This window comes from Anopheles coustani, chromosome 2 (assembly GCF_943734705.1).
Source record: "Anopheles coustani chromosome 2, idAnoCousDA_361_x.2, whole genome shotgun sequence".
NCBI classification, from domain to species: Eukaryota; Metazoa; Arthropoda; class Insecta; order Diptera; family Culicidae; genus Anopheles; species Anopheles coustani.
This window is the reverse complement of record NC_071289.1, coordinates 74,318,004-74,457,894: the sequence shown is the minus strand read 5'-3', so window position 1 is coordinate 74,457,894 and position 139,891 is coordinate 74,318,004. Positions and strand designations below refer to the sequence as shown.

General features: G+C 45.7%; 14 protein-coding genes across 15 annotated transcripts in view; 4 read left to right on the top strand and 10 right to left on the bottom strand.

The window, feature by feature from the left end:
- Positions 1–755, bottom strand: part of LOC131267462 (J domain-containing protein CG6693) — a 1,349-nt gene extending 594 nt beyond the window's left edge. The window contains exons 1-3 of one of the 2 annotated variants that reach the window (XM_058270347.1): positions 663–755; positions 446–575; positions 1–353 (exon numbers count right to left, since the gene is read on the bottom strand). The exon at positions 1–353 is cut by the window's left edge and continues 594 nt beyond it. In XM_058270347.1, the coding sequence (XP_058126330.1) occupies positions 1–353; positions 446–542 (450 nt within the window). In that variant the 5' untranslated portion in view covers positions 543–575; positions 663–755. Of the gene's footprint in view, positions 354–445 lie in introns of both variants that reach the window. The other variant, XM_058270349.1, reaches the window with a different exon arrangement.
- Positions 756–1,771: 1,016 nt separating this feature from the next.
- Positions 1,772–4,989, top strand: LOC131262103 (uncharacterized). The gene is made up of 2 exons (XM_058264026.1): positions 1,772–3,047; positions 4,406–4,989. The coding sequence occupies exons 1-2, from the start codon at positions 1,782–1,784 to the stop codon at positions 4,652–4,654; spliced, it is 1,515 nt and encodes a 504-aa protein (XP_058120009.1). The 5' UTR covers positions 1,772–1,781; the 3' UTR covers positions 4,655–4,989.
- A 199-nt stretch (positions 4,990–5,188) lies between these two features.
- LOC131264999 (scavenger receptor class B member 1-like) lies at positions 5,189–10,734 on the bottom strand. Its single transcript, XM_058267261.1, has 7 exons — positions 10,659–10,734; positions 8,096–8,259; positions 7,721–7,972; positions 7,456–7,656; positions 6,980–7,379; positions 5,466–5,713; positions 5,189–5,395 (listed from the first exon to the last, which is right to left on the bottom strand). The coding sequence occupies exons 1-7, from the start codon at positions 10,732–10,734 to the stop codon at positions 5,189–5,191; spliced, it is 1,548 nt and encodes a 515-aa protein (XP_058123244.1).
- A 2,645-nt stretch (positions 10,735–13,379) lies between these two features.
- Positions 13,380–23,205, bottom strand: LOC131266258 (scavenger receptor class B member 1-like). The gene is made up of 7 exons (XM_058268688.1): positions 23,145–23,205; positions 17,389–17,641; positions 15,738–15,911; positions 15,394–15,586; positions 14,131–14,506; positions 13,850–13,971; positions 13,380–13,769 (listed from the first exon to the last, which is right to left on the bottom strand). The coding sequence occupies exons 1-7, from the start codon at positions 23,203–23,205 to the stop codon at positions 13,380–13,382; spliced, it is 1,569 nt and encodes a 522-aa protein (XP_058124671.1).
- A 22,307-nt stretch (positions 23,206–45,512) lies between these two features.
- Positions 45,513–48,012, bottom strand: LOC131264998 (scavenger receptor class B member 1-like). Its single transcript, XM_058267259.1, has 5 exons — positions 47,959–48,012; positions 47,677–47,898; positions 47,295–47,579; positions 45,977–46,571; positions 45,513–45,898 (listed from the first exon to the last, which is right to left on the bottom strand). Exons 1-5 carry the CDS (start codon positions 47,995–47,997, stop codon positions 45,513–45,515), a joined length of 1,527 nt encoding a protein of 508 aa, XP_058123242.1. The 5' UTR covers positions 47,998–48,012.
- Positions 48,013–52,865: 4,853 nt separating this feature from the next.
- Positions 52,866–54,701, top strand: LOC131262477 (suppressor of cytokine signaling 4). The gene is made up of 2 exons (XM_058264487.1): positions 52,866–53,908; positions 54,001–54,701. Exons 1-2 carry the CDS (start codon positions 53,028–53,030, stop codon positions 54,293–54,295), a joined length of 1,176 nt encoding a protein of 391 aa, XP_058120470.1. The 5' UTR covers positions 52,866–53,027; the 3' UTR covers positions 54,296–54,701.
- Positions 54,696–62,456, bottom strand: LOC131262478 (ubiquinone biosynthesis protein COQ9, mitochondrial). Its single transcript, XM_058264488.1, has 4 exons — positions 62,308–62,456; positions 59,193–59,890; positions 58,909–59,118; positions 54,696–54,949 (listed from the first exon to the last, which is right to left on the bottom strand). The coding sequence occupies exons 1-4, from the start codon at positions 62,357–62,359 to the stop codon at positions 54,911–54,913; spliced, it is 999 nt and encodes a 332-aa protein (XP_058120471.1). The 5' UTR covers positions 62,360–62,456; the 3' UTR covers positions 54,696–54,910.
- LOC131262476 (glomulin) lies at positions 59,984–62,153 on the bottom strand. The gene is made up of 2 exons (XM_058264486.1): positions 61,276–62,153; positions 59,984–61,205 (listed from the first exon to the last, which is right to left on the bottom strand). The coding sequence occupies exons 1-2, from the start codon at positions 61,958–61,960 to the stop codon at positions 60,034–60,036; spliced, it is 1,857 nt and encodes a 618-aa protein (XP_058120469.1). The 5' UTR covers positions 61,961–62,153; the 3' UTR covers positions 59,984–60,033.
- Positions 62,457–62,841: 385 nt separating the features above from the next.
- On the top strand, positions 62,842–71,767 carry LOC131262698 (F-actin-uncapping protein LRRC16A). The gene is made up of 19 exons (XM_058264756.1): positions 62,842–62,973; positions 63,755–63,852; positions 63,978–64,028; positions 64,163–64,291; positions 64,370–64,453; positions 64,532–64,920; positions 64,982–65,079; positions 65,155–65,342; positions 65,425–65,502; positions 65,570–66,456; positions 66,532–66,784; positions 66,861–67,036; positions 67,183–67,345; positions 67,429–67,500; positions 67,677–67,697; positions 67,970–68,231; positions 68,318–69,115; positions 69,190–69,249; positions 70,114–71,767. The coding sequence occupies exons 1-19, from the start codon at positions 62,937–62,939 to the stop codon at positions 70,125–70,127; spliced, it is 3,858 nt and encodes a 1,285-aa protein (XP_058120739.1). The 5' UTR covers positions 62,842–62,936; the 3' UTR covers positions 70,128–71,767.
- A 274-nt stretch (positions 71,768–72,041) lies between these two features.
- Positions 72,042–73,025, bottom strand: LOC131263796 (GEL complex subunit OPTI). Its single transcript, XM_058266053.1, has 3 exons — positions 72,831–73,025; positions 72,471–72,574; positions 72,042–72,396 (listed from the first exon to the last, which is right to left on the bottom strand). Exons 1-3 carry the CDS (start codon positions 72,936–72,938, stop codon positions 72,201–72,203), a joined length of 408 nt encoding a protein of 135 aa, XP_058122036.1. The 5' UTR covers positions 72,939–73,025; the 3' UTR covers positions 72,042–72,200.
- Positions 73,026–73,362: 337 nt separating this feature from the next.
- On the top strand, positions 73,363–73,928 carry LOC131262968 (large ribosomal subunit protein mL52). Its single transcript, XM_058265075.1, has 3 exons — positions 73,363–73,477; positions 73,539–73,672; positions 73,740–73,928. The coding sequence occupies exons 1-3, from the start codon at positions 73,432–73,434 to the stop codon at positions 73,926–73,928; spliced, it is 369 nt and encodes a 122-aa protein (XP_058121058.1). The 5' UTR covers positions 73,363–73,431.
- A 37-nt stretch (positions 73,929–73,965) lies between these two features.
- LOC131262967 (uncharacterized protein F13E9.13, mitochondrial) lies at positions 73,966–75,031 on the bottom strand. Its single transcript, XM_058265074.1, has 4 exons — positions 74,912–75,031; positions 74,765–74,847; positions 74,359–74,699; positions 73,966–74,296 (listed from the first exon to the last, which is right to left on the bottom strand). Exons 1-4 carry the CDS (start codon positions 74,982–74,984, stop codon positions 73,966–73,968), a joined length of 828 nt encoding a protein of 275 aa, XP_058121057.1. The 5' UTR covers positions 74,985–75,031.
- Positions 75,032–82,604: 7,573 nt separating this feature from the next.
- On the bottom strand, positions 82,605–84,977 carry LOC131264997 (uncharacterized; the record flags this gene model as incomplete). The annotated part of the gene is made up of 3 exons (XM_058267258.1): positions 82,605–83,118; positions 83,185–84,114; positions 84,211–84,977. Coding segments are annotated over 3 exons (2,211 nt in total), but the record flags the coding sequence as incomplete, so codon positions are not given.
- A 198-nt stretch (positions 84,978–85,175) lies between these two features.
- Positions 85,176–135,541, bottom strand: LOC131264996 (uncharacterized). The gene is made up of 17 exons (XM_058267257.1): positions 135,394–135,541; positions 134,539–135,339; positions 132,915–133,106; positions 127,453–127,561; positions 127,260–127,365; positions 126,566–126,928; positions 119,886–120,089; positions 119,601–119,729; positions 118,926–119,072; positions 105,603–105,742; positions 101,959–102,071; positions 99,102–99,263; positions 95,224–95,379; positions 87,320–87,468; positions 85,610–85,705; positions 85,335–85,532; positions 85,176–85,265 (listed from the first exon to the last, which is right to left on the bottom strand). Exons 1-17 carry the CDS (start codon positions 135,539–135,541, stop codon positions 85,176–85,178), a joined length of 3,303 nt encoding a protein of 1,100 aa, XP_058123240.1.
- Positions 135,542–139,891: the final 4,350 nt, after the last annotated feature.

The window sequence follows — 139,891 nt, the reverse complement described above, 5'->3', positions numbered from 1 at the left end:
CATGAACGGAACGGTCTGCATCATATAGTTCTTGCACCCTTTGCCCCCGAGGTACGTCTTCTTGATGTCACTCCGTTCTGTTTCCGAACCGATGTAGGACTTTTTGTAATTATCAATGTCCTCAGTTGTGAGCGGTTTGAAGAACTGTGCCCATCTTGCCAACCAGTTGGTACCCGCATCATCATCATCGTCGACCGTGCCCCTTTCGTCGTAGACAGCCCGGGAGTCTTTGTTGCTGAGCACGCTGTACAGTTTGCTTAAAATCTTGAATTTTTCAGTCGCCTCCTTCTTGTCCGATTCCGGGACACGATCTGGATGCGTTTTGAGTGACAACCGGTAGTATGCTTTCTTGACTAGACGGGAATGATGAAACGACGATAATGGACCATTAATAAATGTATCAACTTTAAACAAAAAGACGCTTATTAGTGCCGTGTATACTTACTTTCCTGTTCCGATGCCGCTTTATCTACACCAAACAGTTCGTAAATATCCTTCGTACCATAGTACTTTTCACAAATGTCCAGCGTACCTTTTGGCATTGTATTGCAGTTCTGTAGCAGAAGTCAAGATACCTAGTAAAAGATAGCGTACAGAAAATATACAACAACTACCGCAACTTGGTTTGGTTTAATCTCAATATTCACAGCTCGAGAACCAACCAAATAAACTGGAGCTGTTGTTGGAGTGATTTTGTGAACAAAACAAAGCCGATCGTGTTTCGCGGGAAAGTGCGAGCCTGTCCCCGACAACGGTTGTCAAAATGTCAATGGTGAAATTATTTTTGTGTTTAAAAACCCAAATAAATATTAAAAAATAACTGTGCTTCGAGAAAAGGAATAAAATGATATTAAAATGCTAGTTGAGACTGAATAAGTATCGAATGGATAATAAATTGATAATAACACATAATCCCGTGAACATACAAAAACCAACGGAAGCAACTAAAATGTATCGGAAAATAAACGTGTACAAAATCCACGTGAAATGTAGTTGCCAATGGTGAAATTATACGAACTTTTCTGTATTTTATATAGTTTCAGTTGTAAGCTATAGAATTAATAAATGTTTCAATTTCTCCAGTGCAGATAACCTGTTTTTGTGGTGAACTCTTGAGCGGTGATGCATAAACGCGTGAATCCATATTGCATCAGAATTCCCCTTTGTGCGAGCTGCTGTCAGTTTCTACAAAATGGCGATAATGAAAAGCAAGGAACAAATGCAAAAGTGAAACGCTCGCGAGAAAAAGTTAATAATGGAAATACCCGCCAAAAATATAGTGTCCGACGAAACATTTAGCATCTGGAAAGGGTGTATTCTGGATTTTGAAGCTTACCTAGCGCACCTAAACTGCTGGAAACTATCCAACTGTTGGCAAGGCGTAGTGGATTGTGGCGCCGTGGAGCTAAGCTGGTCTACGTACGACGTACGCACTCGAGTATTCGCGACGTTTTCATTGAACGTGCTGCAAATTCTTCGCACGATTATGCTTATGCGCCTAACCCTCGATAATGCGAGCAAGAAGACCATGAATGGTCGCAAGGACATTTATATTGGTTTGCCCAAGCAGATGGTCATGGTGCAATAGTAATACAGCATTCGCCAGTGAACATCGAGATTGTAGCGCAATCACAATCTGTAAATAGCATAAGTCACAGCTAAGAAGAAGTGGTGTGGTAGTGGCTAGTGCGGTAGAAGATTTGTAAATAATTCCCCTGCGCCTAGAGCAGGCTCGATCTTATTCCTCTTCCTTATCAACTCAAATCTGTGAAGCTAAGATCATGCAGAAGGCAGAGTATAGTCCGTGGTCGGGAAATAATTTTCCCTGCAACAAGCAGAACATGCTGGCGGTAAGCGTGAGCGAGAAGGAAGCTGACCTTCCGGCGGGCGACCTCAAGCAGAACGTCGATGGATATGTCGAATGTGGCAAGCGACCCAGCATCGTCGCGAAAGTACTGAATGTGATAACAAAGTTGTGGGATTTCGCCGGACAAAGCGATACCACGTATCCCAGACAGACCCCCGAACCATCACCGTACACGATCGAAAAGGAAATCCCGTGCGAGAGGAAGACCATATCGGTTACCGCCACTATGCCGATATTCGAGACGAAGAAAGACGGCACGGGGAGGTTGACGGTGCCCCTGGACTACGATAGCACCGCCGACGACGTTGCCATGACCCCGGCGGGGGTCTACGTCGAAGATGTGCCACCCGGTGGGCGGACCACAACCCGTCCCGTTGGGCTTCGAAAGCGGCGAAAGCAGTCGGGCAAAGGAAACCAGCAAACGGCGGTAACGGGTTGCGGCGAGACCGTGAAGGTTGGAGGAAAAAATCGAAAGGACAAGAAACGTTCATACCTGCGAAACGATATATGCGACGACAGTTTGCCCCTATCGATGGATGAATGGTACGATTACCGGAACGACGAGTACGGGATGATGGACCCCATCGGATCGGGATGCTACCTTTCGACCAGCTTCAGCCCTTCATCGATCGAAAGCGTTAACAGCTTCCATGATGCGCTGCAGGACTTTGGGGCGCTTGTGTTAGGTGCATGCATGCAAGGGTCATTCGGGGCAGCAGGTCCTTCTTCCTCGTCGGCCGACGTCACTGTGACGACGTCGCCACACCAGCCAGGCAACTTCAGCGCACGACGCAGCTCCACGACACTCGCCCCGAGCGTCGAGGAACGCGTGAAACCCAAATGTGATATTAATTCCGATCGGAGCGATTTTGTTGTCGTAACCGAACGCGAAGTTTTTACGACTCCCTCGGCCAGCCCAGCCCGTCGGCGTCCTCCGCGGGGTCTGTGCACGGCCTTCACGTACTACTTCAACAAGCCACCCTCAACAGAAAGTCAGCAGAACGAGGAGGACGAAGAGGATGACGAGGAAGACGACAGTGATAACGTTACCGAGGACGAGTTCGACGACAGCAAGGGATGTGGCGGTGGGATAGATGTCTACGACGACGATGACGACAGTGTTGTGTTCTGCGACGATTTCGATGACTCCAACTCTTCGTCCGGTTTCGAGGAACGAAAGGTAAATATTATCCTTATTCGTCCAAGCATTAAATTTAAATCGTATTTTACCTATAAACATTTAGATTCTTAACATCCCATCACGTAATAAGTTATTATGTTTACCCTTTTAATGATTACAATTTTATCAACATAATTATGGCAACGCATGCTAAAGTTTTTGTGCTGTTTCATCACGTTCATGTTTCGTCATGAGTATGTTTCTTGGTATCCGGTGATCTTTCGTCAGCCATGAGTCACCGCCGGGGCTAACAAGCTGGGTCATTACATGCTCAGCCAATGTCCATTAAGGCAGACAAAGGTTGTTACGTGGACGAATCACATTCTGTATGAGGAATATCGGTCGAATAGGCCTGAAAGCTGGGAAAACCCCGATTAGGCTGATGGTCCTTACGTTTGTCTTCTAGTATTTTGCCTTTGGTTATCGAAATATGTTTTTTATTGGCTTCTGTTAGTAAATATCTGGCCATTAAAAAGATACTCTCTCTGTAAATGCAACGACCTTCTCGTGTCGTGATCTATGTCTGTGTCCGAAAGTCGAGATGGGTGGTCAGCCGTTCGTAATACCGGATGGTGTCAGACTCGAAATTATTTCCCACATCTGTGGCGTGGTGTTTCCCCGCGCTACTGCTGCGCCATGGACACCCCCTTTAACAAACTGTAATTGCCAAATTTTTCGTGTTTCATGTTTACCAGAAGAATATATAATAGTGTGTATTCTTCTTTTTGTGATTCTACCGAATTTTACAGTTTAAAATCGAAAAATGAAATGGTAACATGTACTAGCCAATTTATTCTTTTTCGATTGCTTTTGAAATATTGAATAAAGACATTTTGTTAAACTTGGGTATTTAATGTTTTTGCTCCCTCGTTTCAATATTGTAACGAATTTTTTCGACAAATTTACGTCGTCAAGTTCAGAACACTTGAGAGGTCAAACAAATACGTTCAAAGCTAAGCTTCGGATTTAAGTTGAGAAAAGTAAAAGGGAAACTTTTGATGAAATTCGTTTATCTTGAGTATCTCGAATATTGAGCATATGGTTTTTTAAACGAAATTCATAAGGACCACTTTGGGTAATACTGGAACATACTTAAACGTTCGCTCAAATGCTGATATGTGCTACGGTTTGCAAAAAACTATAGATAATGTGTTAATAACAATTTATACAATATTTTATGTTAAGTTCATTAAACCCTTTCATGTTTCCTGCTAAGTTTCATTCGCTGGAATATTATGTTGAGTGTACAATATATGGACAATTTTTGCCATTAACTATCCTTTTTTCTTACGAAATGTGTCGAACCAATCGTGTTTCATACCACCGATTCCGTTGTTTCCTACCTCTACCGAAAACAGGTTCGCTTCTGCCAGAAACCGGTGATACACGTGATGAGGGCCTGGGACTTTGCCTACCGGCAGGCGCGCAAGGGCGAGTGGGAGATGGCCGCCAGAGACCGCGAACGATTCCGGAAGCGTATCGACGACCTCGAACAGGTGCTCGGACCGGCGCTACAGCCGAGCGTGCGTGACAAAATCTACGCCGAGCGTTTCAACCGCCCAGAGAGTCCCGCGCGCAAGATGGAAACCACGGAATTCCCTACCTGAAACGAAGTGTAACGCGAGCGAGGGATACTTTCTAGGCTTTTTCTTTATTTTTAAACTGAATTTATTTCGTGCACCTTCGGCACCTTACGGCGAGCGTTAGGTTTATGTTGCAATTAATCTTTCAATCGACCCTCCTCACACTGATTTGCAGCAATGAACTGGGTTGAAAACAAGTAAAGTTTGTGCATTATATTTATGTCCTCTATACCTATACCGATGCGCTTTATTCCTTAGGTTTGTTTTTCGTTCTCCTGGCCTTTGCCTAGCGCGTGCTGGTATGAAAGTCATACCTTCACGATTCGCTTGCGCGAAAAGGGGCGGAAATGTAATTAAAGTTGTTGATAATTTTAAATGGCGTCAAAAACTTGAAATAAAACAGAATTATAAATCGAAATTTTACACCGGCTGGTGAATGTGTTCAGGATCATTTATTTAGCTTGCTTATTATTAACAATTTAACACTAACATGAAGACAGATGGATAATGGCATGGAGATTGGCGAGCGGGCGGGCATACACTGTCGTCCCTGCTTTGCTAGTGCTTTGTCATCTGCTGCTTTTTGGGGCACTTCGATGGGACCACCTTGCCGTGCATCCGAAACCTGGCCGCCTCCCGGAACGCAACTGCCAGTAGCAGAAGAAACGCCAGATACAATGCGTACGGTAGGTACGGTTCCGCGTCGCGCAACACGTAGAAAGCTTCGAGAGTTCTGACGATGTAGGGTGGCAGTTCTTTTTGATGCTGGAAACGTGAAATGGACGGAACAAAGACACATTAGAATCGAGGGCATCACTCACGGAAGGCGGCTTACATATTCAATCCAAAACAACGGTATCAACATTTCGCTGAATCGTGAAATTTCCCAGTTAAAGTGCGTCAGCTTCGGAATGGCCAGGTTGGTTTGCGTTCGGGCGCACTGATCGAGCGGGATGCCGAACGAGGGGTCCGCAATGATGTAGCTGTGGTGTAGTTCCCGGTTCGGCTTCATGCCCGTAATTTTGTGCCCCGTGGTGAAGTTACGCGCGTAGAAGTGAGGACTCGTAGCCACAATAGGAACATCTGATAATCAATACAAAAAGCGTTAGAAGTAGGTTTAGTTTATGTGTATAATGTTTCAATGTTTCACAGCACTTAAATACTAGGAATAAAGTATAATATTTTTGCCCAAAGTTCAATTCCCACTTGCAATATCAAACAAAAGCTAGACGCGGAAAAAATCTTTCACCATCAGTTCAGCACGTTCACGGAAGATCCGTATCTCCTCTGTTGACGGAAATCGAAATACCAGGGTCGACAAGATGAACTTGAACAATAGATAACAAATTGATGAGCTGCATTGCAGTACACTCACTCGCACATGGCACGACGATTGGATCATCTAAAGCCAAGTCTCGTCATGTTTGAAATACTTCTTGCGGAACATAAAACCTCTTCCTAGTGCGTCCAACAATCTAACCAACAGCGAGTGTCGCACATGACGTATATGCTTCCCAGTTAGCGCAATGTAAACCCTAACGCGTATCTGATTCAACGGATTTTAAACACATGCAACCAAACAATCCCTCCCAATTTTAACTTTGCCTTTTCCTCCTGCTCATTAGCAGTGTTTTGGGTTCACTTTTCGTCATCGCGGCTGCGACGGCGAACGTAGGTGATTAGTGTGTTTTGACGAGGAAAGGATGAAAGCTTTCAATTGCGACGGAAAAACGTTCCGACCACGTTCGTTAACCTTGTCCTAGATTAAAGAAATTGGGTTTGTTGTGGTGGGAGCGTTACACATTTTTGCTGTGCATATCGTATCGGTTCGTACAATAGTCGATACAGGCTCGTTGAACGCGATCGAGCAATAACGATCGTATAATGATCATAATTAATTTCGTTCACAATCAAATCATATTTCCTATCGTTGGTAGAAGCAATTAGAAGCCAACAAAATGAATGTGATTTGTTAAAAATGTGAGAAACAAACCTGAAAGCCTTAAATTTTGAAGTTATTGACTATGATGGCTACAGTTTTAAAAATTTTCATATGATTGGCCCATCTAAGGTCTGCTAGAAACAGGTTGCCAGTCCCTTATTTTATTATCATTACAATACACTGCATTACTCTTCAAACGTATTGTAAATTAATTTGGATGTTTGAGCTCACCAGAATTTATTCAAAAAATCTATAACGATGTTATATTATTTGTAAATCAAATTAAGCGTACGATCTACATCCTTATATCATGCATTTCGTTTAAGACAGTGGGGTGAATGTCTTCGTTTTCAACGCGCTTCTTGTTACATCAGAATATTATTAAATCGCATGCAGGTGTAACTCACCATGGGAACACTTGGACGTATCGGTCATTCCGTCCTCCAGCAGCCCGTACTGTCCCTGGTAGCAGTCGGCCGTGCTGTTCGGTAGGCGATCGTATGAACTGTCCGGCAGGACGTACTTGTACCCGGTGAGGGACCCTTTCGGCACCCGTCGATCGAAGTACAGCGGAACCGCTCGGCACAGCGTCTTACGCCAGTAGATCAGTACGGACTGTTCGTTCAGGTACTGCTGATAGGTTGCGCCCTCCGACGAGTTGACGATGGACGCAAAACAGTCACCCTCGGCCAGACTGAATCCTGGCACCGTAGGCTCGTACTCGTAGGTGTTCATCGCGAAGAATCGCTGGTGGCCGTGACGCTTTCCGTACAGCACATTGACGTGATCGACACTGTCCTCGTACATCTGGGAACAAATTTGATTGCGAAGCGGTTACCAATTACCAATGAAGGTAGTTCAGGAGTTGATGCAAGATTCTTACCGTTTTCAAGATGCCCACATTATCCGACGGGACCATCGAGGGTACAAATCTCCGGACCTGCTCCAAAAAGGTTGGCTTAGTGTTCCAGAGATAGTCGTAGATGGTCATCCGGCTAAACACGCTATCGCCGGACACTGCGTAGACGATACTGAAAGCCTTCTTCTTAAGGTAGCTATCGTCCTCTACTTTCGCTGCTGCACCCTGGTTTTGAAACGATACTTGTTAGATTCTCAAGTGGCGCGGAGAATCTTCTCCCGAAACCTACCAGCAACGAGATGTTGGGTACAACAATCGTTCGGTTTAGGATGCCCGGGGTGTTCCGTTCCGGTAGGAACTCCAGGCGTCTCCTGGTGACGTACGACATCGTGGAGTTGTGCTCGTGAAACACCACATCGGTGTGTTCCAGTATTTCACGGTACACGATCGGTACGATTTCCTCCAAGTGCAGCTGGTCGTCCAAACCATGCAACCAGCGGTCGGAGTTGGTAACGTTAAAGATGAACATCCGGCATGTAACCTGTCACGGAGAGTGGAAACACGCTGGTAAATGGCGCTAATCAAGAGCATCCGTGCGGAAAAGATTACTTATCAGTAATGCGATCAACAAAAAAACCGGCTTCGATGCCGGGTTTGTTCGTACCAAAACATCCGTCGTGTCCTGCCACCATTTGAAGTAGGGCATGTACTGGCGCATGGTTAATCGATCGTCCAGGATTAGTTGTGTCGGTTTGTGGATGTGAAAGAACAGTCCCATGGTGAAGCACGCGATCGCTAGTACGCTAGTTACACTAATGATGCACAGCGCTAGGGTTTATCGGAGGGAGAAAAAGATAGTCGATCGGTATAGTATTTATTATGGGTTTGCTTTCACATGCCAACGCTAAAATTGTAAATTGCACTGCAGCGATTATTATTCACGCCCAATCCTCCGCCCAAAGATTTTATAAATTTCGTGAAATAATTATCACGTCAATTTCCAGCAGTTTTGTGTAAGATTGTTATACAGAAGAGATCATTTACTTTTTTATTGAAATATCAAACTTTCTGTTTTTCAGACATCTTTGTTATTTTGCTGCATCCCGATTTTTAAGGGTTTCTTGGGTCATGGAAAATTGCTATGGCAGTCTCCAATATAGGTTAGCGTACATAAGAATGACATAAATTGAGCATACTTCAGATTTTTAAATTTTCAGATAGAAGTGTTCAGTGAAGAATTTTATATTCTAATTACTTAGTACTTGGAAGGTGTTCTAATGTTCAAATCATTTGTATTTCTAAGTCTAAGCTATTTTAATTAGTAGTACTTGGAATTATTCTAATGTTCAAATCATGTGTTGGCTCCTTAAGGGGTATAGATAGTTGCAATCTATAAAAAATATACAGGCTTTACGATGTATTCCGAAAACCTTGAACCAAATGCTTGCATGTGCGCATGGAAATGTGATTAGAGCGGCGACCTGCTTCGACACATTGTTGGTTCTAAGCGCGCATTTCACACGCTGATGACGAAGTTGACTTGTGCCGATTGTGATAGAATCACCTCGACTATACATATTATTGCATAAACAACAGGCGCTGGTTGGCGCAAACCAATTGGTTAGCATACGAAGAGTTTACCAACAAACTAGCTGGTAAACAAGAGGTAAACGCACTCAAAGTGCAGCGTAGGCTATGTACTAGCTCGCACCGGAAAGCCACCCTTTACCACTTTGACCAATTATAACACAAGTTGACATCATCTAGCCGAGTCAACTATTTCGGCAACCGTCACAAACACTTTCCTAAAAACCGTGTAAAATCGTTCAATAAGTTGGTATAAATAAAGAACCGATAGTTGGACAAGAGAGCCAGTTCATCGGAGATACTGATAAATTAAACCTCGTGTCTATTTATTGATTTCTCCCGGAACGTCGAAGTCCCCCTACCCGAGGTAAGGCCCGACGCTTCCCAACGTTCCGTACCGTGTATTTGGGAAACACCTTAAGTGTTTCCATGCTGTCCGGTCAGCAGAGTCCGCCCGCGACTCATGTGCGCGTAAAAGTTCTAAACGGTTAAAGTTTGCGACGCAGCAAGTCCACCGCCTCCACCATCTACCACACGATGATGGATTGATGGCAGCATTATGTGTTCATCGTACGCAACGCAACAGCGTACACCGATACTGCTTTATCAAAAAGCACAGCAGCGGTTCGTCTTTCATTCTTACGTATCAAACTGCTCCAGCAGCAGTATCACTATCAACGGCGTCAAAATAGCGGCCGGTCGCATCGGTAAGGGGAACGCCGGGAATGGCTAACAAATCCCGTAATAATCACCACAACAATAACATCGTACACCGAAGGGCATCTCCCTTTCAGGGCAGATAAGCAACTACCAGGGGGAAATGCAGGTGGTGGTTGGTCCATGTGCATTACGCATATCTGAAGGCTCGGTATTTTGGCAATAAATCCTCGAGTACTTCAGATGTGCCCTATGGCCTGTTATCTCCGAAATGGTAACAGGTAAGTATTTGGACATGTTATGTTTTCTGTGCTATTGAAGGAACTTCGTGCATATAACATTGATAGTTGTTATCGATGCATGTTTTCACTTCCTTCACCTTTTGCTATCGGTAGGGTATCACCACGAAAACAACTTCAATGATGCCTATTTTCAAACGATTTTTCTAGGAAATGCCGAAATAGAAACTCATTTACTTCTTTGTACGTTAATATTACAAAGTTTTAATACAAATGTTTGATTACCAATAATGTTTTTTAGCTTTACAGACTCACCTTATGTAATCTGTTCTATTATTTTTTTTTTAAATCTTTCCTGTAGTCAAAATATAATCTTTCCAACCGTCGTGGGATTCGCTATTTATAAAGTTCATGCCAGCTTTATAAAGTATACTTAAAGAAAAACTCTTTAAAAATACTTTAATTACTTAATGGTGTTCACCAAGAATAATTTGTTAATTAGATTCCTTCCCCTATTAAACTCGTATGTTTAAATCAAAAACTTAAATGAATCTACGATGCTGATACTTCACACGTTTTACAGTTCATTTGATTAAATCGGTACGAATTTCACCCACTGTTTAGCTAATCCTGATTTAATTATTTCAAGACTAGCTGCCTCGAATACTACCTCCTACTATCCTGTTGAACTGAAATATGCTGAGAAAAATGCCATAGTACAACTGTGATAGACAGGAGCGTTACCTTTGGCGTCGGTTGGTTTCCGCTTAGCTGAAGGTTCCGGAGGTGTTTCAGATGGTTTTAATAACTTCACATCCATCGTGGTTAGTTTTTCAAATAGACCGTGACTTTATGATTACAGCACACACAACTATTAATGTTAGTTCACGTTCGTTCGGGGCACTGACGGAAACTAAACTTTACTTTTCACCCGATCAACTTTTTGTGATACAGGTACTTTTAATGAATCAGATTCTAGACGTTTTTGAAAGTCTTAACGTTCTGAGCGTACGATTGCGACTGAAAACCGGTAATCTTGGACGTCTCTGGGACCAAAACTCAAATACGCCACCGCCCAGTATCAACAGCGCGTACTCACAACTATCGCATCCCGGCCTTATCAGGGGCTATAATGTTCGTGGTGTTACTTGTGCGCGCCAGGATCAATCACTTAGCTGTTTGTGTATTGCATGTTGTTGCTGTCAGTGCTTCGATTGCGTTGGTTGATAAGTTCCTGCAAACGACGTGGAGGAGGGTGATAGAGCTTTGATAATGTTACACATCAGATGTTATGCATAAACAAATCGTCCTAACCGGCAGCCCAGTGAATAGATTACATGGGAATTGAGTGGGGGAAAAAACATAAAAACAATTCAATTTTTCTTTCCTGAATGAATATCAAGATGCTTGAAATCATGGAAAAAAATTTCTGTTTACAATGTTAGTTTCTTTTTCGGTGCTAATTTTTATGATTTACAAACATTCCACCGTTTTCCTATCTCAAATCAAACAGTAGGCCAGGGACAAAAACGACAATGAACGAATAGAGATAACGTTAATCATACACCAAATAAATGGTAATTATAAACATCGATAGGAAAAGCCGCGTGTTTGTCGGTCTAACCGAACTCTATTGCATAAGCCATCGTCATCGTTGAGCCCCTAGACATTCGTGCCATTTTCCTTATCGCCATAACGCAACTCACTATTGCCATTGATATTGAACCTCTTCTTTGGGAGAATTTAGCGCAAAACCAGTGACCACCAACGTGCCGCGGTAATTGGGGTAAAATGCACCGCGTCATTCGAAGCATCCTTTGCGATGGAACAGTTACAGTTCAGGGACACGCTTGCCTTCGGGGTTTGATGATAGTGTTGCAGCACTAGGCCGGTTGTGATGCGCACAGGTTTCTCTCTATAATGATGGGCTGAATTTTCAATTGATTAGGGATCATTGATAAGATGTATGGTTGTTTTTTATTAAAGTTGTTTTATTTTTATCCTCTTTGTTCCACAGTAGAAAAAGTAACACTATAGCCGTTCAGGGCGTCTGTAATGCGATACATAAAACACATTTCTAGATTTTCCTACATTCGCCCAAGGGCGACGCGGGTACTCGCGCGTGTGCCCCGAATGCTTCCAATCGAATTCTGAAGCACGCGTCACCACTGTTCAACCACTGTGACGCGATTCCCGTTGCGATAAAAGGGTTGTTTTTGATGCAGCTTAAGCTTAACTATATGCGACCGCCTGTGTTTATGGTGTATCTCATTGAATCCCTTATTTTCTGTTTGTGATTGTATTGTTATCCCCATCTGTCCTTAGCCACCGTACCTATTTATACACTTACAAGCTAACATATTACATTACAGTTCATACCGGGTAAAAGGGATAAAGGCGTAAATATAGAGGGTTCTTAGTAAACCAATAGCAAAGAGAAAAAAGGAGGGGGAAAATAGAAAAGACAATACATGTATATTTGGCAACTGAAGCATGCTTGTGAGCTGCATTTCGTGCGATTTTGTGGGATGTGTTTCACATTTAACACACTTTTAAACGAAAACGGATCTAGTAGCTTGTGATGCAGAGCAGTTGTGTGCATTGTATCGCATGTTCTCCTAGCCACGTGTGCGCAGTAACACGTGTGCCAACGTCGCATCCAGACACACATTGTCGCTTAATTTTAAATACACTGATACGGGTGTGAACTTTTAATTTACAGGTCGAATACAGAAATTAAAATTTCAACAAATATTTCACAGGATCCCGCAGTTGAGCAAATTAATGGTTGGTGTGAATTTATGAAATAAAGACATGTTTAATATTAAAAAAAAACCTTTCTAGAGCACGTTGGCAGCAGAACTACCTGTACTCGACTTATTCATCGTTTCGTTGTTTTTTGTATACATCACATCAAATGGTCGAAGGATTTGCGAATCGATTTTCCCTCCGTTTGTCCTATCATGTACGCTAAGCGTAGTAGTCAAAATGTGTCCCAAAGTATTTCGTTGCAGTTTCGTTTTGTGCCTTCACTCCCGGCGCGGACATCATCGCCGACCTTTTTTCTACCAGTCGGTGGAATCCACCCTTCTTCCCCTCTGCAGCTAGGAAATGAGTTACGCATGTGTATGTTCCTGCAGGGCTTAGAACATTTCCCAGAAGTGTCCCCTTAGCGTACGTCCTAGCCGATAGAGTTTGAAGTACTGAGCAAATAATATCCCACATAGCCGATCCTAGCCACTTGTATCCCCCCCATACCATAGCTTCCCGAGCGTTCCGAGGAAGCTTATCGTCTCTTCCACCACCAGCCCGAACGCGGTAGTGGTTTCCTGTTCAGTTGGTGGGTTAGCGGAGCCAATAAGCTCCCATCGTCCGACACCTAATGGCGAATAGACATCCTGGTAGTCAAGAGTTTGACTGCGTTTAGCTAAGCTTCAATTCTATCACCAACTGCACCCTCCCTTCTTAATTGCTTTTACTGTTCATGCCACTGTCCATCTTGGCCTTCTTCTTGGCCTGATCTACCGACGCGGTCGCCAGGTAATTTGAACCCTCCAGGTGCAGCGTGCTCTGGCGGTGCGACTTTCGGACGAGGCAAATGACGGCCACCACGAACAGGAATCCTCCGAGGCCGAACAGTGCGATCGTTAGGATGAACTTGGCCCGCGGCGGTATGTTGGTGGCCACCTTCATCAGGTCGAGAATCTCGTCGGGCAGCGAGTCGATGCCTTCCTCGAACCACAGGATCGGGAAGACGATGTCGGGGAAGTTGGCGACCTGCTTGATGTCGACCACCTGGCTGACGGCGAGATTGATCTGGATTCGTGCGCGCGCCCTCAACGCGGTACCCATGTCCTGTGGGAAATTTTTGGAAAAGGGAAAACATTACATGTTAAGAAAAGGGACGGGAGAGACTTTAATGCACTCTGACATACCGGTTGCACGTCGATGAACAGTTGATGCTTATCCTTCTCGGGTGGAGAAATGCCCTCCACTGCCGTTCGTAGCGTTTGATCAGCCATGTAGAAGTGTGGGAAGCTGAGCAAAATCGGGGAATCTGTGGAATGGGAATGTAAAATACTCAATTATTGAAAGATAAACTAAAACATTGACACTCCAAAATGGTTTGATTAATAACCTTTCGAGCTAACAGAATTTGTATCAAACCGAAATGGGTTGTAGATTTATCGTCGGCACTACCGGTGCACGTACTTACCGTATTGGCACAGCGAAACGTTGAACAGTCCGTGGGGCGCACAGGGTGGGCCGGCCGGGCAGTAGCACATGTTGTTGGGATTCTTCTCCACCGAGGCAAACACGTCCGGCGACGGGGTGAATCGGTAGCCCTTGACGCCGCCCCGGACCGTCACTTCCTTCTCGAAGCTGAGCGGCAACAGTCGGCACAGGTCCTTCTCGTACACGTGCAGCGTCGAGTTCTTGGTGATGCGCGGCGGGAAGATGGAACCGTCCGTGCCGTTCAGCCGGTTGCACTGCTCCGTCTGCCAGTGCGTCTGGTGCGAGCGGCCGTTGTACTTGTCGATGATGCCGTACTGCGTGATGTCGTCCACTCCGGTCCAAACAGTCACAGTGTCCTGTGAGGGAGACGTCCAAAAATGCATAAGGCTCAATTATCGTAGTTTAAGACAATTCAAGCAACGGAATCGACTGGAAACATAATGATCTTGAGGCAGACTTTATGAGTCGCATGAGTTATTTACTATGTTGATAAAGTCACAATGTTGATAAAGTTGTAAATGTCACTTTAATTAGCACCATTTAACGCACACATTCCATTCGTAACTTATACAATGCTAGATGGGCGGTCGTAATTTGCATCAAAAAGGTATTCGATACCGTTGACCTTATTTTAGAGCTATTTTGATCAAATTAAAACCTGTCTCCCGCCCTTTAGCCTATGCTATCCCACGGAAGCCGAAAGACATCAAAAGCAACTTGGAGTTAAAGCCAAAAGTCCTTGGCTTTTTGTTTCGATTTCTGTTTTCTCGTTTTCTGTCCTTGCCTACTTAACGTTCGTTTTCTTTTGCCTTTCCTTCTTGGTAATCCTTGACCCTTTAAATATATCATATTTGATGTGATGTTATCATTCGTTTCAATATCGAAACATATCACCGACAGTTGTTTGAAAGTCAGATTTTAAAAACAAATAAATGACTTCAGCCTGCGGGGCGTGCTATTTGCTATTCAGTCACGGTATATGCATTGTCCTCTGTAGTTGCGCCGTAACAAGGCAACAGGGTGTTAAATGTCACGCTGTCAGTACTATGTGAGTGCTCTTAAATACCTCCGCAAGGGCGAGGTAAGTGGTGGGCCTGTACAAATAGCCTGCCCGTGGTCCATTATGAAGATGTCACACTACAATTTGCAGCATCACGATCACGCTCGATCGATCGCTGGCCCACGGTGTGTACCTAACCTATCCGACCACGTTTTAGTAGCAACCGCCTACTAGGTGACTCACCTTCGATGTGCTGTTTTTGCCGTACATCAGTCCGAACTCCTCGTACGGTAGCTTCTGCTCCTTGGGTACGACGTCCTTTGCTAGCTTGAGCAGCGGATCCTCGTAGCCCCACAGCAGCTGCCCGACCGACACCTCGACGAACGGTTTGATCTTCAGAATGTCCATGATGCTCGCCATCGCCAGTCGTAGAAACCTGTTTCCGGGGCAGATAAATGAGCATATATCAGTGTGCTGTCTGGCACGTGGAGCTGCCGCCAGTCACTGTGCGTCGCGCCGACCGGACTGTTTGATTTGTGGGGTAATTCTCTGTTGTTTTCCCAGCAACCAACCGAACCCGGACTCACCTTGCCGCGTGTTTACTCTGCGATGTGGCGCTCAGCATCGGAATGTTCGGCACGATGACGACGTCGTCCTCCAGGCCGCCGGATAGGTCCTCGTTGAAGATGTACACCCGCTTCTGGTTGTAGCTAATTGTGCCGTTCGGGTTTTCTCGAATGTTGACCTTTTCCCATGTTTGACTGTACATTGGCCAGGCGTCGTCGGTGAACAAACGTGAAAGATGGCGAGCAAACAGAGTAAGGATAATTATTGGACTGATCTCTCGATCGAGGGGAGAAACTGATCTGTACTCCACGGAGCAATTAAAAGTAAGCAATCAAACGTACTGGAATTCCCCGTGTGTGTAATGTACAACAAACCGGAAATGGTTGGGCTCCACGGAAAAGCAATTAATTTCGCAACTATCTTCAAGTCTCGATAACAGACTTAATTCTGTGCACTTCTCTTACAAGCTTTTGCGTGAATTGAGTAAGTTGGGCCATGCAAACGACGAAAGCTACATCCCCTAAAGTCGTTGTCATCTTCTGCGATATCAGTTTCGCAAATCTGCATTTTGTTTTTCAAACACCCCGGGATTTTGGCAGACCGAGCGGCGAACGAGGAAGATCTCGCGACCAAGCCTGCCACTAATGACATGCGCATTTGCGCTTGGCTGTATCTACTATGGTGATCGTTTGACGATTGGCGCTGCCACTGTGTAGACATCCTACTTGCAACATCCCTTCCATTTAGGCTCTGGCGAAAAAAATAGGTTGATAGATTCTGACCTTCACCTCCTGCCTGGAAATGTGTATCATGTGGCGACATCTTTTGCCAACCGGCCCTCGTTAACCTTGGGTTACGTGCGGATAGCATGAGTAGATTTGACTAAACACATAACAAACATATCATCAAAGTCGTTGAGCAAAGTTTTATGATAGCGCTACTCTAGCGGCCATTACTCGGGATATATAAAAGACATGCGCACGTCGTAAAATATGAAATGGTCGTTCTTATGACCGAGGATATTCTTAAAAAAACAATTCAAGTCCATAGCATCAGATGATCTTGTTGCAGATTACGTCCATAATACACGAGTCACACATGATCCCTGTTGGTATCTTAACGTTGGGTAATTAAATTTAATTTATGTGCAGCAGAATTACGAAACCCCTTCTTCAATTTAAAAAAAAATAGGATTTCTTCCATGAATGTTTGATTAGTTCAACAATTTAATTTGGTGTTCTTTAAAAATTGTCAAACTTCAAAAAATATTTGGTTATGAAAGAAGTTAATTAAAGGAGTAGAATAGAATACTTTTTTTTCCATTTTCACTACTATTTTAGACAGTTTTGCTACCCTGCATGTTTCAGTAAAGTTTTAAATAGCTGCACAACATCTTATAGACAAACGATAACAGGAATAATAGTCTAGCAAACATCAAGATTATGTAAAAGTTGATGTTACCTTCAAATGACTAGAGATTTTCTGATAAAGGCTAGCAAATGCAGCAACAACTTGCTGGTGAAGGTCCAAAGATCGAGTTAGGAATACCGAATGCATTGTACTTTTGTTGGTTGAATGTTAAAATACATGCTTTGAATAATTCCTGGAGATTCTATACCTTTTATAGCGTTTCAAGTCGCAAAGAATAGTAGGCCCTGCTTGGTTACTTACACGTAGACGTAGGGACCCAGCTCGTCCAGGATGGGCTTGGTGCCGTTGTTCAGGAACTCATCCGCGTTGGTGACGTTGTACACGAAGATCCGGATGATCGGCTCGACCGGTGGCCGCGACCACCATCCGAACGATTGTCCGCCCACCCGCAGCGCCACCTGGTGGTCGATGATGGTCCGGATAAACGCCGTGAACCCGAATGTGACTAGAACGCCCAGCACCAGCAGACTGAGGGCAAACGCTATCACGAACCCTGCAACGAAAGGCGGAAAGGAAACGAGGGTTTAGTAAAGGAAATGCCAGCGATTAGACTTTGACGCGGAAGGTTAGGCTCGATTGACGTATGATACCGGAGTGACCCCCATGTGTGGCTCCCACTTAGGTGTTGGGATTAAGCTTTCTAGAAGTTGACTCGGGGAAGTTATGTCACGTTTCATGTCTCACTCCCTTCAACTGTCGGATGCAATTTTTCCCTAGGTGATCATGAGCCGGTTCCGATGCGGTTGCACAAGTGGAAGACATTGGCGATGGCAGAACGGAGATTTGCCGCTTAGCAAGACACCTGACCCGGGTGATAAGTCGGCGCAAGGTCAAGTACGTCCGGGGTAGACCCTCAGTTCGTTGCAGTTAATGCAAATTAATCAAACTTCAATAACACCAACTCCGTTTGCTAAACGCTGTTGGCCAGTGTCGATACGTGGTTGACGTGTGTGGCCTTAATACACGCAGGTAGGGTGGTGGGTGACGTGGGATCCATCCTGGCCATCGAGCTTGGTGCATGGCAATGATGCAATGCGCTTATGTCGGCACTCGGTATGTGGCTTGTACCGCCGTTTGTGGAACACATTTTTCCTCAACGCCTATCCACTCCCATCCGCCATGCCATTTCCCCCCTCTCCCCTCTTTTCTGCCCCGCACTCGCCATTGTAGTTGCGGGCGAATGGCCCTAGGCCGTAAAAGATCTCGGTCCAGCTTACGCCTGCTCCGCGGAGCTGTGGTTGGAAAAGCTGGGAAAAGTTCCCACCGTCCGCGGGAGGGCAAGATTGGTTAGTGGCTTCGGCGGACAGGTAGGGCACTACATCTTGGCAACATCGGTGGCCAACATTTGCGGTACCGCACACTTGCACTTGCGGCTATCAGAGCAACCGGCATTGTTTTACGACCGGCAAGTCGTAAACCGGTGGGAAAAATGATCCGAACACCATCCAAAACGATACAGCATACTTCACCCGAGCCCCGAAAAACCCGATACGTCCCGGCACTCGGGTTGTCTACGAGAGGCCGCCGGTGCGGCATGGAGCAATCATGGTGGGTATGCCGTTTGTTTTGTCCGCCATCAAGCCAAACATGTACTGCAGGTTTGTTTTCGGTTTCACTTTCGTGACCCGATTGCTTTGGAGTGTGTCCCACACGCTAAACCGTAGCGAGTTTGTCCTTAAATACTCGTCTGATTAACTTACTCGTGAGAGCTTAATTAAATCGGAAATCCAGAAAGATCTAGTCGATTAGACTGTTTAGTAAATAAGATTGCAGGCATTACACCGCGGAGGAGAGCAAAAGTTCGTTCATTCGCTTTGTTAGCAGATGTTTAGACAATATATTGTGAATGTAGACAAAAATCGTTACTTCGTTTCGTTCGTTCTGGTTAGCAACTCTAGTTTGAGTTGGATAATTTTGAATGCAAGAGTAATATTTATTCTTGTAGTTTAAGTTGTTAATATAGTTGAAGTGGGTAGTATTGTCATTTACTTTCATCACTTTAGCGACCAAACCAAGATAGATAAGTTTCATTGAAGCATTTGTAAGATCGACATTAGTTATCAAATTCTATTGTAAAATTCAGAATGTTAGCAGTGATGAAACATAAAAATTTGCAACTTAGTCCTACTGGTAAACAAAATCTGTAGAAAAGATGATTTTTTCAATTGAAGGTCCTATCTGAATGTATCTCTCATTGGTTAGTCTTACATTTTTTATGTATAGCATCTTGCTTCTTTGTATTTTGAGCCGTCTATTTTTTACTGCACATTTGTTTATCGTCCAATGTGTTAGCATACTTCGACAGGATGATTAGCACTGACGTGCAATAACATTTTTCAGTTTCTGCGTGACTAAACTGGTACCCCAAGAGCATAAGTAGAATAGAAATCGGTCTCGCTTAACCCCTGAGCAGAAACAAAAAAAGAACTTTGGCAAACAACCGCTCGTTGATTTTAATGATTCGCTGCAAACCGTTTTTCTTAAGAACTTCTGCTTCGCGTACCACTTTCAGCCTCGCAGTACATTAATTATCAATTAAACCTTGATCGTGTTCGAGCTTTCCATGCTAATGGATTTACGGTGCATCTAGCGGAGATTACAGCAAAACGACCATTACTTCCTTTAACCCTTCGCTCGACGATGGTGCGCTGGCTGCGCGTAATGAACCATTTCTTGCACACATTGTGTGTACACTTTCTTAAGCTGAAGGTCTTGTGGGGGATGAAAAAACCCTCTAACGTTTCTGGTCGCGACCATTAGGCCCATTCGAGCTGGCCAGTCACTATCATTAACCGGAGAGCCTCGCTTCGTCGCTTTTGTCGCCGCCTAATTGATATCGGCTGTCCTAGCGTGACCCTGACACGGCCATCAAAGTTATCCTTCAAATGCCACCGCTCAACTCCGCGATCCAGACGTGAAAAAATCACACTTCGTCGACGCAGAATTAAGACGCACGGCTTAAGCGAACACCACAGCGCGGAATGCCGTCGAGAGGCTGAACGCAAACTACAGACACAAAAACCTGTCGCGATCTTCTTCGCAGCCATCTTGGAATAAACAGATGATTTTTGGCTTGATTTTTCCGGACATCCCGCTTGGCTTGCTTCGGATTGAATCTTCGATTTTTAATTGCCACCTCAAACGGGTCTTTGACCGGAGAGGGTCGAGATAAGTCCAACATCGAGTTCCCCATGTTCCGTTCTAAAGACGATGGTAATTTACGATCGGTTGTCGAAGACCGGTTTGATTTTTTTAAACTTAATTCCCGCAAACGGAAGTATCGGGCGGGAAGCGCGGCGGAAGAAGCTTATCATTGACTCCATCTGGAAAATTCTACGCCATCCTTGACGCTATTTGCATTAATAAGTTCTCGATTTGAGGAAATGGCTTTTTTGACGTCAATGCCAACTCAAAAATGCTAACTGAAAAATTTGCATTGAATGGTTTTTGAATAAAAGAGCTATAGTGCAAGAAAATATTATCAAATTTGTATACATTCATTAGTAATTAGTAATTATTAGTAATTAGCAATTAGTAATTTGTTAACAAACGTAAAATTTATTATAAATGGCAATTTTTCGAAGATTGTTTATGAAAATTGAAATTGTTTTTCAGGATACAGGTTTTTATTTTAACTTAAACAACTCTCATCGCCATATTTGATAGTTGAATCAAAGCTACTTGAAAAGGACATTTTTTTTAATAAAGTAGAGGAAATGGGAGCCGAAGAAACATAAAGAAACATACGTCTGATGCATCTACTAACAGTTAAAGCAAAATATTTAAACATCCCAACCGTCGGATTTGGTTCAGATTTAACCGCCTTACTAATTCCGTAAAAGATTACTTAGGAGATGGTAACATTGAGAGCTGGGGAGCCAACTTTTTATCTTCAAACTCTATCTGAAGGCCGGTCAAAGGTTTATTTGAATAGCCCATGTTGTAACTTAACGCAATTGTTTTTATCTATGAATCTGTTTTCTCACACCAGCGCGCGCTCGCTCTCGTTCGTGCCATTTATTGCTTTCTCATCGTGGGAACCCCCTGAAAGCATCCCTCTCTGCCTCACGTCGAAGATGATTTCTCACCCTTCTTGGTCCGCTATGTGCCAGCATTCAACAGGGCGAAAGGGGTTGGAGCATTTTTGGAAAATCCGCAATGTGTCGCCTTGAACTGCGAGGTACAAACCCAACCCAAAGAGAAAAAAAGTGTGAACTCTCCCCAAAACTGTTTCATTTGCCTAGCGTGCGCACGTCCGCGCACCGTCTTATGTCGTTACCAAAACACCTTTTTTATGTGTGCCATTTTTGCTTTCTTTAGCGCGGGCTCCAGCGCGGACCTGAGCGAAGCACCTTACGCAATGGTAATTTCTTTCCATTAACCTAGCCACCAGCACCAACACACCAGCATCGGGGCATCGGGCGACCACAAACTGCTGCTGAGGCTTGTTGGAAAGAAACCGGATTCATTACGTATGGGTCAGCCCCGAATGCCGTGGCAGCCTTCTGTGCTCCGAGTTGCGTGGACTCCAGCAACATAAGAGTCGGAAACTTCGGACGATCACACCACCACCGACAGAGACGGACGGCTTTGGAGCACCATAGTGTGCACAAGACCTCAAACCAATAGACACGCATACCAATAGCCACCCAAACAGTGGGACAACCACCACGAATGCGAACCACGGAACCTGTGTCTGCCAAATCTTTGATCGAAAGATTAACGCGACAAAATCGTCACGGAGTCACGGTGGAAGTCTTTGTCGTCAGGTGGTCCACGGGGCCGAGAGAAATGTGGAATTCAAACAAAGAAACAGCTCGACTTGAAGTGAAAGAATGGATGAAAGTGACACAAAGCAGGGGGGAATGAAATTGAGGAACAAATAGAAAGAAAAGTACCAGTGTAAAAGGGGTTGTATCGCAAAGAAGAAGATGTTGTGGTTAAAACTTGTAGAAAACAACGAAAAATTAAAAAAAAACTTATATATTGACACGTACATACGAAGTTGCGTCGATGGTTTTTTACAAGAGTACACGTTCGGTGAAACTTGGGAAGAGATAATAATTTATGTGTTTAAGGAGGGCTCTTGGCCAACCTACATTGGAATGGGACAAGGTTGACGCCTAACGATTTAAACCCTTCAATGAAAAAATAGGTTTTGCTAAATGGTGGTCTAAATCATGTCACAGGTAGACTTATTTGTTTATGAGCTATATTCAGTTTAAAATTACATCGAAGTGTATCAATTAAGAAAATTGTAATAATCAATGCATCCATCTTTTGACATAAATACAATAAATTCAAGATATTTTTTCCATTTGTTTTTACATATACTGGCTGAATATGGAAATAACTGATCGATTAAGCATTTTACCAACTGTTAAACACCGTTTAATATTGTTAACTGCTTGTATGTTGCATAATTTTTGTATGCTTTAAGTAAATGAAATCTTATTCTTCGAACCAATCGTTGCTAGCTACTTGCATCAATTTGGTAAATCATTTAATTTACTTGGAACTAAATTTAAAATGTTTAATGTTTATATTACAGAAAAATACTCCAACGGTTTGCGCAAACACAAATGATCGAACATCTTTTATGTTGCCAAGAAATTCAAATTTATGCAATTTTGGCTTAGAAAAGAACGTTAATGCGCCTAATGCGAATAATAATAAGGTTAATTTAAATATTGCATCAGTAATAACGAGATCAAAGTTGAAAGAACAGGTAGAAGAATCTTAACGAAAGCAATTTTAATATTTTGCTCTTATTTGAACAGAAACAACGTAACTGTCAAATGATTTTATTCGTAGTTATTCTTTTGCTTGAAATATTTGAATGCTTCTCTTTAAGCTTGTGTCTCCTGCTCACTTCTTAATGCTTTATTTATTGAGGTAGAAACATGTAGAAAAGACCTGAAGAAGAGCCCCGCATTATCCCCCGATGTATATGTATCCCGCATTTGTTAACCACTCCCTCCCCTGCAGATACTTACACCACTTTCGAAGAAAAGCGCTGGACAGTTTGGCGCATAACCGATTGCTTTGGCCGTACATGTTTTATGTTTGTTTGTTTGTTTGTCCGGTGTGCTGCTGCTGCTACTGCTAGTCGGAGGTGGGCGCGTTTTGCCAATCCAATCCGCGCAGGATGTGGTTTCTTTTCCGCTCGATTTTCGAACGCTTTCGCTACGTTGGCGGAGAGATGAACGGGTGTTAGGCGAGGAAAAAAGAAATAGATAGTTCGATTGCACACTGGGGGCGAAAATTTCTACGCGCCGGAGCTTGGGCAGGGTATGTACGTGTGTGCAACACTTTTAATCAATTTCTTTTCATTTCCCCCTGAAACAGAATCGATGATTGCAATCGGGTTTTCCTTTTAATGTCGTAGTTTTTCACTGTGTGTCTATCTTGTTTTACTACGACGCTAAACGGTATCACTTGGTAAGATTTTGTACACTACCCTTGACGTTTTCTTCTTGAGGAAAGACTTCTTTGTGCGTTTTCTCCCCTAGGCTTGAGTCACGGCAAAAGAAATAGTAAAACAAGCCACCGCCACGATCGATTATATCCCGATCCGCCATCGAGTGCCGACCTTGCCAAGCCACGTCCGGTATACAGGTTTTTTGGCTTTTTATATTTTTGTAGCCAGCATTAACGCGTGTCCGTTTTCCCTTTCCTCTTCTTCGGTGGTTAAAATAACAGCGTGACATTGACGGTGAAATACCCCCACAGATGGACTCGCGCTCAAAAGGTCCACCTGGACTGTGTAACTACGAAAGTGAACGAGAAAACCTCGCGCTGGGAAAGTTTTTCGTTCGTTTGCCGGTGCACTATTGCTGTGTGGTGCTTTTATTTACGGTTTGCCTTGGTATTTACGTTTTCCGACGCCCGTTCGGGGTGTGAAGTACGCACCGAGCCACACACAGAAAAAAAAACCCGGAAGGCTGCCCTTCATCCCTTTCGATGGGTAGGTTTGCTCATTAGGATCTTATAGTATTTGGTTCGGCGGTGCGTTTCTAATCCATTTTCATTCAAATCATAGGACCGAGAGAAAAAGAAACACGGCTTCCGCTGCCACTGGAGTGTATGATTAATTCCTTCTCAAGGGTTTACGTGATAAATGTTTGTACTACCGAGGTACGATCGTGCGTGGATCGTGAAGTTTGCCTTGCGCGCCACTCAAAGGCTTCAGAGTCGAGTCGTCGGAAAACCGATACCCTTTGCCAATGCGAGAGAATGAAAACCAGTTCCATCGATCGAGGGTTGGTGTCCAATCCGGTGGCGCACCAATGCCAAACCGAAACCCCGCACCTTGAGTAGTTGGTGCTACTCAGCAGATGTTTGTTTATGTTTTTAAAATGAAAAAGTGACACCAGTAGAACGCGGAAGTTCCTCCGTGCGCCCCTAGACGGTGGCGTGGGTTGATGTAAGGTCTCCCTCGGGGACAACCATTTTTTGTTGTTGCCATAAAACGATAACCGTTTGTTTTACCGGTTTCGTTTTGTTATCAACCACAGTACCCAGGCCTGGTCTTCTGGTTTGTACTTTGGACCGAATGGTGTGACTCACATGCCCATTTCCGAACCAAGCGAGCAACTTTGACGCTTCTTCATCGATTTCCTTAATGTGCCAAATGTCCTCCAATTCGCAGGTCCAGACTCCGGTCCGTCCACTATCGTGCGCTCACAACAATATTGCATCAGGCATGTCTACAAGTTGTTCGATGCCGCTGCAAATGTCACGTTTTCTCATCGGCCACCAGCGCAACCACAAACAACTGGGTTCCGCCATCCGCCAAGAGATAGTGGCCAAACCACATACGTACCTACACACACACTCCCCCCTCCCCTCCGATCCGATGCTCCTGGAGTGATCGGGTTGCCAAATTGCAGAAGTCTTCTCTATCGAATAGACGCTGGCCCGGTTCGACCACTGCAACAAGCAAGTTTGTCAGGGTCCGGGTCCGCGTCAATTCAAGGGTTTCATGCTGGCAGTTTGGGGCGTTCGACAGTTATGCAACATGCGCGTGCGGAAAAAAACGGCGCACCGCTGGAACGCGGGACACAGAAAGGCGGGAGGGAAAAGGCCTGCTGAAATCACCAAACAAGAAAACGGCAACCGTTGCGATACAGTCAGGCTTTCCGTCGACCGTGGGTTTCTGCCTCTGAGTCCAAGCCTTATAACGATGAGGCGTTGTTGAGGTTTACGTCGTTCTTTTAGTGGTTGGTATGCGGTGGTGCGGTATGTTGACGGGTACGTGCGGACAACACTACGAAGCCTAGATGGCACAAAATGCGATAATTTTCACGCAAATACTTCTTGGCCTTTCGCTTCACCCATCGGTCGCCGTCGGTTCCTTATGGTCCAGTGCCACGCGATAGCCGTACTTAGTTTGCAGTACTTGTTCGCTTTGAGCCCGGGACATACATCTAATGGAAAAAGAGTAGGCTCTGCGTAGAGGTACAGCACAATTTTAATCCCTTCACCATGGCAACACACCGCTGATCAATGGTATCTCATTTCCAAACGAATGAAACGTCATCCGCATCTCGGCAGCATCCTTGCATTTGCAAACGTCAATTGGACAAAATTTCTCAACACGCGTCGCGGTTGCTTTTTCAACCACCATGATGGACCACCAAATACACGCGAGTGGTCGGGCAAACTCGAGTGTTAGAGAGCGTGCAGCTGTGTCTCTTCAGATGATTGGCTAATCGCAGGTGAGCTCTGTGTGCGAGGGATTAGACAGCCGGTGCACAACACACGGTGCGTTCGGAGGTCACTGATCACTATACTGCGTGGATTTGGCCATCGGGCGCTACCTCCCGGTAACGGTGCGATCGATCGAAGTCCGAACGGCCGCTACCGATCGATCGTTGCCACCAACGTTTGGTGCGTTGCGCGATAACGGGCAGTGGAGGTGGCACTCGACACGTTCCGGGTGCTGTCTGCGTATTCGATTGATTGCGAAAAGCGTCAAAAACCGTTCGCCATTCGATCGTCGAGTGCTTCACATGACGGTAAGGTTGAACCGATTCCATCCTACATCTATCCATCCCCCCTCCCGTCGCTGATCTGTGTAAGCGTTCGGTATATGCTGTAACCATACTCCACGCACCCGGTATTTCGAGAGGTTCGCACGCCGAAGAGGACCTTCTTGACTGTAAGTATGTGTAAGTACGCGTTTGTGTTTTTTTCGTTTTAGATGGTGTCTCATTGATGTGTCGCTCCTTTTAGGCTTCTTCCACCTGGCAGGCTGCGTTGAACCGTAGCGCGGGTTCGACTACAAGGTTGCGCTGCCTGTTCGCAAATGTCACAGCCGGTCGCCAAACTCCGCAGCCATCGCAGAGGGCAGTCACCCGGAGCACCGCAGAAGTGGTACGATTGCGCGGCGACGGAAAATGGTGCAAATAATACTCGTCGAGATCGACAGTGGTAATCGCAGCTGCTGCCATTGCCTTGTGCGGCCATTAGTCAATCCGGTCAGCGCAGGCGAGGTTCCATGTTCGAACTCGGCCAAGAATTGTGGCGTCCGACGCTCGCAAGTCGATCGGGGAATGGCGTACCCGCCATTTGTGCGATTCCGATTGTGACACATTCTGTTGCAAGCGATTTGATCCGTTCGTCTTTGGTAGTACTGTGATCACAGCTTGCCCACCACGTTATTCTTCTTCCACTCGGGCTCCGTGATCTGCACCGTGTCGGGTGTAATTTCGCAAAAAAAAAATGACCGAAAGAACTGATGCATGAAGATATACACTTTCTATGCCTTCTAGCTGGCCGGTTGTGTAGGGTTGGCGTTGTGGAATGAGGAAAAATTTCTCTCACACTGCACACTGCGCTATGATATTGGACAGATCGTTCAGACCAACCCCTCCCAAGCACCCAAGGAATTGATGGTTGGTTCCATGCCACACTCACAAAACGCGTGCCAACAGCAAAACGTCTCGTTTACATCGTTTGCATTTAATTAGAGCGCTTCTCGCACGTGCTCGTCGCCCTCAACCGTCCACCACCCGCATCGTCGTCGTATCTCTATCGCATGCTTTCTATTAATTATATCTGGGTTAACAGTTGCGCAACACTGCCCTGGCGGGGACGCCCAATGGGTGGTGATGGGTGGTACACCCTTCCTGCGGATGAGCTTAAGAAGAGCGCTCCATACAAATCACACACCCACCCATTTTGCCTATCGATCGATGGATCGACGTGCTGGTGGCTACCGAAGAGATGTGGTGTGCATAGATTTTTGCGCTGCAGAAAGCATAACAATCAACCAACCAACATCGGTTCGCTTTCGGCACACCGTTGGGCTTCATTATCTTCCACCACAGACTCTACTACGATGGCTCTATGTTTAGACTGTGTTTTTACATTCGCACGGATAGCAAGAGAAATTACCCAGGAGGGCAGTTGTTTTGATGGTGCTGCTGGAAAACAGTCCGTATTTTTAACATTTTTTGTTAAAGGCACTGAACATACCAGAAGTTTCTTTTCGCGATGAAAACTTCTCTGTTGGGGGAAGCACACTTGTATTTATAGTTAAATAATATTCAGACAAGTTGTGCAAATGATCAACACAAAAATACCAACCGAGGATATGATTCTTATCGCACTGCCGATGCAATTATCTCTCTACTTCTTTTTTTTTCAACAACTCACTTCGCTTGCACCCAGATAAGATCACCAATAATAGCCACCAGGTGGTTGTGAAGGTAAAATGTGTTCTGAAATTGACCTACGCCGCCAACGGCGCACCATCCACCCCTGGCTGGTTTTGTGTTTATGTGTTGAGGTCAGAGTTTAGGGCCACCGGTGCCTAAAGCGTTTGAAACGAGGCGCCATTAAAAGCCACCGATGGAAACTGTTCCTTGCTCTGTGGCAAGGGCGAAGGAGGCAGTAGGGGGAAAAAACAGATTTGTTGAAACCTTGGACGCACTCTCTCGGCTACTATCATCATTATCGCACGAGTATCAAATGGCGACCCGCTCGTGTCCTGCGGACGAAGGTTGCCAAGCGACTAACCCTGGGCAGGCGTGTGGGCGCGGTAAATGGTGGCTTGCGGGATGGGCTGTAGGACGGAGCAGGTTAATTACTAGCCTGTGTATAAGCGACTTGTGCTGCTTAGAACTGGTTGCTTAACTGCGAACGATCTCCTGCTGGTTGATATACTAGGCGTTGGAGCTATTTATATAATGTTCTGGGGTTTTTTTTGCTCTACTCAACGAGGCTCTAAAATTCCCCATTGCACACACAAACACACTATTGATGGGGTGGAAAAAAACGTGCCACCAGGAAATCGTGCCTCATTGTGGAGATGGCTTAAATTGCCTTATATTAATTTGTGTACACAATTTTCTCCCATCCATCTGTGCCATGCAAACGTTACGAACAAACCAGCACCGGCAGAGATTGATGTGACAGAGCTGTCTTTTGTGCCGCACACTCCAACCGAATGCACGACTTAGTAAAACACCACCGGGCCGGACTCGAAAGATTGACACGTTAAATCGATGAAAGTGCCTGCACGGTTGGCCGGCAAACAATGTCTCCGGTTTTGCGATGACGAAAGTCCTTTCTCCCGCAAACATCCGTGTCTCGTCGTGGGGCACAATCGCCACGAGACCGGTTGGAAAAGGAGCGTCGGGCAAGTAATTTCGCGAAGGGGCACCATTGAACGAGTTCCATTATTTGGTTTGTTTTGTCGGAAAGCTTGCAACCTTTCGGGTTGTTGTTGAATCGTTTTCTTTTTCCACTCCTGGTCAAGCGATCGTTTTGATGAATTAAGTGCTTGCGAAACCCGTGTATTGCTACCGGACAGAATAAATCATCTGATTTGCACACGTCAAACAATTATAAGATTAAATCGTAATGGATTCGAAATCTTTGTCATCATTCTTTTATGTGTTTAAAAGGCACACACAAGGAAGAAAAAAGGAGTGAAAAACTTTTACGTCCCTCGTTAAAAGTCAAGCATCCGTCATAAACATCAAGCCACGCAGATTGAGAAATGTAGTGCTCCTGGCCAGACGTCTACCGACGCCGCACTATGATGCGTTCGTCACTTGTCGCATCGCGCAAGTCTTTTGTTGCTTCGGTCAACCCAAATTGCTCGCCGCCCGGCTCGTGGTGGTGGGATGGGGCGTTTTGCCTGCGCCGAGGTCCATCTTGCTGGAATGTCTGCTCTTCCACCCGATCGATCGCCTGTTCCGGTCGCTAACACGGTGCCATTCCTCATGGTTTTGGGTTGCTTCACGTTGTGGTCAAACGCAAGGTCGTAAACGAGGCTATCTCCACCGCGACAGCGTACGGGGACACGGCGGTGAAGGGATACGGTTAAATGTTATATTGCTTCACAGCATCCCCTCCTCTCCTTTCAGTCCCCCTCACCTCCCCCCCCCCCTCCCCATCGGTTGCCTTCCACATTCCATCTCTCGAACCGTGGGGTGTCGCGCACCCAAAGTCGCTCGATATCTCGCGAAAACTAGTTTCAGGCTCGGGGTTAGTGTTTTTTTTTTGTTTCGTTCTTCTCCATTTTGCCCGCTCAACACAGTTCTTAGTACATTTTTATTTTTGCTGGCCCCTTCCTTTCTCTTTCTCCTAGGTTCCCCGCCTTCCTCCCGCCAGCGACTGACTGGATCGCCTTTCCCACAAGCGCTGCTACTTCGGGTTGGAAAACACACTATGCTCTCGGGCACACACTTGCACCACACAAAGACACACGCACACGCACACACACACTAGAGGTCACAATGCAGCAAACGGGTTTTTATCTTCTAGACACCAAAGAATATCCCTCCGTGTAAAACAATCACAAATCTCGCCAGTGGCCAACCGTGCGGGGGGGATTTAAAATCCGAAAACAAAGTCCGTTCGCTCGGGAGAAATAACAACGTCAGTGAATGCGTCAAAGAGTTCTTTTTCGCGCTAGTGCAACCCAGTAGCCCGCCTGGGTGGTGGTTTTTAAGGGTTGTTTCTGTTTGTTTTACTCATTCCATGCCACTCGGGGTCGGGCATCGGTGGTCGGTGCACTGGGTAAATATTTATCTTGACTAACTTAACCAACTAGCGGGGTAGGTTTAACTTCGTCCACGGGTCCAGGAAACGGTGGCTCCCTACGGTTTGTCTGTGTGTGTGAGTGTTTTTCTCGTGCGGTTGGTACGTTATGTGCATATGACGCGAACGTATGCACTAGCGAGTTGCACAACGATCGAATTCACTATACATGAAATCCTTGGCGCCTATGTGGTCTAACACCGAACGAATCCAGTTACGAGCATGATCATTTTATGATCGATTTTGCTTTTCTTTCGCACACAGTTTCTTTCGCAAACATTCACGTATCGCCACTGAAACAGTCCTCTCACACCGCGAAGGACTTTAAGTTGTTGCTCAGAATTGTGAAAAATGTGACAAAATTCAAATCGAACCAATGCTGTAACCGTACACTAGCACCACATTCCGACTGGCACACTCAAACCACCGCCAAGCTCTCCCAAACGGTAGCAAATGGTGCAAACTATCAAAAATACACGATTGTGAAATGAGCAAGAGATGCAAGAAATTGTACCAATGGGAATGAAATAAAAAAGAACCAACGATCCAAGCTGAAGGTTACAACAAACACCGCAGTCAGGGGAGCGAAAAAAAACCAAATAATCCGCAACACACGAGCCACACCACTTGCGTGTGCGCGCTTCAACGTTCACTTCGAAACTGGTCCCGCGGATGTCTTGCGCGCATTTCCAAAGTCCAAACCCCAAAGGCTGCGTTTTCCCCATGATCGGCCACAACGTCTACGACAGCGCGGCGACTATAGCGACGACGACGACGACGACAACGACAGAGCTCGCGATCTCGTCACACACAGTCACGATCACCACGATGCGCGTGTAGTGCAATCGAATGGCGACGGTGACTACTTGGCCCTACTAAAGCAAGCCTTGCCTGGTCGGGGAGCTGCTCGGAATGCCATCCAGCCGTTGGTGTTGGTGAAAGGGCCGGGTCTTCCGTGGCTGTATGCGGTAGTTGTTGGTGTGCCACTTCCACCCCTCTAACACCATCCCCTCTGCTTTGGGGCAGGTTTACGTCGGAGCTACAAATTACTATACCTGCTTCACTACTTCACTGGCCTGCCGGGGGAGTCTGCAGAGCCGCAGCCCCCGCGGTACGAAGCCTTGGGTCTTGGTTTGATAAGTCACCTGAATTAAGTTTCGATCGAACCGCCCCAATCCGCTAAAATCAATCCGCCGGAGTGACCTTCGATGCGTGATTTGATTATTTAATTCATTTTGCATATTTCTCGAGATCGCGGTGATGACTATGGACATCGCTTTGTCGTGGAGGTGCGGAAGAAGTTTAATGGCCAGCACCAAACGGTTTTGCTTTTAGGAAACGTCGGAGCAGTAGAATTTGTATTCCATTCCGGTTTGTTTTCTGCTGCGCTTCCTCACGAATATTAAGAGCATAACAGGTTAATGCAATCTCCCGCGGATAGCATACTCAATATTAATTAGTATCGTCTGGGAAAATTTGCCTAAGTCCTTGACGATCCTAATGTAAGTATATTGAATAAGTTTATTTCTAGAATGGATGCATGCAAACGAACAGATACAAATGGCTTTTTAAATAAATCCTCAGTTTATCTTAAATGATTTTAAAATCTATTTCCTGGTGTAAATGTTTGCAAATAGTATTTCCGTACGAGATAAAAGCTATAGAATTGATTCTCCCCCAAGGATTCGTTCACCTTTTTAACATTCCTAATCGAGAATCTATTTGGTTTTATCTTTTCATCTAAGTACAATACAAAAACATCCAGGCAGTTGACAACAACCTAAAAACAACAACGCATTTTTTTGTTAGTGAGTGTTAGCGACGTGAAAACTAGCGATGTATAATAATTTAAAGATTTAAAGTTAAGAGGTTGTACTTCTAATCTAATTCTAATCAAATTCTATTGAAGTGAAATTCAACTATTGGTAATGCTCTATAAAACATACTATCGCTTCGGTGGAAACTTATCAATCTACGTGGAATGTACCAACTAGACCAACCCGAAGCCCCAACCTAGGCATCACGGTTAGCCTTCCCCAGCGCGGAGTGGTTTCTGCTGTGCCGACGGTACGTTGTTTCATTGCACTTTTCTTGTTGTCTACATCTACAAACCGCTCGTTTGCCTCCACCACTGCCATGAAAAGCCGTATAATGGTCGCAGCATTACGCTGGGGGTGGCCGCCGCCGGGTGGCGCGGCATGCCGACGGTATGAGTGCCTTACTATTGTGCACGTGGAGCGCGCTTGCAAGGAATGCTGCTGCTGCTGCTGCTGCTGATGATGATGATGGTGCTGCCGGTGGAGGCGGAATAGAAGCGCGAGAGGAGCTCATTCTCTTGCGCTCGATCCGCGCGGCGCTACCTTGCGCCTTCCAAGAGCTTTCTTTAATTTCTTTAACGCACGATTAAGCAATATTTCCCTGCCGAGCTCGACACTCGCGACTGTGTATGTAGCATTGCAGCGTTTGCTGGCTTCTAGAAGCTGGATTTATGGTTATGATGATGAGCGGTTCGTGCTGGCGGCCGGTGGCGGGTTGGTTAAACCGCAGGGGGTGGATGTTTCTATCTTTCTTTTTATTGATACTGTCCTCAGTTACCTTGCGCGTACACAATCCCGGCTTATTCTTCCTTCAGCGTGCGCCATATTCTTCGACGCGAAGAAGGCGTGAACAGTGCAGAGCGAAATCGGGATGGTAAAAAAAAAATCAAACCTTGAACTCAAATTGACGAACCTTCCACGGGTGGGATCCCTTTTTGTATCCGCCGGCACAAGGTTTCGGTGCTAGGATGTGATTTCTATACAGCATACCACTCGCAGTTGGCTCTATTTTAATGTACGCCTCCATTTACGTCACGTACTTTTGTACAGTCTCAGCTTAGTCACCTTACAGTTCCAAGTACAATTAGTTTGAATTGACTGCCTTCAGTGGTGTATTATGTTTCTAACCATCTAGGCACTAGAGTATTTCATTCACTTTTTTACGTGTATTTTTTATGATGTACGCTGAAAATACATGCTTTTCAGAAGAATAATTTGGTGTTTCGATCATAATTTGTACCAAAATGAAAAATATTTTCATTGGTTACATTTTCATTACTCTAACAAAATTTAGTTTATCAATTTTATTCAATCGTTGATATACCAAACACCAGCATTGTCAGTATTATTGCCCTGTTACGGCTTAATCAATGCGAGGATCGTAGGTAAGAAACCGCCAGTGAAGAGATTGAAGGTTTTAAACAACTGTTTTAAAGTTTATTCCACTCTGGTACGTTCAATTTTGAATATTTTACTAGTCGAAAGATAATAGAGTTTACACAGCACAGTGTATTAAATTTGAATTTTTGGTTTGATGTTGTTGCTAATTGTTGAATGCTGTATGGCTAATTTGTTGGCTTGTATGGTTTGTTAGCGTTGGTGTTACTACGAGAAAGAGTGTAAATTTAAAGAAAGTTGAAGTTTAATAGAAACTGGACTATAAAGGCGTTTAAAAATAGTTTTGAAATAGTATGTTGGGAACAGAGCATATTTTTCAAAATTTGCGAATCAAGCTTTTCCAAGAAACGTTATGCTTCGTTTCTTAATTATAATCATAATAAAACAATTTCGAAGCAAACACAAATTAAATCATCATTAGGAAGGACATTCTGATGATTAATTTTAATAAATCGCTTATTTCCAAAGATGTTTCTGCTTCATTGAGCACGTCTGAAATTTGAATGACTATGGGAAAATATCGCAAAGAAAGGGACGATCCTTGGCTGCTGAATGTAAAGCCGCACTGGACCATTTTCACGCCGTCTGCCACCAATTAGAACTTCCAAGCACTAGTCCTTTGTCTGTGCCGTAAATTAATATCGGCACTCTTCGGCAGCCCCGCTCACCGAACCCCGCGAGGTCGCATACCGTGCAAAACTTAAGAAACCATCGAGACACTACGGTTGATCTATTTTCCGCTGACAAATGACCGTTGACAGCCCTTGTTGGTGCGTTGGGTCGTACCCCCATCAAAAGCCGTCGCCATTTTCCGTTTCTAATCACCATCGACCTCCGACGAGCCCAAGGTTGCCTGTCTGATCCTTCTCCCAATGTGCCGGCTCGTACCACAAAACACTGTCTTTGTTTGTGTGTGGATGGCGGTGTGCGGATAGCGGATGGGCATGATTAGATTTGAAACGTGCTCATCTTCTATGTGCAATAGGAAGCGGCGGTTGGCCACGACACGGGAGGTAGTGGGGGAGTCAGTCCGAAAAAGGTCAGCACAAATTACTCCCAGCTCTTTCCACAGGGGTATTGTGGTGGTGTTAAGTTGCGAGGCTCACTCGGACAGAGGCTGCGGACAGTTGTAAAACTGCTGACGTAAAAACACCGACCGTCAGCAAGGTTTGAACCGGCCGGTTACGAATCGGTGGTCTCATCTTCAGCACGGCCCGTCCAACTCCCAAGCCCGCAGCCATGGTTGTGCGGATGAATCGACAAATTTGAGCCCCACAACAATTTGTGCGGCGTCCGATGAGCGTGGCAAATTGTATTGTGGTCACAGTCGCGAGAGATGCGAGAAAAACAACATAAACACATGGGGATGGCAACGGATTTATTCTTGCCGCGTCGGAAATCCATTAACTAGCAGTGGCAAATCTCATTCATCCAGGTTCAACACGATGCCGCTACTCGGTATGTTTGTCCGGTTAATATTTAAACGTTTGCAAACAGTCCTGAGTGCTTACCGTGCGCAATCATCAGCCAAACCCGCTCCTAGCGGCTTTGCGGCGGTATCTGGAAGCTTCGATTCATCTGTCTTGACCAGTCTCGAGCTGTTTTTCTCCAAACATGTTTGATATTGACCAGCGTTTGCGAATGGAAAGATTGTCGCCTGTAAATGTCGCCAGTAGCATATTGTTTTGATTGATTGGACTTGGGTTGCTGAATTGTTTTGATCGGAGCAGACACGAAAGCTGGAGATTTGTGGATTTTTCAAAGGTCTCGTAAGAATGCATTCAGAATTTTAGTTTTTCGGGTAATATTATTTTTAAGCTTTGTCGAGAAAGAATAACTATGCATCAGTATGTTATTTGTAAAACAGTATATGTTCAAAAATTATACACTAATCTATGGCCATTGGAAGGCGGCCAGTTCTATATGTGCTGAATCTGTTGTTCTGCTGCCAAGAGAGCTGCTAATTTCAGAGACATGCGGTTTGATGTAACTTTTCGTGAATTAACATAACGCCGAACAAAAATATGATAATTGAAATTAAAAGCGAATCTGCGACAAAGTTTTACTTATTTTAGATAGTTATGTTGATAATCCTTCGAAATAATCCCCTCGTTGGAAACTTCTCTTAAATCATATGAACGTAGAGGAGGAATTTCTCTCCTAACATCTCCGACCTATTGTTGCCATCAGAACCAATATGAGGTTCTACATTTTCTTTAAAACTTTACCTCATAAAAACTTAATCAGAGTCTACGCCGAGAGTCAAGTTCAATATTGTCTTCAAGTAGAGCACTCCTTGGGCTGTGAGACGATATGTATCATTAGGTGTGAATTGTGGTCGGCAGATTTATCACTCTTTACAATTAGCCAATTTTATTCGCCGCATGACGTAACGGATCGTAATGCCACGTTTGGTGGCAGATTTATTCGTTCATTAGCGTTAGTTCGAAGTCGCGGACTAACGATGAGAAATGATCGGTACGATGCAGTCAAGCCGGGGGTAAGCCAAGTATGTGAAACGGCGAGGGTTTTCTCTCAATTTTCGTTCATTTCCTAACTCGTCTTGTTTGCTTCCAAATCCAGAACGCAATGGATTCCAGAACGTAGTCATCGTTGTGCAAGTTGTGTTCCTCCATATACTGAACTCGCATCTTGAACCGTTCCTGTTTTGCATAGTTTGATCTCGGTTTTAGTATACAAACCCGATACGATCGCCAATGTGTATGTGTTTTCAGGTGTTTTGTAATAAAAATTCTCTCGCTAGAATGAGAATAATACGCGGAAAATGTGGTTTAATTGCTCGTACGGATAGATCCGGCAGCGATAAACAGTCTGATGGGAAAGTTTCGCATGGGATTAGAGCACCACAGTTTTACGAGCGCTTAGTTCCGGACGATCAATGCGCGTCATGTTCTGCTGGTCCTGGCAGGTGAGCGTTAATAAGTTGTATCACGGTGGAGATGTGCGTAAACCGGCCCCGCTGGTGGTGGTCGGGTCAGTTCTCGATCTGGTCCGGGTTGATAGAAGGTTTTTAGCAGTTATGCTAATTATTCTAATCGCTGGTCGGAAAGATTAGATGCAAAAGGGGGAAGGGGTGGAAACCACACTACAACTCATGAGCTGCAATTTGCTCTCGTCCGCCAGTGCTGTGGATCCGATCCCACCTCCGATCGGCGGGCAGGTCTCTGATTGATATGAGTCGCACCATCTGACCTTCCAGCAATGTGTGCCCAGCAGTTAGAATCGATAGCAAATGTCACTACGGGCACCAGGCCCGGCGCTTAATTGCTATCACTTGTGAGCAGGTTTTTTGTCTCTCGATACGGGGTGATATAATGGCCAGATTCAAAGAGGCGTAGCAGGAAAGCTCGGACCGACCCTTCGCGAGCCAGCACGAGACGGTGGAGACCGTGGTGAGGGTAGCAATCAGCGTCGTGGCCACACGTCGCTGGGCAGTAATTCGCGTGTGCCCGTGAAACGGCACCGTGAACACATTGATTTCTAGGAATTTCACGGCAAGAGCCGGTGCAAACGGCGCGGGTCCGAGCGTCACGTATCGGGCGCGTTGGAATTTTGACGAAACCGTCAAATCATATGAGCAAATTTTGGAAGGGACGATACGACGATGAGTTCAGCAAACGATATTGGTCAGTCTGAGATATTTTTATCCTAACCGATGAGATTTTCGGTTCATCCAGCACGAATTTATTGATGAAACCGGTGTTATTTTGGTCAGGGGTAAGAAGCCATGCTAATTTGAGTACTTTGAACAAAAATCAATGGTAAAATGTTTCCTATCTGTTTTAAGTGCTTATTCGCTTGCTCAAATCCTAATTTTGATCACAATCTTAAAACAATCACAAGAATATTTACCTGCGGAAGGCGTATTCTTAGCAAAAAGTTTGAAGTATGGACGGTTTCGCATATGAAAACAGATTCATAGTACAAAACACTCGAATTCTTGCTAAAATGTGGATAAAATATATATTTAAATATTTATTTATATAAACAGAATCAAACAAACAAAGAAAGAACAAACAAAGCTACTTCTAGTTTATGCAATAAGTTTTAGTTTAAGAAAAAAATCATATCTATTATTTGAGCACCTCATTGCTTACTTAAGCTGTGTTCACTTAAGCCTTAAGCTACGAAGTACTGAAAAATTTGGAAAAATGTTAAAAACTATGAGAAATCATGTTATTGAAATAAGTTTGGATAAATTACGCTAGATGTCAGAAACATATTTTTTTGTACTTATTTCAAACTTCAACACAGCATTGAATCAATGTCCATTCTATGGTATTTGAAAATTGAAAAAAAAGTTGCTTGTGAGTATTACAAACTTTACTTAATAGCGCATATCAATTCTCTTATCAAATAGCATAGGACACCTGAAACTAACGTCGTACCTATCTTGAATGACACCTTGAATGTTGTTATTGATTAGAGCAAAATCATATAGAATAGAAAAAGTTTTTCGCATGCTCAAAGCAATCAAAAGCTACAAAATATTAAGTGCATATCATAAATTGTTAATCAATCGTCGGATCCAAACATTAATTTCGCGGATCTACAGCACCGACATCTGAACACGCGACATTGAACGCTCCGATCAGCGCTGGCCACTCGTCCATTCGCCATCGTAAACATCATCACATCGTCATCCCCGGTTTGATGCCATATACCTTGTGAAAACAGTGAACTGTATCTGTCATTCCGTATCTTGATCCACCCGTCGCGCAATAAAAGTAAGCTGTTTCTTTACCAAGCACCGACACCACAATTGTAATGCACAATCGATAATAGAATCAAGAAAAATTACTTCTCTTACAATAGTCCGGGCTACAGGAATGAGCATAACTTAAGTGCGTTTTAGCATTCCGAATGAATCATTTGTTTTCTTCCGGAGAATATCAGTGATTCATAGGCTACATGTAGTCACCTTTAGGAGTGGAGGACCAAATCGCCGAACCTTGTCTTACTTCGCGCCACTACCGAGTGGGGGCCCATTGTGCTTTCTGGACAAGGATTCTCACGAAGCACGCCCAAGAAGTGTGCGGCGGTAATCGAAGGTCGTATTCCGAACGGCGCAACACTGGCAACCTTTTGCGTTCGACACTTGTGCCCATTTAGGTGCCGGCGACCGCACTACTCACAATGGTCCTGCCACGGACACTGGCCGTTGGATTGTAGGACGCGATGAGCCGCGGATGATCCGTGATCGACAAGTGTCATCGACAATGTTGCGAAGTACCTTTGGCGTAGCGATTCGGACTTGCAATGGACGGGCGTTGGTCCATGGCTCGTTCGAATACTGCACCCCCTAAGGGTCCCGACGTACTCGAGCTTTCGCCTTCTGCCTCTCTTAAGCTGACCTTATAATAATTGCTCGTAATGACGGTGGTGCGATGGCAGGAGTAGCAACGAGCCCACCCGTAAGGTGATGAAGGTGGAGGGTATTAAAAGGGAACAAATAAACTATTTACCAGCCTGGCCGTCACAGGAAGCCGGTCGAACCGGTATGCACAACGCGGAAGGGAAAACGGGAGTGATAAGCTCAATAATTGCAGTTTCTTAAAGAAACACGCGCTGCACGGAACCGATGACGGGGCGGAAATCTCAAACCGTCGTTGCCCGGAAGCTGCAACCTTATTAAAAGGAATTATATGGTAACTTTAGATTTTGTTTTGCATGAAACAGGATTTATTCGTCACGGTGCATTTAATATCATTAAGAGTTATAGGAAAACCAGTTTAAAATAAAACAACCGAGTTTAAAATGAAACCAGTGTCCATCAACTGCCAACGAAAAATCGCATTCGTGTGAATCAAACAGTGCGTTACCTGTTGCCTACTTGCGGGCGTAACCGATTGCCGCCGTCAATGGGCGGGCTTTTGGCGGGCAATAAACACGTTTAGTGCATTTTTAATTCTTTGTAAGTCTTTTTTTTAGCTTTTAAGTGTTTTATAAAAGTTTGCAAATACGCTCACTTAATGAAGAAAATAACCATAAATCATAGTTTTTGGTGGACACAGTTCGTCATTAGTTCAGTTTACACTTTACCCGTATTTTACAATTCATCCGCGAGAATCGTTCACAAACTTCATGTATTTTTAACAACGAATTGGGGTCGTGTAAATTAATTACAACAAGGGTATTTCTTTAAATTTTAATATGCAATCATTTGATTCTTGTAGTTTTGATCTTCACACTATAAAGCTTCAGATTCTTTTTTATTTTAAAAAAGGCATTGAAAAGCATTAGAAAAGCATCCAATAATGTTACAAGAAATCCAGATCGAAATATGGCATTATGGACTGGATTTATTTTACGCTAGTTATTTTACGTTAAAGCTAACGGCCGTTTGAGGCCAAGAACAGACATTTCTTTCAACACAGTGTGTGCTGCTCCCGATTCCCCCACAAAGACGATCCGTGTCTGCGCTGCAGCTCGCACGCATTGAGTCCGTTGTTTTATGCGCAGCATGCGCCGCATCGGAGGTCTTACGAACCCAGATTTCATTTTGTACCATTGACATTGAGGTAAACTGCGCGGCCACCTCAAAACGGCGTGCTAGTGTTCGAGCGCACAACAAAAACATTCGACCCGCGAGCGAGTGCGAGCCGTTTGGTAACGAAGTCACGCATCCGCCCCGATAAGTCGACGAAGGTTGGATGGTTGGCCATTAGGTAGGTTGGCCACCGTACGGAGGAGGTACCGGATGCGCTCGGAATGACCAATCCTTCCTCGGTGTGCGTCTTTAACATTATCGCGTTAGTAGCTGGTACATGTGTCAATGGCGGGTTACGGAAAACCGCAATATAATCGCACCAGGGAAACTTGGCATCTGAGGGTCGTCGGTTCCACATGCAACTTGGTTTCTACAATCTCCGTAACAATTGCTTCGGTTTCGTCATAAAATTGGGCAATAAAATGAAACGTTCGGCTAGGTTCGAAGGGGAAAGGACACAGTACCGTTCTAAACTCGCTAGCATCGGTGGAATTCTTCAAATTGGCCAACCTTAAATGTGAAAGTACTTTTGAAGTAAAATGATTTCTGTTAGAAACATAATCGTAATGTCTTTCAAAAGTACTCTGGCTGCCAATGTGTTAAGTATTACATGCAGAAATATTGAAAAGACATCACATGCTTTTGTAACTCGAATGGAAAATCAAGTAAAAGCTGTTTTTGTCAAAGCTAATTTAAAATATTATAACCTTCATGCAATTCAAAGTGGAGTTTTAAGCATATAATTACCGTACAAAATGTAGAAAATCCGGATTTCCCGGATTGGAGGAGCATAATTGCTCTATAATCATTAGCCTCTAATAGTTTTGGTGCTTGTGCTGAAGACGTTAAGACGGTACTTTGCTTCTTTTACTGCCAACCCGCCAGTACCATTCACTGAAGAGCAAATCAAATCTAACAAAAAGGCCATGAAGCATAACCGGCATAAACAGCATAACAAGCCCGGAACGCATTGACATTGAAACTGTTAATTCGATGTTTTCAATTTCAATCACAAATTTTTCGATTCGGTTCTCAAAAATGTTTACTGCTAGAAGAAAATAGAATAAGTTCAGGTGAAAATACATTGGTCTTGATGCATTAGTTTGTCCTACAGGTTTAAAAGTGATTAACAACACTTGGAACAAGGAATGCGGCCCACGACTGCAGAACTGCCTTGCCCAAATTAGTCCCAATGTTAGTGTGTCTAGTTTGGCGCAAGTTCGCGAAAGGGTAGGCCCGAAGGTTTTGCCGGAGACCTTCGGAACGAAAATCCTCCAAACAATTATCGCTTCACATCCCAGTGCGCGCCGTCTCTCGAGCCAAATCTCGAACCGAACCCGTCATGGCACGCACAGAGAAAAAGCGGGTTTTCGGTTTCGGATTTTTGGATTTAGTTGAGCTTTTCGCCACGCCGATGCGTCTGCCAAGGATTGGCACGGCACACACACACATATACAAGAGCGCGCACACGTGACCTACTGACAGTGAAACTGATCGATTTCTCGACTCAAAGCTAATGCCAAACTCGGGGCTTTCCATGCGCCGCTAGGCAATTTGGAAAACCACGCAAACAATTCGCATGCAGCACGACACTTTGTCTTCGCCGCAAGACTTCTCGCAGGCGAGCGTGGTTGAGGCTGGGGGGAATCGGCATGGAAAGGAAATCCATACGAGAAAATAAAACAACTAAATCGGCAACAAAACGATGCCTGCATGTGGAAATAGGATGAGCTATTTATTTATTTTTGTGGAAAGAGAAATTTTCTTCCACGCACTCTGTCGTGGTCACTTTTGGTCCGTACTCGTATCGTATGTTGTACGAAATGTAATCCCCTTTCGCGTGGTGTGGTTTTCAATCGAGATGAATCATACGATATTTGTAATGTTTTTTCTTCCAATATTCAAAAACACTTACATAGCTTAAAGTTTCGCCTTCCGAGAAACATGGTGAATCCTTCGTCGACCGGGGTCTCTTCGCTGTTGGGCGCGGGCTGCAGAACGATCGAGGCGAGAAGATGAGCTGATGTTTGAACGGGTCGCGTTCGTTATCGAACTGACGTTACGTCAAACCGACTTTTTAAACCGTAAGGAAAAAAAGTAAAACAAATAAACTTTAAAACGTCTTCACCAAGCACACACACTGGTCGAGGGAGCGAAGGCGAGGGGCGGTTTGCGACGTGTCGAATAAAGACGGTGTGACGGCGTGTAGGTGTTAAATATTCAAGTGAATGTCTTTCGTGTTTTCGCCCGCTGGACAGCGAATCGGAAAGCAGGTTTCGGATTTTCCACGCCAAACTGCACCCCTCGTCACACACCTCCCCGGTCAACCACACGCGCACGCACACGATACACATACACACGCACACGATCACGGAAACGACGGTGGTCGAAAGCTACGATTGCAAATAATAAATGGAAAAATTAAAAGAATACTCCCGGCTCAAGGCGGTCGAAGCGGGAAGAAAGGAGGAAGAAAAACTATGTTAAGAAAAAAATTAAAGAGGCAACACTCTTTTAGAAAGCTCCACCGGTGACCGGAGCGGCCCGGAAGTAAAAGCAAACAGAAAGGTTAGCAAGCTTTACAAAAAAAACACAAGCAGAAGAAGATCAAACAACGGGAGAGTGCACTCGGTTGGAGTGTGTGGCAGGGGGCTCGCGAAGATAGGACAACGTTCACGTCATTCGGTGGGCTAGAAAAATGAGGTCGATCACTACGAGATATTCTTTAGCATTTTGTTAGCAAACGGTACGACAGCTTTCGTCATTTGCTGCCACACCGTGAGTTTCGCGATCGTAGAGAATCGGTGCACGGACGGAGCCGGAGGACGGCACGGCTGGTTTCACTATCGAAAGACGACCGTTCGAAATGCCGGCGGTGTGTTACGTTAACCGTTAATCCTGCCCAAACAAACCGTAAAACAAAAAAACGAAACCCCAGTCCCGCCCAGTCGGAGACAGCGACCGAATATTTTTACTTCCGTAACGGGACTTTGGAGTGTTGCGAAAAAAAATGTAAAGAAACATCCCAAATTATACACATCACCCCTTCACGCATAAACAAACACAAACGCGCACAAACGGACGAATGCACCTCGGTCCGAAGAGCTTGTCTAGCGCAAATCGCTCAAAGGGCCGCTGCTTTGGAATCGGAATACCAAAGAAACCGCTATACGACGGAGCGTTGGGAACCGTACCGTAAGGAACACGAAAGGCTGGCACAACACACGGCTCTAAACTGGTTCCACTACTGCTGCGACCGGACCTGACGGAGACTTCCGAACGTGCCGAGTTCAACCAACCGACTGAACCGCGCGGCCACATGTGCACGGCCGGATCGGTCCGCCAGCCCGCGGAGTGAACGGTGCATGAACGATCGTGCGGCGTGAACGCGATCGCATACGCGCGCGAGGTGGCCATAGGCCCCGAGGGGAAGGGAACGTTGGTCTTCTATTGATTTTTGTTTTTGCTTTGGTTTTTTTTATTCAACGGTCAGTGCGTGCGTATTCCACAGCCATAGCTGTTTGATTTTCGATACAACAAACGAAAGACTTCGATGCGAGTCGAGCGAGGAACCCGCAGAATGGCGCCGTATTTCGACACGGGGTGCTTAGAAGCGGAAGTGCACGAGTTATAACTAATTGCGCCAATAGTGTCTGACCTTTCTTTCTACCAACGACCTTCATTAGCTGATTTGAGTTGAAAAGTAAAATTGCCCCCCTAAAATTTATGTTTTTATGCTGTAATGTTATGTCTCAGTGGAATACATCCTTCAATGGATATCATTCCAATCCTGTCCTGTTCCAAAGAATAATAGATAAAAATAGATATAAGAATCGTGGAACTAAGTACAAATGTGAATATTTAGTATGTTTCAAAAATTTTTATAAAAACTTGAATAAGATATTCCACAAATACCAGCATTGGTTTTAAAATCCGTTGATTAGTGAGTTCAATTCAATGCTAGCGAAAGAACGTGTCTACCCTAGTGACCACCAGGCGTAACAGTTCTCTACCGTTGATCCCACACACCTACGTTCGTGGTCGTTTTGTCAATTTGGAATCGAAATAATCGGGGAATGATAAAACTGAAAGTGAATACAAGGATCTACCCACATCCGAATCGAGTCCGAACACGTGATGCGCGATTTGGAGAGCTGCCTATATTGGAAAGGTTAGTGACGATGGTGGATTGATTTCCCCGTGCTAGTTGCTTTACTCCATACAACGACTGTTACGTGTATCATACCATACACGTTGTTCCTGAAAGTAGTATCGCTTAATTAGCATAGAAAACCGATCGGCGTTAAGGCGCCTGGGAATAGAGCGAGTTCCCAACGAATTGCCGCATGTTACAGGGATGATTCGATCTTTCGGTCATCATCTATGTATCTAAGTAACGCTTAGTGTTTCCTACAGTGAATAGCAGATTCTACGCATCAAAAGAAAGCAACGCTTTACTGTAGCCTTACATTTGGTACTTAAATATTTGACGACATTAAAAAGGAATACTATATTTATTTGATGTAATTATTTATTCGTAAAAGTACTGCACCAAAAGTTTTTACCTCTTTTTTATTTTGGTTTTCGAATTACATAAAATTGTTTTACGAATTACAATGTTCTGAAAAGTGGCAAAACGCCTAACAAAACCGAAAATCATGGGAACTTTCATCTTACGGTAGTCACTTTATTTATCATGGATGACTGGGATCAAACATTCCACATGTTTGTGTCATGGAAAATTTTTAAAAAAATCGACTATTCGGAATTTGTAGGATACAATGTTGAAAGGCCAATTTGATGTTTTTACCCAAAACGAATTCGAAGACATCGTCCCTTTCGAATCCAATAAAAAAACACACCATTCTCCGGTGGATAGGTAAAACGTGCACAACCGTAACGGAGTTTGTAGTTTTATTGCTTCGCAGTAGTATCCGTACGTCACTAGCATGGCTGAGCGGCTTGGTCCATTGTCATTATCTACTATCAGGCCGCCACCGAAACGGTTCTCGGCGGGTGCTCGGGGGGTACGAAACGGGTGCTATTATAATACGTAAAACACGGAATGCATTCCCCTCCTTGGCGAATACAGGGCTGGCAGTGCGATGCAACTTGAGCGCGTGCACATTCTCGAAGAGCGAATTTTCTCGTACATGCATATCGGCGATTAGCCAGAACTGGGCGGCGGTGGTGGGGTACGGAAAAGGGTGGACGCATAAAAACGCGTACATCGTGTGGTGCATTCATGCGACGCATGCGGGGGTTGAGTATAGCGGGTGGTACTTACAAGATATGATACAAACGAAAAAAAAAAACCTGCGTAAACCGTATATTCTATCCTATTTCCTATCCAACTGGCACATCTAAATGCACGCCTTCGCCTTCGCTCTCCGCAACCGGCAGAGGGTGTAGAAACACATAACCGCTTTTAGCTGCGCTTTAAACCAATCCGCTATCGACGATCGATCATTGTTTCACGCCAACGTTATGAGGATTGGAGCCTGATGCTTATATTCTACTTAAGAGAGAATGGTCGGATCGCACCGTCCACCCGAGACGAGTATTCATGGATTCCAGCGGGTTTAATGTGTGGTTAAGGTGGGGTAAAGAGTATTCTGATTCTGCTCCGGCTTGCTGTCCTGCTGCTTGATCTGTTCCAGTTTGTTTTCGCATACCACTTGGGTGGGTTCTTGCGCCTTTTCTTCGTAGCGCACTTGCGCGGAGTGTCGTTCCTGCTCGTCGCGCTTCATACTGTTGGTCACCTTCGAACAGCAGTAGAATCGGGCCAGCAGCATCACGAGCGAAAGCACGAAGAAGACCAAGCTGGCAACACGCAGCGACATCTGGATCGCGTTCGCGCTGTACGTGCTGTGGTAGATCATGGACCGCAGCTCCTCGGAGATAACGCCCGGCACGACCTCGAGCCAGAGCACCGGAAGGTACAGGCCATCCTGGAACTTCTCCAACCCTGCAACGGATAGAAATGACCACCGTTATTGGCAACCTCCCTTGCGTGGTCACTATCATTCCCGAACGAGTGACCCACCTGTAATTCCGGACGCCTTCTGCACCTGGATGTTGATCTGAAACCGGGACGCTCCGTCGATCGGGAAGGCGAGCCGCGGGTGAATGTCGGCGTACGACTCGTGCAGCTCCTGCACCGGCTCGAGGCCCTCGACCGAGTCGATCAGCTGCCGGTCGCCGGTGTAGAAGTGTGGGAAGGAGGCGAAGATGGGCGCCCCCATCGAGCAACCGCTGACGTTGAACAGGCCGCTCGGAGGGCACGCGCCGGACTGCAGGTGGCAGAAGCAGTGGTTCGGCTTGTGCTTGTCGGGATGCGCGAACACCGTCGTCGGGATCTTGTAGCGCCACGCCGGAATGCCGTCCAGCGCCGTCACCTCGCTGTCGTAGACGAGCGGGAACTTCCGGCAGAGCGACTTTATGAACACCTGCAGCGTCTGCCGGCCCTCCATGAGGTGCGGTGGGAACTGGGTCCCATCGGTACCACCGACCAGGTCGCACTCGTCCGTATGCCACAGATCCAAGCGGGACTTGCCATCCATCTGCTTGATGATGGCCAGATCCTGGAGGCTGGATTCGCCCGAGAAAATGGTAAAATTTTCCGCACTGGTTCCGTTGCGCTGTTGGGGAAAAGAAAAACATTTAGAAATTGCAAGGCATAACGCTTTTAAATTTTCGAAAGTCTCATAAGCCTTAGTAAGGGACGGTGATTTTCGTCAGTTCTGGATCGCGTAGAAAGAAACTTGCACATCTGTTAAGGTATAAATATTTATCTTTCCTCCACATTATCCTATATTGAGAGCAAAATTCGTAACGTTGTAAACGGTGGAATAGCGAATATTTGTTTCAAATATTTTTTTTATTTTATCTCAGATAGATGCCTTTATATTTTTCTAATTTTTCAACATTGGTGAGTTCTTGAATTTCATAAGCTTAAAGCACGATCTGAATAGAAGTTGAGGCTGATTCGTATGACATTTGGTTCTAGGCACTTTTGTAGCATACACACATTTTGAACTTTTTAAACCTTTTATACAAATGAAAAGTTAACTTTAAAAAAGAGGAATGAAGCAGTGATTAGCAAGAATTATTGTATGCACCTAAATGTTATAGTTCATCGAGTTAGTTAATAGTTCTCTCAGCTGTTTGCGCATTGAACACTAACGTCAATGTTGATAGTGCCACCAGTGATTGCTCTCATCATTTCTTTAATCAGTTTTATTTGTAATGAAATTCCAGGTGTTTGATATTGTACCTAGAATACATTTCAATCGCGCTTGTCTTTAACTCAAAGCATGTCCTTCCACGATCTGACTTTCATAACACTACTGCAGAGTACTTACCGACATCAGCATGCCAAAGGTGGTTGAGTCGATGCCATCGGTGAAAAACGTTTTGGCAAGGCCCAGCAGGCTGTCCTCGTAGCCCCAGATGAAGGAATCGGCCGGCAACGTCATGAACGGCGCGGCTCCCAACCCAATTGCAGCAGTGTTGAACATCATGTTCGACCAGTACGTCTCGGACCGCTTTTTCGCTACCGCCGAGAGGAATACCACGTTCGGAACGACGACCTGGTCGAACGGTTTTCCATCAGACTCTAGGGGCTCGTACTGGATGTAGCGGTAATCCTAGGGAGTCGGGTATAACACCAGAAACACAACAAACTAACTATTCAAGCTGTCCCGCCGTGAGGATCATCCCGTTTCCGATATGGCCTTCTCTTACCCGATAGGAAATGGTTCCGTCCGTGTTGTGGACGACATTTCGCTTCTCGGCCGTTTCCTTGTACACGTACGGACCGAGATCTTTCACCTTCAGCTTCGAGTCCACGCCCGCAAGGAACTCCTTTGTGTTGGTATAGTTGAAGATGTGCACCTTCAGCAGTGGATAGACGGGCGGTTTGGCCCACCATTCCGTGGCCGTGGCGTTTGGACGAAGTATTAAATTCTGAGAGCGGAGAGACATTTTATCGCAATGATTTAGCTGGTAGAAATGATTACCAATTACCTCTAGTACGGATTCATTATACATGTTTGTCCACCACATGATGTAGAAACCGATGGCGCTGCCAATGAAAATTACGAACAGCACTCCAAGCGCTGGATGAATTTAGGAGACATCGGAAGAATGTATTATTTTCTTTTAATTAAATCACTAATTTATTTAATCTCTAAACCAAAGACCAGTTGCTAGTAGATCAAAAGAACAATCAATTGAATTTGAGCAAACAAAACCCCACATCAGATAACAAAACGATTGAAACTTGTTCATTGTACGTTTAAAAAATTTTACAGTGTAGGTGAACAATTGGTTGGAATAAACATTTTGGTGTTTTATTATCGATCAAAACATTGTTGTTTTCAACAATTTGATAACAAACAGCCAAGTAGAATACAATTCCTCGTACTAATATACAGGAACGAGAAATAATAATTGACCAATCGATTAGTGCTGTATCGAGTGTAGTTATTTAAAAAGATATGATAAAATCATAAAAGTTGTGATATTTGGTGTAGAAATGTCATACTACACTCAAAACCTTAATGATCTACAGACCACATGGAAAATTAAAATAATTTTTAATTTTGAAAACTCATCAGTCTGTTCATCTGTTGTATATGTACATCCCCTATGATGTACTCTCTAGGACACCCCAGTGATTGTTTCCCCAAAGCCGTACTACGTAATCGTTGAGATTAATCTGGACTTTATACACGCAGTTAATAGAAGGAACAAATTGAAACATGCGAACACGATCGCCGGTTGCCGCATGTTAACGTCACAGCTTAACCCGCCGCTATCGATCGTTCGACGGAGCGCCCGAGTAGAGGGCACCGAATTACTATCAGTAGCGCGCGCCTGTATACGTGCGTGGTGACCTTTCGCGGCCTTGATATGGCCACGGTAGTACCGGACCAGCGATAATGACGGCAGCATAAAGAAATCCTTTTGCTACAGCGGAAAGGATTTGGAAGCAACGTGGTTACGGCTCTTTGTCAACTATAAACACGAGCTACACGCATGTGGAGTTATAAAACAAACCCAAACAACCGCGAAATCTCCAGCATGAAAGAGTCTATTTGTGAATTGGTGCAGAAATAAACCAACAACGACTTTTAATTTTTAAATAGATATCTTTAAATAGGCATCGAAAGGCAAATGATTTGAAGAAACAGCAGCATACAATTAATATGCTTTATTTTAATATGAATGAAAATCGAATTCGGTTATAAAAATTTAACCCAATAAAAAAAGAAATGTTTTGCTTAACAAATAGCAACAGCATTGTGTTGATGTTTTTTAATTACAAATAAACAGCAGATGAAAAAAGCCCGGAAAAGTGAACCAGGTATCCTTAAAATGGTGGTTTGAGAGTAAATAGTGTTTCACACTTTTCCTTAAATATATACTTGAGAGGTCATGAAATGAATTGTTTTTCATTTTTGTTCTCAGATATTTGTAAACTTGTTTCAAAATCATCCCAGCTTACACATGATACGAGCTTAATATTTTGTAACTTAATACATTTTTCATATTTCATTTTTCCTCAACTTTTTTAGTAGTTAAGTGATAATTGTAGTTACGCTTACGCTCGTTACGCTTTAAAGTAAAGAAATTAAATGGTTAATGTAGTGTAGCAAGGATTAGACACACAAAAATCCATTTCTTCCCAATGAATCACGTGGGACCTTGCGATATTCCGTCGACCAGTGTGGTTTCACTCCCGAAAACTGCGGTATTTTGGAATATCTCCGGGAATAACCGGTACGTAAATTCTTATTTTTTTAAGGCCCCGAACCACGCTGCTGGCGCTTGATCATTAAAAGATCGTTGCCGAACAATGTGTTTTCAATTTCCTTGACATGCCTTGCCGTCCACCGGCGCGATTGGCGCGATTGGCGATAATGCTCCGTTGTTTGTTGGGATGTGGCCCCCGTGTGTCGGGTTGAGAAAATGTAATAAATAAATATAAGCAAAACGCAGATCGGATCGTGAGTGAGTTAATGTGTTTGTGCCTGTGGAACGTAATCCTCCCTGCAGCGGGCTACTCAAGGCAGACGATGTGCCCATTACCACTGATTGTAAACCGTCGGTCGGCAAGGGGCCGGCAATGGGCAGGGTAAATGGTGGCGCTGGTGATAGATAGTCATTGAGTGCGATTAGCCAGCGTCACAGTACATCGGCGCAAAAATCCCGTCGATCCTGCCGAGTATAATAGATTTTCTTTCCCAATTGAAATCAATCGCAACACATGCACGTTGCTCCCGTTGAAAGCGGGAAAGCGGCCATAATCTAAGGCCGATTACTTCCTGATAGATTAGGCGTGACTGTGGCAAAGAAAGAACGCTGTTGCGAATGTGAGCTGCTAAGAAGCCGGTCAGTCCCGATGGCAAACCGTGACCCGTGGTGCAAAAACTGATTTATGCCACAATTTCGGAAATGGCAAATGTCGAAAGGTGATTACAAGAACGTCGCGTTGAACGCCACACCGTCGATCAACTCGAAGCCATCGTTCCACGCGCTTTGACTGCTGGTACGCAGTTATCGGACTCAGAACCACAGCTGACGAACCCAATGTAACCCGGCGTGAGAAAACCCCGCAACGGGTAGCGCATGGGCGATGGAATCTAATGCGGAAGCAAATTAAACGCCGCCACCGAATGAAAGCGGAAGAGACCGGGGAAAGAAAATACACTTCAAATCACAGCCGGACGGGTCGAGGCGCTGGCTCGGTGGGTTGGTCGAGTAAGCGGGATTATTATGAGTCTCTGCGCAAGATCGAGATACGGAGCACGAAGCACACGTACGCGCGACAGCCGACCCGTCGTACATGTGTCGATGAAGGTTCACTTTCGTTAACGGTCCTGTTTGTTTTTTTCTTCGGTCGCCCTTTTTCGAGTGCGCAACCAAACTGATAACGTCCGCTGCGGAGGTCACTACAGTTCAATATTCAAATCTGGCACTCGACAGGAAAACGAAGAAACAAAAAATTAATAAATAAACCAAACCAATCACGATTCACCTGCCATCAGCAGATGAGCGTACCATGTGCGCACGATAAGCGCCAGGAAGTGCGTACCGCGACAGGACATGTGCACGCTCTGTTGCCAAGCAACCACGCTAGACAACTTTCGTATTTTTGGGGAATACGGCACACTGTATTTTTTACTTCTGCATTTATTCAAGCAAACGCTTGATCTAATCAACTCACTCAATATTCGGAGGTGTTGCGTTTTTCTGTCGTCTTTATGGACACGCTCGTCGAGACCGAGGTAGAAGAACAACGTATTCAGGGCACTGGTTCGATTCTGGAGCGGTTTGTGTGCCACCGGAACGGCCGTTGCCGGCCCGTTCAGGGCAACCAACTCGGGCATGGTGGCGGTAACTACAAATTATCTGATCGCGAGTACGTCGTACGCGCCGAGGGTCCACAGCGGATCGCACAATCTGGTTCACCACCGACCACAGAGACGGCCTATCGTCTTCACTGAAACACTTAACGGAGCCGTTCCTGCCTTGCTTTCTTTCCAGCGTGCTCGGACGCAAACACCGTGCACTTGTTGACGCGCGGCACTGAACTGAAGTCCTTAATCTACTCTAGAACCACTTTTGATGCTTTCCCTTACCGTCACAATGGCATGGTAATGGATCGGGCGCCTTATCTTCTGGCTGGAAAACTATATTTGTATTGGTCAATGAAGCTGATAACTCCAGAGGGACCGAAGAAAGAAATAGTCTGTGGCCTGATGCTCACTCATGGAATTAAGCGATCATCGATTGATGAGCGCTTCATTCACTTACACATTGACGAGCGATTTTCTTCCGTCGAGCCTGGCGCGGAAAGATGTAATTTCCAACTGAGAAAAGTCTCTTGAAAATCTTCATATTTATTTAAAAAAACCAATTTGTGTTTCAATTGGATCTCGTCGAAGGAGAGTATGGTGATGTGAAGTTGCAAAATTGTCAATCATTCAAAATTGTTAATCAAAATTGTTCATCATTAATCAAACCCAAATTTCTTGATAATTTGGCTTAGGATACCATTGACTTAAGCCAACAACGTAGCTATAATTTGCTGGTATATCTCTTTCGACCGCAACCTCTAGAAGCGGAAGTCAATCATCTGCATAAGAATTATTCTCGATGGTGAACAATGGTTTGCACTCTGAGTCACTACAACAAGACATACATCAGTTGCATTGAAGAAAATTGGCTAGCTTGTAAAATGAATTGTAAGCATAATTTGGGAATGTCCTCTTATATCGTAGGTACACCATGGTATCTTATGGAAATATTCAATGGAACTTTATGTGCTTTCTGTCCAGGCCAATAATTTGCCATTTTCATGAGCTAATACTCAGTGCTAATACAGTGCTCATCTGAAGATCAAACGGTCGATTTCTTCTTCTTCTTCTTTCGCTATGCGAGTCGGGGTATATCCTCCTACGCTAAGTCGAACGTTTGTTCCCTTACTCGTAATCAGAGGCGTACCGACTCTGTCCGAACTCCTATGAAGGGGCTCGTCCTTTAGGACCGACTAATAATAGCCATATGTCCACCCGCCGGCCACGGGAGGGATAATTCCTTCCGTTGTCAGGACACAAGAACTCGTGGTCCGCTTGATTGACTCAAACAGAACGAGATGTGCGGCAGCTAGGATTTTTCTGACCTGAGCTCCAGCTCGGCGTGACCACGCGGTCGTGCCGTAACCTTACTTTTCCGCTAACCCTTTCAGGAACTGCACTGCTAACCTCCGCTCTGATTCACTGCCGAACTGAAACTGAAACGGTCGATTTGAACCATACTGCAGCTGTTCGTCAACATAGGGGTTTTCGGTCAAACGTCAAAAATTTCTTGTCTGTGTTTTTCGTGCACGTCAGACGTCAAAATACACCAGAAAAAGATTTACTGTATCCGTAGACGCTCGATCCTGGCGTAGTGGAAAAATTAAGCAATTTTCAACAGTCGTGCTCAATACACAAATGTGTTAAATGTGAATAGCTTCCGCCCTGCGTTCTTTTCTGTTACGCGGTGAGTTTTGTCCGGGAAGCCAAAGGGAATCCCCGTCGATTCCAATGGAGAAAACGAACAGAGGTAGCTGGGCAACAGGAACGGGCGAAAGCAGTGGCCACGAACTGCCCAGCACAGATCGAGTATCCAAATCGGCCACAGCTCCCCGGACGCGGTTTCCTCTGTCGAGCGCCGCACCGACAGCAGAGCGGAATTATCGTTTCAATTGGTTTTTATCGCTCCGAAGGGAGCGCCCGATAGTGTCGACCGCCGCAGGCACAACATCCCTCGGTAGGAAAAATGATGGTGGTGGAACTGTCAAGGAAGAAGGATTGTTTATAAATGATGAAAACAATCACAGCGGCCAGCAGCACCAGGGAAGCAGCGTGTTTTACACTCTTCGGAAGCGATTCCAGAAGAAATTCACCTCGGTCAAAGTGAAAGCATTCGAACAGGACCCCTCGGGAACGCTAGGCACCAGCAGCTCAAATGCGAACAGCAATAACAACGCCTCAGGTCAGTGCAATGGCACTGCGCGTGACGCGGGGTCGTGTATTGGAGGAAACGACTTCGCCCGGATCGTGATCGAAAGGCACACGCAGAACCCGATACGGTTTTCCGCACCCAATGCCAACCAACCTGTGATACTGAATAGAGATACCATACCAAATACGAGTGCGCCTCTGGCGGAATCTGAGGCGGACACGGTTGACGACAATCGACAAAATATGGACGACATGATGATCCGGATGCGCGAAGACTTGCTGCAGTACGGATGGTACTGGGGTAAGCTGACCCAGTCCGCCGCACAGAAGCGGCTGGCGAAGCAGGAAACTGGCACGTTTCTGGTGCGGGATTCGCAAACCGAAAAGCACCAGTTTACTGTCAGCTTCCGTAGTTCCGGCATAACGCTGCATTGCCGAATTGATTTTGAAAATAACTACTGGTGAGTTACTGTTGGTTCGTTTATTAAATGAATCGGTTGAACAGGTTAGAGTTTCATAAACGAACTTGCTTTTTCTCTTTCACTCTTGTTAGGTCATTCTCGGGGCTACCGACAACAACCAACTACAAAACACTGGTCGACCTGGTGGAGGACACGATAAAGAAATCTGAGTACGGTGTGATAGGCTACGTTAGGCAGGACTCGAAATTTATGCCCCCATTTCCTGTACGGCTTACCAAGCCGATCAATCGATTCTACGAAGTTTCCACACTACAGCATTTATGTCGGTTTATTATACGACAAAAAATTGATCCTAAAGATATTGCCCAACTGCCGCTGCCGGAAAAGCTAAAAACGTACGTGGAGGAAAACTTCTACGACCTGTAGAGGAGGAAGGTCATTTGGAAGGAAAGGTGAATCAACTGGTCGCGTTACGCCCGGCTGTAAACTGTACCAGTGAAATCTCAGTAGGTTTTTACATTTTAACTCACTTCATGTAAAGCTAGAGTCGGACTGATAAGAGTAGCATGAATCACGGCACGATTCACAAAGGCGGATACGCACAACTCTCTTCTAAGCTCTTACCTTTCGCTCCGACAACTAGCCAGTAAATTGATGCGGAGCAATGTTAGCCGGCGGTAAAATTCGCTACACCATTATGTTTCCTTCCACAGATAGTAACGAATGATGTGTACATAACATTACTTTCTTTGTCACAATTGTATCACCAAAGATAAGCAGACCGAATTGATCGACTACATAATAAAGAGAAAAAAATATAAAAGTGAGCAAACATTACCTCGATTTTCAATTCTTTGCGAATACATAAAGATTGCTATTCGGGAAGTTCTCATTTCATGATACTCGCATGGCTCGAATGTTCCACATTTCTAAGCTACTTTGATGCAGATTTATTCTCTATTTACGGGTTCCTGAGTACACATAATTTGGTTTCGAGTTCCACTGGCAGGACCATAAACATCGGAACGGGAAGCGGTCGAATCATCGGCGGTCAAAATTCAATCCTAAGATGTTGCGAGCCTGTATATGACAAAAAAATAATATATATTGCATTAAAATACTGTTGTAAGATGTTGTGGAGACGCAGCTTCATCATCCACTGGAAGCTGCAACGTACGCAGCCATCCTTCCACTCGCCGCTATCGGTATCCGATAGCGGACGAGGTGAACAACAGGATGGCCGCTTCGCTTCCCGACCGTCCTAGCGAGAGGACGCGTATCGTCTCCCGGGAGCTGCCTCGTCCGTACCGTATTCGTCCGTACCGTATTTGTCCATCCTTCACGCGAAACCCGTTTTAAAGTGTAATTGTCTAATCGTTAATTTATAGATAATAAAATACTTTTTTAATGTAACATAAGACACAACAGTGGCGACGAGGATAAAGTTTTAAGTTATATCGCGTGTCGTGCGTGTGAAAAGTGGTGGAAACCTATCTACAAAAATTCCGCCACCGAGTGCAAAACGACGCAGATTGAGCGGCATGGAAACGAGCGCTTTGCCCGACGAGGAGCAGCGGAGGTCATCCTTCGGACAATCCGGCGTAGGAGGATTGCAACATCCGATGACCTCGAGTAACCCGCAGGCGCCCTGGCAAGCGCCCCGAAGCGAAGCACCGGCGCCATCGTTAAATTTCAACCCGGCGCCATCGACGACTCCAAGCGCGCAAAATGGAGTCCCAGCACCATCTTTCACGAGCCCGGAAAACGCATTCCTCTACCAGATGCTGCAAACGATGTCTCAGCAAATGCAGCAGCAGCAGCAGTTTATGATGCAAGCCCTAAAACAACACACACCGCCCCAGCAGCAGCCCGTGAGTAACCCAGAGTTAATCGTAGATTCCCTGGCGGGAAACATCAGCGAGTTCCGTTTCGACGTCGAAAATGGCATCACGTTCGAAGCGTGGTTTTCCCGCTACGACGATCTCTTCAGTCTTGATGCGTCCAGGTTGGACGATTCGGCAAAAGTGCGGTTACTGGTGCGCAAGCTGGGCACCGCCGAGCATGCTCGTTACGTGAGTTTTATTCTGCCACTTGCCCCACGGGAACTCACCTTCGAGCAGACGACGACAAAGCAGAAAGCCCTGTTCGGGAAGGCGGAATCGACCCTCAGCAAGCGATATAGGTGCCTCCAGACGGAAAAAAGGCGAACAGAGGACCTAGTGGCTTACGCTTGCCGGGTCAACAGAGCGTGTGTTGATTTCGAGTTACCGGCAATGAGCGAAGAGCAGTTCAAATGCCTCATCCTCGTGTGCGGACTTAAGGACGAGAAAGACGCTGAGATCCGGACAAGGTTACTAGCGCGCATAGAGGATCACCCTGAAGTAACCTTGGACCAGCTCACCGCAGAGTGCCGACGCATAACCAACCTAAAAGGAGACAGTGCCCTCATTCAGGGACACGAACGGCAAGTACAAATGTTGCACGAAGCAAATGATACTACAAAATCGAAAAGCTTTCAGCATCACCGTTCTTCACTGCAAAGTACTCCAAGCAGGCCATGTTGGTTATGCGGCGAACTACATTGGACCAGAGACTGCCCGTACAAGACACAAAAATGCAGATCATGCGGAAAGATCGGGCATCGGGAAGGTTTCTGTTCCCACAAAAGCAGCGGCACCCGGCGAACAAGATATCGAGAAAGCCGGCCAGTGACGAGAGCCGTAACGGTCAGCGTATGTACCGTGGCCTCATGCCGTAAGTACATTAATGTTATTATAAACGGAACCAACCTAAAGCTCCAGCTGGACACGGGTTCAGATATAACATTAATTGGCCATAGCCTCTGGGAACGCGTTGGCAGCCCGCCTCTAACAAACGCCGGCGTAAAGGCAAAAACAGCATCCGGGTCGAACCTAAAACTAACAGGCGAATTCGAAGCAACGGTTAGAATCGGTGAAAATACAAAAAAGGCTACAATTCGCGTTTCAGAAGCTGAACTGGAACTTTTCGGAGCCGATTTGATAGACGCATTCGAATTAGGTTCGATGCCTTTAGATGCGTTTTGTGGGCAGCTAGCCACGATTCCGCAAATCGTTGCGAATGTAGAGCCCAAGTTTCCGGAGGTATTTCGCGGGCCAGGAAAGTGCACTAATGCACGCATTGCGCGGCAGATTAAAGAAAACAGTCTACCTGTTTTCCGGCAAAAACGACCGGAGGATCACGCAAAGCCAGAAGCAGAAAATATTATAGCAAGCATCGACTTACAAAACGATTCAAAGTCTGTAGCCGTAAATCCCGTCAGCTCATTTCCACTTGCTTTCAGTGATGTTGAGCGTAGCACCAAAAGTGATCCAGTACTACAACAAGTTTACTCGTACGTTCGAGATGGATGGCCTGCAAAAGTATCGTTTGGTGCAGAAATAAGGCGATACAGTGACAGGAAGGACGCATTATCAACGGTGGAAGGTTGCCTTTTGTTCGGGGAGAGATTGGTCATCCCTGAAACCCTGCGCACGCGATGCTTGGAGCAACTTCATCATGGGCATCCCGGCATTCAACGCATGAAGGCGATCGCACGGAGCTTCCTTTACTGGCCATCTATAGACGACGACATCGTGGATTACGTTGCATCCTGTGAGCCATGCGCAGCGGCATCCAAGGCTCCTCCACGGGTGGACCCCATTCCATGGCCACAACCATCAGGTCCCTGGTCCAGAGTGCACGTGGACTATGCCGGTCCAATAGAAGGTTTTTGGTATCTGGTGGTAGTGGACGCGCTGTCCAAATGGCCGGAGATCATCAAAACCTCGAACACGACGTCTTCAACAACGATAGCAATACTGCGAAGTCTTTTCGCTCGTTTTGGGATGCCATCAACGTTGGTGAGTGATAACGGACCGCAATTCACCAGTGAATCGTTTCAGGAATTCTGCAGCCGAAACGGCATCCAGCATGTCACATCGCCACCTTTCCATCCTCAGTCGAATGGTCAGGCTGAGCGATTCGTCGACACCTTCAAAGGGGCTTTGAAGAAGGGTCAAATGGATGGATCCTCATCAGACGAGGCGCTGGACAATTTTCTACAGACCTACAGAACAACTCCTCACCCGCTCCTGGACCAAAGGAAGGCGCCCGCCGAAGTTATGTTCGGTCGACAGCCGAGGGTTGCGCTCGATTTACTGCGGCCGCCGACGGCTCATCAGTCACAGCAGAGCGAGAGTCGTAGAAGTTTCCACGAAGGTGATAAGGTTCTGGCAAAATACTTCTCAGGAAACTCAACATGGATTCCGGGGACCATTATTCGAAGATGTGGACGTGTGCTGTACGAGGTAGCAACGGAAAATGGGCGTACCATTAGGCGGCACGTAAATCAGCTACGAAAGCGAAACCTTCGTAGCCCGTCGCACTTGGGTCAGCAAACAACGTCCCCTCATCTGCCCTACGACATAGTGATGGGCGACTGGGGAGCGCCTACGGAACAGATACCGAGCAGTTCCTTCATTGGCCCGGCGGCTCCTGACCCGGCGGATCCGATTCCGCCGCCTGCACCATCCACAGCTGTCTCGCAAGCGCCACTACGTCAGCCGTCATGCGGACCTACGGAAGCAGCTCCGAGTGTTTCGACTCAGCCGCTAACGGTGCCACGAAAGTCTTCTAGGCAAAGAAGACTTCCTCGTTGGCTTAACGATTATCGGAAATAAAAGGGGGAGATGTTGTGGAGACGCAGCTTCATCATCCACTGGAAGCTGCAACGTACGCAGCCATCCTTCCACTCGCCGCTATCGGTATCCGATAGCGGACGAGGTGAACAACAGGATGGCCGCTTCGCTTCCCGACCGTCCTAGCGAGAGGACGCGTATCGTCTCCCGGGAGCTGCCTCGTCCGTACCGTATTCGTCCGTACCGTATTTGTCCATCCTTCACGCGAAACCCGTTTTAAAGTGTAATTGTCTAATCGTTAATTTATAGATAATAAAATACTTTTTTAATGTAACATAAGACACAACATAAGAGTGTGTTTGTTCCTGAAAAATACGCTACCGTGGTAAAGGCTGAGCCGACCGCATTTTGTAACTGATGTGTTGCACCCTCCGACTTGACTAGGAACTCGTGCACTAAGCTAGCCTCTTCCATGCGCCGTTCAAGGAATTGCCAGGTCTTTTCGAATCCTGTCGAGTTATCCTGGAGCATGTATAGTTCTGTGGTTTTGAAGATGCAAGCTAGACCGATCCGGCGTGTGTACCAGTTGAACTGATTGGAAGAATATGTGTTTGAGTATTTGAACTATTCGTTTCATTTAGATGGAAAGAAATTGATTGCCTTACATCAACCGATCGATCGCCAGCATAGTAACAGATATCGTCGACCATGGTCAGCATGTTAGCCAACGAGTGTGGTGCGTTCGGTGGTAGCGTCATCAGGCCGAGCGCTTGCGGCCAATACTTCAGGTATGGTTCGAGTAGCCGTAGACGAAACTCGATCGCTTTGCGAGCAAACTCGGACGGATTTGGCACTTTGTCTACGTCTGCCGTCTGCTGTTTAAGGTGTTCGACTAGCTTCAGGTTGCACTGCTGGTAAAAGTGATGTACTAGCTCGATACCGCCGCGTGGGAACAGCCCGTGCGCTACGCTAGGATAGTTTACCGCTTCGGCACCGGCAGCGATCGCTTGTTTGGACCATCCGTGTGATTGTACGTATGCCAGGGCGGCATCCAAAATCATTGCCTTCGTTCGTTCCACGTCCGGATCGATAGGTTCCTGCTGGTCGCCACCGGTGGACGAAAAAGAGTCCGAATGTGTGGTGGTGGAACCGGTGCTGGATGTTGCGCTGGCCTGTTGTTGCTGCTGTTGTGCATACTCCTGCTCTTTGCGTTCTTCGCGAGCACGAAAGTCGTCGAATGTTTCGTTTGCCCTCAAAGGGGCTCCGGTACAGCTGAAATACCTTTTCGGTGTCGTTGCATGTTCTGCATTTGCTGGTATTCTAGTGTTGCAGATTGTCCTCGAGGTAAGGTTCACGTTACAGCCTGCAATTGAAAAAAAACAGCAGATAAGATTTGTACAAGTAGTATGCATGTTAATAATAAAATAACTATGAATTCACGTTAATTTGAATCCGCACTGATCGCTTTATTTCGTACTTATCGTTACAGGAAGACTACATTTCTTATTAACGATTACACTGTTTTTCCTTGATTTGACCGATTTCACGGTTGAGCCGAGCCAAGTTGAAATCTAGCATATCCAATCGCAACAGCATCTGTTTACAAATATCAACCTTCTTCTCTCTGGTTAGTACTGGCGGTTGTTCCCCGCCGTTCAGTGTGCTAATAGTGAGCTCCGTCGCCGGTTCCAAACCCAACTGCTGGTGGTTCCCGTCCACAGTCGCTTTGAGTTCACTCTGATAGTGGGCCCTACTAAGGTCGAGTGCCGTTCGAAGCTCGAGTAGGAAATGATTTTCTAGCACGTCGAAGTAGTCCCAGACGTGGCTGTGATTCGCTTGATCCGTCTTCAGCAGCACCCATAGGGCAGAGATGGCGCTGGTGATACTGTAGGAGTTATCCAGGAGGTCCGTCTTTACACCGTGCTTTAGTACACAGATGTGTTTCGTTAACATATCACGTAACACTTCCCCGCTGTACCATCTTGGAAGCGGAGTGTCGGATTTGTTTTGCCGAATCGCGTCGCAGACAAGATTTTTGTAGCAACTGATAGCAAACGATCGCACCGAATCGTCCTCGAATTTCTTCAACATGAAAGCGATTACCGTGTAGCGACCTTCATCGTCAAACGAATGGATATACTGTGTAAGCACGGCTAGTCCAACCTCTCGATTACGAACACTCCCCGTACGCTCGAGGGCACGAATGAACCGTTTACAAAACGTACTGTGAATCTGTGCGTCCAGATCTTTCGCCGTTAGCTCAATACCGCGCAGCAATCTAACTAAAGCTTGGGCCAATCGGATTCCTTTGAAGTAAACCAACGTCCGTTCGGAGCTGACGAGTTGCACCACGTAGTAGAGTCCCATTTCGAAAATGTAGCGTGCTTCATACACTTGGGGTACGCTCGCAGGTAGTAAATTTTCTCCCAGCAGAAGATAATACAGCACCGCTAGTCCTTCCACCTTGTACTTTTCATGGTTTAAAAAGCAATCGTTTCCAGCAGTTTGTTCTTCATCGTCTCCTGCTTCATCGCGCAACCGTACGGCGGTATTGGTACGTTTTCGGCCATACATTGTTCTTCTCTCTCCGTAGGGCAACAAGAATAGTGGATCTTTGACAAGCGTTAAAATAAGGCTAGCCATATCTTCGGCCACTTGGATCGAGTAACTTTTGGCGGCTAAAATGATCGGAGCAGAGGTATTAGACATTTAGTTCCTAAGCTAATCCTAGCGCCAAACATGTTATACCTGGAAGAGGACGCTCTCGGGGCATTCTTCTCGGTTGCTCGGTTCGCTGCAGATGCAGCAGTGGAAACAACTTTCCCATCAACTGCAGTACGAAACAAATTAATGCATTCTTCTGGTTAAGAATAGTTTCGAAGAAAATGCTTCCCGATGGCCGATCAAGATGCTTCGTAATTGGTTCCAGAAAAAGGTGCATCGTCAGATACAACTGCAGCCACCTGCGGACAGTTTCATCATTTTCCAATAAGACTTCTTCCTCTTCGTCCATGTCCTTGTTCACGTTCTCAGGCAACGGTATCTTCTCGAGGTATTCCATGATTGTATTAAACACCCACTCGATACAACGTGCGTTCTTCGCGGGCAGTCGCAGGATGGCCACCTGTGCCACTTTCAGCAAGGACGTGAAAACTTCATCGCTAGGTGCATTACCAAGCTTTTCGATCAGTTCGAACAACACTTCTTGTGGGGTGCATTTTAGGGCCAGTCGATGCAAAAGTGTTTCCGAGGTGGTGTAAAGGTCTGGTTTGTTTTCTGCATTGTCATCCGAGAGATTACCGGCAATCAGGGATATCAGATCCATGGTTTGTACCTTTATCATTGTATCGTTGGCCGAGTCGGCTATGACATCGAGGGCCGATTTGTATTCGCCCTGCTCCAGTTTCCCAATTACAGCTTCGAGGACATCCATTTTGTTACAAACGGAAAAAACGGGTGCCGATGGATGGATGGTCAGTGTCTGTTGTTGTGATGGATAGGTGCGTCGTCGACGATTGCTCAACAATATGAAACACACACCGCAAACTTCTTGACGCCGTCAAATTGCGTTCTTCGTTGATAGATGTTGTATAATTTCTTTGCCGTATTTTCGGAACACTATGGATGCGATTGTTCGCAATTTCACTGCACGTAATCTTACATCTAAACAAATAAATGATTTCGCTAAACTCCGCCTGGATGTGTGGTACACTTGTAAACGGCTCGACTGACAGGCGCTTATGAAACAATTTTTCATTCCCACGATCCGCGGCTACTTACCCAACAAACTGATTGGTGATCGTCGAAAATTACCAAAAGCTCGAAGAAACATATTCAAAGCACTACGTTGGAGCTATTCCTTTTATCTGCAGACGGGTTGCTATCGCCTGTGATCAATGAAATTCGAATGATCTCGGCACTTTACTTGATTATTTCATCAACAATCAAAGTTTGACAGAAACGAGGGCTACGATGAATATCACGAAAAGGGGATTATTCACGCACAACATGTTTTTCCTATGTAAACAAATATTCTGATAACGTTTCTCTGAGAAATAATTTATACTTTTTGCCATATTTACTGTTAAGAAGAATGCGTACAGCTTATCAAGCTTTACGTCGTATCAAATATAAATAATATTCTGTTTTGGATCGTTTTGCTGCTGCTTAAGTTATGAATCGGATGATGTAAACATCGATGCAGGCTCATCCTTCGCATTCGATGTCAATAGGCAAATTTCGCGATTATCAAAGATGGTTGTCAAAGACAAAAAATTGTAATCACTACACCCAGTCGTTTTCCGTCGGGAAGCACCGAAACTGAAATCAATCCATAATTATGTAGGTGCTGCTAGTGTGGTGCGGAAAACAGTTGCTGGCTCGTCAAGTTTGTTCCATGCGGCACCAGAATGTCGACCCGTTCGCAGCTAACAAAAGATCTAAACGGTAAATAATGGTTTTGCAGAAAAATGTTTACACCACCCGCTGCGCGAGAGCTGGGCAGGCAATTTCCAAAATAGAGGTCACTTCGGGAGACATCTGGACGTGTAGTCCGGGAAGGGAGTACTGATAACATGATACCAACCCGTTCGTGGGGCTCCCCTTTCGTATCCTTATCTTTCCTCCTCTTCCGCAATTGAGCTGACCAACAAAAAAATCCTACAATTGCACACAAAGGCACTGCTCGGCCACGAACCGAACTCATCACACTGAGTCATACTTTATGCTGTGGCGTCATCGTGCGTCTCGCAACATTGGAGTAACTTTATGTTGTGCTGGAAGTGACCGTGCTTGCATTATGATTATCTACCGAAGAGCCTACCACCAACACCCTCTTGCGTGTGCAAGATATCATCGCATCGAAGCTCTGATAAGGGCGACTTCCCCCACGAAGATATGGGCTCTCCATGTACACCACCAGAAAATGGGATACTTGAATGAAATAGTCTTGCTGGGAACACACGGGTGAAAACATGCCTCCTACGAAGCGTCGCGATGAGGTCGATGTCGTTGAAAGTGCTGGCAAATATTTGGCCAAAGTGCTTGAGTTGATTCATTTGAGTGCGAATAAGAATATAACAGGTGAAGAATGCAAGAAAGTTCATGCGGGCCTGTACAGTGGGTGGAATTTAATGTTTGTCCTCTGGGCATTGCAATCACAATAGTTCAACCGAAGTTAATTAATCCAATTTAAACTCACATTGTTATGGTGTTTGTTTAATTACAGAGAGTGTGAAAACACTTCTTGGACGACACACCAAAATTCTGGTGAAGTATATGGTCAAATTAGAAGTTAAGAGCGATAAAACTGAGAATCGAGTTTTGGTGAGTATTTCATTCAAATGAACGTACTTCTGTTCCGTTCGTGTTTGTGATAGTTCTGCAAAGAATTACGCAAAGATAAATGGTTATAAAAAAACCCGTATGGATTAAACGTATCTCTCTTGCAGGTTTTCACGCCGGTGCGAGTGTATCTGCTTACAGCCAAAGTACCGACAAGGGTAGGTCTTAGATTTACTACTTCGTGCTATCGTGTCGCAACGCGATACGGGTATCGATAAGGGCCAAATAGCATCTAACCGGGTCGTGTTTGTGGACGGTTCTTTTTTCGCTTCGCTTTCGTTTCCATTTACAGATAGACTGCCATTTTCACTATCTAGATATACAATCGATCGAAAGTCGGAAGCCAACCCATTTTACAATAACCACCAATGATAAAAGCTACTCTTTCTCGACGATTGGCGATGCGGGAAGTTTTACATCGGTAAGTACCATCACGCTGAATGTTCCGTTAAGTTGTCGATTAATCATTTGCCCCCCTTCATTCGTTATTTCTGTACAGAATGCCGATGTTATTCTGACGGATTTATCTTCTGCAATCAAGCAGATCTTTCCAACCGTCCCACTGCGGTACATAATTCGAAAGGTCAGTAACTAGAATGCTCCTTGCATGATCCTACGAATATCAATGCTAACGTTTCTTTTTTTCTCCCTTCCATTTCAGATCGATGTTAATCCCATCGAACGCACGTCGATATTCTCCGACGAGCTGCGCCCATCAGACCCGCGCAATGTGGGCCCTTGCGGTGGCTTCAGCATGCAGTACGCCTGCATGTGCGATCAGCATGCGGTGCAGTACCGCGAGGAGGTCGCCTGGGACATCGATACGATCTACCTGTCCCACGATGCTCGGGTGCTCAATTTGCGCGACTTCGACCATCTGGAGCAGAAGGATCTGATGGCGATTGTGGCCGCACTCGAGTATAATACCTTCTTCCGGGGGCTGAAGGCGACCCACACGCGGCTGTCGACGGAAACGCTCGAACGAGTGCTACAAGTGCTCCGGCGATCGCTGTGGCTCGAGGAACTGCATCTGGAAGCGCTGGGATTAAAGTAGGCATAGCAAATGCTAGCAAATGTGATCAATTTCATTGAAAGTTTTTCTCATTCGTAGGTCTGACTTTATACATAAGCTAGCTGTTGCTGTGATATCTAATTCCGCGCCTGCTTTGCGATCCATTGATTTGAGCCATAATTTGATCGAGGACAAAGGTTTGTATAGTACACGAATGAATGTCAACAACCACATTAATCATATGAAAAATGTTTTCCCTTCATTCCCTCTAGGTGCTACTCATTTGGCTGGTCCAATAGCAAAAATGTCCAAAGGCTTCTCCAAGCTGGCTCTCGCACACTGCGGCCTCAGTGCTAAGGGCGTCAATCAGTTGGCCCATTCGCTGTCGCTGAATCAAAACATTTCCAGCTCCCTCACGTATCTCGATCTGAGCGGAAACATTCTGAAGGACGACGTCAATGTAATGCTATAATACCGTGTAGTGGACAATGATGATTGCATTGCTAATATCGGTTGTTTCCATTTTTCGGTTGTATTTGTAGAATCTTTACAATTTTCTGGCACAACCTAACGTAATCGAACACTTGGACATCTCCCGGACGGATACCACACTGGAAAGTGTATGTTTTAAATGGCACTCCTTTCGGTTGGCCGCCGATGATTCATGCTTTTGTGGTTTATTTCTAGGTTTTTGGAGCGCTTTTGCGTGGCTGCGCGACTCATCTGCTTCATTTGAACGTGTCGCACAATAATTTCGGCACAAAGAAGGGTAAAGAAATCCCACCCTCGTTTAAGCAGTTCTTCACCAGCAGCCTCAGCCTTAAGCATCTTAATATTGCCAGCTGCAAGTTGCCTCTGGAAGCGCTCAAGCATCTTCTGCTCGGGCTGGCGTGCAACGAGTCGACGGCGGGTCTCTATCTGGACTTAAGCGGAAACTCCCTCGGCTCGCAGGGTGCGCACGTGCTCGAGTCGTGCATCCACGGAGTGCGGGTGTTAGCTAGCCTGGACATCAGCGATAACAACATGGACTACGAGTTGGCCCACGTGTTGACGGCGATCGGGAAAAATCCCTCGATACGCTCGCTGTACATGAGCAAATGTTTTACGGGCATGAAGCTGAAGCACATTGGCACGGTGATGGATTCGCTGGTGAATCTGATCCAGAAGGATGACTTCCAGCTGCAGGAATTAGTGCTGGCGGAAAACCGGCTCAAGACGGATCTGCATAACTTCATTAATGCACTCGGCAGCAACCAGCACCTGCAGATGCTAGACATTACGGGCAATCTGATGGGCGATATCGGAGCGCGGTTGCTTGCCAAAGCGTTGCAAATCAACAATAAGCTCAAAACGATCGCCCTCGATCGGAACAACGTTACGCTGCAGGGGTACGCGGACATTGTGTACGCACTCGAGAACAACTTCTCCGTGCGTAACATGCCGTTCCCGTTGCACGATATTGCACCCTGTTTGAAGCAACACCCGGAGCGTACCGATGGACTGATGAAGAAGATGCAGGAACTGCTGTTCCGAAACGGTAATGGGTTTAAGCGTACGCATGGACAAGGTTTTCGGTAAGTTTTCCGCAATTGGTGCTCGTTTGTTTCTTTTTAAATGGCGATTTCGCTCTTTTCTTGCACCATTAATAGGCTCCAGCATGGTTTCCTGCTGTCCTCCACCCATCAAGTACTCGACAAGCTGGTTGCCGAAACGCAGGAAACGATGTCCTCACGCCAGAGCTCGCTCGACGGTAGTTTGTCACGGTTGTTGGAGGACGCGGAGAACTGCAAGCAACTGCTACCGAAGCTGCAAGAGTCGGTACGCTGCGATCCGCATCCGATCGAGGTGCGCCTCGGAAAGATGAAAACCGAACTTCACCAATCGATCAGAAGCTATCTGCAGGTATGGCCTTAAAACAAATCCGTTCCCAATTTCGGTTTCCGGACAGGTCACTAATGGAAAGCTTTTTAATTCGCAGGAAACTATGGAAACGATGCTACGGACTGGCATCGAACAGTGTCCGAAAACGCTCGGCTCGCAAGTGGTGCTGTCCGAGTTGCGCAAAGGCTGCGAAGAGCGCTTAACAATTTCGGAGGAGTTTCTTCAAAGCTGTCTCGTGAACAGTGCCGGCGGGGAAGTAATGAATCGTATCAGGTGAGATTGGCCTAAACTATAAATCGTATAAACTGTCACGCTGTAACAATAGATTTAATTTTTATTGTGCACAATATTTGCTACTCGTTAATTATAATTTTTGGTATTTGATTTTTTATTAAAAAACTCCCTTTGTTTCCTTACAGCGAAGTGGAACAATCTTTGGCCAGTTTAATCTCGGATCGAGCTACGGATGAGGTACTGGAGGCACTGACTCGCTACCGCAAAGGTTTGGGCATTGCAGAGGGACCACTGGGCTACAGTGACGATTTGTTGTCCCTGGACGGTACTAAAAATAATTCTAGTCAGGTAGTTAATTCAATTGTTATTGTGAAAACTTACACTTCACATGGAATATCTTTACAATCTTGCCTTCCATTCTGTTCCAACAGAGCACTGAGCCGATTGCAAGCTTTGAGCTTCGGGGTTTAGACCTTCCGAAACTGGGGCTGGATTCACCAACGGTAAGTGTACAGTAGTAGTAGTAGAGAGTCCTCTAAACACAACAAAAAAAACCTATCTCATTGTTTCACCATTGTTCTACCATTGATCCCATTCATATTACGCATTGGTTTCATCGATTGTTTCCATCCCATCTTGTACCACAACCACCACAACCACCAACGCACACATTCGACAGAAATTGGAATATCTAAACCTAGTGAGTATTACAGATTAGTGACAACACACACTCTACCTTTTTGTTGCATGCGTCCGGTGACGATCTTTGCGATGAACGGCAAATTGGCTTTCCCGTAGCGTTTTGTGTATTTCTCCTGCATTCATTTTATGTTTACCCTGTTCCAGTGGATTGACCCAGCACCGGGTGTTTTCCTTGTAGTGCCCATTGATTTTATTTTATTTTAAGCTTTCACTCAGCTCACAGTAATGTGAAGGGACGTATTAAAACACCTCCAATGTTTCTCTTCTCAGGCAACGCCACAACTGCAGCACAAGCGCCGTTCGATAGCGCGCAAAGTGCGGCCACAGTCGGTGGTAGGGTTGGGTGTGGAAAACCTAAGCCTCGCCAACATTCCGGATGTGACCGAAGCCTCGATCGCAAGCAGCGTATCCCGCAGCAGTAGCAACAGCAGTGCGAAGAAGCGTGAATCACCCAATCCGAAGGAGGACGAGTGTTGCGATTCGATCACGGAGCTTCCGAGCCAGTCTCTTACGCTGCAGCACTTGGTTAAGGGTAAGTTTAACAGACTGTTTAGGAGGTTAAGCGAAAGAGTTAAATGCAATCAAAGCAACTGGTTCATATCAATATTCTTTATGAAGGCCGCCCGAAACGAGCGAAAACACGCGCTCCCAAGAAACCGGTCATAGCGGACAACGTTGCTGCCGCCGGTACGGTCGTTAACGAGGGTATCGAATCGTTCTTCAGACCAGGATCGGCCACACCCTCCACCCTGACACCACTTGTGTCCCCCACGTCGGAGGAGTACAGCTCTCTAAGCTTCGTCGACAGTCCCACGCTCAGCCGGGACGATGGTGGCCGCTTCTCCAACGTGACCTCCGGAGAGACTACCCCGATCCTCGAGGAACGCAAGCCACTTAAGCTGGACCGTTCGTCGCCGCTTTTAAAGGGTGTTAACTGGACCTCCCGGTCGCGCTCTTCGGACAACCTGGAGAAGGTATCACCCTCGGTAAACCGCAAGTCACCGCTGGTTAAGGCGGCCACCGAGGTAGTAGAAACGCCACGGAGCGGTGAAGCACGACCGCTAGAGAACAATGGCACGATGATGGTGTCCGGTACCGGCAGCAGCAGCAGCAAATCTCCCAGCAACGAGTCGGTACGAAGCCACAACGTGGAGTCGTCCCTTGGGCCGCGCATTGGCAATGGGACGGGCCAGAAAACGCCCATCATTTCGCCCAAACCACGGCCCTGGTCTGTTCTGGGACACGAGTCGAAGGCCGAATTCAACGAATCGTCCGTCGATAGCATCGACACTGACGGCGATTTGGTGCTCATATCGGGGCAAACGCCCGGTGGATCGATCGTCGGTATTACGCCTGGTGCTATAAGCGCTTCCGCCGGCAGTGGTGGGGGAGGAAGCATACTTGGAATAACACCGGGTATGTTCATTGCCATGCTGAAATGCCAGTTTGTATATTTTTAATAAAACGTTTCCTTTTTACATTCATTCCAGGAGCGGTCATTGAGAAGAAATCGGTACGGGACATGGCAGCCGGATTGAATAAGCTTGGAGGTATATCCTTTTTTACATTTCTTTAATGGCTCTCATGCTACCTGTTTGTGTGTTTGATACGTTTAAAGCATGTTAGACTGTGATTGTTTATTTTATTATTTTAATTTATTTTATTTCCGTTCTTGGTGCCGTTTCGACACGACCCTCTCATATTCGTTTTGCCGCCATTACTGCGGTCCTATCCCTTCTTCCTTTATTCCGGTCTTGTGCACGTCGTGTTATGTTCGATTTGGATAATAAATGTACCGGCTCGCCCTCGGAATACCACGGCATGATATGTTGCACGTGCAACGGCACGCGTAGTCGAACTTGAACGGAACTCGTTGATGCGAAGCTCTACCTCGTCGTACTCGGCCTCGGCGTTGCTACGGACGTCACCCTCGACCTTGTTGGGGCGCACCAGCAGTCAAAGAAACAGTAGCAATATTAGTAGTAGCAGTAGTAACAGTAGCAGTAGTCATAGTCTCAGCCCGAGCAGCACGCAGCACACTAGCGACCCTGCGCTGGCTGAACCCCAAAGCCTCCCGACTGCGGGAGTCAATGCCGTAGAATCCGGCGGCAGTAACTCCGAGGTGCTGAAAGACACAACGTCCGTTAAACGGATTGTTGCTGGCAAGAAAATTACCGCTTTGTTTGAGGTTTGTTATGATTTGTTCGATTTGCATGCCTATCCACTATGCATCTGCACCAAACCATTCACCTCATTATCATCATTAGAAACTAACGTTGTCATGCATCCCATGGACGGTTACTTGGATGTTGCTAAATGATCATCACCATCTTCATCTTCACCATTAGCTACGGATGAGCTGCTACTTTGTAACGGTTCTAATGTGTTGCTTGTTTTTAACCTCCCAATTTTAGGAGACACTAGTTGAAGGCCTGCAGAAATCGTCAAGAAAAACAATGTACAGAGAGTCCACCGTCTATAAAGGCGAGGATGCGGTCGATGTGTAGTTTGCGATCCACGTAAGGGGGTAGATGGGAAGGATAGGAGATGTCACCCCCCGTGGCATGAGATCAAGCATCACAAGCTCGTCCGACAGAGGAATAAGCGCGGTGTACGGGACGTAGCAGTATTCCGTGGAATGATATTTAAAATTCAACTGCAGTGAGTGAAGGGAAGCTTCCATTTCTTTTTTGTTTACGTTTACTTTTATTGATAACCGTTTGTTTTTTACTAAGCTACACACATTATTTCACAACCGATTTCCTTTCGATGGGTGCGTGCGTAACAACAAAAGTATTATTTTTACAACCTGACGCGAAACCCCCCGCCGGGTGTTGCTTTTCTTTCAGGGAACCTCGCTCACTATGCTTGCGAAAGGGACGATGTTTCGATGTGACTTTTTTTTTTTATTTTAGGATGTAACTTAACCCCTCTAGCTGGTACTGATCGCCACAACCGCACGGTAGCTCATTAAAAGACTGTTATTACTGTCCTCCAATTTTTGCAACGGAACGGTGCGTTAGAAGAAACTACATAATGATAAAATGATCGACTTGTTTGCTTACTCTCTAACCTTAGGAGGTCTCTAATCTTTTTTTTAACTAGGAATGTTGAAAGTCTGAACGTAAGGTTAAGGGGAAAATCATTCCATGCGCTTGACATTGTGGAACAGCACATATGTTTGCTGTGATGGGAAAAAGCAACTGAACAAGTAACATACCGAGTAACATTGTATGACTCTACGTTTCATAGTTAAAACCATTTGCTCTCACTGCAATGCAATACCTTTCCGTACTACGGCGTATAGTGGAAAACTGAAGAACTGTGCCAAACAAGATATAAAAAGGGAGAAAATCGAAATCAGCAGCGAATTAAACCACCACCCCAACCACACATTGTGTAACTATAGATACATCGATAATCGTACACGCGTTGAAAGTAACGTCAGCGAACGTAGAATACCGTAGAATAGTGCGACACGTTAGATCAATTACAACTTTTGCATGATTCGATCGGAACCACACACATTATCTCGTTAGCGTTTGCGTTCAATAATGATAGACGAAAGAGCACAAATAGCATAACCCCACACTAGAGAGATGGACGGATTTCAGAAACGAACTTCCGAATGGAACGAAGTGCTCAGGACTGATAGAAGGACTCGTGTCTACGACAGCCGCGACGGAATGCTTGTGCGGAAAGTTAGAGCCTTCATTCGACATTCCCATTTATACATCATACTATAAACTCTTAACACACAGGAACACACCCCTACCCCCCCATAGCACGGCCAAACGGTGTGATATATATAGATCAAGTGCACCTGGATGGAAAAGCAGGGGTAACAACGAAAAGATCAGGGTTTCTCGCGACCCGTTCAGTAGTAATAAACGTTATAATAACACTCGTATGTATTCAAACTAGCATGATCCGTTGTGGGTGAGATTGAATAAACATGAAACTGCATAACTGCTGTTAGTTATCCTTTCCCGATACGCAAGGCATTAGTAGTTGGAACATTAAAGCAAGTACGTAATAACCGATTGTATGATTAAATAAAGCAAGTCATTTTACATGAAATTAAATATGTAAGTGTTTATGAGCATTGAGTATTGAAACATCCAACATGGGCCATCCAACACGGAACTTGGGTGGATGAGGAACACGCTGCGCTCGGTTCGATGTAGTAGCACGTGGTCGGTAAAACGCGTTGTTCTTCTACCCATATTTTCTTCTACAAATGATTTAATTTCTGCATAGTTTTCAGATGTTAACCAAATCCCTCCAAATCAGTATAACGGATGTGTATTCTTATCATGCAATAAAAGGAACCCATTCACAGTACGTTTGTTTCGCTATATTTGGTGATTGTAATGACATTCTTTTAACCGGTGCGCGATGTCCATGGTCGTTTTCATGACAATAAAAATAAATTAGTCAACAATGTTTGTTAATTTGTTTTTTGTTATATCTGCGTTATTTTACCGTACCGACTAAATTTCTAAATGCTTTTCTCTAACACCACGCTGTCGAAGTGGATGCCGGTGTAGAAGATAATCCACGTGACCAGAAAGCACGCGAACGAAGTCATAAAACCTTCCTTCACTATTTCCCACATGCCACCGTACGCTTCCTCGTCGATGGACTGGAAGTTATTGCTGTAAAGGTAGACGGCTCCGCAGTTCAACAGGGCAAATCTGTGGAATGAAGTGGATTGAGCGGTGTGCTTAGTATGCCAGATTATCGATATCCTGTAAACGTTGTCACCTACAGTGCCAGTGCGATGAATCCTTTCAGTGGAATAATGCCCATAACTATTCCGATGAGGATACCCAAAACTTGTCGCGCCCAGTACACAACATCCAGGAAATCGTCCTACGGAGAAAAGGTAGAGAATTATTGCTATCAATCGCTTATCATTACATCAATGAAGTTAAAACGTTTGGGTCTTTGTTATGGTGTCGATATACTGCGGTATTGAAACTTATACACTGAATTTGTGTGCACCTTTAGTAATTGAACAATATATTAACCTCCACCATTCACTAACAATCAAGTTAAAAAAGTAAGCAATTAGGCATGAAAACAGCAGTATTGAAAACTTTTCGAAATCTTCACCGTACATACGCACCTTATCACTCCACTCCGAGTTTGGTTTTATCGCCCGGTTCCACACGGACGCGATGTGAGATGTTTTCGGTTTCGCCAGCTTTTCATTGTGTCCCGACTTGGCGACCATTTTCGTTTATGAAATGCTAAATTTTACCAATTATTTTACCATACACGCTCTTGGCTTAATGATTTCCTAATTTTTTTCTCGATTGAATGCTGATGTTTGACAAAAACCTGGTGACACGAAACACAGGAAAAATAACACCGTATACAACTGTTGTTCCACTTCTTCCGTCCAACAGTGTGCCAATGTGGTGAAGTTGCCCTACCTGAGAGTTTTTTAAAATATACCCCATGATTTTAGGGATGGGATATATTTGTGAATGAAAAACTGAGAGTTTTTTTAAATATTAAAGTAATATTTTGTGATTCATCGATTTGTAAAATGTTTTAAAATATCGGAAATTGCTCAGCAGATGCTTTGTAAACAAAGCGGCGCCGCACATGCCGGTTTTGACGTTCATGTTTGTTTTCATTGGCTGTATTGTCAACGTACTGTTAAATAATCAACATCGTGAAAACAGCAGAAAACAATTACCCTCTGAAAACATTAGAAAACTATGCTCGCGGCCAAATTCTTTACACCAGCACGATGGTTCCACAAAGGTAATTCATTAACTCACTATTGTTTGAAAGTGAAAGTTTGCTAAGTTCTTTCCTCCGTTAGGATTGCAATCGGCGAGGGGAGCCATAGTGTTGAATGTGGAAACCAAAAAGTGTGCTCGGAATCCAAACAAGTCTAGCCCGCTTACGCATTTACCGGATTACACCTTTATGGATGGCCGTGTGACCCCGTTTGGAGTAGGTATTTATACGGGGGTTCTTTAGAAACGTATCTGATATGTGCCGTATTGTGGTTTACTTGCAGTCCAATCAGAAGAAACGCATCTTACAACAGCGTGAAATTGCAAAGCAAATAGTGACATTATCAAAGGAGATGGATTTCGCCGTGGAAAGACACGATCGAATCAACGCAGAACAAGCAAAACGTAAAGAAGACCTCGTTCGCGAAAAGTTGAAACCGAAGGGTCATTTATTGTTGAAAAAATCCAAGTGACGCTAGCCAAACGAATAAACTTAGTAGTTACGATCCGTTAAGTCGCTTGTTCTCGCAATGTGTTCACGTGATTCATAAAGGCTTTGATTCTTTTTGGGCACAACTTTTCCGCCCAGTGACCGTTGGTTTTAAAATGTGATCCAACAATGGCGCCGTGTGAAAGCTGTCGGTAGTTGGTGAAGTTTTCGAGTGTTAGGCCCGAGCCGATGATCAGCGGCAGATCAGTTTTCCCAACTAGACTACTAAGTTCGACTTCACTTGCACTAGCACCTGTGGAAGCACCGGTAATGACTAGACCATCGGAGAGGAAGAACTCGGCGGCGTGTGCTGTTTCACCAATCGACACATCATTTGTAATCGCATGGGAGCTAGAAGTAACAGTTATCCAATTGCATAAACCTCTCCAGGATGTATTGTAACGCTAGTTTACCTATGTTTCTTTTTAATGTCCGTCAGCACCAGGACATCTTCGGCGTCGATTTGTTTCCGATAGCGTAGCAATGAACCGGCGCATGCATCGGTGAATCCTTCATCGGCCATGTGTCCGAACACAAATCCCTCGGCACGAATGTACTGCAGCTTGCACGCTTTAGCTACGGCCAATGCTTCACGATTGCAACCGGCCAAAATCTGTACTCCACAGGGAATGCTCGAAACTGTCTGACGAACGGCGCAGGCCACTCTTGCCATTGCTGCAGTTACTTCCGGCCCAAGGTTATCGCTTGGTCGAATGTATGGGATGTCATGCATGTTTTCTATCAATATTCCATCCTATGGGCAATAGACGGGGAATTTATCAATCGAACCATTTCTCACACTCTCCAACGTGTGCTTACCACGCCATTTTCTTGGTAGACTTCAGCTTCCTTGCAGGCATTCTCCACTACCTTCTCAAAGCATCCCCGGTAAAGTGGTGTTCCTTAGGGTAGAGGACATGGTAAAAATCACTTCTGTTGGAAGCCTCCATTTCGACCCGAGCCTACCAGGCAGAGCGCCAACGTGAATCATGCCAATGATTGGGAATGGTTTGGCGAAAAGGGACAGAAATTTGGACATTATGCTATGATGATCACGTTTGCCGCAAACTATTTTTCTATTTTGTAAACAACGATCATTTGTGATGACAACATTGCGCTGATGGCACAGGGTGATCCGGACATTAATATTTTGACAGTTGCTCGGTTACTAGCATTTTTCAAAATCGACGTTAATTAGTGTACTAGTCGAAAGATTTCAATAGTGGCGCCAAAGTTTCAAAAATAGATAACACGTGATCGTCTAGAGTTTGTGGTAAAAGTACAGTCGATGTATTGTGATATTTGGTAAACAAAGGAAAAAGATTGACATTGATGGAAGTGGTTGTGAGAAAAGTAATTTATTTCTGTTAAGATCTTAAAATGACGTGTTGCCTGTTCCATTCGATCGTACTGTATGTTGCAGGATGTTGGTGATTTAACAAAAACAAAAAACTAACCCGTTGACTGTTTTTATAAATTTAAAAATCCCTTTGAAAATTAACTGTTCATTCATCTGAAATGTCTTTTAAAGTATCCCAAATGCGTACCATTAGCCAGGTCGACGGCATAAGATGCCCGCAAAAATGTCGTTTGTTTCCGCGACCTTTGTCCAAACGCTCACGTACAAAATGTAAATGTTTCTCAAAAACAAAAGATCGCAAATGCTCAAATATGTGGGTTTTTTTTTCGATCATTTTCCTTTTCCATAAACACTTGGGACTACTTTCTACCGCAAGGGCAGCTTACGCGAATCGATACTTCCTAGGCTAATCGATTTGAAGCACTTTTGGCATGGATAATTCTTTGGAAATAGAACGTTATTGAACTAGCATTAACGCGTGAATAGATTTGTTTTTTTTTTTTTGGTCTGTGTTATCACTCACTAGAATAAAGCTCCTTTTTCTGTTTGAATAAATTATTTTAAAACAAAACTGCACTGTTCGAGTTCAAGCTTTTGATTTCGTTATAGGTTTATAAATATTAATTTAAGATGAGCATAACAGACGAATAATGTAAACCTACACTGGTTCTTCAGACGATCTGGAAGTTGTATTTTGGTTGTATCTTGCATCTACGGTTGCATTGTATGTCGTGTTGTTCAATTTCAGCAATTGAATAATCGTTTATCGTTCCTTTAAGTTGTATACTGTTGTTCGTTATTTCCGCGGTTAATGTTTTATCGATAGGTTTATCTTGTTTGGGCCTGCTCGGTGTGTTGCATGGTTCATGAGTTTAAAGCATAGGATGTTGAGTTGGGATTGTTTTTTTAGATCAGTTGGTTGTTTTTTCTACTAACAATCACTACCACAATCATGATACATCATAACATTCTTATGTGTTTTTTTGTTTTTTTGTGTGTGTTTAGTTTCGTTTCACATTCGTCTAGGTTTCAAACATGGTGCATTGTTTCCATTATGGTTTACGGCGAAACAACAATGCTCTAGCTAGGTTAACCTTTTTGCAAAAGGGGTTCTTTAGATTTACTTTTTCATATTTACCTAAGCGGTTTATAAAAGAAAAATTAAAAAACTGCTAGCAAGTGCCTCTTCCGGTTACGATGTTTCGGTTTGATAATTCTTCCCGCTTCGGAAGTTAAAAAAAAACTATGTTTCCTTGTTAATTCCGGTACCCAAAAAACATGGCCACAGCACTAGGGTACATCCAATGAAGCACGCAGTTGTGGGAACGTTTTTATAGGTGTATGTGCGTGTGTGTGTATGTGTTGTGTTTTTCTCCTTTAACTGTTGTTATCTGGCCCATGCATCATTATAAACTACTTTGCTTCGCCTAAGGATCACCCCCTCCCCGGATAATCGCCGTAAACTTTTTAGCACTATCGTTATTTATCACATACTTGTTTGTTCTGTTGAAAGGATCAAAACGGGGGATACAACGGGGGGGTTTAGCCTGTTTCCCTAAACAGCATGCATCCAACTATATCTGATATGATCGATACTATGAACTCATGGAAAAGCGTATTACAGCATGGTTGATTCCGTTCGCTTCCGTCCAAACACCGTATCCTGTTTTATGCTTTTTAGCAAACATCTTCCCACATCGGGCGCCATCATGGAAAAAAATGTTCCCTGGCCCGTTCCATAAAACCGTTTCCTTGCCAGCGCTCTTGAACGCTTCAAATTGTATGTTCTTCTCTCGTAAGGCAATTTTTATATATGAAGGGCTGGGTAGTTACTTGTTTTCATGTTCATGTAAATGTGACACGTGTTCGGTTCGAAATGCATTGGACCACGCTTCGTATGCATCGTGGCACGTATTATTCTAAAACCGGAAACGAAATTACGTGAGCATAGAAACTTTACCGCCAGTTGTGGATGGTTCAGCTTAAAGAAGACACCTCCGCCCAACCGAAAATTAAAATCTCACCATGGAATCCCAGGGGCCTCCAAACACCCACTTGAGAATGGAGAAGGTTGCTATGGCTACTAGATCTATCGACCAAAGCAGGTCCAAGATGTTCCTGTCTACTATGATGCAATTGGGATGTAATTAGCGCGTTTGATTGCGAGTGTGTGTTAAAACGTTTATCAATATGGACCGATTCTAAATTTCCTCGAAGTGGTGTAGTAATGTTAAATATGATTATAACATTTCAATCGAATAGTTTTCCAACGTATTTTTATAATAAAATACATTCATTAGTGACGAAAATCGGCCAGTAAACAAATTCAATTCAAACAAATAAATCCCAAGGTTTATAATCAGAACTTCTCTTGGAAGAAAACAGAAATGGCGGCTGATTTCCCATTCGATGAAGTTCTAATGAACATGTGCGTTATTGTATTTCGTTTAAAAACTGATTTTTTTGTTTGTGTGGGTGTGTGTAAATAGTACTTCCAATGAGTGCTAGGTTGCTGTGTGTTTTTTTCTGTTTCTTCTTATTTTACATCACATTTACTGGTATAACTGTTCGTGTATAGTAGCTTCTGTAATGATTTTTTTACGATTCTTGTGTGTGATTTCGATAGACATGCTGGTTTGTTTAACATCTACTCCCTACGTTGCCTCCTACTGTCGGGGTTAGGCAAACGAACTGTTCGCCATCTTTCCATGCCGGTAAGAATGTATGACACATCTGTGCTAGTCTGGATGATATCGCTAAATAAATTACTAGCACTACCTAGTGAGTGCCTAGTATGCTTCAGTGCTTGAGAATGGTTTTTTTTGGTGTGATCATGAACTGCTGATCTTACAAACGTTTGACACAGTGTACAAAGGTGACGGTGTGTGTTGTGTGTGTGTGCTGCTGCTGTTGATCGCGCTGTTTGGTGCTTTCCTACTTAAACATTAGCCTACTATGTCGTACAGTAAAGTTTAGGGTTGTTTGGTACTAGTTAGTTTGTTCTTGTTTCCTTTCCGTTCCTTTTTTCTTTTAAATTGAGCGTGCCTCTTGGTAGGAAATGCTTCTGCAGTAAGCTCTTGCATGCGTTTGTGTGTGTGTGTTTTTTTTTAGGGCACAAGGGATTTTCCTCCCTTCGAGTAAATGTTTTGCTTTATCCATCACAAATGAAGGAGTTTGGTTCGTTCCTCCCATTTCGGTAAAGGAATGAATGAGCGAATGGAATATGCTGTTGTGACTACTACGTTACATCGCTAGATCGCTTCGGGAAGTGCGAGGATCCGTCTACGTTCGATCGATCGATCGATATTGCGCGTACAGCGTACCAATACGACTGTGAGCACGATTCGTGAATCGCTTTCGCTCGATCGATTCGCCATAAGAAAGAAATGCGGCATAACTGTCAATTCGCTAGATAACAAACGAAGTGAGACTGGTTTTCCTGGGTAACGCAATGCCACTACGGTAGAAGATACTCCTTCTTCCCACATTCGTAAAATCATCCATCTGATTGTACCTCCACGGAATGAGAGCGTCTTAAGAAGTGGTAACGATAACAGTGGCATCCGTCTCGCCTTTGTCATTCCGTCCTTTTCTCTGATTTCCTTCCCGCTAGTGAAAACATTCATAAAATTCGTTAAAATGTAGTTAACACGTGATAAAGGACCGAATACTAGAAAGTACCTCGACGAGGGTGGGAAAAGGTCAGTAATGTGAGGTGTCTATTGCATATGTACTATGTATTGTGTATGTTTTTGTTTTCGCTTCACTATGGTTTTGCCACTACGTAGATTACAGACTACTACCGACAGAGGGAGTACTCCACCATGAATTTTAGCCTACTTGCAAATGTCTTGAGCTACTAGTCTACCCAGTTAGTTTACGGCCCTACGGTACACAAACACAAATATCGACCTGAAATGAAAACGTAATCGCTACGGAAGAAGTCACTGACTCTGCTATGATTTGTGTGTTTTTGGTTTTGCTGGTTTACTTTTCTATTCTAGACAAGTGGAGCAAGTTAGAGGGCTCACAAAGCGCGCAGTTTCCTGCGACATCCGACACTGTCACTTGGTCTTGGAGCTTAACTTTATGGTGGCTAGTAGAAATTCCTTCGCTGTTGCTAATACGACAACAAAATGAACCGTTCCCAGCATTGCCGCTTGGTGACGGAACGGTGTGTTGTGAGTATAAAAATTGCTGTTCTATAAGACCGGAGAGCACGTGTGGAAAGATACAGTCCCTTCCCTGGATTGAACTCTGCTCTGTGTCAATCGGTGTTAGCCGTTGGATACTGGTCTATCGTCTACCAGCCAGCCAGCTAGCCGAACGATTGACAGGAAGCAGAACCCAAGGTGATTTGCAGCCAACTGTGCTCCCACGGGTAGATACCGCGTTCGTAGTATTCGGGCAATCATGCACTGGCCGATTGTGTCTGCCATTCTACCAATCCTGTTACGGTGGTGGGGCTACGTTTGGATGATGTCACTAGAACTACGCGTACGGGAAGAGTACGGTTCCAACGCGGAGACGTGGCGGGCTTAGATGGAAGGCCTACAAGAGTCCAGGGATAGGAGTAACGTATGACAGGGTTCTATCGAGACTACTCTACGCAATCCAAGGGTGTGCCAAGGGGAGTGTTGTAAATTATCCTAATTCAGCCCGGGGATAGCATTGCGTCGCCCGAAAGCCATTTTACTGTTTCCGTCTACTTAGTATTTGCAAGTAAAATTGTAATTGTTAAATAACAACTGCTAAATGTAAACATACTCTAAAATAAACTCTCGGAGAAACCCGATGGTATGGCTGGCTTATCGCCACCAGACCACGGTTCGGCATAAGGCTGGAGATTAAGTGGAGTTCCAACTAACTAGTAGTAAACTATTTGCAAACCTAGATCCAACGGCCTAGGTCCAACGTACCGAAACGCGCGCTATAGCACTATTCAAACAGTAAATAAATCTGCTTTTACCGTTGTCCTACGGGTCTTAAGTAATCGTGCCAAACTGAATGTATGTATGAACCAAATGCTGTTACGTTCTGTCGATGCGTGTTCGTCTGCCTCTTTTCACGGTGTGTGTGTGTATTTGTGTGTGTGTGTGTGTGTGGACCACAGGTGGTTGTTTTTCCCAATAGAGACAAGAGCAAATGTACAAACTTAATGATCGATTTCTTGATTTGTTATCGTTAGATGTAAAGTACAAGATGTAACTGTTCGACGGTTGACTCTGAAAGTTGTCTAGTTCCCTAGAGGCGAGGATCAAAGAGGGATGTTTCGCTTGTTAATGCAATTTAAAATCTCTTCCTTGAATCATGGTGGGTATGTACAGATAACAATGATACATTATTTTCCCCTCACAGGTTTTATGCTTCACCATCTGAAACATCTGGTCTCACTGGTTTTTAAATATGCGACGCGCTATGTTCTAAAATCGATACACAACGTGACAACGATGGTGTAGAAAATACGGTAACGGCGCACAGTAGTGTCGGATTTGTATTATCGTTAGCGTTCTGTAGGTGTAGTGTGAAGGGTTTTACTGTATTTTATAGGATCACTATTTTCGCCTCCCGCAATTCCACGGAATACACTGGAAATGGAACAGACCGTAGAATAAATTACATTTGTACAGAGCAACAAATACTGGTTTAAAATTGCCTTCTCTCAGACGAGCCATACACGTGGCGGGCTTTTACCAAATTAAATCTTAAACAAACTACGGATGTTAAAATGTTTTCCCAACTAAACCCGGTGAGAAACATGCACCACTAGGTTTCGCTAGGAAGCCAACTTTAGGTTTGTATGGTGGATGCTGTGGTGATCTCTCGGTTATTCTCTTCGTTTCCCGGCTAAATATGTTCAGAAAGATGGTGATACATTTTCAAAAGTTGTATGTTATTGTTTCCGTGTGGTTCTGCACTGTCGCATCCTTTGTTTTCGTAACCTCCTTCTTCGTTTCGTAAAAAACACTTCCGCTCGAGCGGGAGAAAAAATGTATCAAAATTTGTTAGTTATGTTGCTTTCTGCGAGTTGTGACAGAGTTGTGTGTTTTTACCCAGTTTGCTTTGTTTTTGCTTGTTCATTAAAGACAGACGTTCGGAGTAAAGTTTCGTTTGGTTATCTCCCCTTCCTCCTCTATTCTCCTTCTTTTAAGCTTTTTTTTTGAGTGTGTTTTTGCTTTACTCATTCGATGGCAATGAAGCCTACATTAAGGACATCCATTAGGACACACTGGCACACGAAGCACATCGAATGACAACGACTGATGATAATAAAATGACGAATGATTTCTGTGCGACGAGAGAGAGAGAGAGGGAGAGGGCACTGGACTACACTTACGGTTGATAAAATGGCAATCTCGCTCCGGCTTTGCTCTTGTGCGAGGGATGAGGGATGATCACCGTCCATCCGAGGGGATGATGACTTTTTTTTGTCTCGTTTTCGGTACGTATGCGGGTGTGTAAGAGTAAATGTCCATCTTACATACATGTTACTTTGCACTTTTCACCATACAGCAGCGTTAGTAGAAGCGAATTTGGAGGGGGGAGAGAGGGTGTTTGTCTGGTGGATGTAGTAACTGTAACGTCGCATGGAAATGATCTATTTTCTGGCAAGATTTACTCACATGACAGTATCATTGCTTGTGTAAACACACACTTTTCATAGGCTAAATTCCATATTTTTGCTTATAGCTCAAATCGTTCGAACTGGAGTCAACTGTGAACTTTTTAAGCAACCTTATATGACAAAGTCCACAAAGACAAAAGCCTTAAAGTAATAAGAGAGATAGTCTAGTGAGTCTTCACTTAAGGAATAAATAGAGACAATAGAAGAACTAAATGTTTGGTTTAGCCAAAGTATGCGAGACTTACGTGCATATAAATTTCGAGGACCAATTAAAGGTTCCAGTGAACTGTTAAGAGCATTCAAACATCGAAGTTGAAAAGTCCACTGTTGTCTTGAGTCGAATATCTAAAGATAAGACTTTGCAGGCACATCGACCCCAGACATAACACCCTGATAGCTCTCCCCGGATGGGAATTGGTAGATTTTCTGAGGATCACTAGGGAGCTGAGGACTAAGAAAGGGGCGGAAGGACTGGAAGGTGGTGTGAATTCTTTCTGTTTGTGTGCTTGTGTTTATGTATTGATTTGTTATTGTTGTTGCGAGATTGAGAGAGAGTGAGTGTGTGAGTGGCGGTGCGTTCAGTACTTGAGGTACTTGGTGTGGCGTCGCGTCTTCTTCACCACCGGCAATCCGTCCAGCCGGCCATCCGAATAGTACGAACAGTCGAGCAATTTTCACCAGAAGGACAGGGGCCGCGAGGTGCTCTTCAGTTTATACCGCGCCCTCCGGTAGTCCTGCGCGTCCAGTCGGTACAGGGGCGATATCTTCACGCCCGTCTTGTCCGGGATGATCTGGAAGCGGGCCTGCGGGTCCTTGGTCGAAGCGGGCGGGGGTCCGGACCGGGCGGAACGGCGCGCTGCGGCATTGGCCACCGACGCCACTGAAGGTTTCCCGGTCGGGTGCACCGTCAGGGGGCGCTTGGTGGAGGATGTGTCGACCCCGACGCCAGAGACACCCTGCGAGCTGCCGGCCCCGAGGGGTCGCGCCGACGAGCTCGCTACGATGTTCATCTTCTTGGCCGGTATGTTCTTCAGGTAGTTCTGCTCACCGTGGCAGTTCAGGGGCGAGTACTTGTTCGGCTTGTAGATGGAGAAGATGTTGTTGAGAAAGCTGATCGCGTTGCTGTTGCCAGCGATCCCATTTCCCGCCCCATCCAGCGACGGCTTGTCGGGGGCACTCGGCTTGGTGCTACCTCTTGGTCTGCCCCCTTCCTCGGGCGGCTCATCGCAAAGTGAGCGAGGCGAATCGAACAACCCCTCTGAGGGATACACTTTGTGTCGGGACGATCCTCGCGAGCGCGGCGTCGTGTTGGCATGGTGCGGGTGTGCGGTGTGGTGATTATGTCGGTGGTGATGGGTGTTCGATACCTTCGCTCCACCGCCACCTCCCTCCCGGTAGTGGTAGTGGTCCCGATGGTACGGATCATCGTCGTGGTAAATATCGATCACAGTTCCATTGTTGTAGCACCGGTTGAGGTTGACGTTTTTCACCTTCTTGCCACCTGTTCCGGTAGCACCGGCCAGCTCGCCCCGGGTCGCCCGCTTTCGCTCCTCCAGCTCGCTCGGGGACGTTGGAGACGGTTTCTCCAGCTCCTCCCAGTACTTCTCGAAGTCGAAGTTGAAGTCGTCCAGCTCGAGATCGGTCGAGCCGGACGAGCTGTCGTCGAACCGGTTCGGTGGTTTCACCTCCAGCATGCTCTTGTTCTTCGCCGCCACCGGTGGCTTCTGGAAGAAGCGCCCACTGTCCTTCAGCTGCCGGTGGTGCCGCTCGATGCAGCAGTTCTGGTTGAAAAAGTCCTCGAACGACTTCCGGTAGTCGTCGGTGAACTCGTCCGTGTACTTGGTCACCCGGTCCAGCTTGCTGCGCAGCAGCTGCTTCGACCGCTCGGCCTGGTACAGCTCGTCCACATGGCCGCCGATGGTGGACGGGTGGCCGTAGAGCTGGCGTGCCACTCCACCGTAGTCACCGTACGCGATCGAGTGGCGATCGTCAGCGTACAGAGTGGTCAGTTCGCTTTCCGCCTCGTCCTCGTCGTCGTCCTCGTCGAACAGGTCAAAGTCCTCCTCCATGACGTACTGCGGCCGGGGACCACTTCCTTCCGCCGGCTCCGGATGGGTGCGGGCACGTAAATTGTTCCGGTTGCGCAGGTTCCACTCGCTGATGATGTTGCAGTTGCTGTGATGCGCACCGACGTTGTTGTTGATCGTGTTGCTGTTGTTCATGGCGTTGTTGTTGATGTGATTGTGATGGTGGTTATGGTTGTGGCTGTGGTTGTTGAAGAAGTTTTTCTCGTCCTTGGTGAAGCAAGTCTCGTTGAAGCATCCCTCCCGGTCGCACATCCGCACGATCGCCCGGCCACCCTCCGAGTCGGACAGTGCCCCGCTCCGGTGGCGTCGATCCCGGCCCCTGGGGAACTCTGGCATCTCGAAGCTGTTGCGGTTGTACAGCTTCGACATGTTAAACCCGGCGCCCATGCTGCGCGACGTGCTGAACGAGTACGACTTCGGGATCTTCGGATAGCGCTCGTTCCACCCGCCGACACCCAGCTCCAGCCCGTCGCCCGCCTCGTCGATGTCCCGCATTCGGTTGCCGGCGCCGAAGCAGCAGCTGCTCGATTTCGGATAGTGATTGCGCCGCTCGAACTGCCCGTCGATCGTGAAGATGCCGTCGTCCTCGGCCAGCCCGCCCGCCATGCTCATGTTGCCGTTGATGTCCCGCAGGCCAGCACCAGCGGCAGCACCCGGCGGAAACCCGACGCCCAGCTCGCCGTCCGAGTTGTCGATCGATTGGTTCGAGTAGATGTTCTCCGTGTACCAGTTCGGGTCGAGGGACGTTTTGCGCGGGCGTGGCCGCTTCACCGGGTAGTAGTTGAAGTGGTGCCGGTACAGGATGCGCTCCTGGTTGTCGTACTTCAGCCGATGCTCCACATTGTACTTGTGCGCCTTCATCATCTCCATCTTCTTCTCGCGGAACTTCTCCCACTTCTCCCAGCTGCGATCGTACGACTTGTGGTAGTTGTTGTTGCGGCTCTCGCGATGATAGTGATGCCCATCCCCAGGATGGCACTGATCTTTGTGGTCCCGGTCGGTTCCCCTACCGCCACCGCCGCTGCCCCTTTCTGTGCTCTTTCTACTCGATTTCGATGCCGTCGTCGCCGCAGCCGTCCCCTTCCCGCCTCCTGCGCTGCTCGTGTGTTGTCGGTGGTCTTTGTCGCGGTCTCGGTCCAGTTTTTCCTCTTCCGGTTGTCAGACCTCCTGCAGGTACTTGACTGGACACACGCCCTGCCGGTTGTCGGCCGAGCGGACCATCACCATACCGTTCAGCTCCTCGCCAACCTGAAAAGCCAGAGCATTCACGGTACACTTCTTTGCACCCCATGACGCAACTGCTCCACCACCACTGACCTGTATAACGATCTGATCACGCAAAAGCGTCAACGTGCCATCGCCCCGCTCGTTGTCCGTCACCTGCAGGTTGTGGGTTACCTGCAGTGGCTTCTCCGAGGCCGCCAGCTTGGTGCAGTACTTGGAGGGGAAGTAGCCAACCTTGCCCAGGCACTTTCCCTTCCACCAGTCGGGATCGGACGTATCGATAACGGTGACCTGGGAATAGGGAGTAGGAGTGACAAAACAACCGATTAGAAGACGAAACGTGAACGGCGTCACTCGGTTTGTTTCACCTTGTAGCCCGCCTTGAGATCCAGCTCATCCTGGTGACGGGATTTAAAGTTGTACAGCACAACGTAGAGGTTTGTAGGTAGGAGACGATGAGATTTCTGAGATAACAAATTAATTCACACAAATTGGGTTAATCGGTGCTGTTGAAACGTTGCTAAAAGTAGTGTCAACAAAACATGCGTTTTTTTTTTTTTTTATGTGGCACGACATCCCCTAGTGGGACAAGGCCTCCCTCCGAAGAGAGTTTGTGTGACCGAAAGACGGTATATTATAGATCCGGTGGTCAGCCGTTCGTAATACCGGAGGGTGCCAGACTCGAGATTCGATCCCACACCTGTGGTGTGGTGTTTCCTCGCGCTACCGCTGCGCCATGGGCACCCTCATGCGTTTAATGTACATAAATTAGAAAGTTATGTTGATGGGCCAATATACAACTAGTAGAATAGAAATGTAATTTTGATGGATGAAACGAACAAATAGATCGAACTATCATTGTTGGAAAAGTTCGCTTCGATTACAATTTCTTGTAACTTTATTTTACTGAAAATACCGTGCTACGCGGCGTTACAAAATTAAAAATGTTTTAATCGCTTTTCCAACAGAATGAGGACGATGGCTTTCTGTGATTCCCTTTTATCACTTTCCTCCGCTCCTTCTGTTAGACTTATTCGCGATCCTATTATTCTAACTCCGAACCATCCCTAATCACTCTAATCAATCTGTCACCTGTCACGTCATCTACCTCGTGATCAAGTTTGTAAACAAGTGCGCGATCACGTTTAAAAACAAAGTTTACAATCATAAACAAACTATTCAGATCAACAAGTGGTACTCGAAGTGAATACTATACAAATAAAAGATAAACCACGTATAGTCTTTTTTTTGTAATTAGCAATAAAAAATAATTTTACAAAGTTTCCACCTCCGAAAAGCATGCATATTAATATCCCATATATTTGACCAGGCCATGTCAGCATGACGTGCTCAACTGTGAGCGGGCCAGAAAAGAAGAAGAAGAAGATTAATGTCACTTTGTTATAAATTTGATTAGTAAAGTTATTTAGTAAAGATAGTAAAGTTATTTCACATCACTTCAAAATATTATTTTCCACAAATCATGTGAAAATCGATTAAAACACCAGGCGTCTCCATCTTCAATCGTTTGTCAAACACCATGCGTCTCCATCGAAATCAATAGTGTCAAGTCTGGTATGTATGATATATTTCAACGACAGTTTTTATGCCACTTTAAAATATAATTCAACGGTATAAGCAATTGTTCTATATAAAGAACTTGCTTTTACCTTCAAGTACATTTTTATATGCAACCACAAAACTGACAAACGATTTGAATTTTGCAACCCAAAAGTGAGTCCCACGATACGCGATTGAAAGGTTTAACTAAACATTTTTGGTTTAATAAAATTTCATTAAGTGGCATGAACGAATTCACGATCAATGCTAAGACCGGTTTTGCGATGTGAAAGTTTGTGAATGTGAAAAACTTTGACGATCGTTCGCCATGAGATAGATTAAAAATTGTATACATATATATTTTTTTAATTTAACCCTTCTAATCCACTTTACGGTACGATAAAGTTATTTTCTCTGGTTGAAGGCAATAAATATCGATAGGAAATTGAAAGCAAAAACGAAAACGTTTCCTAGGTTTCGCCCTCCCCCGTGAGGCAAAAAGCGAAAACCACACTCACCTGACTTTGGCGAACCGGTGAAGGGCAGGGTGAGGTGCTGGCCGAGGAGAGGCTCTTTTCGATCTCGTCCGGCAGATCGACCGAGCCGGTTTTCATGCCGCGCGTGGCGTACAGGAATTTGCGCTGTGTTCCCGAAGGACTAGAAGGTGCTGAAGGTTGCAGCCGAGGCGAGGCAATAAAATATAAAATGTGGGATTTTACTCGTGTTCCTGTTTTCCTCCCCCTCCTGCTCTCTTGTCCGCTTTTCGGTCCGGCCGAAGGAACCGATGCTCGATATAAATCGTTTGATCCTGGCATGAGGGGCGAACCTTGCGCTGGCCGTGGCTGGCAGGTTCGCCCGCCAAGTCAGGTCAAACGTGGTTGGCAAAAAAGGGTTGGAAAACGGGTTGGATGAAGGGTGAATGTTTGGAGCCAAGTTCGGAGCGATTTGGCACCAAAACGGCAGAATGGACAGCTAGTAGAGGGGGAATGAGACAGCGGTGCATCTTGCTCTCGCGACTGCTATATGGAAAGATGGGGCGGGACCTCGGCCCGCCCGACTAATACTTACAGTGTAGTCTACTATTGTTAGATGGCGGCGTGCTGTGTTCTAAGTGACCACCAGAACCTCCGTGGCCACCGTGACCGGGCGGTCCCGGGTGTCGCCGTCGAATTTGCCCATGCAATTCGGACGATTCTGGTGAGTCCAAGCTGAGTGATTTCATTCTAAGGTTCAGCTTTTGGCGTCGAGGTGAATGCGGTGCTACAATGTTAGTTTTACACGATACACGGAATTATTTTACTGTTCGCTTCAACGACATCGGTTGCACAGCGGAAGACGCAAAAGAAAAGCCTCGGGAAAGCGGTAGAAAAGAGCAGAGCGGAAACGACACAGCCGAGCTGGGCTCGCCGTTGTGGAAAAGTAGAGGAAAAAAACAGAACAAACAATGCATGCGAAGCGACAGTGGTGGTGTTGTGTAAACCAGTGCTATTAGGAGCACGAAGCGTGTTCGCTTTTCCTAACGGTGCGGTTTCGGTGTGTGTCTTGTGTGATCAACGTGAGCGTCTAGAAGCGATTGAATGGTGTTGAAAACACATCTATTGATCGGTGTGTAGTTGTGTAAAATATTTGTTTGTTTATAAGTAGAGATTTAAGACAACTAAACATGCATATATATAAGATTAAAGAACGCATTAACTTCTTTGAAAATTTTGTTACGAAAAAAAAGCCAACCTTTTGAGCAATATATTTTACTTTAAGTTTGATTAACTTCTTGACACAAATGTATCATTCCCGATTGAAGTAGGAAAGAAATTTGAACATTTGTTTTTACTTAACTGAATTGAAAACATTTCAATAGATAAAACAACTGAAAATGTTTTTGCAGAAGCATTAACATCCACTTATTGGAATAAAGAAAGAAAAATAGGATTTGTTGTTACATGTTCTCTACCTGTTTTTTGGCTTTGATATTAAAAGTAAAAGTTAGTCAAAACTGGATTTATCGTTCAAAACCTGCTTAGCATATCAGTTATCTAATTATGTACAAACTTGAGTTGATTTTTTCTTGCATTACATTGTGTCTGCACAAAATGCATTCAATGGCATAATCCAACATTAAAATGAAATTGCAATACAGTTTTAAAATCTTTTAAAATATACTTCATGCTGTGTTATTTAAAGCTTATTTTCAGTTTGTTATACCAGAATAAAGTAAAATATTGCGATTACATTTAAAAAGGTTTATTGTTGGTTTGTTTATCGTACAAAAACAAAAATGACAAGCAACAACATAAATTATCTCTTCTAAGACAACAACATTCTTTGCGTTGCACACACAATGTTTCACTCGAGATGGTAACTACTGCGAGTACAGTAAACAAATTACGAAATTTTAACGTCCCCAGAGTTACAAAAAAATGTAAGACACCCAACCTCACACACTCGATGTGTTATGGAAGAAACTCGCATTGCGTTTCAGCGGCAAAGGGTGATATGTATCGCTGACAGGCATCGGGAACCGTTTTCAGTTCCGGTGAATTTAAATGCATCGGAGTACGTCGTGCGCAAAAGTAGGTTAATGAAGGTGGAAAATATTCATCGGCAAATGAAAAACCATTCCCATTCGAACATGAAAAAGCACTTTGTCGGCTTCATCCGAGCAGAGAGCAGCATCATCAGCGATCAACGGTGCGAACGGGCGAGCTGAGGGTGATTATTTGAACCGATGATTTGTTTGCATTATTCAACGCTGATTATAAAATCATCGTCCTCGTGCGCGTTAAACGGCGGCTTGAACTATGCTCGCGATCGGTGACTCGCCTTCTCGCGTTTGATACGCGAACCCTTATTTTGTGCCAGCTTAGGAATTGTTTTTGCTGGAACAAAAAATATCAACATGCAAGTCGTGACGTGCAGGTTGGGAAGTGTCTGTAAGTTCGGCTTTTGTTTGGAGATTAACACAAGGAGGAGACCGCAACCGCAACAAAGCACATACACATAATGGCATTGTTAAAAGCCGCACAAACGCACATACACACATCGGGGATGAGCTAGAAACATGGAAACGAGCTTCGGGAAAATTCTATATGAGAAAACGCTGCATGTGAAGGCTGAACAATGCACGAGCTGGTAAAACAATACAGATAAATGTCAACAATGCGGGGAAAAAGAATTATTAAACACGCTCGAGTGGGGATTATACAATAATGCGACGGGTTTGGAAAGGATACACAGCATTCCGAACCTAACCGTATTTTGCAAATTAAGAATCTTAATTCCGGAAGCTTTTCTAAAGCATCGAGAATCTTAAACATAATGTACTGTTTCTGTTCTGGTAAAATTCATGACAGTTAAAATAACTAACAGCCATTCTATGCGGAGTTTTAAAAAGTAGGTTTTCAACAATTGCCTAACTTTAGGCTGTTATGAAAGCAGCGCGATGCATCGGTTAGAACGTGCCTAACGATTTTGTGAGTGATTTTTCATTTTACTGCTATGTTGTTGTTACGACGGTTGAGAACATTGCTAACGATTAAAATAAATTTCAGAAGATCAAATCGAAGTAGGCGGTGTGGAAAATTTAAAAGTGTGTATGTTTTTAAATTAAATGCTGAAACCAATATCCGGCGCATGTGGTAGAAAGGTCTGCGATCATAGTAGAGTTTAGAAGCGACGCCGAACAGAATCGATATTGCTTAGCAGATCGCTCGGTTGTGTAGTGAAGAGGAAAACATTTTCCTACCATTAATGTTTACGATCTTGGCACGTTCCGTTGGTCGGTTCGAAACTTTCAACGCATGGTTTGGAAATTCAAGGATGTGTTAGAGGTACGAAACAAAACAAGAGAAAACCCACACAACCTGTATCTTTCACGGGAACAACATAAAACATAACGATTTAATAAAAAACTCCGAAACATCCATTCGACAGCGTACCGTCTACGGCGGTACCGGCCGTAATGTATGTGTGCGCCTTTCTTTTCATATTTAATCCGCATTTTCTTTCATTATTTGAACACCGTTGGCGTTCGTGTTCCGTTCGGGGTTTTCCGTGCCCTGGCATTGCCCGGAACGGGAAACCAATGGATTGTTATGCTTTTCCTTTGGTCGACGACCACCACCACCACCAATGCTTCCCTTCCGGCCTGGCAAAAGGGCTCGTTCGTTAGTGCGGGGGAAAGCTTTGGCAAAAAGGTGCCGAAGATAAAACAAACAGCCCGCGCTCGGGCGCATAATGGGCAGTATGTTTGTTTCCCTTTTTTGCATAATACGTATTTTAATGATCCGGATCTGTCTCGATCCATCGAACCAACATTACGGTAGCAGGTAGCACACACCGGCCAAGGGAAAACCCTTGCGAATGGGAGGAGGAAAGCGAGGAGCAAAGAGAGAGAGGGAGGAGGAGGAGGAGGAGTAGGAAAAAGATCGCATAATTTGTGCAAATACTCCCGAGATCAAATTTTCATATTCGGCTTAATGTGTTTTCCACTCCTCCACCCCTCCCCCTCCCCCTCACACCATTTCTACAGTTTTCGACGGACGGAACCCCCTTTCCCCTCCCCTCCAATTGAAACGAAACATTTCTTCATTTGCCTACAAATCGTCGGTTCCGGAGGAAGCAAGAACCAAGAGCTGCCGGAAGGCGTCCTTCGCAGTGGGGCCATCCAGCATCCTCCCGCCACCACCATCGGTTGCGTCCATCAAAAAACCCTCTGTCGGCGGAACGGCATGGTAAAATAATTCCGGCCAATAGAAACATTAAGCTGAGGCCATAAGTTTCGGCATTAGGCGAGCCCTAAATGGGTGCCGGTTGTTCCTGTCGGCGGCTTACAAGCGCCAAAGGAGCTGGACTGATACAATCGTCGGAGACTGGTGGGGGGGGTGGGGGGGGGGGTGGGGGAGGGGCGCGTTCGGGTACAATGCTTTATCACCGGAAGCCACGCACGTTCCGGAGAAACGTTGACCGACGCGTTGGTGGAGACGGACCTAAGGTTTTCGGATAATATGATAAACCACCCAACTCTCCCCTTACATCTTGGGGCGAGAGAGAGTGAGAGAGAGGGAAGAAGATGGACGAAGTGGGGTGCCGGGGGGAGGGGCAAACAAAATCCGGGGACCGTTCTGCCCGATTCGAGAGGCCATGACACATTATTTATTGGGTACTTTACGTTCGTGCACTCGACTAACACACATTTCACCTAGAGATGCACTTCAAGGGACTCGTGATAGTGGACGTCTTTCTGTGTGTGTGTATGTGTGTATGTACGTGATCGTGTTCCGAAGATACAAGAAGAGATTTCGCTAGTTCGCTATTGTTTGTATCACAGTGCGTTCGATAACCGTTTCGCTAATCTGTTTTCTTTCGGAAGGGAACGCCATGTTTACCCTTCGTTCGGTGGTCGCTTTTCTTAATTCATAGGGAACGCGAACAGTTGGTTCTGTGCCACCAGTAACACACACACGCACGCACACAAAACGCAATTAATCTGTGCGATTCCGGAAAACCCCGGTCGGGGTGGGGGAGGGCGAGCAGAAGATTAGTTCGCCGCTGGTTCTGACGCCATTATCGGGGCAAAATCGCGACAAAATTACCGACGCGTCGAAAACATGTTTTCCCTCCCTCCTCGGCCAGCGGCGGGGGAAAATTCAATGTTTACAGCGTTCCGTAGTACCCACCCCCACCGAGGGCGATCCAAACGCGACAACATCAACGCTGGTGGATGTGAGGTGGGGGGTGGGTGAAATGATATTTTCGTGTCATTCGCCGGTCGGGTCGGTGTCGGAAAACGCCCGCAAGTCAATCGATAACGGATTGAACGGGAAGCGATGGCGGTGTTGGTGGCGGCGGGACGGGGAAGGACAAATTGGGTTGCTAGCTTATCCGGTCGTAATCCACTGGTCGTACGAAACATAATCATGGAGCGTTCCTTGCTTGCGTGAAGGAATGATGTTCCTTCCTTTTTCGGGGCACCGAGAAGGTGGAGGTAAACCATAATTTAGGGTTAGGGTTGGTGCGCACCATGCGGCTGCTAGATGTGATTTTCCACTCAAAAATGTGGTCGAAATCGAACCCGGCGGGTCGTTTCATACTGTTTTTCTCTTCTTCTCTCTCTTCTTCCTGGCGCGCGAGGATTTTCCATCCGCCCGAACGGGCGGAACGTAAATAAAACCTAAAAACATGGGAAAACACCATTCCATGTGTGGCTCCTCGTGTGGGGGTGCCGTCTTCGTGTTGAGCTGGTCAAGTTTTGGGTTTTTTGGAAACATTTGTTTTCGTGAAAGTTAACGTAAATCGTAAGCATCTCGTAAGCTTATCGCAGACACTGTGTGCGCTCGGTTTTTTTTTGTGGGGTTATTTGACGTTCGCTTCTTCTCTGCTTATCATAGATCAAACGGTTGTCCATGCGCAATTGGCTTATAAACTAGGATCGCCTCCGTTTCTGGATTCCTCTTGGCTTGGCCGTGATTTCACAAACACACACGCGCACGCGGTCGGGGTCGGGGCTACTTCTTTCGTTTGCCATCTTTCTTGCCCGACTGCAGCTCCTCCGGGGGCGGTTCCTCCACCACGAAGCACAGTGGCTGCCCGAACGGGCGCGTCGATATCATAATGTCATCCTCTTCCGCTAGAGTAGTGGAACACGTGGAACGAAACGAAAACGGTGAAACGAAAAGAGTAGAAGAAAACCAGGATAACATTAATATGACAAATCCGCACCATCCACCAAGGTGGGCTCGAACGCGTTTGTTCGTGTCGCTCTGTCTTTCTCACAGTAAAACCGGCAAGCGGAAATCCACATACATCGTTAACGGTCGATCCGAACAACGGGGTTAAGGGTTCGGTCGCTCCTGGCCACACAATGTCGATGCAAAGATGTTAGTACGGTGTTAGGGAAGAAAACTCGCGGCAAACAAACTTAATAAATAAAAACCACAGCAAACCGAGCGTGCAACGCGCAGGCCATCATTCAGAGTTGTTTTTTAATCGATTACCTTCTTGCTGCGGATACGTTCGCATTCCGTTCCAACCGTGCAAAAGCGCGCCCACCAACCCACATGCCTCCTAAAATAAGGGTACTACACTCCCCCACCGCTGATTCCCTTGCCACCCCCGCTATTGTTGAGAAGGTTCAATAATGGAAGGATTTCGATCAACAGGAAAATCATTTTCTCCAGTAGCGAACAATGGGCCCATTTTCCTCCCATTGGTAAATCCAAGGGGACGTGCCTCGAGGGGGGGAGGGGAAATGGAGAAGGTTCGGGCAAAATGGCGAAACAATTGATCGTCGTCAAACGGATCCGGAGATCGTCTGTGTGGGGGTGTGTGTATGTGAAATTGGAAAAATCTTGAACAATTCAATGGATGAAGCATGGGGAATCACATCCGTACGGCATCTAATTGGTTTTTCCAGCTGGATTGTCTTTTTTTTTTTCGTCGTATGTATTTTTTGCCCCATCCCAATGCTAAGCATTCAGAATTTAGTTGATGTATTTGTGGTCGGGATGTGTGTGTTCGTGATTTCAGTGGCTTCCCTTTTTTCTCAACAGCTTTCTTTTGGGGTAAAATACGGGGAAAAACAAAACACCATCCACACACAAACACAAGTATATAAACACAGACACACGTGAAGACTAAGAAAAAAGTCTAACAGAATGAATCGGGAAGCAAATTATCCGGTTGCAACCGGGAAAAACCACAAAACAACGTGGAAAAATTGAATCTGCGGTCTAGAGGAAAATTAAGGAAAAGGGTCGCAGAAAGATCGCAGCACTATCTAGAAGAGCGGAGGTGCGAAGGGGAAACGATATGGTGGCCCAAAATTCGTTTGCATGGGGAAATGTGTGTGATAGTTTCCCTAGAAACATCGGGGGGGGAGCATTGGGTGGCACAACGTCTAACAGCGAGTGGTAGGTGAGGTGTTGATCTAAAACAAGTTGTGTAGACGACAAAAAGAGCCAAAACAGAGCACATCAAAACGTTAAAACGGGGTAAAATCCAAACGAGCACAATGTTGAGCGGTTAAAGGAAAACGGAGCTGAAAGGAAGTTCTTTTTTGTATGCACAACCGGCACAAGAGAAAGAAAAAAAAACAACCAAAACACGCACAAAAATCTATCACAAAACACACACTATGGGGTCAAGAGGGGGGGTTTTAGGGATTCCACTCATTCCGTTTGACAGGATCAAATTTCACTTGAACAACGATTGTTTGAATGAAAACAAAAAAAAACACACGATGAAACTAAATCAAACGCAAAAGATCCACAAAGAGATTGAGGGAGCGAACGTTAAACAGAGAATGAAGAGTTACGCCATTACAGAGAGAGAGAGAGAAAGAGAGAAAAATAAAACCTAAAAATTGTACACGACGAGAACGCCAAACGAAACGGATACAAAAACCAAACAGAATGCGGTTATTTACTTTCGGGTAGTGAAATTGACCGATGCTGTGCCGATCGCAGCCGCAACACTCCGAAGCCGGACATGGGCCGGAAGCCGGCGAACAGCCGACGCCGGGCCCCCGAATCGATGGCCGCCACCTGGTGCGTGTGTGGGTTTGTGATGGGGACGCGGATATCTGGGCGAAATTTAGGAGGATTAAGACAAGTGACCGTTTTATTCCATGTGGTATTTTTTTCCAAAGATTGTGGGTTGGGAGAGAGGGAAGGTGGGAAATCGGTGGAAGTAGTAGAGGGTGAGAATTGTGTCTTTCTAGGGGTTGATGAATGGATGTGAGCGACCGTTTTGGACCCATTGGAGCGTACGAGCCGAAGAAGAAAGAGGGACAGAAGTTCAACAAAAGTTGCTCAAAGGATCATAAAGTTTGCCGCCAAACACAGACGGGGCTTATCACTGAATTTGTGTCACAACGTCGATAATAATGCTTCTTACTAATACCATTAACTGTACGTAAACAATAATCTATTAGTAGCGGTGAGTTGATTTATAACAATAAACTATTAAAGAACAAGTGTTTTGAGGAATGGGATTGAAGCGAGTAGTTACAGACTTGGCTGTTCCATTGCTTCAAAAAGTTACGTGTCTCGTAAGAAGAACCAGCGTGGATACTCTTTTTATCCGATGTCAATTAAAATGATTGAAAATCACCAATCAATTTAAGTTTCAATTATTAAATTGATTCACGTTTTGCAGAGTAAGTTACTCGCTTCTAGAAGTAAGAATTCTTTTAATTTTATCCCCCACAAACTTTTTTTGGGAAGAATCAGACTCATGGGATTACACTGGTCTACCAGCACAACCCTTACCATACGGACAGGACACATACCACCGTATTGCCGGGACGGAAACAGGAGATCAATCGGTACTACACCTTCGAAAAACGCCAACTAACTACGATCTACAAATACGAAATTCAACTGTGCACCTTGAATAGAGACTTACTAACGTCGTAAAAGGCAAACGTTCACTAGCGAGCAACGAAACGATCATGGTAAAGATACTTTCCCACTACGGATGAAGAACTATGTACAGGAACAACAGAAAGAAAAAACCAAACCCCGTGCATTTGCGCTTGCAGCAACAGCGGCTTCTAGTAATAGTAGTAGTAGTAGTAGAAACAACAGCAGTAGTAGATGGTGGTAGTGATGGTAGTAATAAATATAGTAGCACTAGTAGAGTAGAGTAAAACAGTTGCAATACAATAGTGTAAGCCATCTACGGACGAAAGTGAACTGAACTCTAGTGCTAATCGACGGTTGGAGAATTGGAGAAGATAGGCTAATGGGTGAACGGACCAAATAATAAAAAAAACATAGAACAAGAGAGGCGGACAGGGTAAGAACTAGAAGAAACCAGGCGAGAAAAGAAGTAGTAAGTGGTAGCAAAGAGCGACAGAGAAATGAGAATAACAAGAAAGACAGGCGCAAAGAGCGAGAGAGCTATAAACAAACCGAACGGGACACGGGTGCGGAGACAGTCGAAACAAAACCGGAACTAGCAAACGTAACATGTACAGTTAAGAAAGAAAACGGAAATATATAAAAGTATCATTAGACAAAAAAAAAACAGACAGAAGAAACCAAAAGGATAAAAGCGTTTCGGCACTCCGGAGGCGGAGTTCGTTTCGCGGACCTGAGCTGGACATGTCCGTCGTCACGGGCGCAGTCAGTCCCTGTTTCTGGTGTGGATAGTTTGGCCCCTGAGATTTGACTGGTCCCCGCCATGGCGCACGGTCCGGATACTCAGGCACTTTCACTACGGGAATGTCTAGCGGAGGGTTCGCGGGTGGCTGGTTGGGGCCGGCTGGTTGGGTCGTCCCGGGTGCCGCGGGCCCTTTCGACGCCTCGACCACCAGCTTGCCGCTGGAAATTTCCCTTGCCTGCTTAAGGACCTGATATATCTGATCGACGTCGGTTGGCTCTGTTGAGGAGGGATCATGAGGGTTTCGTTGTTAGTAGTTGCTGGGTCGAACGGGGTGTGACGATTTTTTTTTGCCGTTGCTGGGTTTGTTGGTTTTGTTTTCTTTAAATTGATTTGGTTGGTTGTTTAAGTGCCTGTGTGTTGTTATTCGCAATTTTCATTCGTACACGTGTTAGAACAGGAAAATTAATAAAGGTGGCGGAGCGATACGGAGAAAGTGTCAGATGAAACATAGGGTGTACGGGGTGGGAAAGGGAGTTAACTACAATTACACGGTAAACAAAAATTAAACAAAAACGAAACAATGCACCACGAGACGGGCTTCGTTGCTGCTGCTAGTAGAAAAGGAAAGAACAGTATGAAGATCGCGATCGGTGTAATTCCCTCGACGAACAACCGAAGGGCGAAGAGAACAACAGATTGTCCACCATTTTTCTGGCTTACATTCTAAGAATTTTACTGCTCTTACCGATCGGCAATTAAGTTGCTTTGTTTAAATAATATTCTGCTCAGTTCCTGTACAATATTTTACCTATCCAAGAGACTTTCCAACACTTTAAATGGGCAATTAGTATTGAAAATACTATCCACTACTCTTTCTAATATAAAGTACAAGCAAACCCGGCAAAGGATCCTGGGATTTTGAATTCGTCAGAGAAGAACTCTGTCTTTTAACATTATTATCATTTTAACGATGCATGACGATATCCAATACGTTACACTATCAGTATAAAAATAATTACAATACAAGACAGCCTTATTGGTAAATGAAAATATATATTCAAGCTCAAGAAATTGGAAGCAGGTCATATACAGGATGAAGTAAAAGTGAGTCTTGAGAATTCATTTCTGAGCGTAGAACTTAATTATGAAAGCTTCTAATTAGAAGCTCGTTCAAAGTTCTTCAAATTCACTTGGTGAATTTAAGACAGAAATTTAAACATGAGTATGTGGGAAATAAAAGGGCCCTAAACAGTAGAACGATAAGTGGAAATCCTGGATGTTCTAGTACTAAATCTTGATCTCACAAAACTCCATACAAACTGTATGTCTTGTTGATACTTTCAGTATTAATACCACCTCTTATTACGCAGCGATCGCGATCCCAGAATCCCAGATTACCACTCCATTTCAAGCACATACACACACATTACCTCAAGGGGAAACGAAACAGCGAAGCCATCAACAAACACTTACACAGTATACTGACATTTGCGCACACGATCATTCACAGCACGGTGACATCTATCAGGCAGTAAGTGCAGTCATTCGCTAGCAATTATAGCCACCGGAACTCTGCCGGTGTCTAGGAGGTTTGGCGCATTATTTGTGATTTTATCAGTTTTTAATTAGTGACACGATGCCGTAATGATCGGGTAAAGCAGCTTTGTTTTGTCTGTGTCTTTTGCCCACAGAGGTAAGTACTGTTAATCGGCGGCTCACGGGGTCAGTATGCGGATGGGTAACATGATTACGATAATGCGGTTTGCCCCGTTTGTGTGCCACACGCGGCACCCGCTCACACGCAGGAATATAAAACCAACACACACACATACACACGTACACAAAGGAAAACGGCGGACCAACATGGTTAGTTCGACACTGAAGGAAAACACGGGACGAAACGAAATGGGAAAACAGATTAACAGCGTGTTTCCCGAGCCACAGGCAAACCGCGGGCTAATCGAGGAGGAAAAACTGATAAAAAAAAACCACGCGGAAAACTGGTTCGGTGGAACGAAAAGGGAAGGAGAGGTAAAAACGAGAAAAGAAAAACGAGGACTGGAAACACGATCCTCGCAACGAAACGGGAAGCGGGTTTCTTTTTTTTGGTTTTGCTTCTGTTTTTTTTTTTGGTTTGGCCCGCAGCGCGGATTCGTCGGTATTTGGGGCGGGGAAACTGGTCTTTCGGGTACTCACTTTCTTCCTCCACCTCGGCCGCCGCCCGGTTCTCGATCTCGGAGGTGCTCTTCTGGCGGCGGAGCAGCTTCTGCTTGACCTGGCACTTCGGTAGCTGCGATGCACAGTCGGCGTGCACGTTCACCTTGCATATCCGGCACCGGAGGCCCTGCCGCGTGTGTCCTGTGGGGACGAAAAACCCGGAAGCGAGCGGATAATTCGATTAATCATAGCTGCAGACGCAGGTGCAGACCGGTCCACCGGTTCCCCCCTGGGAGGGCTGGCAGGAATGAGGAATCAATTAAAAATGCTTTCGTTTGTTAAATAATTACGTTAAAATGACACCTGTAGACAGGACACAATCGACCGTCGAGCCGTTGAGACCTTCCCGTGCCCGGTCCGGGGGAAGGGAAGGGGCGAGGGGTAAGACATGGGCCCATTTTGGGTGCGAGTTTATGTGTCAGGTGCATCAGGTGCAGCACCGTCGGGTTCGTTTCAGCCAACACACACACAAACACACACACACACACGAAACGGGAGGGAGTGTTCCTCAAAAGAAAAATGCAAAACTCATAATGGCACACGAGTTCATCATGCCGGCATGTTCGGCTCGGCTGCACACGGATGGAGTTGATGTGTTGTTCATGGCTAACCGCACCGGAGCATTTGACACAGTGCCAGCACCAGGTTGCACCGAAAAAAAGGGTTTGTCCCGTACCATCCTATGTTGTATTGCTCCTGTATATGTATTGAAGCACCGACCGGTGCCCCGCTCCTACATTCGATGGACGAGTCCTTTGCCTTTGGACGGGTTTGGAAATAATGGGTCCCAAACTCCCAACACGGACCACGGGGCGTGTTCACCACTACTCTCCTCGCAACAATCCTTCCTTGCCCTCTTGAGACCCCCCCCTTCCCACCGCTCACCCCTTTACCTTCGTTCATAATTTATTCACCACAATCGGCCGGTGCAGCACATCCACGCCGGATCAATTCAACAGTGCTGTCCATAATTTGGAAATTAAATTATAATACGCTTTGCCGGGTATTATACCCAAACCGGGGAGGATGGATTCTAGAGGACACTGCGGGGGGGCATACGGGCACGGTTATGCCATGGCCTCGGCACGTCAAAAAATGTCTCTTTTCGAACGTGGCACTTGTTCAAGCGGTGTGTCGAGTAGGAAATGATTGCGGACAAATTGAGCCAGATACCTTTTTCGGGCTGGAAATTGTTTGGTTTTGCCACCGGCCAACAGTATTTTTTCCACGATTCCAATTCATTGCCATTGGCATTGCCAATTCGTAGAACTTATTTCTTTATTTTGTTTAGTAGGTCTTTCCGAGTCGCCTCTTTATCAACTCAACTTTATCAACAAAATATCAAAGCATACAGTTAGAGGATTTATATTTTTAATTTTTATATTATGTTTAGCATAATTTTTATCTGGAATTTTATTTATGTTGGTGTCTTATTTCTTGATATCTTTTATTTGGTTAATAATTTATCATTCAGAACATATTTTGCTTGTTCTAAAAATAGTGGTTGAAGTTTCAAACCATGGAAATATATTTTATAATCTGTTATGAAAGGAATGTCCCATTTTGCTAGCTACTACTGGCCTTATTACAGTTTTAGCTTTGAGGTAAATTTTCCTACGGTTCGAGAATTTCTTATTATACAAACTTGAATACAGATACTGAAAAATGTTATGCAAAACATGATCTAAAAAATAAAATTTTTATCTATTTTCTTTCTTTCTCGAAGATGAACATCTGTGAAAGGTTCCGTTTCGAACTACATGTCTTTCTAATGAGATTTGAATAATATAAAACTATAAATTAATCTGTCAAAAAGAAAAAGAAAAAAATAAAAAAAAATGTTTCCTCAAACATAAAACCATCATCACCAGTTATTGGAAACATGCAACTTTGTTGGAATTAGATAGGGCAACGCAGTTGCTCTATTGGATCGAAATGTGATTTATTGGACTTATGCTGCAGTTCTGCTGTTCTCGGAACAATCCCGCTTCTGTTAAATAATGTTCCCAGCCAATCCTCGGAAACCAACTCAATATGTTCTGTGATCGGTGTGCAACGATGGAGTGCACCTTAAGAGCTCGAGAGGTTTGTTGGTCCTTGTCAAGGCACGTTTTGTCCATCTAAAATCAGGTGCAGTGTTTAGTTGTCAAGCACTAACAGTCAAACAACAAAAAAGCATATTGAAGTGCAATGTAAACACACTTAAGCCATCCCTCAGCAGAAGCGACATGATACTGCCCAAAAATAGCCACGCTCGTGGATGCTAGCGTGAAGTGAATTATTTAACGGCCGAGAGCATGACTCGGCGGGCATCTTTTGCAACTGCCATTCTTCATAAATGTAACATAGAACCTGCTGCCCGGAGGAGCGGCAACAACCGAACCGAACCGTGCCGTGGCGGTGACTTACCCGCTCCCGCTTGCCCGGGGAGGATTCGGAGGGGAGGATGATTGAGATCCGCATCTATTATTCAAAGATCCGAAAAAACGGCACGCGGCACACGGAAAACGACTTTCGGCATAATAGGCCCGGAAAATGGGGCGATCTATTTCGAACCCGGGGCGGGGTTTTGGGCAGTTGGGGGAGCGTTGCCGGGAGGGTAGAGCAAAAAAAACCACACAAAAAGTGGCCCAATCAGCCCACTATGGTCCGAACTCGTACGGTGAAGTTTTTCACCGAGGATAAGTTTCACGGCAATTTAGGAGCGCTTTGTTTCCCGGTGCCTTCGGTGGATCGATCAAGGAAAAACCCTGAAGGCTGGCGCTTGTGCTTCGAAGGAGAGAGAGAGAGAGAGAGAGGTAGAGGAAGAGGGAGAGGGGGTGGGTGAGCTACGTACCTCGGAGGACTTGCGAGCACACGTCGCACGGCGTGATCTTCTTGTAGGTGTACTCCTGCAGGTTGTGATTATCGGTGCCATCGAAGCGGATTTGTGCGCCGTTGCCGCTCTTCCTGCAAGGACCGTAGTAAAGAATCGATATTAGAAACGCTGGCAGTAGTGCGCCCGTGTTCTGCCGCCAACCCCTTCAAGCCGGCCAGTATCACGTGCAGGTAGACACTCATGTTCGCCTAGGTTAGGGTAATGGGGAGCGGTACTACTGACCACGGTGAGAGATCGATCCCGACCGATATGACGATTGTACGCCTACCGGCGAAGGGAAAGCTTTTCCCCGGCACAGTGCAATACCGTTTAGCGGATCGTGGCAACAATGCCCGCGGGGCAGGCATAGCAAGGGGGAAGCTCACTAGTTAGTTTGCAACTGTACAGTTGGTGATGGAACAGGCGTCCATCGCGGGGAAAATGGAGAGCATTTCACATATCCTACATAAAGCAATAAACCTAGCAAAACTTGCGGCGGAGTTTAAAATATGTTTCACTGCAGATCTTTAGTTTTTAGTTTTCAGTGGAAAATTTGCGGGCAAAAAAGCGGAGGTTATAGATATGGGGTGGGATATTCCAATTTAAATTTAAATTACACACAAAAGATGTATTTATTTTCAAAACTTATTTCATGAAAAACAAGCCATATGTCCCGAAAAGAAAACATAACGAAAATATGGAAGCGGTATGTGCAGCAAATGGAAATAAATCAGTTTAAAAACGTATCCAATCGAATGCATAATTGAGTGAGCGAATGGAGATGCTAAGATATATGGTGAATCATCTAAAGTAGATAATGGCTATAGCGATAGACAGAGAAGCGTCCCTACGCAATGCTAATATGCCTATCGGGAAGTATTGACTATTGGTTTTCGGTTTGATTATCTGGTGAAACGACTACACGAACGAAGACTCTACAGCATGAACGCTTTAAACGGTTGGATCGTCCTTGACAGGCACGATTGCCAAGACACAATCCACGACGTTCTCGGCCCAACGCTCGGATTCAACCCCGAGAAACGGGGGCGGGTTGGGGAGAAAGGGGTTGCAGCTACGGTTTTTAAGATAAGTATATTATACACAAGTTCGACACGAATAGTCTCGCACGAGAGCAATATGCTGAGCACACACTACACAACAGCAAAACGAAATATTATAGGTACGATATATGTAGTTGCATAGTTATGCGGTACGGGTTTGTTTTTTCACGGTCGTTACCTCAAAGTCAACACCGTTGACACTGCGTGGTACATTTGATTGGTTTTGGTACTAATGTGGGTTTACCGATTGGCAAAAGTTAACGGAAGGCAATAAAGAAATCAAATGAAAGATGTTTTTGTTAACGGTTTAAAGATACAACGTCTATGCACAAGTTTGTGTCATTCAGGATTTGGTGAATGAAATACAGTTTTTTGAAGACAGAACACGCTAGCTTTAAAGTTGTTTGGGTGGGATAAGGTAATGTTAGGTGGATTGATGAGGTATAGTTGGTTTCTCTACAAAACGTTTTAGAACGAATGTCATTTGACAAAACATAAAACAATGGCAGGAAATGTAAGAATGTTTTGGAAGGATGATTGTGAGCTAGAAATAACATTTTTGTGATTGACTTTCAGCGGTGAACAAGTTGAGTCGGCTATTAAAGTAAACTTGATTCCTATTGATCGAACCGAAAATTATTTACATGGGATGACCCTTCCAAAGCCTATCTGTACAAAATATACATAAATACACCAAAATTTCTTTGTAATTACAATTCTTTTAAAATTCTTTAAAAAAAAAAGCGAATACAGCTAATACAGCATTTAACTGACGCTCTAATGTATGTCAATCTATATAAATTGGAACTAGAGCACAATGTCAGGCCTCATCAAAAGGCTGCCAAAAGATTTGGAATTTCTCAAAAGATTCTCAAAATATAATAATTGATGGCTCGTTTCTTATTTTAAGTCGAAACGTGCATGAATATACATCAATATTAAAAAATAAGCATAAAAATTGAATAAGAAATAAATGGATGAAATTTGAAAACTTTTCATTTTGTCTAATCCTGGTTTGACTGCAATTAATTCAGCCTTAATAAATGTAAAGAACGCAGAGAGTTAAAACTTGAACCTTGAGTTTGTTTTTCAAAGTGAAAGTGAGTTTAAGTTGTTCGAAAGTACCTAGTACAAGCAGCAGAACTCAGTTCTCTTAATGATCTAAAACAAAACTGTACTAAACGTAATCACTTGCACATCGGCCGTGGGTCAGTTGGGACAGTTTGCGCTTCGAGAAACACCGGACGCACAGAAGCCGAAATAATTTTTCCCGGGTAACAAAATAACAAAACAATCTCTCCGAACGCAATAACGATGGCTGCGCATTTGTGTCTACCCGGCGGGTCGCTTTCGCCCCGCGGAAAACAAAAGCAAGTGCAAGTCACTGGGGCAAATGTTTTCGCCTGGTTTACCGTTCATTCGACGCGCAAACGGTAGCGCATAATGGCGGCGCAAAAATGGCGAAACAAATCGTGCCAATAGACGCCACACCGTTGCCGTGCTGATTAAAAGCTGGAAGCAAACAGTTAATTCACCTGCGCGGTAAGGGACGGCCAGGCTCCGGGAAGGGCCGGGCAAATGGATGACACAGGATCCTCCTCCAGGATCCGACACCGACGTTATTGTGCTCGTTAGTTTTGCCCGCTTCCTCCCAAGCCAACCTCCCTCTCACACGCGGTAAAATAGGGATGAAAAAAAGCGGCACGGGACTCAAAACATCGCCCCTTTTGTGCCCGCGGTATCATCTTTGATGAAGGCTGGAATGATGGTGCCCTGCAGACAGCAGTCGCACGCTTGTAAGGACCGTCCGCGGCACACTAGAAAACCGTTGGCGCACCCGGCACCTCCGGTTGGGGCCGCCCGGAATGGGCCTCCTTCGCCTAATGGACGGTTCCCGGTAATGAACATGAACCTTGGTTGAATGGAGCTGAACGATTCACTGGATTAGGGAATGGGATGGGGGTGGCAAGGAGTGAAGGGGTTCCAAGGTCTACGGATACATTTAAAGTGAGAGCGGTTCGGTTTGAAAGGGTTCAACGATGGTAGTGGTGGAGAGACAGGGGGAGGAAAATGGAAAAGTCATCAAGCGACAAGGCCTGGCGAGGCCAGGATGATGGCAAGGATGGCTGAGAGATGATGAACAGGAAAGGATGAACGAGTAAAACGCTAAAACGCGAAGCGTGAACGATACGTGAGAAGAAAAGGCTTGAAACTTAAGATACAGCACAAGGAGATGCGGGAAGTTAAAAAGTAGTAAGTGAAAAAAAGACAAAAAAGTAATGGAAGTCGAGAAGAAATGGAGGAAGGGTCGTGTTTCGGCAGTAGAAGCAAAACTTTGCTTCTGGAAAGCGATTGAAATAAAGCGCAACACAAAACAACGAAAGAGAAAAAAAAATTAGTAGACGAACTGGAACAAACGAAGGAGATAAAACACAGACACACACACACACACTCCTCCCATTTTGTGTGTCAAAAAGAGAGAAAGAGAGAGAGGTAAAGGGGGAGGAAAAATAAAGGGTAGAAAATACACCATAGAGACTAAGAGGTACGGTTTCCACTTACCTATCGTTCGCCGAACCAGCCGGTTTTAGGCTTCGGAACGCTTTTAGCCACTTAGTCTTCATTGAGGAAGAGCTAGAAGAAGACATTTTACGTTCACCGCGAGGTGAACCGGGTTCTATTCTACCCAAAAACAACTCTTTCTGCAACGAGAATACGCAAAGTAGAGAAAGGGAAAAAGGGAAAAAAGAGGAAGAGAGAAGAGAGAAACAGTGAAATACGACAGACTATTCTAGGTAGTATATATTATTGCTTTCTTTTCTGTTTCGGTTATTTTTTTTTGATTGTGTGTATTTTGTTCGCCTTTCTATGTTTGTTTCTATGGAACGAATCCCGGCGATCGGTGCTAATGTGGCGGTTGATCGGGTGGATTGAACCCGGCCAGCACTACTGGTTTGTTTCTAGTGTCTTTTTTTGTTTGTTTGTTTGTTGGTTTTGTTTTCTATGAGAATACCATCAGGCTACACGGCTATGGCTCTTACACTCTATAGCGCTATCTAAAGATAAAAACTCGGTTCCGAAAGTGATGCAAAACGTATCCGCTAGGCTAACGGGTGCTAGTTCTAGGGAAAAATGGTTGAAAAGTAGTAGCAGTAGTAGTAGAAGTATAACAAGTACTATCAGCGTAAGTGGCAGTAGCAAACAGTAATATAGGTAAACATGGCTAAGAGTAAATAAAACTATGTTTCAGAAGACATAACGAGTATCAGCTATCGAGCAAGTGGGGGGAAACAAGAAAACCGAATGGACGTCGAATGGCTTGAGGGGCGAAAATATAAATAAAAAGAATGAGAGAAGAAAAGAAGGAGAAACCGAAAAAAAAACCTCCGACTCGCTCGATCGATAGAGCTGAAGTGAAAAGTCCAAAGTCCAAAATGGGAAAACCATTTGCGGCAAAGGAAACGTGAAGCGAATGTGTACATGTTATTGCCAAGAAATGGATTGCATCCAATCACGAGTGTGAAGTGGGCTTGCACACGGGCAGGCAGCCGGGCAGGAAGAGTCAACCAACAGAGCGAATCCAGAGCTACTAGCGCTTGTGTATATTCAGGTCAAGAGCCGCTGCTGGTGCTGGTCCCGATCTGCTGCTACTGCTGCTGTTGCTGCTTGGTGCCGCCATATTGCAACGCCATGCACTCGACGATCGTGTATGGGAGTATGTTTTCCTTCGTTGTCCAGCACCCTTCACCCCCCAAACAAACCCCTCTCCACGGCTGGCTGTGACGAGCTTTCATGCGTGATGCTCTTCAACGTGAATGCTCCAATAAATCGTCCCAACCCTCACCAAAAGCAACCGTACCCTGGGAGCTCATCATTGCCACGGGGTCAACGTTTACAAACAAGCTCGCAAGGAGGAGACCAAGGAAAGGGAGGGGGTGGAGGGCAGAGGCTAAAACAAATTTTTGCCCCAATCGTCCCGTTTCACTTCCAAGGACACACTGCTGCTAGAGCGCTCGACTCACGAACAGGCGGCCGTGGGCGTTCGCTCGACTTTTATCGCTCGTGTCGTCTTGCCTTTGGTTTTTCCCAGCAGCTCAAGAGGGTTGGATGCTGGAAGGGAGGTTTTTTCTGCTGTTTTTTTTTACTACCATCCTTCCAAAAGCGAGATGGCCACGAGCAAACGATATACCATCATAGAAAGGCACACACACGCACACACATGGGCAGCGTATCTGGATGGAAAATGGGCGACCCTTTGAATGCAGATCGACCTTGCCGTGGTTGACCGCAAAAGAACTTTTTTTCTTTCGCAAACCAAACCCCTTCCCCACCCTCCAACCCCACACCCATTTAGTTCTATTCATCCACCCCCTCTCACCCACGAATGGGCTGGGCGCGCTTTGTGTAGTATCGCTAACGAATCCGGCACTTGTGAGTTCTTAATGCCTCCGCCTCCCGTCGTCAACTGGCCGCAAATTGGTTTGGGATTCTCGGAGATTGCGAGCCTTAAAAGTTCAAGTCGGGAACCTTTTAAGTCGGCCCTCGAAACTGGCACAACCTACCCCCAAGAGGGAACGGGAAGAGGAAAGTATCTCTTTGTGTGTATGTGGTTGTTCGGGTTGGGAATGTTTTCATCTGGTCAGGTGCTAGAGCACACACGCCGCACACACGGCGACTCTTCAGAAACTTGAGCCTTTCTCGGCTGAAGCCTGTTGCTAGCGGACGGATCACACAGTGTGCGAATCCTTGAGGAAGCGGGCCTCCGGAAATGACACTTACGTCCGTCCGGCTGAAAGCTTTCATCAGCCCGGCGTGATCGTGGTGCTTCGGCAAACTCGAAAGTGATTGTCACTCGATGGAGAGGGGTTTTTCACCCCGAGAGGCCGTGTTAATTATATTGATTTGTCGTCTGAAAGGAGCGGAGGTCGTGGCACGGGATCAGTGTTGATGCGAGCCGAGCTCTTTGGAGTGCGAATGAGTGTGTGCTGACTGGCAGAAGTGCCATTGCCGCATGGGATAATCACAAGACGAACGTGACAGCCCACGCGAGCCGGCAGAGCAAAGGAAGCTCGAGAAGCTGAGCATAATACAAGCTACTTCGCGAGAAGACTAAGTACATGGTTAACGAACTTAATGCGTTACAACTTCGTATGCAATTATGGTTTAAGTTAGTTTGCGTGTATTACGTCAATCACAGGCGAATCATCGACTCGAGGAATGAAATTGGCTTCAGTTTGCAAGTCATGTTAAATAGAATACTGTCGATAAGATTATCGTTTCCCCACCTCTTTCATCCTCAAACGTTCCATAGGACGGAAAATTAATTACGATCAAACTGAATGTGAGTGGTAAAATGAAGTGGTAGAAAATTCTTTGCCACAGTTGCAGGTTTGCGTCATGTGAGTATAGTTGAAGCTGTACTATTGGGAGTATAAAATGATCATAATTCCTCTTCTGTTTGCTAAACATACTACAACTTCAACTGTTGATATTGACTTCAATCCGTTTCACAAATAACTACAAATAAATTAAAATTATAAAAATAAACTATATAGATTTGACACGAAATGAAAATTATTTGAGCTTTTTCAATTTGATTTCAATGCTTTTCTACATTTGTTTTGCGCCTTATAATAATTGTCAATTTCTGTTGTTGAAGCTTGTATTATTTTTCTGTCGAAAAGAGAAATAATTTTATTACGTCCACTGCATCTTGAACTTCAATATCAACCAAAGTGAGTAAACAATACAATTGGCTTTACTTCTAATTATTTGGACGTGGTTGTAAGAATGCGAAAGTTCATGCTTTTTATTTATTACTTTCTCTAGTATCAACATACAAAAAGTTGTGAAATATTTTTATCAACTTTATCGATATAAACGAAAATGTAATAAATATAAACAGTCCTCCATTCTATACGCGCTTTAAAAAAAAGTTTATTTAAGAACACTGTTTAAGTTACATTCAGCAGATTTAACACAACTTCAACATTGGCGATCTTTAACAACACCCCGGCAAAAATCACCCTATTTTCTTAATGTTCATTTTCCCAGCAGCACAAAATTTTGCTAGCATAAACTTTTCTTGTATTTCCCACGATGCCTTGCGTTGGGGGAGAAGTCCCGTTGGCAGGTTCATCAAACTGCAATTCATAATTGCTTTATCCGGAGAATATCCTGATGGATCAATCGACTAAAACCAATTACATTTTCGCAAAACCGAACCGGCCCCCAGGACCGCCACCCCGCCCGGAGTTAATCGGAAGGAAATTTTTGTGCTCCGACAAGACCACACTGGACGTCATCGTCAGCGACATAATCGAAGAATCGAAGTACGGCCGAAGTACGGAATGTGGCAAAGCGGTCCCGACAGGACCGTTATATAAGCGTCGGCGAGCCGAGTGCGATTGATTTTCTTGAGATGACAGTAAGCGCTCGGTGTATTCTTCCACTGAATAGCGCCCGGCTGCGGTTGTTGGCTTGAATCTTGGCGGATTTCGATGGCTTTGGCAAATATAAATACCATCAGCGATTTTGACAGCAGCTCGTGCGCGAAACATGTTTCTCACATTACGCCGACCTGGTTTACGGCCGTTTAACTGAGAAGGAACTTTTGTTGAGTTTTATTACATCTGACAGGCTTAACATTTCACGTTAGCCCGTAACACGTGTAACAGCGCTTTGGATCTTCGTGCGGCGTGCTGGAAGCTTTTGCATTCTTTCACACACAGTTTGCTCGTCGGTGGTAGTCGCTTTCAGCGTGACAACAGATTCCTCGGCAGATGATAAAATCAACTTTCGCGACGGCTTGCGCTCGATCCGCTCGCTCGGATATTGTCGTAATCACATTGTCTACCAGCTATTAGGTGGAATTGGTTAAAAGCTTTCCACTTTTTCCGCACCGCCCGACAATTAGACCGGTAGGCGTACGGATGGCGTTTGTTTTAAGCGAACAGAATAACCCAATTACTGCGCCTCGGGCGGTGTGCGGGCGGGCGCAGTGGCCCGTGAAAGGGATCTGAAAATTGTCTTTTAAAATAGCTCTTCAATTGAGCTTGACCTAAATCGTCCATCCAATTTCGTGACGGTTTTCATTTATGGTCTCGGTAATTACAAATAAAAAGCCCCCGGGAAGCCCGCTTTTAAGGAATATTAGGGAAAGCTTCTCAATGTTTCTGAGTGACAAAATAGCGACTGATACGTTAGTGATAAAAGATTATATTTAAGAAAATAAAATTTGTTTGCAAATGAAAGTTGATTAAACTGAAAGAGTACCGTATTTTCTTAGACCTTATTTGGTTTTTCTGCTGCAATCGAGATTGGAATACATTCGCTAACGATATGCAACGGGAAGCACATTTATTCGATTGTATAAATTCCACACAGTCAGAAACGAAACGAGCTCGAATATTACTCAAAGAGAAAAATATCATGTCCACCTTGTTTAAATTTGGAGACCAAATTTTGTGTTTCAGTTTCCTAACGTGTGGTAAGCACAAGTTGAATTTGATGCTGGTTTTTTAACCCAGCTAAAATAGCAACTATCTTTTACCCCACATTTAGTTTTCCGATTAGTTTTCAACCGTAGCATACAGTCACCGAGATGCAGGATTGGCACGCGAGGAAAACTCTACTGGCAAACGAAACTACGCAGAATGAAACGAAAAATGTGTCACAAACAAAAAACTCGATGCAAAAATCCCATGCGGAAGCGTTATCGCACTGCGAACGCAAATCAAAGTTTTGGCTCTGCCAGCAGCGGTCTGGTGTTTTGGTTGGAGAATTCTGGATATGTGTGTTTGTGTTTGCGCTTATCCTTGTCGAATTCGTTTTAGTTCGCTTCTGCTTGGCAAAAGTCACCGTTTGCAACCGATTTTTATCACAGTTTGCACCTGCGCTGGCCTCTCCGAGCTTTCCCACCCCCCACCGGAAGTGACCGGAACGTGCAGAAAGTGGACGCTACGCTAATCAATCGTTATGCAAGAGCGAATGTTCTATGAATAAGTCAAGGTACCAAATAACGCAAGCAAGGTTGGGAAAATAACGGGAAACGGACCGGATTTATGCTTTGGCCCCCGAACGAGACCGTAAATCAAATCGGGAAAGCGAAACTCATTCGATTAACGACATCCGAAGTGAGAAAAATAAAATCCAAATCTGTACGTTACCGGAACAAGTTCATGTCAGTTCCGAAAAAAAGTAAATCTAAAACAAAATACAATAAATAAAAACGAATGCAACGGACTACAATGATTCGTAAGAAAAAAACCTAGCGGAGAAGAAAACAAGGAAACGAAAAGAAAAGAAAACGGAAGCAATGAAAGTGGCAACCGAACTAAGGAAAACTAATTTACCAGTCCGCAAGTGCTGAAGTGCATCTCGCAATCGTAAGATGCTAGGAGCGTGAAACAATCGCATAGTGCGCGTGAGGGCAGCACGGCGGAAACGGGCGGCTAATGGTGGCAGGGAAACCCCGAGACTACGCTCGGGAAAGCGCCTGCAACGAGTCCAGCGACGGCGATGCGTCGTATCCGGTGGCGTTCCGTCCGAGAGCCATTTTGGGTCCGAGAATGTACGGTCGTTCCGAGACCGTGTCTGTGTGGGGGCGTGCCTGCGTTACCGATCGAGATATACATACACACACACACACACGCGGGCAGGGACCATCGAAAAACCCACCACCCCACAGAAACCGGGCGCCCCGGGATGGTGTTGTGTAAGTCGCGGCCATCGATTTTCCCAGCCAAAAGGAAGGAAATCGTCGCCCAGCAGATCACCACGAAAAACCCACCGGGGTGCACCGGGATCGGGGATACGAAAACCGGGTGGGGGGAGGTGGTTGGGTGCGCAAGCGATGCAGGCAGCGGAAGAAGACGAAGAAGAAGAAGAAGAAGAAGGTAGAAAGTAGTGGTGATTTAGTACGGCCGAGGATACGAGAAAAGTGTAGGTGTGGATGAATGATATAGATAAAACATGGCACAATAGAGCAGAGCAGAGCGAGAGAGCGAGAGTGGCGGAGGCTGAGGAAAACGGACAGAACGAGTGAGAGACGATAAGTATAGGGTAGCGAACGGTGGGCGAACTATTGTTCGGATGAAAATAAACAGCAGATAATCGAACAAATCAACAGCTGGCCTACGATTGAACGCAGGGCAACCGAGCGCGCCGAGAAGAAGGGAGGAGAATAAGAGATGAAGATAGAGAAAGAGAAAGGGGAAGAGGCGGAAACGGAAGCGTGATCGGTGACAGTAGCAGCAATTCCATAAATGAAATACAACAAGAACAATAGAGAGCAGGGCCAGGCGGAAGAAGCCTGTAGTGTGTTGCGTGCGCCAGTGGAAGCGGGCTGAACAAAAAACAGTGTTTCGATGTCCAAATGGTAAACGTAACTTTTTCAACCGTGCGCATTCATATGGATCCTATGAGGTTTTACTAACTTCGGTGTTCGGTAAGATACGTTTTGGGAACGTTGACTGCCATGGCCATCAGTTTTGATAACCAGCTGTCATTAGTTCTAAAAAGTTTTAAACCCATAAACACATGAAAAGGCAATATCAAATCTATAGTAATTACAAAAACTAACGCATTGGGAAGCTAATTCATTGCTTGGTTTACTAAAATCGACGGATCAATAAATTTTATAAACAAATTTTGTCAAAACTGGTTGTGTTAAACATGTGTGGTAAAAACGCTAGACAGTCAACGTGTTAAATAAACCGATAAAGAAAATTGATGACTTGTAGCGGTTTCGTCAATTCCTTCATCTTTTCGAAAAAAGATGTCCAAATGGACATATCAGTCAATGATAAGTTTTTTACTAGATTTTCGGCATAGTTCTTGTAACTTGCCTAGCAATACTGCGATAAAAAATTAGAATGGAAAACATTAAAACTGATGCATTTAAGAGATACCGAAAAATGTGCCGATGTGAAAGGAAAATTTTACAACTTTTAGAATATTTGTTAGCAGATTTTGGTTTTCTTTGGTTTTTTTTTTTCAATGGGAATATTATTATTGTATATTGACAATGCTTTGCAAGAATCTTAGTTTTCACTCACTTCAAATTATAGTTGTCATATGAAACAATTATTTTGAATAGTATGATTGAATAGTAATGCAGGATACTGACATAATGTTATAACTAAATGAAATATCTGGAGAACCGTATAAGTTAGCATCAAAACATCATAGCATCCAAACGCAGGCTCCAAATTGAAAAGGTCACGCTTAGAGCATTTGGCAAAAGAAACTCTGTAACAGATGGACCCGGAAGAGGATCGACGAGAGGTGAAAAGAAACAAAAAAAACAACAAACGTGAATGCTCACACGCACAAAAAAGAAATATAACAAAAAAATGGAATACTTGGCAAAACTTACGATACGGTATCGGATCGCTATCAAGCCCATCTGGAAGCCCAGCGTAACGCGCAGCACGCGAAAACACACCACACAAGCCCCGTTTTTTGGCAACTTTTCAATCGGCGGCCATCCCTTCGTTGGTGGCGCGGCCCTTCGGTCCGTGTCGCTGGTGTCTCTGGCTGGCTGCGATTCTTTCCCCTTCCTCTCAGCCTCCCACTCCCACCCCGAGCGTCCCTGTGTGGTTAGCCGCGACCGTTCCGAGCTATTTGTATCTTGTTTGACTTTCTGATTGCGAGAGACGCCACATTCAGCTTTTCTACGGGAAAGCCTCCCCCTTCGAATTGGCTCACCAGGCCCGGCTGTGTAGTCAGGGTAGCGGAGGGGAGGGGGAAGGAGATACCGTACACAAGCCCTGTGATTTTGTTCCGTTATTCTCTTCGTTGTTGTAGGGATATGTAAGTGTTTGCTTTATTTCCTCCTTTAGATCGTCTTCTTTTCTTTTCCTCCGATGGAAATGGATTTCCTTCCGGTGCGGCAAGTTAACTGGCGCGGGACGAGGGAGGGGGGGGGAGGAAATCGAAACTTTTCCGACTTTCCGCCTTTCCACGACGGGTCAAGTCGGGTATGTGATCAAGAAAGTGTATCACCTGCTTCCAAAAAATTACTCTCCTCTCCTCGAAGCCCAAAACCGTAAAGTGTGCTACACCCTCACAAACCCTCGCACAAAGACACACACACACGCCGCTGGGAAAGGGGATTCCCCGCTCGTTTGCTGTCACCGTTTGCCTCCTCTCCTTCTTCTCCTGTGTCCTGTCCGCTATCGTAACCACGTTTTACTATTTATCCTTCGCCTTAAGGAAGGATGCTTGTTGTGTTTTTACTTTTCGGTTTGTTTTCTTTTTTTCGGGTGCTCTTTGGTTCCGATCGGAATAAGACTCACACACACACACACGCACTATTTGTATACCGTGTGTGCGGCCCGTCGGGAGCGAAAAAGGGGGAGGGTGGGGTGTAGCGGGAAAATTGGATATAAATAATCGAGGGAAAATGTTGACCGCGGATCCTCTACCGGAGGAGCCCGCCCGACCGACGTTGGCCACCGCGTGGCGGCCGGCAAGGGCGCGGGGAGGAAAATTGATGATGTTTCATTACACTCACGCGCTTACGTCGCTTCGCCCTTGCCTGATATTTTTATTTCCTGTGCTGTGCTGTGTGGGTTTACTTTGCCTTCTGCCCACACGGGTCCGTTTTCGGCCCGCCGTCCGAACGCTCTCCCCTGCGCTCGCTCACCCCCTGTCTGGCTTGCTTTACCTCTGCGGCCGGTCGCGGCTTCGGGCCGGTCCTGGAGCTGGCCGTCCTCGCCTGGGTACTTGCTGTTTTTCCGACCACGGTGCGGTTCGACGCCGAAAGCCTCGGGCGGGGGGCGGGGACTCTCATCGACGACGACTACGCAACGGCGCTGACGACAACAATAACGACGATACACTGCTAACAGCACTGGACAATGCCCACAAACGTTCACACTCGAGCACACACACTCGTACACACCCGTCACACAAGCACTCACTTATTCACATGTTCATAGGCACGGTCGGACAAAGGACTCGCACGCAGAGCTATCGATCACGTTGATAAATCACCACAGGATCGCGCCGGCCGCAGTTAGCCTCGCTGATGTGCGTGTGTGTCTGTCTCTGTTTTAAATGTGCCGCCGTATCACTGTGACCATTTTACGTGGCCGCCTGCGCTGCTTTTCCGGCCGGAAGCAAGCGTTTCCATAGTTACTGTAGCGGGAAAGCTGGCTTGCCTCGTTGCTCGGGAGGAGGTTCGGTTTTGGGGTGGGGGTTTTGTGCACGTTTGACGCTTTGCTATCACAATGTTTAATTTTGGTTGTTGTGCTTTAAAATACTACTGCTTCGTTTTTCCTGCTTCCCAAAACGCATCATCCGCTGGATCGTTGAATCTGGTTTGGAGAATAACAGCCTACGACGGTTGCTGTTTTTAACAGTTGGGATATCTCTATAATACGCCTAGCAAAGAGCAAGCAAATATAACCGTACGCCGCGGACCAACCGGTCCACGGAGCAATTTGTTTTAAGCACTAAATATTTAACAGTAACTTGTGCGTTCGTCGGTGTATAATGGGTTTAGTCTTCTGAGTGTGAAAGGGAGAGGCGCCTTTGGCCACTCGGTGTCTCATCCGTGTCGATGCTGCATATTGCGAAGAGAAAAATGAAACAACATTCTGCAATCAAATTCAGCCCTTTCGGTGCAAGCTGTGGGAGGGGATGCTCCCAAAACTGCACTAACACACACACACACAAATACACCCAGTTCGGGCCACACTTGCACTGCGTGGCCACAATATATCACAATGTAACGCTCCGTAACGCTTTCCGCCGTGGAAGGTTCGTTGCACTGGTATTGTTTGAGGCTCCGGTTTGGAGTTGTTTAGAGTACCTCAAAGTAGCAGAGTGGTGCCTGGTGCCTGCTGATCGACGGAGCGCGACCGGTTCGAACCTCTGCGCTGGAATGGTAGCCCCTGTTTGGTCAGTCAGGGAATGTGCAGCTCTGTTCGCTGGCAACGCTGGTCGCACTACTTCCGTCGCTGACGCTCGGGTGTTTTGCGCTCGTGCCCGACGGCACTTTCCCGACGCTGAATCCGACACCACGCGCCGAACGACGGTCGCGACCGCTCGCGCCAAACTGACAGCTCCGGCCCCGAACGTTTGACAGATGCGCGAGGAAGCGGAAGCGGAGCGGGACGGGACGGGACGGGCTGTTATCGCCTTGCCAGGCGACTGCCGATGGTTCGTTTGTTTGTTATCAGGCGTGAAAAATCATTCCCGCCGTCGCCACTCCTCCTACCCTCCCCTCCCTCACGGCCACGCGTCGCTTGTCGTGCGCTCACTCGTCTAGAGATGAGGGTGTTCGGTCGCAAAAAGTACCTCCTTAGCAACGGAATGAACCGGGAGAGGAAGAGGAAGACTGAGAGAGAGAGGGGGTAGGAAGGTGCGAAATACACACACACACACACACAGACACGCACGATGCCGAGGGTGCCTAGTAACACCCGCCACCAAACCCAGTTGCTTTCGGCAACTAGCGAAAGGCCACTTCACTGTGGGTTGCGAGAAAACAAAAAATGAAACTGCTCGCTAACAACTGTCAACTAGCCTCGAGCCTCGTCACATACACACACACACATGGACGTGCAGCTGGCAAGTGAGGGTTTTTGAAGGGAGGAGTCCCAACGAGGGGCAACTTTAAACTATGCAGCGAAGCTTTCCCGTGTTTTCGAACACCTTTCGTGCTTTCATTTCACGCTGTGCGTTGCAGTGTTCGTTCTTTGTTCCTGGTAACACAACGAGCGCGGGGGCGCAACGTCAACACACGGTGAGGAAAACACTCACACCGACCGCGCACTCCTGCCGCTCCTGGAGCAAAACACTTGCCGTCGTCCTCCCTGGGGCAACCGCGGTTTGGGCTCGCGTGTCGTCTGGTGCGCGACCTGGTTGCAAATGCGAGCTAGCAGCCCTCGGAACAGATGACGGACATCACCAATAGCGCCAGCATTGGCACATTGGAGGTAGGGCTAGCACCAGCAGCAGCAGCCACCAACAGCTCTTACTCGGCGGGTCGCTCGGAACTGGCCGAATCGGAACCGCCGTCAACTCGGGCGCCCTCTGAAAGGCGGCCTGCTTGCATCGATGATGGTGGTGTGTGCTTTTCGGCATGAGGCAGGGCACATGCGCACTGCAAGCATCGGTGGTGGCGGCGTGCTTTCCGACCGGAGAAGCTTCTCCGATGAACGGCATTCCTCGCTGAGATATGTACTCTCGTGCGTGTGTGTGTATGTGCTTGTACGGGTGCATTCGGCTGTGTGGAAGGATACGGTTTTCTGAATGAAACAACCCCGCACGGTTGGTTGTGCAATATTGATAAGCAAGTAACGGACACGAACGCGCTTGCCGATCCAATCAACCGAACCGAAACCGCAACATCAGCAGGAGCAGCAGCAGCAGCAACCAACATCCTACTGGAGGAGCAGGTTCGATCGACCGATACGAGCCAGCCAGGCCACGAAAAAAAGAGCCCAACTTCCCCCCCCCTCCCTCACCATGCACGCTCAACCCGGAAGAAATCAATTTTTCGCCAATTTACTAATAGCAACCGAAGAATGGTTCCTCCACCTTTTTCCCGAACGGTGGCAAAAATTGTTGGCAAAATGTAATCGCGAAGAAGTGGCTGCGAACGCGGGTTGGAAAATTCGGTCCCCCATTCTTGGGCGCGAAAGCGGCATCCCACACGATGGGTACACATGGGGCACACAATGAGGCGCCACCGGGAATGGACGATTTTGTGCGCCAGCAACAGCCAGCCAACAAAAAGCCCATTACCTATAATAGGTGGCCAAAGTGGATGTGCCAAATAACACTTTTCCGGGACCGTTTCGTAGGCCGGCCCATTGACTAAAATTGGGAACTTTTGCCTATGGAGACGCCTGGTACTTCTTGCTATCTTGTGGTGGAGGCGCCTGGTGCTTTGTGCTCGCAATATGATGGAGGCGCCTGGTGTTTTGTGTTTTCGAAGGATGCAAACAGTTTTGCACGGGCCGATAACTCACAAACATCTTAGTTTAACAGAAGTTCAGAGAAAATAAGATTTGTTTGTTTTGTAAAAGAATTAATAATATTTTTGAACGTTTGTAGAATGTACGTATGAAATCTGTTGAAAATTCATTAGAAACGTCTAACATATGTTCGAGTGGTAAATGGGTTAAGAAAACATATTTGTAATGAAACTTGAAAGAAAATCCACATAACACTACTAAAATATAATTGATTGATCGATTAGCAGACATCAAGAATTGTATTTTAAATCCCATTAGCCATGATTCCCATATTACATATAAGTTAAGTCGGTTGCTAAATCGTAAAAAATTCAAATTATCTTACCGAGGGTTAAATTTTTGGGGGTTTGAAAAGAAAGCTTGCGGTGGATGCTCATGCTTTGGCTGTATACACCGAGGGTTTTGTTTTGGGTGGCATTTTATCGGAGTGAAACATTTCACAGGACATCATTGCCTGTGAGCTTTTACTCGCCCTCTTATACCCGAAGCTTTTGATCGTGTCAAAATGCAAGGGTTTGCTTGGAGCGCTTTCGATCCGTAGAGCTTTCTTCAAAGCTGTGTGAGTAGCTTACATTTATTGCAATCCTCTTTCAGACTTTTTTTCACCGCTGATGGTTTTTATATTAGAGATTTAAACTGAGCACATAGCAGGAGCCAGTTGGTAAAACCGGAACGCGCACGGATTCGTTCGTTCGCACAAAACTGAACAAAACTACAGAACTCCCTACAACGGACACAATGCGGCAAAGCAGAACCCAACACCCAGGGGCCCGAGCGATGCACAACAAAGGTAGCACAATGTAAAAGTACACAATGTGAATGGAGAACGAACCAAGAAGAATGAAAAACAATCTGCTATAGCAAAATGGTAACGGAAAGAAAGTCGCCTCACCTGAGCGCGGACCGCAGCGAGATGGATCTGCTTGGCCCGAACGTCGAACTTCTTCATCGAGATATCCTCCTGGATCTCGTTGGCCTTATTGTACAGCTGGCCCTCGATGCCTCTGATCTGTGTGCGAACTAAAGCGTCTACAGAATCCTACAGAAACGGGATGCAACAATCGGTAACAGAAGAAGAGAAAAGAAAAAAAACGACCATAAATGAAACCGACGTACGGCGTACCTATGGCTACACACGAAAACACAGTCCGGCACGCGTGGCAAGTGGAGTAGCACTAACCGGTGGAACACTGGCAACAAATGCAACACCAACGCAAACCACGCGTACCAAACGCATACAAATTGAAACGGGATTTGGTTAGGGAAACACAAACCAAACAGCGTAGAAACTAGAATTAATAAAGCGAAACGAGAAACCGAACAGGCGAGTTGGAAAAGAAACACTTTAGAACAACAACGGATGAACGCATCGCAATGGCCATTACGTAAAAAACACTGCACAGGTAACAAACGCGGGGACCGGGGGGCCCGGCCGCGTCGGACAAACACAATTAAACGCAATTCAAACATGGCGGATTTTTTTGTTGTTTAAAACAATCTGTAGCGCATCTGGCAGCGCATGCAAGGCAAACTTTTCAACAGCCCCGGTCCGTCTTCGTCTACCAACCTGCAGTTGTTTGATTTGAATTTCTAATTCCTGCGACTCCCGCCGGAGCGCTTCGAGCGAGGGGCGCACTTGGATGGTTGCGCCCCGGTCAACGACGAGCTCATCCTTGAACACCGGTACCATCGGATCCTGTCCGGGAGAGAGAGAGAGATGGAATGAAAATGCTCGCTCAAGATGGACCCCGTGTCGGACGTAATTGTGGGAATTCGGTTTCCAATTCCAATTAAAACCGGTCGCATCCGGGGTGACTTCTGGACGTCTCTCGGGCGGAGGGTTTCTACTCACCATGCCGTAGTCCGGTAGGTCTTCGGCGCCCGGCTCGTTGGTGGGTGCGTTGGCCGGTTGCGGGGGTGCGAACGCCTTCCTGGGAATCCGCTGCACGTTCGGGGGCAGGGGCAGCGTGCGGACGAAGTAGCCGAGATCCAGCGCCGGGGACACGTTCTTGCACTGCACGGCCAGCCCGTCGTAGCGCTTCGCCTGTTCGGCTGCCTGGAAAATTGCACAAAATTGCGCGTCAGTGGAAATAATGCTCCGCTATGGGGATGGGGGGATCCAGTTGACACCACCGTCGTCCGCTCGTTAGCGACCGAAACCATCTTCGCGGTGCGAGAAATTCCATTTCTTCTTTTGCAACTTTTTAAACAAAGGCTGGTGCCACCGGAGCCAGGAGATAGAATTTCACGGTGGCTTTCGAGACGGTTTGTTTTGGCGCTCAAGTGTTGTCGTTACCCAACACCCGACAATTTTCAATTAGCACGGGCGAAAACCCGCAGCTCAGGTACTTGCGGAATGTATACAATCAAACATGATCTTTCGTCACCGGGTGGCGCTAAGTTGCGCAGCTTTCAGTTCCAAGAAGGTGACACGCTTGATGGATGATCCAAGTTTGAAGCATAATTGAATAGATTGAGATTATTATGTTCGGTTATCCAATGGGGCGGAATATATTTTTCGTTGCGATGCAATGCAGTAAATTAAAAACAAGTTATGAGGAAAATAAATTAATTCAATCTGTTGAGGGCAGTCGCCTTGCAAGCAGTTATCATTTAAATAAAGAATGAATAAACTTCGATTGTGATGCGAATCTGGATAACGAACACATAAAACCTCCGACCGATACTTCAGTTTTGGTTCTGATTGTACAAACTACAAACACATGGAAAGGAGTTATTGGTTGATTTAGCTCTTGTGATCAAGCTTTCCTGGAGGAAATTAGAGAGCAAAAGATATGGAGTTAAATGCTTTAAAACGTTTGTATAACATGAGAATCGGTGAAGCAACAGGTAGCTGGTGAAGAAAAGTTAAATATTTCATACAGAAACGGACCAGGAAATTGGTTCCAACAGAATGAGCAATAGCTTGAATCCTTGATCATGGATCTGTTGCTTCGATACAGCATATTATATACTTATAGCATATAGATCGGCGAGTTTATTACGAAGTTTTATTGCAAATGAAGAAGTCAAACGATGTGGTCAAACAATGTCATTCAAACTAAGGTTAACTTTAGAATAAATGGATGCGTTATTATTGAGCGTTATAAAAAAATGACGTACGTTGTTTTTGTAGTGTAAACGTAATTATCTAATCTTTTGAAAGTAACAAATGCAAACTAACTTGGAATTAAAATGTCTTTCACGCGAAAAAAGGAATGATTGATGAGATGTATGCCAAACAAACTACGCTGAAAAGGGATTTTGAAGTTTGCCCTCTCGCTGATTTTTCATCCACTTTGGATCCAAATAAAACGTCACTTCACAGGATTTTTGGGACGGGGGATCATTCGCGTCGACAGCATAATCAATTAAAGAACCATGAGCGTTGGTCCTGGGCGTTGGGTGTTACGAAGGGGAAAAAACGGTCCCTAGCTTCAAAAATCGTCAAAGCATCACGCTTTTATGTGCCAGATTTCGCTTGACACGCTCCATTACGGAGTGTTATACTTTCAGCAGCATTTTAAACGGCACAGTTGATGTTGCCAAATGCTGCAAAACATGGCAAGCAGCTACCAAATCAACACACACATAAACATACACACACACACACACACACAGACACACACGCATGCAGGCTGAGTGTGTTACCGGTTACCCTGTAATTGGCGGGAACTTTATCAGTAAGTTTAACGACTTCCGAGCATTTTTATCGTCCGGTCGATCAACCATCGCCTTTTCGGGAGGGCGAGTAGGAGGAAGGTGTGGAGAAGGACACACTTGTGTACAAGCTAATGGAATCGCGCCGAAGCAGAACCATCGGAGCCACTAGGAAGAGCCCAATGCCCACTTTTCGGTGGTGATTTTTCCTCGATTTTGTCCCGTTTCGTCAAGCACCGGCAACGGTTTCGCGGCCTCCGCCTTGGAGTTGCAAGAGGGAAACCCGTGTGAAAGGGGGAGGGAGGGATTTCGCTCAACTATGAAACAACCCTACGTTGACGGGCAAAAGTTTTCACCCCGGTGACAAATATTGATGCTGAAATTTAATTGGATTTTTCGCTGCACTCATCCCGCCGAGGCGAGGGCCCGAAGCGCGACGGAAAAATTGATGGAGTCATTTCGGCGAGGCACTTTCGGGGCACCGCAATCGCGGGCCTTTCCACCGACGCGAAAAACCCAATGCCTCGCTCCGGTGCCGGATTGATTAACGGCCGGCCTCGGAAAGTGTTATCCGTCGAGTCTGTTCGGTTGTATTTCAATGTGTCCTCCACTCCGACGCGCCATTCCCTCCAAACAAAAGCACGAATGCGAATGGAATCCTCATTAGTAGCTTGCCTGTTTCCGGTGTTTCGCGAGCACACCCGTTACCCGTTATGCGGTGGTAGACGCTTCCGGATCCGGCGTTTGCTACCGAATGCGTGTGCTTTCCTCGAGTGGTGCAAAATGTGCCGTTTAAAAAAAACATATCCGCCAGATTAATAAAGTATCCTTTTACAACGGGCGCTCGCTTCCCACTCGGTGCTAAATGGAGTTAAAAGAGTGAAAATTAATATTTTATTATCGCGTTACCCATTTTCGATGGCGTGCGTGAGTACATTTTTAACGGTGGTTCGCATTTTGTGTGCGCCCCATTGCTACGGGTACGAGTTTAATTGCCTCTTGGAGGGAGCTAAAAGACGGCTGGCGATGGAGCAGCAGTTTTGGTGGAAAATGTTTAGGAAATGTTGCGTCCAACGTTGATCATCTCCATGCTCCCTCTCCTCCCTCGTGTCCGTCATCGTTTGTCGTCGCTGCCGCTATGCAATTTATCAGCATTATTGATGGACTTTGCCGATGTAATAACCACCATTAGCCTCAGCCGTGCTTGGCCTGGGGATCAATCACATAGAGAGCCGGGAAGCCAAGCGGCCCAATGTGGACGTGGAAGGCAAACCACCGACGGAAGGACGCGCTTCGTGCACGCTCGCGGTAAAGCAAAGCAGATTTTTGCATATTTGATTAATCCAGTGCTTTGGGCCACGGCACATCAAAGGGCCCCCGCCACGACCGACGGTTGAGTGCCGGTGCCGGGAAAACCGCCGAGGTATTACAATATCCATAACGCCAAGCAGCCTTCCCCGGGTCGCAAAGGTATCGTCAAATTCACGGGACGCCGGCTCGCCCGAACCTTACCGCGACTCGAAGGACCTTCGCGCGAAGGAGATTTAGGACAGGCAGAATTTGTTATGCTTTATTAATGAGTTTTCATTGAGAAGATTGCCCTTAAACGATAGCAGCATGTCTGTCTGCATTTCGGCAGTTTATGGCAGTTGTACTACGCTTTCCGCGCCGCGCTCGTATCGCAAGAAAGTTGCTAATAAAATGTAAATATAAATTGAGTTGATTCATACGGCGTGTGCTTATCAAAGGGAACGTACGGGAAGCGTGGGCCGTATCTTGCAATGTCAGGAGTTGCTTTCGTAATTGTTTTGAACGGGAACTTTCGACAGTTTACTGAGAAACACGTTGAAAAGATAGAAGGAGATAAACGCACGTTAAACATATTAAACGATAAGGCAACAAAATATGAGAACTTGTACTGTTTCAAAGGTGAATCAAATGGAACGTTAAGTGTACAAATATGTTATGAACAAAATACCATTCTATATCATCCTGTTAAAGTCATGTTGGATACATTTTCTAGTGCTAGAAGAACTTGTTGAGATATGAATAATTTACTTAAAGTAAGTTTCTTGATTAACCGTTTGCGTTGAGGGAACCATAGGGTAAAGGTACCAATAGTGGTGCACTTAGTAATATAACTAACAATATGATGTAATTTATAAGTGTTAAGAACACAATATTTAACATTTCTGTACCAATTATGACCGAAACACGGCTTTTCTTCTGGAAAACATCTATTTTCGCCGTAAAACATTAAAAACAGACGAAAAAAAGCGTGTATTTCTTCCGAGTTGGTTGCTCCTATAATGGTTGTATAATTCTTATAGTTGTGGTATCATGTTCCTATAGTGGTGGAAGTACTTGGAAAACTGAATATATTTTGACTGTGATTTTTTTTTTAAACAAATTTAAAACAAAATGACCAACATATTCCTAGGCCAATGCATTGTCTTGGTCATAGACCTCTAAAAAACCAATGTATATTGCAGCGATTTATAGCCTTAAGAAAATAATGGCATACCTGATACATTCTTCAGAAATCCAGCATATTAGAACAACCTGTTCGGAAAATGTTAATTTTGGGGCCTTAATTTATTACGGAATGAGAAGGTTTATCGTTTAAACACTTCGCAGAAGATCAAAGAACATTTCATAGATGAAAAAATATCTCCATTGTATTTATTTCGTCGTAGAGCTGGATTTTTGTTCCATTACAACCACTATTGGTATTAGCACCATTATAGGAGCACTTACCCTAGATATTAATAGACAAATTTTAGAATATGAAAATAACAACATTTTGACGAAATTTGAATATTTTCAGACAACGCTCCATTATTTGTCCTTTTAAAAGCATCTCGTTCCACATTTTCTTGACTTAATTGGCTTAGGCAAATTTGGTAACACGTTATGTTCTTAAAATAAGATTGTAATCCTTTAAATCCTGAATAAATTCACACCAATCGTTTGCGGTTTATTTGCGGTAAACGAAAAACAACAACCATCTTCGCTCCTTCCGGAAACAAGTACAATCGATTGCCGGCCAGGTGATCCTTCTCCCGCACGGTGACGTGTTGTAGAGTTTAACGTCACGGTACCGCGTACGCCACTGCTTATGTTTTATTAATGAGCTTATCTTGGGCTGATGCGTGCCACCGAACACATCAACAAGTGTTCCAGGTTCGCTTTCGCAACCCGGGAAGATGTGTCGCAACACGGGCACGCAACAATAGGTGATAAAATATTCACAATCACACGTCCCATTTAGCCGCAGTCGGAAGACGGCCACACTTTTCCGCGGCACATACACTGCCAAGACAGTGTGTGACATGTGCGGAGGTCGATTGGCTTCCCCTCATGGCTTACACCGCTGGCGCAATCGATTAACGGTGAACCGAAAATAAACATGATTGGATTTTGCAGGCCTCGGTAGCTGCTGGCCTCCCGCTGGGAGGGGGGGTCAGTGGGTTGGTGGAGAAGGTAGCGAGGCGCGTGGTGGGGTATTTCTTTTCCGATCGCTTTAGGTCTTATCAACCATTATCGGTCGTATCGGCGCCAGCTGACACGTTCGTTCTTGGGTTCCTTCTCTGGCCGGGGGATTTCAAGTTATTCCATTTTCTTCCGGCCACGTGTTGCTCGTCGGAAGCTGTTAGACGGGATGGCCGTTTAGAATGGGTGAAGTTGTTGTTTTTTTATTGTTGTCGCTATTCCTTCCGTACCGAGAAAGGAACAGTAAAAGGTCCCCGGACGAAGGGGACACACACGGGTGCGTTGCGCATGCAGAACACCACAATGCTTTCTCCGGGCACTGGAAGAGGCCTTCTTCGAAAGATTGGCACAGAACACCATAGGGAAAAAAACCCGGGACGCCCTCGGATCACGGCTCAAGGACTTTGGGGCCGGATATACGGAAGTCTATGTGGCGTCACCAGGTTTTTGTGATGTCAATTCTATTTCGGGACCGTTCACCGTAAGCCCGGGTCGCCATCGTCTCGCTCTCTGCGGGAGGATCATTCAATTTAAAAAGGGACCCGTGTCTCGTTACACGAGGACTCTTCTTAATTGATGTAACTTCCGGGGGTTGACCGGAGCCGCCGCAGGTACGGAAGTGCGTGATACAATCACGGGCCACACACACACACACACCCGGAGCCTTCGGGTAATACTTTGGGGGATTGAACAATTTGGAATTCTAATCTCCTTACCCGACGATGTCATTTTCCGTGCGCACTGTTGGTCGCAGTTGCCCCGCAAGTCTTAGGCCGAAGGGAAGAACTTCACCTTCGAGAAGCGGCGTCGACGGAGGTGGTGCTGGGCGTAAAAGGTAGGGTACGTATATTGCTCGATGCGGGATGATTATTTCTTCCGCTCTGGTGTCACGTTCGTCGTCAAACAAACGAAACAGCGCCGGAGATGGAGACTGACACGGTACCGGTACGGCATGGCTCCTTGAAGCCAACGGTCGGACGAGCCTCGTTCCACTCTTTTGCACATCCCTATTGTGTTTCTCGAGAGTTTCTTGTTAGGCAGGCCAGACAGACAGGCAAGCAGGCAGGTAGGCAGGCAGGCACCGTTGTTAATGGATGCTGTCTTGCTCGTCCCCCGGATCGCCCTTGAAAAAACATCTTTGCTGCCTCTGCCACTTGGAGCTAATGACGTATGCTCATCCTCATCGCTCCAGTTCCAGAGAGCACCCGAATAATGAACGGATCCCCTTCCGGGCTGGGGATGAGTTCTGACAATTTGTCTGTGCCCGGTTGGCCATCACCGGTTGCACCCGGGGACCCAAAACCGGTAGTTATATTTAAGCGCAATTTCCTTTTCCATCAAGTCTTCAGAACCCCCTTCCCTCTTCCCCCTGCCACTCACCTTGGCGGCGATGGCTTCGGCTCCCTGCAGCACAGCCTCCGTCACGATGCCGCACAGGTCGTTGTAGATCTCCTCCAGCTCCTGCATCAGCTGCGGCAGCGTCTCGCAGTGGTACGCCTCCAGCATCGCGTTGGTCGCGTGCAGCTGCTGCACGTACGCGTTGTGCGAGTCGATGTACTGCGTCAGCGTGTGCTGGGTCGGGCTCTGCCGGTGCGCGATGTAGCATTGTTTGTATTCGATTCGGCACTTGGATAGTTTCTCTTCAGTCTTGGAAATGATTGTATCGAACGACTCCCGGTGTGTAAATACTTTCCTACTTTGAACCTTCCGGTAGAAGGAACGTTCGAGCAGCGGGCGGGCGACCTGCAGCGGGGGAGGGGAAAAAGAAAGGCGGTTAACATCAGTCACTGGAGAAAAAAAAAAAAACGGGAAGCCGGAGGCGAAAAGTCACGCTAGCACCAAAGGGGCACGAAATGAACCCTGACGGACGACTAAATTAATCCATCTCCGACGTGCGTCCAACTCCGACGGGAGACCGCCATCGTTGCCGGGTTGATTGATTACTCCGATGGCATGTTCATTAAGTTCCCAGCCAGCTAATCTCATGCCGACGAAAACAATAGCCACGTCCGGTGCCACCAACAAGGCTGGACGCGTATGATTTATCGACCACTAGCCGGATCGCGCTACTCACCTGCCTGGAGAGCGTGCTCGCCACGTCGATCGTAGCCTGCGAATCCGCTTCGATTTCCTGGAGCAGCGTTTCCCATGCCGCGAACAGATTCGACTGACAGGCGGGCCTGGAAAGTAAGCGGCGATATACAGGGTGGATTATATGCAGTCAAACAGGGTCGGCAACAACAACAAAAAACAAAAACCGAACTTACCGCTCCTTCCGGAGCTCGCTGTTCCGCTTGCGGTAGTTCGAAACCAACACTTGCAGCGCCTCGGCGTGCTGTTCGTAGAGCTGCGCCAAGGTCTCGCTGAAATCCGAAACTGGACATTCCGGAGGGCCGGGAAGGGATACGAATGATTGGAAAGTTAATCAACCGTCTAACGGGTGCGTTGACGTACGATAGTCAGCCTCCGCCGGAATGTCCCGAGCAGCCGGACGTAGTACGGCCGAAAACGATTTAAAATAACACCCCCTCCCACTCCGTCGCATCGGCGCGAGTCACTCAATTAAAATTCGCACATACTACCGTTTCGATTGCTCTTTTCCCTTGGCCATTTCGCTGTCCTGAGGTACGCAAATGTAAATATCGTTATGGCCATCGAATCGAAGAAGTTCCCTGAATCGTCAAGCTTGGCAAAGTGGGTTGCACGAAAAGGGTTCGATTTGGTAATGAAATTATTTTCAATTCGAAAAATTTAGAATTCTAATTAATTTGGAAAATTATATTCAAACTTCATACCGATTGAAATGAAATAGAACAGCAACTCTGAATAAACCATTTCTAATGACCTTTTGTAAATTCATCCCAACACTCTGGAAACCGAACACTCCCGAGGCTTGTTGTTGATACCACGAATTTTCCGTTTTTTTTTTCACAAAACCTCAACAACAAACATTTCGTACAACCCTCCACCAGGGCCTTCCCGTCCGCGCTCTCGCATTCCGATAGAAAAGTACGCCGATATTTTTGTTTACGAACCATTAGCGAGTAATGAGGTAAACATGTGGCGAATGGGCGAGGAAAAGGAAAAATAGAAACGGATAAAGGTAGCCGTAAGCTATCGGCATTAGGAATTGCTGGCGGTGCGCTGAGAGCGTCTTAATAAACTTCCCGAGAAAATAATCTCCACCCTTTCATCCTCCACCCGTGCGGGAGACACTCTAGCCGACCAAGTTGTTAACCCTTGCGACTGGAGTGGAGTGAGCGGAAGAGACTCGTTAGAAAAATGGCGAACCGAACTTTTTGTTTGTGCTGCACTTGGGTCAATAGTAATGGTTGTTGCTCAAATTAATAACTTTTATCATTTTATTATTTAATAAATAAAGATGGATATTAATCAATTAATAAATTTTGGTCACCATTTTCAACAGTACCTATTGAATATGTCATCCAAATGTATAATTTTATCGATATTCATCGCGCATAGTTGACTATGTGACTAGAACGAAAAATTTTTACTTGAAAATATGCTTTAGTTTGCAAATAATTGAGGGTATTATGATCCAGTTCCGCGTTATTGCTCGAAAGTTTCCGCATATTTGCTCGAATAGCAACCTGGGTATTTATACAAGTATTTCAAGGTATATAAATATATAGTTTTTAACAAGTTTCGAGCACTTTGATTTTTAATCAATTTTCAAAACGATCGAGTTATTGGTGTGTTTTATACTATGGCTAAATGGCTAAATAAATCAAAGTGAATTGTCTAAACACAACGTTGATATGAAAAGTGCATCCTGAATTATCATGTTCTTGGTAAATACCAAGATCCATAGAACCCACATATGCTTCGGACACATACGGTCTATAGAGATCCATCGACCAGGAGGTGCTTGAAACTGCTCGACGATAACGACGCGCGTCGTTTCGTATCCGCGCATCGTCTCGACACGCAGGTGGCGTCGTTTTGGATCGTCGAGACGCCCAGCCATTTTTTCGCTTTTTTCAAAGTGTTGTTTACCTTTTGTATGGGCCAGCGTCGAGAAGTTTATCGTTTCCGCGCTCCCAATCATAATACCCTCAAATATTTTTTTCTTCTGCAAAAAAAACTATTACGTCAAAACTATGCCTCCAAGTGGTCATACAGAAGCGTCAACGATTAATCGATAAAGCAAAGTATTCGTAAAAAACAAAAATATTCGTGTGCTGGTAAGCTTAGTAAAGAAATGTTTCAATTTTGTATGATGAATGAGGCACAAAACAAAGCATTATTTCCACAAATAATAATGCACTAAACACTGAAGCTTAGAGAAGATTTGCAATGTTAAGTTTTGAAGGCGAACGTAAAGTTACCTTACTAAGTTTGTGCAATTGCAATTGTAATTGTAATTTGTATAATAGGATTTTTTCAACGAACTACAAAATAGGATTAATCAAATAATCATGCTAAAATGTAATAAAATATTTTCCTTTTGATAAATTTCATCGGTTTTGAATAAAAATTGTAACACTTTAACAAAAACCAAACAGTGAACCTTCCTAATTTACTTAATTTGTACGTTGAGTTCGCATCGCAAGGGTTAATATTTTCATGGGCAATCAGGAAAATGAATTCCCGTTTCGATCACGCCCACCCCCCTGTTTCGGGATCTCCCGTGAGGCAATATTATTATAGTTCAATAAACGCTCCTTTTCCATCGCGGTTTCCACTTCGACGTGCAGCGGTTGGGAATGTGTTCTTCCATTTCCCGCCTGCAATTCATCATGCCCTATCACTGGCTGACTGGCGCAGCGTATCTTTACCACTACATTACGCTGGCAGATTCATTAATATTAAATGATGCGGTGTTCGGTACTCGGTGCTGCTGAAAAGTCAATTAAGCTGAAAGGCGGCACGAGCAACGGTACGAAACAAAGAAACAAAAAACGACAAAACAAAATAAATAATTTAAATCAGAAAATAAAACCGTGCTTCTCGAAGAAAAGTTACCGAACCCGGCACCGGAACGAAAACCAAAGAAAAAAAAAAAACGAAGTTGATGCCCGCTCATCTGCCACAAAACCCACATTCAATTTTGCCGTTAACGGCCGGGAAGTTAATGCTTGCAGCCCATTTCCATTCGTCTTCGAAATTCATTGGCTCGGGCTGGCGTCCGTTTGTTGTCGTGTTTCGCTAGACAAAACTTCAAACGGGCTCGAGTGGATTGATGTCGGCGGTTCGGAGGTCGGTTGTGGTTTCGGCGGTGATTTCTTGTAGCAATGTTCGCTGCAGTACTGTCCCGGGACATGTCGAACAGCAGCAGCAACAGCAAAACACAACCGTCTGCACAACGGCACCGAGCGGTGGGCAATATTATTTTTACCCATTTTATCCGTATTTGCGATGCACCGTTCGCTTTTATGTTTCCCAAGCGGACTGAGAGGGCAGGGGAGTTGAAAATTTATTTTCTACATAATGTGCGCAGGGTGGCGGGAAAAAGGTAAACCATACGGGCACAGTTGCCCGCTGAGGGGGAATGTTTTCAAATTTTTGATCATGAAAAATACACAACCACGGCCGGAACCGAATGGTTTGTTTGCAGGTAATATTGTTTTCCTTAGTTTAAAGGCAACTCAAAAGATGATTTTTGAAACTTTAAGCACAACAGCATCCATCTCTGCTGGGGAAGACGCGAGCGGGCCACGCCGATTTCATTTTCCACGTTATAAACAAGATTTATACGCTCGCTGCTTTGCAATGGCACGACGGTCAACGTGACAGAAGCGTACACACACTGGCTTGGCCGGGCGTGTAATAAAATCCCACATCGACCGACATCGGGAAGTCAGCCACAACACCGTTTGGCTTCACCGATTCCGATCCGCTTCCATACGCCCGAGCGAACTTGCCTCGGCCTGCCTGCCATCGGCGTCTAAGAATAAACTCTCGTGCTGCCGCGGTTCTAAAAATATTGATCATCGTTGAACTTTCTAAAATGTGGATTAACATAACAACAACATATTAATTTCGTTTCGAAACCGTCCAATCGGAACCGGCATTCCTAATGCAGACCGTTGCTGCTGCTTCTCCTTTCTCCCCCCATCGAATGTATTCCTCGGTGCTGTTTTACTGGCCAGGTTGCCTTTTTCCCTTACCCAATGCAACTACTCAGGAAGGTTCAGGGTTGCCTAGGGCGCTGGGTCAGTCACGCCTGTTAGCAACGATGAGAGCGATCGGGCTGCCGAATAAAATAAATTCTAGACTCCCATTCATCAACGGCGATTGGCTGCTGTTGCGCCGTGTATAAATCAATCGCGAGTAATTGAAAAGAATCCGATGTGTTTCTGGAAGCCGACCTTGTCAGCTGGTGAAACATGAAATGGATTCATCGGCACCGGGATCCGAAGGGACGGTGTACCATCTGGTCCACGTGAAACTCTTCCCACTGCGTGCGAGTCGAATGCGAGAAAAAGTATGAAACTCGATACAGAGAGTAGGGGGGGAAGTAAGGCAAGAACTTTAAAATAATCACTGCCGTGAGGGAAACCATTATGGAAATGAAAATCTATGACGTGGATCAAACCGAAATATCTTGGAATTAGAATTGTGACGTTGAGTTTTGTCCTAAAAATATGTTCTCTTCTTCCAGGCTTGGGGACGATCCCTTTGGAATACTAAATATTAAATTATATGACTGAATTTAAAAGCCCTAACACTCCTCAAATAATAAATCCAAATCTATGTATTGGGCTATCGGCTACATTGAACAAAAAGTGTGAAGTGTTCGATTTTTACATCATTAAACCAGAAAAGGGTTTCTAAATATGTAAAAACCTCACTTATTATAATCATACTACGCATAAAATTGTGATGATTTTACATTCCTTTATCCGATTAGCAAAGGTAAGTGTTGACGATACAACTGCATCTTTAAAGAAGCGATCGATAATACTCGATTGGATTCGATCGATTAAGTTATTGATTGATTTGTTAATTTTTCTTGCTTCCGAAATAACAAGGTAAAAAACCTTTTTCCATAAAAAAATAAACTAAAGGAGAAAATAAATACAGGACAAATAATATGTTTTGTCTGGTGGCCGGCGTTAACATTAAGATTTTGTGTATTAACAATGTATTTCAAGATAGTATTTCTAGATTGAAACAAGCTGAAACAAAAAACTGTACGGATAAACCTCCAGGAAAGATATGTTTTATAGTCAAGAACAATCAAGAGGAAAAAGTGTTTGAAGAATAACAAATAACACGTTTAACAACAAGCTTCATTTGTTATTTCTTCAAATGAAATAAGTAACCAAAATTTCAACAAACGTCATCCTTCAAGGGCTCATTAAAAATATAGTCTGTTATTCAACCTAGCATCTAAGCAAGTAAGATCCATTGTAACCTTGCCTGAAGGATGAATCTACTTGTTACTCGTATTACTTGAGTTTCCCTTTTTCGGGGAGGAAAAACCCTCCATTCCACGACAGCAGATCCTTTCCTACCGACTCTCCCCCGAGCAATCGATATCCTTTGCTTATGAATTCTTAATTCTCATTTCCTTTCCCTCTGGTCATAAGCCACAGGCCATTTCGGGCAGGTCGACCCGGGCAGACCCGGATCGTTTTTTCCTTCCCCCCGGCTCGGGAGAAAGTAGAGTATGCCCAACTTGTAGCGGAAGCGGAAAGGTAAATCGTCGTCGACTCGGCTGACCGCGTACAATGCAATATGGCCGGGTGGCTGACTGGCTTACCTGTTTTGACGAGCTTAAACGTTACACTGTTGTGCGACTTGAGCGCCTCATTTAGGCCGGGGTGACCCAAATCCTTGAGCACTCCGCCCCCGGAGGTAGACATGCTGCCTCCGAGTCCCTGAAACGCCGGGCCGGCGCTCGGGGTCGTTCCACGCTTGCTGAATATGTTATGTCGATGGCTTTTTGATGATTCTGCGATTCCGTGACGCACGCGGAGGCGGAGGAGGTTGGGCGGTGCGGTCGTTCCGGGGCGTCGTTTCGCGCGACAGCAGGACGAGAAAGCAAGGAAACGTGTACGAAAAAAAAACAATAGAGGGAAAGAGAGAAGAAAGAAACAGTTTTATCAATACATCGCCGGAACCTGGTGGTAAAGAGGGCACGTAAGTAAGAACGAAACGAAATTCAAATACAGCAAGACAAAAAAAACGCAAACTTTCAAAAACGAAACGGTAAAAAAAAAAATACAAAATCACAGTCGTTGTTGATTAAGCTATTTATTGCGGTTCTCGTTTGGAGGCATATTTTTGCATAAAATCACAATCTAATTCCACTCCGCAAATTCCTGGTGGCGATGGTGGCGATGGTGGCCAGCATCCGACGTCGCCAGCGCAACGATGCGGCAGCGAATGTAAGCGGATTTAGTAGAAAGACAATGCTCACGCAAATGCCAAACGGAAAGGGAGGATGGTGTGGGAAGGAAAGAAACTCGCTCAAAAAACACGTGGAGTCCGATGGGATGGAGATGGTGATGACTACGAGCTACGCAGTTCACGGCAGGTTGACCATTACAGCCTTGGTCCGGCGGGCTTCGTTCTAGCGTTCCGCAATTGCGTGCTGGTTCAGAGTCTCGGAACTTCGGTTCGGGGATGAAAGGAAGCCGTTCCGGAATGAAAACCCATCATGTCGGAACGGACGAGTTTCGCTGTGGTTTGTCATTGGTGGCCAGCATGTTCGAAGCATGTTCGTTGGATCGTTGTTCGCTGGTCGGAAGGCAACAAGACGTCCAGCGGTGGTAATGTTTGGCGTTTTGAAGAGTGAAGCATTATGCCGCTGCATGCATGCGGGCGATGGTGAGATGACAGAACCACGGCAGGCGAGCCGGAAGCGGACCCGGCGCGAGTTCATGAATGCGTTGTTATATGCATCGTGCAGCGGGTGAAGTCGTGAGGTATGGTAGTATGGTGGTGGTTATGAACCTCACCGGAACATGCCGGGAATGACAGTGGCACACACACGCAAACAAACACGCACACACGGAGGGGGTCCCACACGCAAAACTGGCAAAAAAACACTGATGAACACACTCGTGTGAGGTAGCACGCACAGACACACGCCATTCGCAGGATGCAGTTGAGAGTTTGAGGCGGAAGAACACGACAGGAGACCACTGGGGGTTGTAGCGGATTTGTGGAGGGTTGGCATGCGGGTTTTGTGGCATGGATTTGTGGGGAAGGGGAATGGCGCGTGGTTAGTGGGCACGCGACGAATGACCTGGGAAGGGAGGGGAGCTGGGTAGGACGGGCAGGGGCGAGGGTCACGGGGGCACGAATGTCTGTGAACTCACTCAGAAATTAGAAAATAGAATAGCAACCACAACTAGTTGGTCAGGGGCACCTGTCGTCACCTTTCTGGGACGTCTCGACGTCGGAGAACTCGTGCTCGGCGCTCTTGGAGCGTACGCTCAGCGGTGACTTGGGCTTCCGGAAGAAGCCGAGCGAAGCGGGCCGGGCCGAGTCGTAGCCGGCGGCGTAGGCGGGTCGCAGACCGGGCTCGTCGGCGAGTCCCGGATCGGACCCACCGCCCGCTCCGAGCGTGCCATCCTGTAGGGTGCGGGCCGACGGCTTCTCGCGCACCTCCAGCGAGTACACCTGCTCGCCGGACTCGAAGAACGCATCGAAGTTCCGCTGGCGCAGGTTGTCGCGCGTGAACACTGGGTTCGAGACGTGGATGTGCTGGTCCTCGCGGACCCGCGACGCCGTCTCGCACTGGTCGATCGAGGAATGTGGCCGCAGCCGGCCCAGCTTGAGCTGCAGCTTCGACTTCGACTTGGCGCCCGGCCCCTGCTCCCGCCCCGGGCCGCCCCGCCCGCTGCCCTTCGGCGAACCTAGCGGGCTAGCGTTGACGGTGGCGGTACCGGTGGCTGCGGAGTAGGTGCCGTTCCGAGGGCCACCATCGTCGACGAAGGCTGCCAGCTCGCTGGTGTCCGCCAATGTCTGGGTGCCGCTCGGCCCGTCCAACTCGTACGACTCGGCCGAGTCCTGCTGTGGCTGTCTGGCGGGTCCTTTGGAGGTGGCGACCGGTGGAGTGGTTTGCGCGGTTGGTGGCTTGCCTGGTTGCCGCGTAGACGCGTCCTTCTGAGGCGCCTTTTTGCTTCCGCCGGGTTGGGCAGCACTGGACTTGTTGGCGGTGGCGGAACTGGACGGTGCTTTGGACGAGGACGTGGACTTGGAGGGTGTGTGTTTGGTGGGTGCGGAGGTGGTGGTGGTGGTGGTGGTGGATGAAGGCCTACTGCCTGTGGGCACAAGAGGCTCCCGCAGGTTGTCCAGAGTTGGTCTGGGCGGTACTCTCGGTACGGCGAGTCCGTATGTCAACGATATGAGTTCATCCGCCGGAAATATTACGTACATTCCTGGCCCCGACGGAGCATGGCGACCGATTCCAGCTTGCGCCCGGGTGCCTTCCGATGTCCGACGTGATCCCCCTGTACCCGCGCACCCTTACTGGACCGGGTCCGGAGCGCAGTTCGGGACTAGGTTCAACCGTTCCGTTATGCACCAGTCTGTGACTTTTGCTTCACTAACACACACACACACACACACTTCCTGCAAGCCTCTCGGAGATCTATCGGTCGCTTCTTGGTTCAGTGTTCGTTGCTTCACGGCTTCACCTTTAACCTCCACTGCTACAATGCGCTAGACGCTTTACGATCTGCTCTGTCGTGGATTCTTCCTCTACTACGTTTACTTGTCTTTCATTCGTTTGTTCTTCTCCTTCCCTTGCCCCTACAACTACTATCACTGGTTTGGGCTCTTTTTTTATTACACTTATTCGTGGTACCGAGGCTGCGGTCTAGAAGAGGAAAGAATGTACAATAATCATTTAGTATGCTACGCATTTTTGGCCAACGATGGAAGAAACGTTGTTTCGAGGACGCCCTGGAGTCGTGCCCTCATTGCAGGTAGCAGGTGCCTGTGACCTGCAGCCGGTACACCATCGTCAGTAAGGTCAGCGACTCCTCGCTTAAGATAAATTGCCTTCCCCGGGTGTTCCCCGCCTGCTTTCCCCAACGGTAACGTCGTTCAGAAGATTCTTACAGGGCGCTCGTAATTGATTAGCAATCCGTCGTTCCTTTCGGGAGGCTTATTATATCCGCATTCGATGGCCCACCAGGTCTCCGGCGTGTCATTAGAACTTGCGCTGAAGTATCGCACAACCTCGATGCCCGGAGTCGCCACCATACGCTCTGGAGGTTGTTGAATAATTTATCACGAACATTGATTGTGCGATTGGTTAGTAATAAAAACGTTTACTAAATGATGTGCCCACAAAGTGTGCTATTTGCCTTGGGCCGGGCCAATTCCAACGTTTGGTGGGGCACCACTTCCCCTTCCACCTATCCTCCCTTTCCATGTTGTGGGCTTTTTTCAACCTACAGCACCAGGACGTAAAACCGTTTAACCTTCTTCGGGACTGACGCGCCCGGTAACGACTCAGGTCAGCAGTTGATCGCCTCCGAGCTGAACGAATATTGGCTCCAATCACGTGACTGTGAGTTTATGACGTTTTTTTTTGTTTTCTGTTGGGGTTTTTGTGTGTGTCAGCACATTAGGCACTGGTTTTTGTATCTGGTAAAGCTCTTTTTATTACTGCTATCGATTGCGTGTATGATGCTATGCGTTCCGTCAATATTGGAACGCAACTGGAATGGAGCTTGGGGACATCGTCTTGGGAAAGAGTATTGCATCACAGTTTTGGTAGTTTTGGAAAATATGTGTTTAGCTGTAAATTGCGTTTGATAATTTGATTAAATAACTCATTACGAGCACGTGATTAACAAGTCGAAATTCAACCAATTTGAGTCTGCTATTTCATATATCGAAGTAAGATAAATCAGGGCAGTCAATAAATCATTAGTGAAAACATATGGAAAGTCTAAACGGTTGCTCTCCGTCCGAATGCACCACATAGTTATAACATGAAGAGCTCGATTGTTGATAAAACTAAATTGAATATCAGTTTTTTTAGCCAAAATAAATGTGGGAGTTTCTTAACGATATAATTTAACCTTTATGATAATGTGTAGGTTGTAAAAGGTGTTTTAAATGATTGTAACTTTCACTTAACAGCAACTGTCAAACACTCATTTCACTAATGTGAAATCCAACTTAGCACGTCTAAACGCGCAATAATACCCTTATAAGACGAGGAATGTATCTGTTATATTTTTCCAGAAGTTTTCTGCCAAACGCGTTTGACAGATACATTCCTGTCAACCGGTCGTGCCTGATTCCGATTTTCTTTCGACTGGAATTTATAAGTGGCTTTTTGTTTATTTTTTGCTTTGTTGTTTGCAACGGATTTTGTTTGTTACTCTAGGATGAAAAATACGCTAAATTCAAAAATAAAAATGATCAAATAACTGCAAAACCCATTTTGTGGAACTTTGCGTTATTACACGAGCGGACATCATTTTTATGTCAAACGCCCTGCCAGAGCCTATTTTGGCAGTAAAAGTCTGGAAAAATATGACAGATAAATTCCTCGTCTAATAAGGGTATAAACAAACAATTTGCGTTGCAGAAATTTATTTCACAGCAATGAAAGTTGCTTGACAGCTCGTGCAACTGCCTGATTTAGAAGGAGTCAGCAGTATAAAACCATTTGAAATGATCGTTGAACGAAATAAAGAATGTCGTTTTATGCGATTTAAGTTCACTTCCATGATTCGAAACACTAAATGAGTATTATTATTAATTTTAGAGACGGAATAATACAACTAATTTACAATTCTACATAGTTTGTTTACCGACTCATCATTGCCGGTTGACAGTTAGCGTTAATTTGTTGTGAGTCGTGTAAACGCGCGATGCGTTCGGAAACTTTCAGTCCACTGAAATGAAGACGACTGAAAGTTTCAGTTGCATGAAAGTTGCTGTCATTTATCTGCACCTTAATATTGAACCATGGAATTGATTTTACCATATCGAGGGATAGCAAAAGTAGGCAAACTAAACAGAACCTGCCTGAGGAGGGTTCTGAACACTGCTAATGCTAATTGCGAAATCGATCGATTCCCGAGAAAATTGTATTCCAACAAGTGGGTGAAGAAGCCGGATCTCATCCGCACTTTCCCGTCTTTGGCGAAAAGTCTGGTAAAATTTCCCTCAAGGGCTTCCCCATAAAGCAGACGTAGCGAAAGCTAGTTCTTCAAGAACTAGCAGTTGGCAAATTGCTGCCATCATGTTGCGTTTTCCACCAGCCAAGTTGCACTGCTTCGGGACTTCATATCGCGGACGAGAGTTTGTTCGCGATACTTCCACCGGTCGGGGGGTGTTCGGTTGAGAGGTGGTTAAAAGAAAGGATTTTACGAAAAATGCAACACCCGAACGTGCGGATGGGACGCGCGGGGCGACGTTCGGTAAGTCAGCTTGAGTGGCATAGAATTTATCTTGATTTCGCATAAGGGCAGCCCGTTTCCATCGCCCCTTAGCTCCACCGAGAGCGTGTCACAGGGTGTCCCTTTCCGGTCGGTACATAATATTTCCATTAGCATGCAAGTGAACGAACGCAACATTAGCACATTTCCGCTTTCCATCGTTCCGATCGTCGTGGCCGCCCGCTCGCTTTTGCCGGCCGGGGGTTGGCAAAAATGCTAATTTACGAGTGTCCCACCCGGTGCGGTGTGCGAACGGGGCCGATTTGAGAAATGGCACGGACACATGAACACAAACAAACATACACATACTCTCGCACATACACAAGGGGTATCGGGGCAAGACATGGCGATCGTCGAGCGACGTTCTGGCGGGTCGGTTTTAGCCCGGTGCCACCTGGATGTCCCCAAGGGCAAGAAACACGAGCTGTCCGGAGCTGAGATCGTATCGTTGTTGGAACACCAGAGCCTAAGAGGGGGATCGGGGAAGGGAGCCTGAGAAAGTGATAACTCGAGGAAATTATGTTCCGGCGGTGAAGGTGTTCACTTGGGGACATATTGCTAGATAAAACATTGTTTTTCAATATTGCTTTCATCCAACCCTTGAATCCCCCGCGGTCCGATGTCCCTCATCCCCGCACCCACCACCCGCCGCACATCGTCATCACCACCCCATTGTGAGGAATGTTCTGTGCTGCGGCACGCGTGAAACTGCGCCACGGCAATGCGAGGTGGAACCACTTTAATCCCAGCGCAGCTTGAAAGTTTTTCCACCCCCACCCGCGGCAAAACCTCCCCCGGGGGAAAACTTTTTTGTTTGCTAATGCGGCATAATTCTCCGCGTGGCGAGGGCATTGCGAGGAAAAACTTTCTTAATCCAAAGGAGTAATAAAACCTTGCTCCGGATGGGGTGACGGCGTTCCGCTGGGGCTGCGCGATGTGCCAGTTGGAAAGCGCAACTGCACACGAGGAGTACCGCACCTGACTCGGTTTTGGTTCGGAATTCGTCCAGATACACAATGGAGTGAAATTGTTTTTCCTTCGGGGGATTTTTTGTCCTCCCACCCACCCACCAGGTTCGAGGTCCCACCTGGGCACAGGGTATTTAATATTTACTGTTTACGTTGTACCAACTTTGCCGTCATCATTTAAACATAGTTTTTCATGATTGTTTCAAGCTGGCAAAGCGTCGTGGAAAATTCCTTGTTATCTTTCTTGGTTTTTAGTTTCGTTTCATTTTTTGTTCTTTCCCTCCCGATGCAATGTGAAAAGTCATGTCCGTCGAATAGAGGACAGATATAAAACGACGAAAAGAATTGACGTT

Excerpts from the sequence above, each read along its gene's own strand:
- LOC131262968 (XM_058265075.1), top strand. The coding sequence starts at position 73,432 with ATGCTCGCGGCCAAATTCTTTACACCAGCACGATGGTTCCACAAAG. Across the intron at positions 73,478-73,538 it reads AGCACGATGGTTCCACAAAG|GATTGCAATCGGCGAGGGGA; the intron begins GTAATTCATTAA and ends TTCCTCCGTTAG. Across the intron at positions 73,673-73,739 it reads GCCGTGTGACCCCGTTTGGA|TCCAATCAGAAGAAACGCAT; the intron begins GTAGGTATTTAT and ends GTTTACTTGCAG.
- LOC131262477 (XM_058264487.1), top strand. The coding sequence starts at position 53,028 with ATGGAGAAAACGAACAGAGGTAGCTGGGCAACAGGAACGGGCGAAAGC. Across the intron at positions 53,909-54,000 it reads GATTTTGAAAATAACTACTG|GTCATTCTCGGGGCTACCGA; the intron begins GTGAGTTACTGT and ends CACTCTTGTTAG.
- LOC131264999 (XM_058267261.1), bottom strand. The coding sequence starts at position 10,734 with ATGGATGTGAAGTTATTAAAACCATCTGAAACACCTCCGGAACCTTCA. Across the intron at positions 7,657-7,720 it reads TACCCAACATCTCGTTGCTG|GGTGCAGCAGCGAAAGTAGA; the intron begins GTAGGTTTCGGG and ends TTTCAAAACCAG. Across the intron at positions 5,396-5,465 it reads CGTTGTTTTGGATTGAATAT|CATCAAAAAGAACTGCCACC; the intron begins GTAAGCCGCCTT and ends TCACGTTTCCAG.
- LOC131263796 (XM_058266053.1), bottom strand. The coding sequence starts at position 72,938 with ATGGTCGCCAAGTCGGGACACAATGAAAAGCTGGCGAAACCGAAAACA. Across the intron at positions 72,575-72,830 it reads ACTCGGAGTGGAGTGATAAG|GACGATTTCCTGGATGTTGT; the intron begins GTGCGTATGTAC and ends TTTTCTCCGTAG. Across the intron at positions 72,397-72,470 it reads GGATTCATCGCACTGGCACT|ATTTGCCCTGTTGAACTGCG; the intron begins GTAGGTGACAAC and ends TTCATTCCACAG.
- LOC131262476 (XM_058264486.1), bottom strand. The coding sequence starts at position 61,960 with ATGGATGTCCTCGAAGCTGTAATTGGGAAACTGGAGCAGGGCGAATAC. Across the intron at positions 61,206-61,275 it reads CCGAGAGCGTCCTCTTCCAG|CCGCCAAAAGTTACTCGATC; the intron begins GTATAACATGTT and ends CGATCATTTTAG.
- LOC131264996 (XM_058267257.1), bottom strand. The coding sequence starts at position 135,541 with ATGTACGTAATATTTCCGGCGGATGAACTCATATCGTTGACATACGGA. Across the intron at positions 99,264-101,958 it reads GTGCTCGCAAGTCCTCCGAG|GACACACGCGGCAGGGCCTC; the intron begins GTACGTAGCTCA and ends TCGTCCCCACAG. Across the intron at positions 85,266-85,334 it reads GTGATCAGATCGTTATACAG|GTTGGCGAGGAGCTGAACGG; the intron begins GTCAGTGGTGGT and ends CTGGCTTTTCAG.
- LOC131262103 (XM_058264026.1), top strand. The coding sequence starts at position 1,782 with ATGCAGAAGGCAGAGTATAGTCCGTGGTCGGGAAATAATTTTCCCTGC. Across the intron at positions 3,048-4,405 it reads CCGGTTTCGAGGAACGAAAG|GTTCGCTTCTGCCAGAAACC; the intron begins GTAAATATTATC and ends TACCGAAAACAG.
- LOC131262698 (XM_058264756.1), top strand. The coding sequence starts at position 62,937 with ATGTCGACCCGTTCGCAGCTAACAAAAGATCTAAACG. Across the intron at positions 64,921-64,981 it reads CTGGAAGCGCTGGGATTAAA|GTCTGACTTTATACATAAGC; the intron begins GTAGGCATAGCA and ends TCTCATTCGTAG. Across the intron at positions 68,232-68,317 it reads GCTGCAGCACTTGGTTAAGG|GCCGCCCGAAACGAGCGAAA; the intron begins GTAAGTTTAACA and ends TTCTTTATGAAG.
- LOC131264998 (XM_058267259.1), bottom strand. The coding sequence starts at position 47,997 with ATGTGGTGGACAAACATGTATAATGAATCCGTACTAGAG. Across the intron at positions 47,899-47,958 it reads ATAATGAATCCGTACTAGAG|AATTTAATACTTCGTCCAAA; the intron begins GTAATTGGTAAT and ends CTCCGCTCTCAG. Across the intron at positions 47,580-47,676 it reads ACGGAACCATTTCCTATCGG|GATTACCGCTACATCCAGTA; the intron begins GTAAGAGAAGGC and ends CCGACTCCCTAG.
- LOC131262478 (XM_058264488.1), bottom strand. The coding sequence starts at position 62,359 with ATGTTTCTTCGAGCTTTTGGTAATTTTCGACGATCACCAATCAGTTTG. Across the intron at positions 59,891-62,307 it reads ATCACCAATCAGTTTGTTGG|GCTGTAACGTGAACCTTACC; the intron begins GTAAGTAGCCGC and ends TTTCAATTGCAG. Across the intron at positions 59,119-59,192 it reads CTGGCGATCGATCGGTTGAT|TTCAACTGGTACACACGCCG; the intron begins GTAAGGCAATCA and ends TCTTCCAATCAG.
- LOC131266258 (XM_058268688.1), bottom strand. The coding sequence starts at position 23,205 with ATGTACGGCCAAAGCAATCGGTTATGCGCCAAACTGTCCAGCGCTTTT. Across the intron at positions 15,912-17,388 it reads CTGGGTCCCTACGTCTACGT|TCAAACATGGGAAAAGGTCA; the intron begins GTAAGTAACCAA and ends GCCAATGTACAG. Across the intron at positions 13,770-13,849 it reads TGTTCATCGACGTGCAACCG|GACATGGGTACCGCGTTGAG; the intron begins GTATGTCAGAGT and ends AATTTCCCACAG.
- LOC131262967 (XM_058265074.1), bottom strand. The coding sequence starts at position 74,984 with ATGTCCAAATTTCTGTCCCTTTTCGCCAAACCATTCCCAATCATTGGC. Across the intron at positions 74,700-74,764 it reads TCTACCAAGAAAATGGCGTG|GATGGAATATTGATAGAAAA; the intron begins GTAAGCACACGT and ends TATTGCCCATAG. Across the intron at positions 74,297-74,358 it reads GACATTAAAAAGAAACATAG|CTCCCATGCGATTACAAATG; the intron begins GTAAACTAGCGT and ends TGTTACTTCTAG.